Source organism: Cyanistes caeruleus, chromosome 5 (genome assembly GCF_971803275.1).
Source record: "Cyanistes caeruleus chromosome 5, bCyaCae1.hap1.1, whole genome shotgun sequence".
Taxonomy (NCBI): domain Eukaryota; kingdom Metazoa; phylum Chordata; class Aves; order Passeriformes; family Paridae; genus Cyanistes; species Cyanistes caeruleus.
Window position 1 is genome coordinate 67,342,725 of NC_141705.1, and position 127,249 is coordinate 67,469,973.

Here is a 127,249-nt window from a genome sequence, read left to right on the forward strand (position 1 = left end):
TCTCCACAAATTCCCACAAAATACATGTAAAATCCCCCAAGATCCCTAAATCCCCTCAATATCCAAAAAAATTCCACAAAAATCACACAAAACCTCCACAAGTTTCCACAAAATCTAAGGAAACTTCCTCAAAATTCTTCAAGTCTCCTCCAAACCACAAAAAGTCCTTGAAAAGGCCTACAGAATTCCAGAAAAATCCCACCAAATTCCCACAATCTTCTCAAAACATGACAAAATTCTGGAAAAAAATCCCACCAAATCTCCACAAATTCCCACAAAATACATGTAAAATCCCCCAAGATCCCTAAATCCCCTCAATATCCCATAAAATTCCACAAAAATCACACAAAACCTCCACAAGTTTCCACAAAATCTAAGGAAACTTCCTCAAAATTCTTCAAGTCTCCTCCAAACCACACAAAGTCCTTGAAAAGGCCTACAGAATTCCAGAAAAATCCCACCAAATTCCCTAAATCTTCTCAAAACACGACCAAATTCTGGAAAAAAATCCCACCAAATCTCCACAAATTCCCACAAAATACATGTAAAATCCCCCAAGATCCCTAAATCCCCTCAATATCCCAAAAATCCCACAAAAATCACACAAAACCTCCACAAGTTTCCACAAAATCTAAGGAAACTTCCTCAAAATTCTTCAAGTCTCCTCCAAACCACACAAAGTCCTTGAAAAGGCCCACAAAATTCTAGAAAAATACCACCAAATTCCCTAAATCTTTTCAAAATACCACAAAATTCAAGAAAAGCCCCACCAAATTCCAGAAACATCCCACAAAATGACCTAAATCATTCCAAAACTCTACCAAATTCCACAAAAACCCCACAGAATCTCCACAAATTCACACAAAATACATGAAAAATCCCTCAAGATCCCTAAATCTCCAAAATTTCCTACAAAATTCCTCAAAAATCACACAAATCCTCCACAAGTTTCCACAAAATCTAAGAAAAATTCCTCAAAATTCTTCAAGTCTCCTCCAAACCACACAAAGTCCTTGAAAAGGCCCACCAAATTCCAGAAACATCCCACAGAATCTCCACAAATTCCCACAAAATCTAAAACAAATTCCTCATAATTCTTCAAGTCTGTTCTGAATCCCACAGAATTCCAGAAAAATCCCACCAAATTCCAGAGAAGTCCCACAAAATTCCCTAAATCATTTCAAAACCCTACCAATTCACAGGAATGTCCCACAAAATCTCCACCGATTCCCAGAAAATCCCACCAAAATCCCACAAAAATCCCTAAATCTTCTGAAAACTCAACCAAATTCCAGAAACGCCCCATAAAATCACCACAAAATTCAAGAAAAACACCACCAAATTCCCTAAATCTTTTCAAAATACCACAAAATTCTTGAAAAGCCCCACCAAATTCCAGAAATATCCCACAAAATGACCTAAATCATTCCAAAACTCTACCAAATTCCACAAAAACCCCACAGAATCTCCACAAATTCCCAAAAAATACATGAAAAATCCCTGATAATTTGTCAATTCTCTGCAGAATCCCACAAAATTCCAGAAAAGTCCCTCAAAGTTCCACAAACATCCCTCAAAATCTCCCCAAAATCCAACAAAATTCCAGAGAAATCCCACCAAATTCCCTAAATCTTCTCAAAACACGACCAAATTCTAGAAAAAAATCCCACCAAATCTCCACAAATTCCCACAAAATACATGTAAAATCCCCCAAGATCCCTAAATCCCTCAATATCCCACAAAATACCATAAAAATCACACAAAACCTCCACAAGTTTCCACAAAATCTAAGGAAACTTCCTCAAAATTCTTCAAGTCTCCTCCAAACCACACAAAGTCCTTGAAAAGGCCTACAGAATTCCAGAAAAATCCCACCAAATTCCCTAAATCTTCTCAAAACATGACCAAATTCTGGAAAAAAATCCCACCAAATCTCCACAAATTCCCACAAAATACATGTAAAATCCCCCAAGATCCCTAAATCCCCTCAATATCCCAAAAAATTCCACAAAAATCACACAAAACCTCCACAAGTTTCCACAAAATCGAAGGAAACTTCCTCAAAATTCTTCAAGTCTCCTCCAAACCACACAAAGTCCTTGAAAAAGCCCACAAAATTCTAGAAAAATACCACCAAATTCCCTAAATCTTTTCAAAATACCACAAAATTCAAAAAAAGCCCCACCAAATTCCAGAAACATCCCACAAAATGACCTAAATCATTCCAAAACTCTACCAAATTCCACAAAAACCCCACAGAATCTCCACAAATTCCCAAAAAAAACATGAAAAATCCCTGATAATTTGTCAATTCTTGCAGAATCCCACAAAATTCCAGAAAAGTCCCTCAAAGTTCCACAAACATCCCTCAAAATCTCCCCAAAATCCAACAAAATTCCAGAGAAATCCCACCAAATTCCCTAAATCTTCTCAAAACACGACAAAATTCTAGAAAAAAATCCCACCAAATCTCCACAAATTCCCACAAAATACATGTAAAATCCCCCAAGATCCCTAAATCCCCTCAATATCCCACAAAATTCCACAAAAATCACACAAAACCTCCACAAGTTTCCACAAAATCTAAGGAAACTTCCTCAAAATTCTTCAAGTCTCCTCCAAACCACACAAAGTCCTTGAAAAGGCCTACAGAATTCCAGAAAAATCCCACCAAATTCCCACAATCTTCTCAAAACACGACAAAATTCTGGAAAAAAATCCCACCAAATCTCCACAAATTCCCACAAAATACATGTAAAATCCCCCAAGATCCCTAAATCCCCTCAATATCCCACAAAAATTCCACAAAAATCACACAAAACCTCCACAAGTTTCCACAAAATCTAAGGAAACTTCCTCAAAATTCTTCAAGTCTCCTCCAAACCACACAAAGTCCTTGAAAAGGCCCACAAAATTCTAGAAAAATACCACCAAATTCCCTAAATCTTTTCAAAATACCACAAAATTCAAGAAAAGCCCCACCAAATTCCAGAAACATCCCACAAAATGACCTAAATCATTCCAAAACTCTACCAAATTCCACAAAAACCCCACAGAATCTCAACAAATTCCCAAAAAATACATGAAAAATCCCTGATAATTTGTCAATTCTCTGCAGAATCCCACAAAATTCCAGAAAAGTCCCTCAAAGTTCCACAAACATCCCTCAAAATCTCCCCAAAATCCAACAAAATTCCAGAGAAATCCCACCAAATTCCCTAAATCTTCTCAAAACACGACAAAATTCTGGAAAAAAATCCCACCAAATCTCCACAAATTCCCACAAAATACATGAAAAATCCCTCAAGATCCCTAAATCCCCTCATTATCCCAAAAAATTCCACAAAAATCACACAAAACCTCCACAAGTTTCCACAAAATCTACGAAAACTTCCTCAAAATTCTTCAACTCTCCTCCAAACCACACAAAGTCCTTGAAAAGGCCCACCAAATTCCAGAAAAATCCCACCAAATTCCCTAAATCTTCTCAAAACACGACCAAATTCTGGAAAAAAATCCCACCAAATCTCCACAAATTCCCACAAAATACATGTAAAATCCCCCAAGATCCCTAAATCCCCTCAATATCCCAAAAAATTCCACAAAAATCACACAAAACCTCCACAAGTTTCCACAAAATCTACGAAAACTTCCTCAAAATTCTTCAAGTCTCCTCCAAACCACACAAAGTCCTTGAAAAAGCCCACAAAATTCTAGAAAAATACCACCAAATTCCCTAAATCTTTTCAAAATACCACAAAATTCAAAAAAAGCCCCACCAAATTCCAGAAACATCCCACAAAATGACCTAAATCATTCCAAAACTCTACCAAATTCCACAAAAACCCCACAGAATCTCCACAAATTCCCAAAAAATACATGAAAAATCCCTGATAATTTGTCAATTCTCTGCAGAATCCCACAAAATTCCAGAAAAGTCCCTCAAAGTTCCACAAACATCCCTCAAAATCTCCCCAAAATCCAACAAAATTCCAGAGAAATCCCACCAAATTCCCTAAATCTTCTCAAAACACGACCAAATTCTAGAAAAAAATCCCACCAAATCTCCACAAATTCCCACAAAATACATGTAAAATCCCCCAAGATCCCTAAATCCCTCAATATCCCACAAAATACCATAAAAATCACACAAAACCTCCACAAGTTTCCACAAAATCTAAGGAAACTTCCTCAAAATTCTTCAAGTCTCCTCCAAACCACACAAAGTCCTTGAAAAGGCCTACAGAATTCCAGAAAAATCCCACCAAATTCCCACAATCTTCTCAAAACATGACCAAATTCTGGAAAAAAATCCCACCAAATCTCCACAAATTCCCACAAAATACATGTAAAATCCCCCAAGATCCCTAAATCCCCTCAATATCCCAAAAAATTCCACAAAAATCACACAAAACCTCCACAAGTTTCCACAAAATCGAAGGAAACTTCCTCAAAATTCTTCAAGTCTCCTCCAAACCACACAAAGTCCTTGAAAAAGCCCACAAAATTCTAGAAAAATACCACCAAATTCCCTAAATCTTTTCAAAATACCACAAAATTCAAAAAAAGCCCCACCAAATTCCAGAAACATCCCACAAAATGACCTAAATCATTCCAAAACTCTACCAAATTCCACAAAAACCCCACAGAATCTCCACAAATTCCCAAAAAAAACATGAAAAATCCCTGATAATTTGTCAATTCTTGCAGAATCCCACAAAATTCCAGAAAAGTCCCTCAAAGTTCCACAAACATCCCTCAAAATCTCCCCAAAATCCAACAAAATTCCAGAGAAATCCCACCAAATTCCCTAAATCTTCTCAAAACACGACCAAATTCTAGAAAAAAATCCCACCAAATCTCCACAAATTCCCACAAAATACATGTAAAATCCCCCAAGATCCCTAAATCCCCTCAATATCCCACAAAATTCCACAAAAATCACACAAAACCTCCACAAGTTTCCACAAAATCTAAGGAAACTTCCTCAAAATTCTTCAAGTCTCCTCCAAACCACACAAAGTCCTTGAAAAGGCCTACAGAATTCCAGAAAAATCCCACCAAATTCCCACAATCTTCTCAAAACACGACAAAATTCTGGAAAAAAATCCCACCAAATCTCCACAAATTCCCACAAAATACATGTAAAATCCCCCAAGATCCCTAAATCCCCTCAATATCCCACAAAAATTCCACAAAAATCACACAAAACCTCCACAAGTTTCCACAAAATCTAAGGAAACTTCCTCAAAATTCTTCAAGTCTCCTCCAAACCACACAAAGTCCTTGAAAAGGCCCACAAAATTCTAGAAAAATACCACCAAATTCCCTAAATCTTTTCAAAATACCACAAAATTCAAGAAAAGCCCCACCAAATTCCAGAAACATCCCACAAAATGACCTAAATCATTCCAAAACTCTACCAAATTCCACAAAAACCCCACAGAATCTCAACAAATTCCCAAAAAATACATGAAAAATCCCTGATAATTTGTCAATTCTCTGCAGAATCCCACAAAATTCCAGAAAAGTCCCTCAAAGTTCCACAAACATCCCTCAAAATCTCCCCAAAATCCAACAAAATTCCAGAGAAATCCCACCAAATTCCCTAAATCTTCTCAAAACACGACAAAATTCTGGAAAAAAATCCCACCAAATCTCCACAAATTCCCACAAAATACATGAAAAATCCCTCAAGATCCCTAAATCCCCTCATTATCCCAAAAAATTCCACAAAAATCACACAAAACCTCCACAAGTTTCCACAAAATCTACGAAAACTTCCTCAAAATTCTTCAACTCTCCTCCAAACCACACAAAGTCCTTGAAAAGGCCCACCAAATTCCAGAAAAATCCCACCAAATTCCCTAAATCTTCTCAAAACACGACCAAATTCTGGAAAAAAATCCCACCAAATCTCCACAAATTCCCACAAAATACATGTAAAATCCCCCAAGATCCCTAAATCCCCTCAATATCCAAAAAATCCCACAAAAATCACACAAAACCTCCACAAGTTTCCACAAAATCTAAGGAAACTTCCTCAAAATTCTTCAAGTCTCCTCCAAACCACACAAAGTCCTTGAAAAGGCCTACAGAATTCCAGAAAAATCCCACCAAATTCCCTATATCTTCTCAAAACATGACCAAATTCTGGAAAAAAATCCCACCAAATCTCCACAAATTCCCACAAAATACATGTAAAATCCCCCAAGATCCCTAAATCCCCTCAATATCCCAAAAAATTCCACAAAAATCACACAAAACCTCCACAAGTTTCCACAAAATCTACGAAAACTTCCTCAAAATTCTTCAAGTCTCCTCCAAACCACACAAAGTCCTTGAAAAAGCCCACAAAATTCTAGAAAAATACCACCAAATTCCCTAAATCTTTTCAAAATACCACAAAATTCAAAAAAAGCCCCACCAAATTCCAGAAACATCCCACAAAATGACCTAAATCATTCCAAAACTCTACCAAATTCCACAAAAACCCCACAGAATCTCCACAAATTCCCAAAAAATACATGAAAAATTCGTGATAATTTGTCAATTCTCTGCAGAATCCCACAAAATTCCAGAAAAGTCCCTCAAAGTTCCACAAACATCCCTCAAAATCTCCCCAAAATCCAACAAAATTCCAGAGAAATCCCACCAAATTCCCTAAATCTTCTCAAAACACGACAAAATTCTAGAAAAAAATCCCACCAAATCTCCACAAATTCCCACAAAATACATGTAAAATCCCCCAAGATCCCTAAATCCCCTCAATATCCCACAAAATTCCACAAAAATCACACAAAACCTCCACAAGTTTCCACAAAATCTAAGGAAACTTCCTCAAAATTCTTCAAGTCTCCTCCAAACCACACAAAGTCCTTGAAAAGGCCTACAGAATTCCAGAAAAATCCCACCAAATTCCCTAAATCTTCTCAAAACACGACCAAATTCTGGAAAAAAATCCCACCAAATCTCCACAAATTCCCACAAAATACATGTAAAATCCCCCAAGATCCCTAAATCCCCTCAATATCCAACAAAATTCCACAAAAATCACACAAAACCTCCACAAGTTTCCACAAAATCTAAGGAAACTTCCTCAAAATTCTTCAAGTCTCCTCCAAACCACAAAAAGTCCTTGAAAAGGCCTACAGAATTCCAGAAAAATCCCACCAAATTCCCACAATCTTCTCAAAACACGACAAAATTCTGGAAAAAAATCCCACCAAATCTCCACAAATTCCCACAAAATACATGTAAAATCCCCCAAGATCCCTAAATCCCCTCAATATCCCATAAAATTCCACAAAAATCACACAAAACCTCCACAAGTTTCCACAAAATCTAAGGAAACTTCCTCAAAATTCTTCAAGTCTCCTCCAAACCACACAAAGTCCTTGAAAAGGCCTACAGAATTCCAGAAAAATCCCACCAAATTCCCTAAATCTTCTCAAAACACGACCAAATTCTGGAAAAAAATCCCACCAAATCTCCACAAATTCCCACAAAATACATGTAAAATCCCCCAAGATCCCTAAATCCCCTCAATATCCCAAAAATCCCACAAAAATCACACAAAACCTCCACAAGTTTCCACAAAATCTAAGGAAACTTCCTCAAAATTCTTCAAGTCTCCTCCAAACCACACAAAGTCCTTGAAAAGGCCCACAAAATTCTAGAAAAATACCACCAAATTCCCTAAATCTTTTCAAAATACCACAAAATTCAAGAAAAGCCCCACCAAATTCCAGAAACATCCCACAAAATGACCTAAATCATTCCAAAACTCTACCAAATTCCACAAAAACCCCACAGAATCTCCACAAATTCACACAAAATACATGAAAAATCCCTCAAGATCCCTAAATCTCCAAAATTTCCTACAAAATTCCTCAAAAATCACACAAATCCTCCACAAGTTTCCACAAAATCTAAGAAAACTTCCTCAAAATTCTTCAAGTCTCCTCAAAACCACACAAAGTCCTTGAAAAGGCCCACCAAATTCCAGAAACATCCCACAGAATCTCCACAAATTCCCACAAAATCTAAAACAAATTCCTCATAATTCTTCAAGTCTGTTCTGAATCCCACAGAATTCCAGAAAAATCCCACCAAATTCCAGAGAAGTCCCACAAAATTCCCTAAATCATTTCAAAACCCTACCAATTCACAGGAATGTCCCACAAAATCTCCACCGATTCCCAGAAAATCCCACCAAAATCCCACAAAAATCCCTAAATCTTCTGAAAACTCAACCAAATTCCAGAAACGCCCCATAAAATCACCACAAAATTCAAGAAAAACACCACCAAATTCCCTAAATCTTTTCAAAATACCACAAAATTCTTGAAAAGCCCCACCAAATTCCAGAAATATCCCACAAAATGACCTAAATCATTCCAAAACTCTACCAAATTCCACAAAAACCCCACAGAATCTCCACAAATTCCCAAAAAATACATGAAAAATCCCTGATAATTTGTCAATTCTCTGCAGAATCCCACAAAATTCCAGAAAAGTCCCTCAAAGTTCCACAAACATCCCTCAAAATCTCCCCAAAATCCAACAAAATTCCAGAGAAATCCCACCAAATTCCCTAAATCTTCTCAAAACACGACCAAATTCTAGAAAAAAATCCCACCAAATCTCCACAAATTCCCACAAAATACATGTAAAATCCCCCAAGATCCCTAAATCCCTCAATATCCCACAAAATACCATAAAAATCACACAAAACCTCCACAAGTTTCCACAAAATCTAAGGAAACTTCCTCAAAATTCTTCAAGTCTCCTCCAAACCACACAAAGTCCTTGAAAAGGCCTACAGAATTCCAGAAAAATCCCACCAAATTCCCTAAATCTTCTCAAAACATGACCAAATTCTGGAAAAAAATCCCACCAAATCTCCACAAATTCCCACAAAATACATGTAAAATCCCCCAAGATCCCTAAATCCCCTCAATATCCCAAAAAATTCCACAAAAATCACACAAAACCTCCACAAGTTTCCACAAAATCGAAGGAAACTTCCTCAAAATTCTTCAAGTCTCCTCCAAACCACACAAAGTCCTTGAAAAAGCCCACAAAATTCTAGAAAAATACCACCAAATTCCCTAAATCTTTTCAAAATACCACAAAATTCAAAAAAAGCCCCACCAAATTCCAGAAATATCCCACAAAATGACCTAAATCATTCCAAAACTCTACCAAATTCCACAAAAACCCCACAGAATCTCCACAAATTCCCAAAAAAAACATGAAAAATCCCTGATAATTTGTCAACTCTTGCAGAATCCCACAAAATTCCAGAAAAGTCCCTCAAAGTTCCACAAACATCCCTCAAAATCTCCCCAAATTCCAACAAAATTCCAGAGAAATCCCACCAAATTCCCACAATCTTCTCAAAACACGACCAAATTCTAGAAAAAAATCCCACCAAATCTCCACAAATTCCCACAAAATACATGTAAAATCCCCCAAGATCCCTAAATCCCCTCAATATCCCACAAAATTCCACAAAAATCACACAAAACCTCCACAAGTTTCCACAAAATCTAAGGAAACTTCCTCAAAATTCTTCAAGTCTCCTCCAAACCACACAAAGTCCTTGAAAAGGCCTACAGAATTCCAGAAAAATCCCACCAAATTCCCACAATCTTCTCAAAACACCACCAAATTCTGGAAAAAAATCCCACCAAATCTCCACAAATTCCCACAAAATACATGTAAAATCCCCCAAGATCCCTAAATCCCCTCAATATCCCACAAAAATTCCACAAAAATCACACAAAACCTCCACAAGTTTCCACAAAATCTAAGGAAACTTCCTCAAAATTCTTCAAGTCTCCTCCAAACCACACAAAGTCCTTGAAAAGGCCCACAAAATTCTAGAAAAATACCACCAAATTCCCTAAATCTTTTCAAAATACCACAAAATTCAAGAAAAGCCCCACCAAATTCCAGAAACATCCCACAAAATGACCTAAATCATTCCAAAACTCTACCAAATTCCACAAAAACCCCACAGAATCTCCACAAATTCACACAAAATACATGAAAAATCCCTCAAGATCCCTAAATCTCCAAAATTTCCTACAAAATTCCTCAAAAATCACACAAATCCTCCACAAGTTTCCACAAAATCTAAGAAAACTTCCTCAAAATTCTTCAAGTCTCCTCCAAACCACACAAAGTCCTTGAAAAGGCCCACCAAATTCCAGAAACATCCCACAGAATCTCCACAAATTCCCACAAAATCTAAAACAAATTCCTCATAATTCTTCAAGTCTGTTCTGAATCCCACAGAATTCCAGAAAAATCCCACCAAATTCCAGAGAAGTCCCACAAAATTCCCTAAATCATTTCAAAACCCTACCAATTCACAGGAATGTCCCACAAAATCTCCACCGATTCCCAGAAAATCCCACCAAAATCCCACAAAAATCCCTAAATCTTCTGAAAACTCAACCAAATTCCAGAAACGCCCCATAAAATCACCACAAAATTCAAGAAAAACACCACCAAATTCCCTAAATCTTTTCAAAATACCACAAAATTCTTGAAAAGCCCCACCAAATTCCAGAAATATCCCACAAAATGACCTAAATCATTCCAAAACTCTACCAAATTCCACAAAAACCCCACAGAATCTCCACAAATTCCCAAAAAATACATGAAAAATCCCTGATAATTTGTCAATTCTCTGCAGAATCCCACAAAATTCCAGAAAAGTCCCTCAAAGTTCCACAAACATCCCTCAAAATCTCCCCAAAATCCAACAAAATTCCAGAGAAATCCCACCAAATTCCCTAAATCTTCTCAAAACACGACCAAATTCTAGAAAAAAATCCCACCAAATCTCCACAAATTCCCACAAAATACATGTAAAATCCCCCAAGATCCCTAAATCCCTCAATATCCCACAAAATACCATAAAAATCACACAAAACCTCCACAAGTTTCCACAAAATCTAAGGAAACTTCCTCAAAATTCTTCAAGTCTCCTCCAAACCACACAAAGTCCTTGAAAAAGCCCACAAAATTCTAGAAAAATACCACCAAATTCCCTAAATCTTTTCAAAATACCACAAAATTCAAAAAAAGCCCCACCAAATTCCAGAAACATCCCACAAAATGACCTAAATCATTCCAAAACTCTACCAAATTCCACAAAAACCCCACAGAATCTCCACAAATTCCCAAAAAAACCATGAAAAATCCCTGATAATTTGTCAATTCTTGCAGAATCCCACAAAATTCCAGAAAAGTCCCTCAAAGTTCCACAAACATCCCTCAAAATCTCCCCAAAATCCAACAAAATTCCAGAGAAATCCCACCAAATTCCCACAATCTTCTCAAAACACGACAAAATTCTGGAAAAAAATCCCACCAAATCTCCACAAATTCCCACAAAATACATGTAAAATCCCCCAAGATCCCTAAATCCCCTCAATATCCCACAAAAATTCCACAAAAATCACACAAAACCTCCACAAGTTTCCACAAAATCTAAGGAAACTTCCTCAAAATTCTTCAAGTCTCCTCCAAACCACACAAAGTCCTTGAAAAGGCCCACAAAATTCTAGAAAAATACCACCAAATTCCCTAAATCTTTTCAAAATACCACAAAATTCAAGAAAAGCCCCACCAAATTCCAGAAACATCCCACAAAATGACCTAAATCATTCCAAAACTCTACCAAATTCCACAAAAACCCCACAGAATCTCAACAAATTCCCAAAAAATACATGAAAAATCCCTGATAATTTGTCAATTCTCTGCAGAATCCCACAAAATTCCAGAAAAGTCCCTCAAAGTTCCACAAACATCCCTCAAAATCTCCCCAAAATCCAACAAAATTCCAGAGAAATCCCACCAAATTCCCTAAATCTTCTCAAAACACGACAAAATTCTAGAAAAGAATCCCACCAAATCTCCACAAATTCCCACAAAATACATGTAAAATCCCCCAAGATCCCTAAATCCCCTCAATATCCCACAAAATTCCACAAAAATCACACAAAACCTCCACAAGTTTCCACAAAATCTAAGGAAACTTCCTCAAAATTCTTCAAGTCTCCTCCAAACCACACAAAGTCCTTGAAAAGGTCTACAGAATTCCAGAAAAATCCCACCAAATTCCCTAAATCTTCTCAAAACACCACCAAATTCTGGAAAAAAATCCCACCAAATCTCCACAAATTCCCACAAAATACATGTAAAATCCCCCAAGATCCCTAAATCCCCTCAATATCCCAAAAAATTCCACAAAAATCACACAAAACCTCCACAAGTTTCCACAAAATCTAAGGAAACTTCCTCAAAATTCTTCAAGTCTCCTCCAAACCACACAAAGTCCTTGAAAAGGCCTACAGAATTCCAGAAAAATCCCACCAAATTCCCACAATCTTCTCAAAACATGACAAAATTCTGGAAAAAAATCCCACCAAATCTCCACAAATTCCCACAAAATACATGTAAAATCCCCCAAGATCCCTAAATCCCCTCAATATCCCACAAAATTCCACAAAAATCACACAAAACCTCCACAAGTTTCCACAAAATCTAAGGAAACTTCCTCAAAATTCTTCAAGTCTCCTCCAAACCACACAAAGTCCTTGAAAAGGCCTACAGAATTCCAGAAAAATCCCACCAAATTCCCTAAATCTTCTCAAAACACGACCAAATTCTGGAAAAAAATCCCACCAAATCTCCACAAATTCCCACAAAATACATGTAAAATCCCCCAAGATCCCTAAATCCCCTCAATATCCAAAAAATCCCACAAAAATCACACAAAACCTCCACAAGTTTCCACAAAATCTAAGGAAACTTCCTCAAAATTCTTCAAGTCTCCTCCAAACCACACAAAGTCCTTGAAAAGGCCCACAAAATTCTAGAAAAATACCACCAAATTCCCTAAATCTTTTCAAAATACCACAAAATTCAAGAAAAGCCCCACCAAATTCCAGAAACATCCCACAAAATGACCTAAATCATTCCAAAACTCTACCAAATTCCACAAAAACCCCACAGAATCTCCACAAATTCACACAAAATACATGAAAAATCCCTCAAGATCCCTAAATCTCCAAAATTTCCTACAAAATTCCTCAAAAATCACACAAATCCTCCACAAGTTTCCACAAAATCTAAGAAAACTTCCTCAAAATTCTTCAAGTCTCCTCCAAACCACACAAAGTCCTTGAAAAGGCCCACCAAATTCCAGAAACATCCCACAGAATCTCCACAAATTCCCACAAAATCTAAAACAAATTCCTCATAATTCTTCAAGTCTGTTCTGAATCCCACAGAATTCCAGAAAAATCCCACCAAATTCCAGAGAAGTCCCACAAAATTCCCTAAATCATTTCAAAACCCTACCAATTCACAGGAATGTCCCACAAAATCTCCACCGATTCCCAGAAAATCCCACCAAAATCCCACAAAAATCCCTAAATCTTCTGAAAACTCAACCAAATTCCAGAAACGCCCCATAAAATCACCACAAAATTCAAGAAAAACACCACCAAATTCCCTAAATCTTTTCAAAATACCACAAAATTCTTGAAAAGCCCCACCAAATTCCAGAAATATCCCACAAAATGACCTAAATCATTCCAAAACTCTACCAAATTCCACAAAAACCCCACAGAATCTCCACAAATTCCCAAAAAATACATGAAAAATCCCTGATAATTTGTCAATTCTCTGCAGAATCCCACAAAATTCCAGAAAAGTCCCTCAAAGTTCCACAAACATCCCTCAAAATCTCCCCAAAATCCAACAAAATTCCAGAGAAATCCCACCAAATTCCCTAAATCTTCTCAAAACACGACCAAATTCTAGAAAAAAATCCCACCAAATCTCCACAAATTCCCACAAAATACATGTAAAATCCCCCAAGATCCCTAAATCCCTCAATATCCCACAAAATACCATAAAAATCACACAAAACCTCCACAAGTTTCCACAAAATCTAAGGAAACTTCCTCAAAATTCTTCAAGTCTCCTCCAAACCACACAAAGTCCTTGAAAAAGCCCACAAAATTCTAGAAAAATACCACCAAATTCCCTAAATCTTTTCAAAATACCACAAAATTCAAAAAAAGCCCCACCAAATTCCAGAAACATCCCACAAAATGACCTAAATCATTCCAAAACTCTACCAAATTCCACAAAAACCCCACAGAATCTCCACAAATTCCCAAAAAAACCATGAAAAATCCCTGATAATTTGTCAATTCTTGCAGAATCCCACAAAATTCCAGAAAAGTCCCTCAAAGTTCCACAAACATCCCTCAAAATCTCCCCAAAATCCAACAAAATTCCAGAGAAATCCCACCAAATTCCCACAATCTTCTCAAAACACGACAAAATTCTGGAAAAAAATCCCACCAAATCTCCACAAATTCCCACAAAATACATGTAAAATCCCCCAAGATCCCTAAATCCCCTCAATATCCCACAAAAATTCCACAAAAATCACACAAAACCTCCACAAGTTTCCACAAAATCTAAGGAAACTTCCTCAAAATTCTTCAAGTCTCCTCCAAACCACACAAAGTCCTTGAAAAGGCCCACAAAATTCTAGAAAAATACCACCAAATTCCCTAAATCTTTTCAAAATACCACAAAATTCAAGAAAAGCCCCACCAAATTCCAGAAACATCCCACAAAATGACCTAAATCATTCCAAAACTCTACCAAATTCCACAAAAACCCCACAGAATCTCAACAAATTCCCAAAAAATACATGAAAAATCCCTGATAATTTGTCAATTCTCTGCAGAATCCCACAAAATTCCAGAAAAGTCCCTCAAAGTTCCACAAACATCCCTCAAAATCTCCCCAAAATCCAACAAAATTCCAGAGAAATCCCACCAAATTCCCTAAATCTTCTCAAAACACGACAAAATTCTAGAAAAGAATCCCACCAAATCTCCACAAATTCCCACAAAATACATGTAAAATCACCCAAGATCCCTAAATCCCCTCAATATCCCACAAAATTCCACAAAAATCACACAAAACCTCCACAAGTTTCCACAAAATCTAAGGAAACTTCCTCAAAATTCTTCAAGTCTCCTCCAAACCACACAAAGTCCTTGAAAAGGTCTACAGAATTCCAGAAAAATCCCACCAAATTCCCTAAATCTTCTCAAAACACCACCAAATTCTGGAAAAAAATCCCACCAAATCTCCACAAATTCCCACAAAATACATGTAAAATCCCCCAAGATCCCTAAATCCCCTCAATATCCCAAAAAATTCCACAAAAATCACACAAAACCTCCACAAGTTTCCACAAAATCTAAGGAAACTTCCTCAAAATTCTTCAAGTCTCCTCCAAACCACACAAAGTCCTTGAAAAGGCCTACAGAATTCCAGAAAAATCCCACCAAATTCCCACAATCTTCTCAAAACATGACAAAATTCTGGAAAAAAATCCCACCAAATCTCCACAAATTCCCACAAAATACATGTAAAATCCCCCAAGATCCCTAAATCCCCTCAATATCCCACAAAATTCCACAAAAATCACACAAAACCTCCACAAGTTTCCACAAAATCTAAGGAAACTTCCTCAAAATTCTTCAAGTCTCCTCCAAACCACACAAAGTCCTTGAAAAGGCCTACAGAATTCCAGAAAAATCCCACCAAATTCCCTAAATCTTCTCAAAACACGACCAAATTCTGGAAAAAAATCCCACCAAATCTCCACAAATTCCCACAAAATACATGTAAAATCCCCCAAGATCCCTAAATCCCCTCAATATCCAAAAAATCCCACAAAAATCACACAAAACCTCCACAAGTTTCCACAAAATCTAAGGAAACTTCCTCAAAATTCTTCAAGTCTCCTCCAAACCACACAAAGTCCTTGAAAAGGCCCACAAAATTCTAGAAAAATACCACCAAATTCCCTAAATCTTTTCAAAATACCACAAAATTCAAGAAAAGCCCCACCAAATTCCAGAAACATCCCACAAAATGACCTAAATCATTCCAAAACTCTACCAAATTCCACAAAAACCCCACAGAATCTCCACAAATTCACACAAAATACATGAAAAATCCCTCAAGATCCCTAAATCTCCAAAATTTCCTACAAAATTCCTCAAAAATCACACAAATCCTCCACAAGTTTCCACAAAATCTAAGAAAACTTCCTCAAAATTCTTCAAGTCTCCTCCAAACCACACAAAGTCCTTGAAAAGGCCCACCAAATTCCAGAAACATCCCACAGAATCTCCACAAATTCCCACAAAATCTAAAACAAATTCCTCATAATTCTTCAAGTCTGTTCTGAATCCCACAGAATTCCAGAAAAATCCCACCAAATTCCAGAGAAGTCCCACAAAATTCCCTAAATCATTTCAAAACCCTACCAATTCACAGGAATGTCCCACAAAATCTCCACCGATTCCCAGAAAATCCCACCAAAATCCCACAAAAATCCCTAAATCTTCTGAAAACTCAACCAAATTCCAGAAACGCCCCATAAAATCACCACAAAATTCAAGAAAAACACCACCAAATTCCCTAAATCTTTTCAAAATACCACAAAATTCTTGAAAAGCCCCACCAAATTCCAGAAATATCCCACAAAATGACCTAAATCATTCCAAAACTCTACCAAATTCCACAAAAACCCCACAGAATCTCCACAAATTCCCAAAAAATACATGAAAAATCCCTGATAATTTGTCAATTCTCTGCAGAATCCCACAAAATTCCAGAAAAGTCCCTCAAAGTTCCACAAACATCCCTCAAAATCTCCCCAAAATCCAACAAAATTCCAGAGAAATCCCACCAAATTCCCTAAATCTTCTCAAAACACGACCAAATTCTAGAAAAAAATCCCACCAAATCTCCACAAATTCCCACAAAATACATGTAAAATCCCCCAAGATCCCTAAATCCCCTCAATATCCCAAAAAATTCCACAAAAATCACACAAAACCTCCACAAGTTTCCACAAAATCTAAGGAAACTTCCTCAAAATTCTTCAAGTCTCCTCCAAACCACACAAAGTCCTTGAAAAGGCCTACAGAATTCCAGAAAAATCCCACCAAATTCCCTAAATCTTCTCAAAACACGACAAAATTCTGGAAAAAAATCCCACCAAATCTCCACAAATTCCCACAAAATACATGTAAAATCCCCCAAGATCCCTAAATCCCCTCAATATCCCACAAAATTCCACAAAAATCACACAAAACCTCCACAAGTTTCCACAAAATCTAAGGAAACTTCCTCAAAATTCTTCAAGTCTCCTCCAAACCACACAAAGTCCTTGAAAAGGCCCACAAAATTCTAGAAAAATACCACCAAATTCCCTAAATCTTTTCAAAATACCACAAAATTCAAGAAAAGCCCCACCAAATTCCAGAAACATCCCACAAAATGACCTAAATCATTCCAAAACTCCACCAAATTCCACAAAAATCCCACAGAATCTCCACAAATTCACACAGAATACATGAAAAATCCCTGATAATTCGTCAGTTCTCTACAGAATCTCACCAAATTCCAGAAAAGTCCCCCAAAGTTCCACAAGCATCCCACAAAATCTCCCTAATATCCAACAAAATTCCAGGAAAAATCTCACAAAATTCCCTAAATCTTCTGAAAACTTGACCAAATTCCAGAAACGCCCCATAAAATCAGCACAGTTTCCCGCAAAATTCAAGAAAAAACACCACAAAATTCCCTAAATCGCCTCAAAACTCTACCAAATTTTATAAAAATCCCACAGAATCTCCACAAATTCCCACAGAATACATGAAAAATCCCTGATAATTCGTCAGTTCTCTACAGAATCTCACCAAATTCCAGAAAAGTCCCTCAAAGTTCCACAAACATCCCACAAAATCTCCCCAGTATCCAACAAAATTCCAGGAAAAATCCCACAAAATTCCCTAAATCTTCTCAAAACTCAACCAAATTCCAGAAACGCCCCATAAAATCACCACAGTTTCCCACAAAATTCAAGAAAAACACCACCAAATTCCCTAAATCTTTTCAAAATACCACAAAATCCTTGAAAAGCCCCACCAAATTCCAGAAACATCCCACAAAATGACCTAAATCATTCCAAAACTCTACCAAATTCCACAAAAATCCCACAGAATCGCCAAAAATTCACACAAAATACATGAAAAATTCGTGATAATTTGTCAATTCTCTGCAGAATCCCACAAAATTCCAGAAAAGTCCCTCAAAGTTCCACAAACATCCCTCAAAATCTCCCCAAAATCCAACAAAATTCCAGAGAAATCCCACCAAATTCCCTAAATCTTCTCAAAACACGACAAAATTCTAGAAAAAAATCCCACCAAATCTCCACAAATTCCCACAAAATACATGTAAAATCCCCCAAGATCCCTAAATCCCCTCAATATCCCACAAAATTCCACAAAAATCACACAAAACCTCCACAAGTTTCCACAAAATCTAAGGAAACTTCCTCAAAATTCTTCAAGTCTCCTCCAAACCACACAAAGTCCTTGAAAAGGCCTACAGAATTCCAGAAAAATCCCACCAAATTCCCACAATCTTCTCAAAACACGACAAAATTCTGGAAAAAAATCCCACCAAATCTCCACAAATTCCCACAAAATACATGTAAAATCCCCCAAGATCCCTAAATCCCCTCAATATCCCACAAAAATTCCACAAAAATCACACAAAACCTCCACAAGTTTCCACAAAATTTAAGGAAACTTCCTCAAAATTCTTCAAGTCTCCTCCAAACCACACAAAGTCCTTGAAAAGGCCTACAGAATTCCAGAAAAATCCCACCAAATTCCCACAATCTTCTCAAAACATGACAAAATTCTGGAAAAAAATCCCACCAAATCTCCACAAATTCCCACAAAATACATGTAAAATCCCCCAAGATCCCTAAATCCCCTCAATATCCCAAAAAATTCCACAAAAATCACACAAAACCTCCACAAGTTTCCACAAAATCTAAGGAAACTTCCTCAAAATTCTTCAAGTCTCCTCCAAACCACACAAAGTCCTTGAAAAGGCCTACAGAATTCCAGAAAAATCCCACCAAATTCCCACAATCTTCTCAAAACATGACAAAATTCTGGAAAAAAATCCCACCAAATCTCCACAAATTCCCACAAAATACATGTAAAATCCCCCAAGATCCCTAAATCCCCTCAATATCCCACAAAATTCCACAAAAATCACACAAAACCTCCACAAGTTTCCACAAAATCTAAGGAAACTTCCTCAAAATTCTTCAAGTCTCCTCCAAACCACACAAAGTCCTTGAAAAGGCCTACAGAATTCCAGAAAAATCCCACCAAATTCCCTAAATCTTCTCAAAACACGACCAAATTCTGGAAAAAAATCCCACCAAATCTCCACAAATTCCCACAAAATACATGTAAAATCCCCCAAGATCCCTAAATCCCCTCAATATCCAAAAAATCCCACAAAAATCACACAAAACCTCCACAAGTTTCCACAAAATCTAAGGAAACTTCCTCAAAATTCTTCAAGTCTCCTCCAAACCACACAAAGTCCTTGAAAAGGCCCACAAAATTCTAGAAAAATACCACCAAATTCCCTAAATCTTTTCAAAATACCACAAAATTCAAGAAAAGCCCCACCAAATTCCAGAAACATCCCACAAAATGACCTAAATCATTCCAAAACTCTACCAAATTCCACAAAAACCCCACAGAATCTCCACAAATTCACACAAAATACATGAAAAATCCCTCAAGATCCCTAAATCTCCAAAATTTCCTACAAAATTCCTCAAAAATCACACAAATCCTCCACAAGTTTCCACAAAATCTAAGAAAACTTCCTCAAAATTCTTCAAGTCTCCTCCAAACCACACAAAGTCCTTGAAAAGGCCCACCAAATTCCAGAAACATCCCACAGAATCTCCACAAATTCCCACAAAATCTAAAACAAATTCCTCATAATTCTTCAAGTCTGTTCTGAATCCCACAGAATTCCAGAAAAATCCCACCAAATTCCAGAGAAGTCCCACAAAATTCCCTAAATCATTTCAAAACCCTACCAATTCACAGGAATGTCCCACAAAATCTCCACCGATTCCCAGAAAATCCCACCAAAATCCCACAAAAATCCCTAAATCTTCTGAAAACTCAACCAAATTCCAGAAACGCCCCATAAAATCACCACAAAATTCAAGAAAAACACCACCAAATTCCCTAAATCTTTTCAAAATACCACAAAATTCTTGAAAAGCCCCACCAAATTCCAGAAATATCCCACAAAATGACCTAAATCATTCCAAAACTCTACCAAATTCCACAAAAACCCCACAGAATCTCCACAAATTCCCAAAAAATACATGAAAAATCCCTGATAATTTGTCAATTCTCTGCAGAATCCCACAAAATTCCAGAAAAGTCCCTCAAAGTTCCACAAACATCCCTCAAAATCTCCCCAAAATCCAACAAAATTCCAGAGAAATCCCACCAAATTCCCTAAATCTTCTCAAAACACGACAAAATTCTAGAAAAACATCCCACCAAATCTCCACAAATTCCCACAAAATACATGTAAAATCCCCCAAGATCCCTAAATCCCCTCAATATCCCAAAAAATTCCACAAAAATCACACAAAACCTCCACAAGTTTCCACAAAATCTAAGGAAACTTCCTCAAAATTCTTCAAGTCTCCTCCAAACCACACAAAGTCCTTGAAAAGGCCTACAGAATTCCAGAAAAATCCCACCAAATTCCCTAAATCTTCTCAAAACACGACAAAATTCTGGAAAAAAATCCCACCAAATCTCCACAAATTCCCAAAAAATACATGTAAAATCCCCCAAGATCCCTAAATCCCCTCAATATCCCACAAAATTCCACAAAAATCACACAAAACCTCCACAAGTTTCCACAAAATCTAAGGAAACTTCCTCAAAATTCTTCAAGTCTCCTCCAAACCACACAAAGTCCTTGAAAAGGCCTACAGAATTCCAGAAAAATCCCACCAAATTCCCACAATCTTCTCAAAACATGACAAAATTCTGGAAAAAAATCCCACCAAATCTCCACAAATTCCCACAAAATACATGTAAAATCCCCCAAGATCCCTAAATCCCCTCAATATCCCAAAAAATTCCACAAAAATCACACAAAACCTCCACAAGTTTCCACAAAATCTAAGGAAACTTCCTCAAAATTCTTCAAGTCTCCTCCAAACCACACAAAGTCCTTGAAAAGGCCTACAGAATTCCAGAAAAATCCCACCAAATTCCCACAATCTTCTCAAAACATGACAAAATTCTGGAAAAAAATCCCACCAAATCTCCACAAATTCCCACAAAATACATGTAAAATCCCCCAAGATCCCTAAATCCCCTCAATATCCCACAAAATTCCACAAAAATCACACAAAACCTCCACAAGTTTCCACAAAATCTAAGGAAACTTCCTCAAAATTCTTCAAGTCTCCTCCAAACCACACAAAGTCCTTGAAAAGGCCTACAGAATTCCAGAAAAATCCCACCAAATTCCCTAAATCTTCTCAAAACACGACCAAATTCTGGAAAAAAATCCCACCAAATCTCCACAAATTCCCACAAAATACATGTAAAATCCCCCAAGATCCCTAAATCCCCTCAATATCCAAAAAATCCCACAAAAATCACACAAAACCTCCACAAGTTTCCACAAAATCTAAGGAAACTTCCTCAAAATTCTTCAAGTCTCCTCCAAACCACACAAAGTCCTTGAAAAGGCCCACAAAATTCTAGAAAAATACCACCAAATTCCCTAAATCTTTTCAAAATACCACAAAATTCAAGAAAAGCCCCACCAAATTCCAGAAACATCCCACAAAATGACCTAAATCATTCCAAAACTCTACCAAATTCCACAAAAACCCCACAGAATCTCCACAAATTCACACAAAATACATGAAAAATCCCTCAAGATCCCTAAATCTCCAAAATTTCCTACAAAATTCCTCAAAAATCACACAAATCCTCCACAAGTTTCCACAAAATCTAAGAAAACTTCCTCAAAATTCTTCAAGTCTCCTCCAAACCACACAAAGTCCTTGAAAAGGCCCACCAAATTCCAGAAACATCCCACAGAATCTCCACAAATTCCCACAAAATCTAAAACAAATTCCTCATAATTCTTCAAGTCTGTTCTGAATCCCACAGAATTCCAGAAAAATCCCACCAAATTCCAGAGAAGTCCCACAAAATTCCCTAAATCATTTCAAAACCCTACCAATTCACAGGAATGTCCCACAAAATCTCCACCGATTCCCAGAAAATCCCACCAAAATCCCACAAAAATCCCTAAATCTTCTGAAAACTCAACCAAATTCCAGAAACGCCCCATAAAATCACCACAAAATTCAAGAAAAACACCACCAAATTCCCTAAATCTTTTCAAAATACCACAAAATTCTTGAAAAGCCCCACCAAATTCCAGAAATATCCCACAAAATGACCTAAATCATTCCAAAACTCTACCAAATTCCACAAAAACCCCACAGAATCTCCACAAATTCCCAAAAAATACATGAAAAATCCCTGATAATTTGTCAATTCTCTGCAGAATCCCACAAAATTCCAGAAAAGTCCCTCAAAGTTCCACAAACATCCCTCAAAATCTCCCCAAAATCCAACAAAATTCCAGAGAAATCCCACCAAATTCCCTAAATCTTCTCAAAACACGACAAAATTCTAGAAAAAAATCCCACCAAATCTCCACAAATTCCCACAAAATACATGTAAAATCCCCCAAGATCCCTAAATCCCCTCAATATCCCAAAAAATTCCACAAAAATCACACAAAACCTCCACAAGTTTCCACAAAATCTAAGGAAACTTCCTCAAAATTCTTCAAGTCTCCTCCAAACCACACAAAGTCCTTGAAAAGGCCTACAGAATTCCAGAAAAATCCCACCAAATTCCCTAAATCTTCTCAAAACACGACAAAATTCTGGAAAAAAATCCCACCAAATCTCCACAAATTCCCAAAAAATACATGTAAAATCCCCCAAGATCCCTAAATCCCCTCAATATCCCACAAAATTCCACAAAAATCACACAAAACCTCCACAAGTTTCCACAAAATCTAAGGAAACTTCCTCAAAATTCTTCAAGTCTCCTCCAAACCACACAAAGTCCTTGAAAAGGCCCACAAAATTCTAGAAAAATACCACCAAATTCCCTAAATCTTTTCAAAATACCACAAAATTCAAGAAAAGCCCCACCAAATTCCAGAAACATCCCACAAAATGACCTAAATCATTCCAAAACTCTACCAAATTCCACAAAAATCCCACAGAATCTCCACAAATTCACACAGAATACATGAAAAATCCCTGATAATTCGTCAGTTCTCTACAGAATCTCACCAAATTCCAGAAAAGTCCCCCAAAGTTCCACAAGCATCCCACAAAATCTCCCTAATATCCAACAAAATTCCAGGAAAAATCTCACAAAATTCCCTAAATCTTCTGAAAACTTGACCAAATTCCAGAAACGCCCCATAAAATCAGCACAGTTTCCCGCAAAATTCAAGAAAAAACACCACAAAATTCCCTAAATCGCCTCAAAACTCTACAAAATTTTATAAAAATCCCACAGAATCTCCACAAATTCCCACAGAATACATGAAAAATCCCTGATAATTCGTCAGTTCTCTACAGAATCTCACCAAATTCCAGAAAAGTCCCTCAAAGTTCCACAAACATCCCACAAAATCTCCCCAGTATCCAACAAAATTCCAGGAAAAATCCCACAAAATTCCCTAAATCTTCTCAAAACTCAACCAAATTCCAGAAACGCCCCATAAAATCACCACAGTTTCCCACAAAATTCAAGAAAAACACCACCAAATTCCCTAAATCTTTTCAAAATACCACAAAATTCAAGAAAAGCCCCACCAAATTCCAGAAACATCCCACAAAATGACCTAAATCATTCCAAAACTCTACCAAATTCCACAAAAACCCCACAGAATCTCCACAAATTCACACAAAATACATGAAAAATTCGTGATAATTTGTCAATTCTCTGCAGAATCCCACAAAATTCCAGAAAAGTCCCTCAAAGTTCCACAAACATCCCTCAAAATCTCCCCAAAATCCAACAAAATTCCAGAGAAATCCCACCAAATTCCCTAAATCTTCTCAAAACACGACAAAATTCTAGAAAAAAATCCCACCAAATCTCCACAAATTCCCACAAAATACATGTAAAATCCCCCAAGATCCCTAAATCCCCTCAATATCCCACAAAATTCCACAAAAATCACACAAAACCTCCACAAGTTTCCACAAAATCTAAGGAAACTTCCTCAAAATTCTTCAAGTCTCCTCCAAACCACACAAAGTCCTTGAAAAGGCCTACAGAATTCCAGAAAAATCCCACCAAATTCCCACAATCTTCTCAAAACACGACAAAATTCTGGAAAAAAATCCCACCAAATCTCCACAAATTCCCACAAAATACATGTAAAATCCCCCAAGATCCCTAAATCCCCTCAATATCCCACAAAAATTCCACAAAAATCACACAAAACCTCCACAAGTTTCCACAAAATCTAAGGAAACTTCCTCAAAATTCTTCAAGTCTCCTCCAAACCACACAAAGTCCTTGAAAAGGCCCACAAAATTCTAGAAAAATACCACCAAATTCCCTAAATCTTTTCAAAATACCACAAAATTCAAGAAAAGCCCCACCAAATTCCAGAAACATCCCACAAAATGACCTAAATCATTCCAAAACTCTACCTAATTCCACAAAAACCCCACAGAATCTCAACAAATTCCCAAAAAATACATGAAAAATCCCTGATAATTTGTCAATTCTCTGCAGAATCCCACAAAATTCCAGAAAAGTCCCTCAAAGTTCCACAATCATCCCTCAAAATCTCCCCAAAATCCAACAAAATTCCAGAGAAATCCCACCAAATTCCCTAAATCTTCTCAAAACACGACAAAATTCTAGAAAAAAATCCCACCAAATCTCCACAAATTCCCACAAAATACATGTAAAATCCCCCAAGATCCCTAAATCCCCTCAATATCCCAAAAAATTCCACAAAAATCACACAAAACCTCCACAAGTTTCCACAAAATCTAAGGAAACTTCCTCAAAATTCTTCAAGTCTCCTCCAAACCACACAAAGTCCTTGAAAAGGCCTACAGAATTCCAGAAAAATCCCACCAAATTCCCACAATCTTCTCAAAACATGACAAAATTCTGGAAAAAAATCCCACCAAATCTCCACAAATTCCCACAAAATACATGTAAAATCCCCCAAGATCCCTAAATCCCCTCAATATCCAAAAAATCCCACAAAAATCACACAAAACCTCCACAAGTTTCCACAAAATCTAAGGAAACTTCCTCAAAATTCTTCAAGTCTCCTCCAAACCACACAAAGTCCTTGAAAAGGCCCACAAAATTCTAGAAAAATACCACCAAATTCCCTAAATCTTTTCAAAATACCACAAAATTCAAGAAAAGCCCCACCAAATTCCAGAAACATCCCACAAAATGACCTAAATCATTCCAAAACTCTACCAAATTCCACAAAAACCCCACAGAATCTCCACAAATTCACACAAAATACATGAAAAATCCCTCAAGATCCCTAAATCTCCAAAATTTCCTACAAAATTCCTCAAAAATCACACAAATCCTCCACAAGTTTCCACAAAATCTAAGAAAACTTCCTCAAAATTCTTCAAGTCTCCTCCAAACCACACAAAGTCCTTGAAAAGGCCCACCAAATTCCAGAAACATCCCACAGAATCTCCACAAATTCCCACAAAATCTAAAACAAATTCCTCATAATTCTTCAAGTCTGTTCTGAATCCCACAGAATTCCAGAAAAATCCCACCAAATTCCAGAGAAGTCCCACAAAATTCCCTAAATCATTTCAAAACCCTACCAATTCACAGGAATGTCCCACAAAATCTCCACCGATTCCCAGAAAATCCCACCAAAATCCCACAAAAATCCCTAAATCTTCTGAAAACTCAACCAAATTCCAGAAACGCCCCATAAAATCACCACAAAATTCAAGAAAAACACCACCAAATTCCCTAAATCTTTTCAAAATACCACAAAATTCAAGAAAAGCCCCACCAAATTCCAGAAATATCCCACAAAATGACCTAAATCATTCCAAAACTCTACCAAATTCCACAAAAACCCCACAGAATCTCCACAAATTCCCAAAAAATACATGAAAAATCCCTGATAATTTGTCAATTCTCTGCAGAATCCCACAAAATTCCAGAAAAGTCCCTCAAAGTTCCACAAACATCCCTCAAAATCTCCCCAAAATCCAACAAAATTCCAGAGAAATCCCACCAAATTCCCTAAATCTTCTCAAAACACGACCAAATTCTAGAAAAATATCCCACCAAATCTCCACAAATTCCCACAAAATACATGTAAAATCCCCCAAGATCCCTAAATCCCCTCAATATCCCAAAAAATTCCACAAAAATCACACAAAACCTCCACAAGTTTCCACAAAATCTAAGGAAACTTCCTCAAAATTCTTCAAGTCTCCTCCAAACCACACAAAGTCCTTGAAAAGGCCTACAGAATTCCAGAAAAATCCCACCAAATTCCCTAAATCTTCTCAAAACACGACAAAATTCTGGAAAAAAATCCCACCAAATCTCCACAAATTCCCACAAAATACATGTAAAATCCCCCAAGATCCCTAAATCCCCTCAATATCCCACAAAATTCCACAAAAATCACACAAAACCTCCACAAGTTTCCACAAAATCTAAGGAAACTTCCTCAAAATTCTTCAAGTCTCCTCCAAACCACACAAAGTCCTTGAAAAGGCCTACAGAATTCCAGAAAAATCCCACCAAATTCCCTAAATCTTCTCAAAACACGACCAAATTCTGGAAAAAAATCCCACCAAATCTCCACAAATTCCCACAAAATACATGTAAAATCCCCCAAGATCCCTAAATCCCCTCAATATCCCAAAAAATTCCACAAAAATCACACAAAACCTCCACAAGTTTCCACAAAATCTAAGGAAACTTCCTCAAAATTCTTCAAGTCTCCTCCAAACCACACAAAGTCCTTGAAAAGGCCTACAGAATTCCAGAAAAATCCCACCAAATTCCCACAATCTTCTCAAAACATGACAAAATTCTGGAAAAAAATCCCACCAAATCTCCACAAATTCCCACAAAATACATGTAAAATCCCCCAAGATCCCTAAATCCCCTCAATATCCAAAAAATCCCACAAAAATCACACAAAACCTCCACAAGTTTCCACAAAATCTAAGGAAACTTCCTCAAAATTCTTCAAGTCTCCTCCAAACCACACAAAGTCCTTGAAAAGGCCCACAAAATTCTAGAAAAATACCACCAAATTCCCTAAATCTTTTCAAAATACCACAAAATTCAAGAAAAGCCCCACCAAATTCCAGAAACATCCCACAAAATGACCTAAATCATTCCAAAACTCTACCAAATTCCACAAAAACCCCACAGAATCTCCACAAATTCACACAAAATACATGAAAAATCCCTCAAGATCCCTAAATCTCCAAAATTTCCTACAAAATTCCTCAAAAATCACACAAATCCTCCACAAGTTTCCACAAAATCTAAGAAAACTTCCTCAAAATTCTTCAAGTCTCCTCCAAACCACACAAAGTCCTTGAAAAGGCCCACCAAATTCCAGAAACATCCCACAGAATCTCCACAAATTCCCACAAAATCTAAAACAAATTCCTCATAATTCTTCAAGTCTGTTCTGAATCCCACAGAATTCCAGAAAAATCCCACCAAATTCCAGAGAAGTCCCACAAAATTCCCTAAATCATTTCAAAACCCTACCAATTCACAGGAATGTCCCACAAAATCTCCACCGATTCCCAGAAAATCCCACCAAAATCCCACAAAAATCCCTAAATCTTCTGAAAACTCAACCAAATTCCAGAAACGCCCCATAAAATCACCACAAAATTCAAGAAAAACACCACCAAATTCCCTAAATCTTTTCAAAATACCACAAAATTCAAGAAAAGCCCCACCAAATTCCAGAAATATCCCACAAAATGACCTAAATCATTCCAAAACTCTACCAAATTCCACAAAAACCCCACAGAATCTCCACAAATTCCCAAAAAATACATGAAAAATCCCTGATAATTTGTCAATTCTCTGCAGAATCCCACAAAATTCCAGAAAAGTCCCTCAAAGTTCCACAAACATCCCTCAAAATCTCCCCAAAATCCAACAAAATTCCAGAGAAATCCCACCAAATTCCCTAAATCTTCTCAAAACACGACCAAATTCTAGAAAAATATCCCACCAAATCTCCACAAATTCCCACAAAATACATGTAAAATCCCCCAAGATCCCTAAATCCCCTCAATATCCCAAAAAATTCCACAAAAATCACACAAAACCTCCACAAGTTTCCACAAAATCTAAGGAAACTTCCTCAAAATTCTTCAAGTCTCCTCCAAACCACACAAAGTCCTTGAAAAGGCCTACAGAATTCCAGAAAAATCCCACCAAATTCCCTAAATCTTCTCAAAACACGACAAAATTCTGGAAAAAAATCCCACCAAATCTCCACAAATTCCCACAAAATACATGTAAAATCCCCCAAGATCCCTAAATCCCCTCAATATCCCACAAAATTCCACAAAAATCACACAAAACCTCCACAAGTTTCCACAAAATCTAAGGAAACTTCCTCAAAATTCTTCAAGTCTCCTCCAAACCACACAAAGTCCTTGAAAAGGCCCACAAAATTCTAGAAAAATACCACCAAATTCCCTAAATCTTTTCAAAATACCACAAAATTCAAGAAAAGCCCCACCAAATTCCAGAAACATCCCACAAAATGACCTAAATCATTCCAAAACTCTACCAAATTCCACAAAAATCCCACAGAATCTCCACAAATTCACACAGAATACATGAAAAATCCCTGATAATTCGTCAGTTCTCTACAGAATCTCACCAAATTCCAGAAAAGTCCCTCAAAGTTCCACAAGCATCCCACAAAATCTCCCTAATATCCAACAAAATTCCAGGAAAAATCTCACAAAATTCCCTAAATCTTCTGAAAACTTGACCAAATTCCAGAAACGCCCCATAAAATCAGCACAGTTTCCCGCAAAATTCAAGAAAAAACACCACAAAATTCCCAAAATCGCCTCAAAACTCTACAAAATTTTATAAAAATCCCACAGAATCTCCACAAATTCCCACAGAATACATGAAAAATCCCTGATAATTCGTCAGTTCTCTACAGAATCTCACCAAATTCCAGAAAAGTCCCTCAAAGTTCCACAAACATCCCACAAAATCTCCCCAGTATCCAACAAAATTCCAGGAAAAATCCCACAAAATTCCCTAAATCTTCTCAAAACTCAACCAAATTCCAGAAACGCCCCATAAAATCACCACAGTTTCCCACAAAATTCAAGAAAAACACCACCAAATTCCCTAAATCTTTTCAAAATACCACAAAATCCTTGAAAAGCCCCACCAAATTCCAGAAACATCCCACAAAATGACCTAAATCATTCCAAAACTCTACCAAATTCCACAAAAACCCCACAGAATCTCCACAAATTCCCACAAAATACATGAAAAATCCCTGATAATTTGTCAATTCTCTGCAGAATCCCACAAAATTCCAGAAAAGTCCCTCAAAGTTCCACAAACATCCCACAAAATGTCCTCAATATCCAACAAAATTCCAGAGAAATGCCACCAAATTCCCTAAATCTTCTCAAAACACAACCAAATTCTAGAAAAATATCCCACCAAATCTCCACAAATTCCCACAAAATACATGAAAAATCCCTCAAGATCCCTAAATCCCCTCAATATCCCACAAAATTCCACAAAAATCACACAAAACCTCCACAAGTTTCCACAAAATCTACGAAAACTTCCTCAAAATTCTTCAAGTCTCCTCCAAACCACACAAAGTCCTTGAAAAGGCCCACAGAATTCCAGAAAAATCCCACCAAATTCCCTAAATCTTCTCAAAACACGACCAAATTTGGAAAAAAATCCCACCAAATCTCCACAAATTCCCACAAAATACATGTAAAATCCCCCAAGATCCCTAAATCCCCTCAATATCCCACAAAATTCCACAAAAATCACACAAAACCTCCACAAGTTTCCACAAAATCTAAGGAAACTTCCTCAAAATTCTTCAAGTCTCCTCCAAACCACACAAAGTCCTTGAAAAAGCCCACAAAATTCTAGAAAAACACCACCAAATTCCCTAAATCTTTTCAAAATACCACAAAATCCTTGAAAAGCCCCACCAAATTCCAGAAATATCCCACAAAATGACCTAAATCATTCCAAAACTCTACCAAATTCCACAAAAACCCCACAGAATCTCCACAAATTCACACAAAATACATGAAAAATCCCTGATAATTTGTCAATTCTCTGCAGAATCCCACAAAATTCCAGAAAAGTCCCTCAAAGTTCCACAAACATCCCACAAAATGTCCTCAATATCCAACAAAATTCCAGAGAAATGCGACCAAATTCCCTAAATCTTCTCAAAACACAACCAAATTCTAGAAAAATATCCCACCAAATCTCCACAAATTCCCACAAAATACATGAAAAATCCCTCAAGATCCCTAAATCCCCTCAATATCCCACAAAATTCCACAAAAATCACACAAAACCTCCACAAGTTTCCACAAAATCTACGAAAACTTCCTCAAAATTCTTCAAGTCTCCTCCAAACCACACAAAGTCCTTGAAAAGGCCCACAGAATTCCAGAAAAATCCCACCAAATTCCCTAAATCTTCTCAAAACACGACCAAATTCTGGAAAAAAATCCCACCAAATCTCCACAAATTCCCACAAAATACATGTAAAATCCCCCAAGATCCCTAAATCCCCTCAATATCCCAAAAAATTCCACGAAAATCACACAAAACCTCCACAAGTTTCCACAAAATCTAAGGAAACTTCCTCAAAATTCTTCAACTCTCCTCCAAACCACACAAAGTCCTTGAAAAGGCCCACAGAATTCCAGAAAAATCCCACCAAATTCCCTAAATCTTCTCAAAACACGACCAAATTCTGGAAAAAAATCCCACCAAATCTCCACAAATTCCCACAAAATACATGTAAAATCCCCCAAGATCCCTAAATCCCCTCAATATCCCACAAAATTCCACAAAAATCACACAAAACCTCCACAAGTTTCCACAAAATCTACGAAAACTTCCTCAAAATTCTTCAAGTCTCCTCCAAACCACACAAAGTCCTTGAAAAGGCCCACAAAATTCTAGAAAAATACCACCAAATTCCCTAAATCTTTTCAAAATACCACAAAATTCAAGAAAAGCCCCACCAAATTCCAGAAACATCCCACAAAATGACCTAAATCATTCCAAAACTCTACCAAATTCCACAAAAACCCCACAGAATCTCCACAAATTCCCAAAAAATACATGAAAAATCCCTGATAATTTGTCAATTCTCTGCAGAATCCCACAAAATTCCAGAAAAGTCCCTCAAAGTTCCACAAACATCCCTCAAAATCTCCCCAAAATCCAACAAAATTCCAGAGAAATCCCACCAAATTCCCTAAATCTTCTCAAAACACGACAAAATTCTAGAAAAAAATCCCACCAAATCTCCACAAATTCCCACAAAATACATGTAAAATCCCCCAAGATCCCTAAATCCCCTCAATATCCCACAAAATTCCACAAAAATCACACAAAACCTCCACAAGTTTCCACAAAATCTAAGGAAACTTCCTCAAAATTCTTCAAGTCTCCTCCAAACCACACAAAGTCCTTGAAAAGGCCTACAGAATTCCAGAAAAATCCCACCAAATTCCCTAAATCTTCTCAAAACACCACCAAATTCTGGAAAAAAATCCCACCAAATCTCCACAAATTCCCACAAAATACATGTAAAATCCCCCAAGATCCCTAAATCCCCTCAATATCCCACAAAATTCCACAAAAATCACACAAAACCTCCACAAGTTTCCACAAAATCTAAGGAAACTTCCTCAAAATTCTTCAAGTCTCCTCCAAACCACACAAAGTCCTTGAAAAGGCCTACAGAATTCCAGAAAAATCCCACCAAATTCCCACAATCTTCTCAAAACATGACAAAATTCTGGAAAAAAATCCCACCAAATCTCCACAAATTCCCACAAAATACATGTAAAATCCCCCAAGATCCCTAAATCCCCTCAATATCCCATAAAATTCCACAAAAATCACACAAAACCTCCACAAGTTTCCACAAAATCTAAGGAAACTTCCTCAAAATTCTTCAAGTCTCCTCCAAACCACACAAAGTCCTTGAAAAGGCCTACAGAATTCCAGAAAAATCCCACCAAATTCCCTAAATCTTCTAAAACACCACCAAATTCTGGAAAAAAATCCCACCAAATCTCCACAAATTCCCACAAAATACATGTAAAATCCCCCAAGATCCCTAAATCCCCTCAATATCCAAAAAATCCCACAAAAATCACACAAAACCTCCACAAGTTTCCACAAAATCTAAGGAAACTTCCTCAAAATTCTTCAAGTCTCCTCCAAACCACACAAAGTCCTTGAAAAGGCCCACAAAATTCTAGAAAAATACCACCAAATTCCCTAAATCTTTTCAAAATACCACAAAATTCAAGAAAAGCCCCACCAAATTCCAGAAACATCCCACAAAATGACCTAAATCATTCCAAAACTCTACCAAATTCCACAAAAACCCCACAGAATCTCCACAAATTCACACAAAATACATGAAAAATCCCTCAAGATCCCTAAATCTCCAAAATTTCCTACAAAATTCCTCAAAAATCACACAAATCCTCCACAAGTTTCCACAAAATCTAAGAAAACTTCCTCAAAATTCTTCAAGTCTCCTCCAAACCACACAAAGTCCTTGAAAAGGCCCACAAAATTCTAGAAAAATACCACCAAATTCCCTAAATCTTTTCAAAATACCACAAAATTCAAGAAAAGCCCCACCAAATTCCAGAAACATCCCACAAAATGACCTAAATCATTCCAAAACTCTACCAAATTCCACAAAAATCCCACAGAATCTCCACAAATTCACACAGAATACATGAAAAATCCCTGATAATTCATCAGTTCTCTACAGAATCTCACCAAATTCCAGAAAAGTCCCCCAAAGTTCCACAAGCATCCCACAAAATCTCCCTAATATCCAACAAAATTCCGGGAAAAATCTCACAAAATTCCCTAAATCTTCTGAAAACTTGACCAAATTCCAGAAACGCCCCATAAAATCAGCACAGTTTCCCGCAAAATTCAAGAAAAAACACCACAAAATTCCCTAAATCGCCTCAAAACTCTACCAAATTTTATAAAAATCCCACAGAATCTCCACAAATTCCCACAGAATACATGAAAAATCCCTGATAATTCGTCAGTTCTCTACAGAATCTCACCAAATTCCAGAAAAGTCCCTCAAAGTTCCACAAACATCCCACAAAATCTCCCCAGTATCCAACAAAATTCCAGGAAAAATCCCACAAAATTCCCTAAATCTTCTCAAAACTCAACCAAATTCCAGAAACGCCCCATAAAATCACCACAGTTTCCCACAAAATTCAAGAAAAACACCACCAAATTCCCTAAATCTTTTCAAAATACCACAAAATCCTTGAAAAGCCCCACCAAATTCCAGAAACATCCCACAAAATGACCTAAATCATTCCAAAACTCTACCAAATTCCACAAAAATCCCACAGAATCGCCAAAAATTCACACAAAATACATGAAAAATTCGTGATAATTTGTCAATTCTCTGCAGAATCCCACAAAATTCCAGAAAAGTCCCTCAAAGTTCCACAAACATCCCACAAAATGTCCTCAATATCCAACAAAATTCCAGAGAAATGCCACCAAATTCCCTAAATCTTCTCAAAACACAACCAAATTCTAGAAAAATATCCCACCAAATCTCCACAAATTCCCACAAAATACATGAAAAATCCCTCAAGATCCCTAAATCCCCTCAATATCCCACAAAATTCCACAAAAATCACACAAAACCTCCACAAGTTTCCACAAAATCTAAGGAAACTTCCTCAAAATTCTTCAAGTCTCCTCCAAACCACACAAAGTCCTTGAAAAGGCCCACAGAATTCCAGAAAAATCCCACCAAATTCCCTAAATCTTCTCAAAACACGACCAAATTCTGGAAAAAAATCCCACCAAATCTCCACAAATTCCCACAAAATACATGTAAAATCCCCCAAGATCCCTAAATCCCCTCAATATCCCACAAAATTCCACAAAAATCACACAAAACCTCCACAAGTTTCCACAAAATCTACGAAAACTTCCTCAAAATTCTTCAAGTCTCCTCCAAACCACACAAAGTCCTTGAAAAAGCCCACAAAATTCTAGAAAAATACCACCAAATTCCCTAAATCTTTTCAAAATACCACAAAATTCAAGAAAAGCCCCACCAAATTCCAGAAACATCCCACAAAATGACCTAAATCATTCCAAAACTCTACCAAATTCCACAAAAATCCCACAGAATCTCCACAAACTCACACAGAATACATGAAAAATCCCTGATAATTCGTCAGTTCTCTACAGAATCTCACCAAATTCCAGAAAAGTCCCCCAAAGTTCCACAAGCATCCCACAAAATCTCCCTAATATCCAACAAAATTCCAGAAAAATCTCACAAAATTCCCTAAATCTTCTGAAAACTTGACCAAATTCCAGAAACGCCCCATAAAATCAGCACAGTTTCCCGCAAAATTCAAGAAAAAACACCACAAAATTCACTAAATCGCCTCAAAACTCTACCGAATTTTATAAAAATCCCACAGAATCTCCACAAATTACCAAAAAATACATGAAAAATCCCTGATAATTCGTCAGTTCTCTACAGAATCTCACCAAATTCCAGAAAAGTCCCTCAAAGTTCCACAAACATCCCTCAAAATCTCCCCAAAATCCAACAAAATTCCAGAGAAATCCCACCAAATTCCCTAAATCTTCTCAAAACACGACAAAATTCTAGAAAAAAATCCCACCAAATCTCCACAAATTCCCACAAAATACATGTAAAATCCCCCAAGATCCCTAAATCCCCTCAATATCCCACAAAATTCCACAAAAATCACACAAAATCTCCACAAGTTTCCACAAAATCTAAGGAAACTTCCTCAAAATTCTTCAAGTCTCCTCCAAACCACACAAAGTCCTTGAAAAGGCCCACAAAATTCTAGAAAAATACCACCAAATTCCCTAAATCTTTTCAAAATACCACAAAATTCAAGAAAAGCCCCACCAAATTCCAGAAACATCCCACTAAATGACGTAAATCATTCCAAAACTCTACCAAATTCCACAAAAATCCCACAGAATCTCCACAAATTCACACAAAATACATGAAAAATCCCTCAAGATCCCTAAATCTCCAAAATTTCCTACAAAATTCCTCAAAAATCACACAAATCCTCCACAAGTTTCCACAAAATCTAAGGAAACTTCCTCAAAATTCTTCAAGTCTCCTCCAAACCACACAAAGTCCTTGAAAAGGCCCACCAAATTCCAGAAACATCCCACAGAATCTCCACAAATTCCCACAAAATCTAAAACAAATTCCTCATAATTCTTTAAGTCTGTTCTGAATCCCACAGAATTCCAGAAAAATCCCACCAAATTCCAGAGAAGTCCCACAAAATTCCCTAAATCATTTCAAAACCCTACCAATTCACAGGAATGTCCCACAAAATCTCCACCGATTCCCAGAAAATCCCACCAAAATCCCACAAAAATCCCTAAATCTTCTGAAAACTCAACCAAATTCCAGAAACGCCCCATAAAATCACCACAAAATTCAAGAAAAACACCACCAAATTCCCTAAATCTTTTCAAAATACCACAAAATTCTTGAAAAGCCCCACCAAATTCCAGAAATATCCCACAAAATGACCTAAATCATTCCAAAACTCTACCAAATTCCACAAAAACCCCACAGAATCTCCACAAATTCCCAAAAAATACATGAAAAATCCCTGATAATTTGTCAATTCTCTGCAGAATCCCACAAAATTCCAGAAAAGTCCCTCAAAGTTCCACAAACATCCCTCAAAATCTCCCCAAAATCCAACAAAATTCCAGAGAAATCCCACCAAATTCCCTAAATCTTCTCAAAACAGGACCAAATTCTAGAAAAAAATCCCACCAAATCTCCACAAATTCCCACAAAATACATGTAAAATCCCCCAAGATCCCTAAATCCCTCAATATCCCACAAAATACCATAAAAATCACACAAATCCTCCACAAATTCCCACAAAATCAAAAAAAATTCCTCAAAATTCTTCAAGTCTCCTCCAAACCACACAAAGTCCTTGAAAAGGCCCCACCAAATTCCAGAAATATCCCACAAAATGACCTAAATAATTCCAAAACTCTACCAAATTCCACAAAAACCCCACAGAATCTCCACAAATTCCCAAAAAAAACATGAAAAATCCCTGATAATTTGTCAATTCTTGCAGAATCCCACAAAATTCCAGAAAAGTCCCTCAAAGTTCCACAAACATCCCTCAAAATCTCCCCAAAATCCAACAAAATTCCAGAGAAATCCCACCCAATTCCCTAAATCTTCTCAAAACACGACAAAATTCTAGAAAAAAATCCCACCAAATCTCCACAAATTCCCACAAAATACATGTAAAATCCCCCAAGATCCCTAAATCCCCTCAATATCCCACAAAATTCCACAAAAATCACACAAAACCTCCACAAGTTTCCACAAAATCTAAGGAAACTTCCTCAAAATTCTTCAAGTCTCCTCCAAACCACACAAAGTCCTTGAAAAGGCCTACAGAATTCCAGAAAAATCCCACCAAATTCCCACAATCTTCTCAAAACACCACCAAATTCTGGAAAAAAATCCCACCAAATCTCCACAAATTCCCACAAAATACATGTAAAATCCCCCAAGATCCCTAAATCGCCTCAATATCCCACAAAATTCCACAAAAATCACACAAAACCTCCACAAGTTTCCACAAAATCTAAGGAAACTTCCTCAAAATTCTTCAAGTCTCCTCCAAACCACACAAAGTCCTTGAAAAGGCCCACAAAATTCCAGAAAAATCCCACCAAATTCCCACAATCTTCTCAAAACACGACAAAATTCTGGAAAAAAATCCCACCAAATCTCCACAAATTCCCACAAAATACATGAAAAATCCCTCAAGATCCCTAAATCCCCTCATTATCCCAAAAAATTCCACAAAAATCACACAAAACCTCCACAAGTTTCCACAAAATCTACGAAAACTTCCTCAAAATTCTTCAACTCTCCTCCAAACCACACAAAGTCCTTGAAAAGGCCCACCAAATTCCAGAAAAATCCCACCAAATTCCCTAAATCTTCTCAAAACACGACCAAATTCTGGAAAAAAATCCCACCAAATCTCCACAAATTCCCACAAAATACATGTAAAATCCCCCAAGATCCCTAAATCCCCTCAATATCCAAAAAATCCCACAAAAATCACACAAAACCTCCACAAGTTTCCACAAAATCTAAGGAAACTTCCTCAAAATTCTTCAAGTCTCCTCCAAACCACACAAAGTCCTTGAAAAGGCCTACAGAATTCCAGAAAAATCCCACCAAATTCCCACAATCTTCTCAAAACATGACAAAATTCTGGAAAAAAATCCCACCAAATCTCCACAAATTCCCACAAAATACATGTAAAATCCCCCAAGATCCCTAAATCCCCTCAATATCCCACAAAATTCCACAAAAATCACACAAAACCTCCACAAGTTTCCACAAAATCTAAGGAAACTTCCTCAAAATTCTTCAAGTCTCCTCCAAACCACACAAAGTCCTTGAAAAGGCCTACAGAATTCCAGAAAAATCCCACCAAATTCCCTAAATCTTCTCAAAACACGACCAAATTCTGGAAAAAAATCCCACCAAATCTCCACAAATTCCCACAAAATACATGTAAAATCCCCCAAGATCCCTAAATCCCCTCAATATCCAAAAAATCCCACAAAAATCACACAAAACCTCCACAAGTTTCCACAAAATCTAAGGAAACTTCCTCAAAATTCTTCAAGTCTCCTCCAAACCACACAAAGTCCTTGAAAAGGCCCACAAAATTCTAGAAAAATACCACCAAATTCCCTAAATCTTTTCAAAATACCACAAAATTCAAGAAAAGCCCCACCAAATTCCAGAAACATCCCACAAAATGACCTAAATCATTCCAAAACTCTACCAAATTCCACAAAAACCCCACAGAATCTCCACAAATTCACACAAAATACATGAAAAATCCCTCAAGATCCCTAAATCTCCAAAATTTCCTACAAAATTCCTCAAAAATCACACAAATCCTCCACAAGTTTCCACAAAATCTAAGAAAACTTCCTCAAAATTCTTCAAGTCTCCTCCAAACCACACAAAGTCCTTGAAAAGGCCCACCAAATTCCAGAAACATCCCACAGAATCTCCACAAATTCCCACAAAATCTAAAACAAATTCCTCATAATTCTTCAAGTCTGTTCTGAATCCCACAGAATTCCAGAAAAATCCCACCAAATTCCAGAGAAGTCCCACAAAATTCCCTAAATCATTTCAAAACCCTACCAATTCACAGGAATGTCCCACAAAATCTCCACCGATTCCCAGAAAATCCCACCAAAATCCCACAAAAATCCCTAAATCTTCTGAAAACTCAACCAAATTCCAGAAACGCCCCATAAAATCACCACAAAATTCAAGAAAAACACCACCAAATTCCCTAAATCTTTTCAAAATACCACAAAATTCTTGAAAAGCCCCACCAAATTCCAGAAATATCCCACAAAATGACCTAAATCATTCCAAAACTCTACCAAATTCCACAAAAACCCCACAGAATCTCCACAAATTCCCAAAAAATACATGAAAAATCCCTGATAATTTGTCAATTCTCTGCAGAATCCCACAAAATTCCAGAAAAGTCCCTCAAAGTTCCACAAACATCCCTCAAAATCTCCCCAAAATCCAACAAAATTCCAGAGAAATCCCACCAAATTCCCTAAATCTTCTCAAAACACGACAAAATTCTAGAAAAAAATCCCACCAAATCTCCACAAATTCCCACAAAATACATGTAAAATCCCCCAAGATCCCTAAATCCCCTCAATATCCCAAAAAATTCCACAAAAATCACACAAAACCTCCACAAGTTTCCACAAAATCTAAGGAAACTTCCTCAAAATTCTTCAAGTCTCCTCCAAACCACACAAAGTCCTTGAAAAGGCCTACAGAATTCCAGAAAAATCCCACCAAATTCCCTAAATCTTCTCAAAACACGACAAAATTCTGGAAAAAAATCCCACCAAATCTCCACAAATTCCCAAAAAATACATGTAAAATCCCCCAAGATCCCTAAATCCCCTCAATATCCCACAAAATTCCACAAAAATCACACAAAACCTCCACAAGTTTCCACAAAATCTAAGGAAACTTCCTCAAAATTCTTCAAGTCTCCTCCAAACCACACAAAGTCCTTGAAAAGGCCCACAAAATTCTAGAAAAATACCACCAAATTCCCTAAATCTTTTCAAAATACCACAAAATTCAAGAAAAGCCCCACCAAATTCCAGAAACATCCCACAAAATGACCTAAATCATTCCAAAACTCTACCAAATTCCACAAAAATCCCACAGAATCTCCACAAATTCACACAGAATACATGAAAAATCCCTGATAATTCGTCAGTTCTCTACAGAATCTCACCAAATTCCAGAAAAGTCCCCCAAAGTTCCACAAGCATCCCACAAAATCTCCCTAATATCCAACAAAATTCCAGGAAAAATCTCACAAAATTCCCTAAATCTTCTGAAAACTTGACCAAATTCCAGAAACGCCCCATAAAATCAGCACAGTTTCCCGCAAAATTCAAGAAAAAACACCACAAAATTCCCTAAATCGCCTCAAAACTCTACAAAATTTTATAAAAATCCCACAGAATCTCCACAAATTCCCACAGAATACATGAAAAATCCCTGATAATTCGTCAGTTCTCTACAGAATCTCACCAAATTCCAGAAAAGTCCCTCAAAGTTCCACAAACATCCCACAAAATCTCCCCAGTATCCAACAAAATTCCAGGAAAAATCCCACAAAATTCCCTAAATCTTCTCAAAACTCAACCAAATTCCAGAAACGCCCCATAAAATCACCACAGTTTCCCACAAAATTCAAGAAAAACACCACCAAATTCCCTAAATCTTTTCAAAATACCACAAAATTCAAGAAAAGCCCCACCAAATTCCAGAAACATCCCACAAAATGACCTAAATCATTCCAAAACTCTACCAAATTCCACAAAAACCCCACAGAATCTCCACAAATTCACACAAAATACATGAAAAATTCGTGATAATTTGTCAATTCTCTGCAGAATCCCACAAAATTCCAGAAAAGTCCCTCAAAGTTCCACAAACATCCCTCAAAATCTCCCCAAAATCCAACAAAATTCCAGAGAAATCCCACCAAATTCCCTAAATCTTCTCAAAACACGACAAAATTCTAGAAAAAAATCCCACCAAATCTCCACAAATTCCCACAAAATACATGTAAAATCCCCCAAGATCCCTAAATCCCCTCAATATCCCACAAAATTCCACAAAAATCACACAAAACCTCCACAAGTTTCCACAAAATCTAAGGAAACTTCCTCAAAATTCTTCAAGTCTCCTCCAAACCACACAAAGTCCTTGAAAAGGCCTACAGAATTCCAGAAAAATCCCACCAAATTCCCACAATCTTCTCAAAACACGACAAAATTCTGGAAAAAAATCCCACCAAATCTCCACAAATTCCCACAAAATACATGTAAAATCCCCCAAGATCCCTAAATCCCCTCAATATCCCACAAAAATTCCACAAAAATCACACAAAACCTCCACAAGTTTCCACAAAATCTAAGGAAACTTCCTCAAAATTCTTCAAGTCTCCTCCAAACCACACAAAGTCCTTGAAAAGGCCCACAAAATTCTAGAAAAATACCACCAAATTCCCTAAATCTTTTCAAAATACCACAAAATTCAAGAAAAGCCCCACCAAATTCCAGAAACATCCCACAAAATGACCTAAATCATTCCAAAACTCTACCTAATTCCACAAAAACCCCACAGAATCTCAACAAATTCCCAAAAAATACATGAAAAATCCCTGATAATTTGTCAATTCTCTGCAGAATCCCACAAAATTCCAGAAAAGTCCCTCAAAGTTCCACAATCATCCCTCAAAATCTCCCCAAAATCCAACAAAATTCCAGAGAAATCCCACCAAATTCCCTAAATCTTCTCAAAACACGACAAAATTCTAGAAAAAAATCCCACCAAATCTCCACAAATTCCCACAAAATACATGTAAAATCCCCCAAGATCCCTAAATCCCCTCAATATCCCACAAAATTCCACAAAAATCACACAAAACCTCCACAAGTTTCCACAAAATCTAAGGAAACTTCCTCAAAATTCTTCAAGTCTCCTCCAAACCACACAAAGTCCTTGAAAAGGCCTACAGAATTCCAGAAAAATCCCACCAAATTCCCTAAATCTTCTCAAAACACCACCAAATTCTGGAAAAAAATCCCACCAAATCTCCACAAATTCCCACAAAATACATGTAAAATCCCCCAAGATCCCTAAATCCCCTCAATATCCCAAAAAATTCCACAAAAATCACACAAAACCTCCACAAGTTTCCACAAAATCTAAGGAAACTTCCTCAAAATTCTTCAAGTCTCCTCCAAACCACACAAAGTCCTTGAAAAGGCCTACAGAATTCCAGAAAAATCCCACCAAATTCCCACAATCTTCTCAAAACATGACAAAATTCTGGAAAAAAATCCCACCAAATCTCCACAAATTCCCACAAAATACATGTAAAATCCCCCAAGATCCCTAAATCCCCTCAATATCCAAAAAATCCCACAAAAATCACACAAAACCTCCACAAGTTTCCACAAAATCTAAGGAAACTTCCTCAAAATTCTTCAAGTCTCCTCCAAACCACACAAAGTCCTTGAAAAGGCCCACAAAATTCTAGAAAAATACCACCAAATTCCCTAAATCTTTTCAAAATACCACAAAATTCAAGAAAAGCCCCACCAAATTCCAGAAACATCCCACAAAATGACCTAAATCATTCCAAAACTCTACCAAATTCCACAAAAACCCCACAGAATCTCCACAAATTCACACAAAATACATGAAAAATCCCTCAAGATCCCTAAATCTCCAAAATTTCCTACAAAATTCCTCAAAAATCACACAAATCCTCCACAAGTTTCCACAAAATCTAAGAAAACTTCCTCAAAATTCTTCAAGTCTCCTCCAAACCACACAAAGTCCTTGAAAAGGCCCACCAAATTCCAGAAACATCCCACAGAATCTCCACAAATTCCCACAAAATCTAAAACAAATTCCTCATAATTCTTCAAGTCTGTTCTGAATCCCACAGAATTCCAGAAAAATCCCACCAAATTCCAGAGAAGTCCCACAAAATTCCCTAAATCATTTCAAAACCCTACCAATTCACAGGAATGTCCCACAAAATCTCCACCGATTCCCAGAAAATCCCACCAAAATCCCACAAAAATCCCTAAATCTTCTGAAAACTCAACCAAATTCCAGAAACGCCCCATAAAATCACCACAAAATTCAAGAAAAACACCACCAAATTCCCTAAATCTTTTCAAAATACCACAAAATTCAAGAAAAGCCCCACCAAATTCCAGAAATATCCCACAAAATGACCTAAATCATTCCAAAACTCTACCAAATTCCACAAAAACCCCACAGAATCTCCACAAATTCCCAAAAAATACATGAAAAATCCCTGATAATTTGTCAATTCTCTGCAGAATCCCACAAAATTCCAGAAAAGTCCCTCAAAGTTCCACAAACATCCCTCAAAATCTCCCCAAAATCCAACAAAATTCCAGAGAAATCCCACCAAATTCCCTAAATCTTCTCAAAACACGACCAAATTCTAGAAAAATATCCCACCAAATCTCCACAAATTCCCACAAAATACATGTAAAATCCCCCAAGATCCCTAAATCCCCTCAATATCCCAAAAAATTCCACAAAAATCACACAAAACCTCCACAAGTTTCCACAAAATCTAAGGAAACTTCCTCAAAATTCTTCAAGTCTCCTCCAAACCACACAAAGTCCTTGAAAAGGCCTACAGAATTCCAGAAAAATCCCACCAAATTCCCTAAATCTTCTCAAAACACGACAAAATTCTGGAAAAAAATCACACCAAATCTCCACAAATTCCCACAAAATACATGTAAAATCCCCCAAGATCCCTAAATCCCCTCAATATCCCACAAAATTCCACAAAAATCACACAAAACCTCCACAAGTTTCCACAAAATCTAAGGAAACTTCCTCAAAATTCTTCAAGTCTCCTCCAAACCACACAAAGTCCTTGAAAAGGCCCACAAAATTCTAGAAAAATACCACCAAATTCCCTAAATCTTTTCAAAATACCACAAAATTCAAGAAAAGCCCCACCAAATTCCAGAAACATCCCACAAAATGACCTAAATCATTCCAAAACTCTACCAAATTCCACAAAAATCCCACAGAATCTCCACAAATTCACACAGAATACATGAAAAATCCCTGATAATTCGTCAGTTCTCTACAGAATCTCACCAAATTCCAGAAAAGTCCCTCAAAGTTCCACAAGCATCCCACAAAATCTCCCTAATATCCAACAAAATTCCAGGAAAAATCTCACAAAATTCCCTAAATCTTCTGAAAACTTGACCAAATTCCAGAAACGCCCCATAAAATCAGCACAGTTTCCCGCAAAATTCAAGAAAAAACACCACAAAATTCCCAAAATCGCCTCAAAACTCTACAAAATTTTATAAAAATCCCACAGAATCTCCACAAATTCCCACAGAATACATGAAAAATCCCTGATAATTCGTCAGTTCTCTACAGAATCTCACCAAATTCCAGAAAAGTCCCTCAAAGTTCCACAAACATCCCACAAAATCTCCCCAGTATCCAACAAAATTCCAGGAAAAATCCCACAAAATTCCCTAAATCTTCTCAAAACTCAACCAAATTCCAGAAACGCCCCATAAAATCACCACAGTTTCCCACAAAATTCAAGAAAAACACCACCAAATTCCCTAAATCTTTTCAAAATACCACAAAATCCTTGAAAAGCCCCACCAAATTCCAGAAACATCCCACAAAATGACCTAAATCATTCCAAAACTCTACCAAATTCCACAAAAACCCCACAGAATCTCCACAAATTCCCACAAAATACATGAAAAATCCCTGATAATTTGTCAATTCTCTGCAGAATCCCACAAAATTCCAGAAAAGTCCCTCAAAGTTCCACAAACATCCCACAAAATGTCCTCAATATCCAACAAAATTCCAGAGAAATGCCACCAAATTCCCTAAATCTTCTCAAAACACAACCAAATTCTAGAAAAATATCCCACCAAATCTCCACAAATTCCCACAAAATACATGAAAAATCCCTCAAGATCCCTAAATCCCCTCAATATCCCACAAAATTCCACAAAAATCACACAAAACCTCCACAAGTTTCCACAAAATCTACGAAAACTTCCTCAAAATTCTTCAAGTCTCCTCCAAACCACACAAAGTCCTTGAAAAGGCCCACAGAATTCCAGAAAAATCCCACCAAATTCCCTAAATCTTCTCAAAACACGACCAAATTTGGAAAAAAATCCCACCAAATCTCCACAAATTCCCACAAAATACATGTAAAATCCCCCAAGATCCCTAAATCCCCTCAATATCCCACAAAATTCCACAAAAATCACACAAAACCTCCACAAGTTTCCACAAAATCTAAGGAAACTTCCTCAAAATTCTTCAAGTCTCCTCCAAACCACACAAAGTCCTTGAAAAAGCCCACAAAATTCTAGAAAAACACCACCAAATTCCCTAAATCTTTTCAAAATACCACAAAATCCTTGAAAAGCCCCACCAAATTCCAGAAATATCCCACAAAATGACCTAAATCATTCCAAAACTCTACCAAATTCCACAAAAACCCCACAGAATCTCCACAAATTCACACAAAATACATGAAAAATCCCTGATAATTTGTCAATTCTCTGCAGAATCCCACAAAATTCCAGAAAAGTCCCTCAAAGTTCCACAAACATCCCACAAAATGTCCTCAATATCCAACAAAATTCCAGAGAAATGCGACCAAATTCCCTAAATCTTCTCAAAACACAACCAAATTCTAGAAAAATATCCCACCAAATCTCCACAAATTCCCACAAAATACATGAAAAATCCCTCAAGATCCCTAAATCCCCTCAATATCCCACAAAATTCCACAAAAATCACACAAAACCTCCACAAGTTTCCACAAAATCTACGAAAACTTCCTCAAAATTCTTCAAGTCTCCTCCAAACCACACAAAGTCCTTGAAAAGGCCCACAGAATTCCAGAAAAATCCCACCAAATTCCCTAAATCTTCTCAAAACACGACCAAATTCTGGAAAAAAATCCCACCAAATCTCCACAAATTCCCACAAAATACATGTAAAATCCCCCAAGATCCCTAAATCCCCTCAATATCCCAAAAAATTCCACGAAAATCACACAAAACCTCCACAAGTTTCCACAAAATCTAAGGAAACTTCCTCAAAATTCTTCAACTCTCCTCCAAACCACACAAAGTCCTTGAAAAGGCCCACAGAATTCCAGAAAAATCCCACCAAATTCCCTAAATCTTCTCAAAACACGACCAAATTCTGGAAAAAAATCCCACCAAATCTCCACAAATTCCCACAAAATACATGTAAAATCCCCCAAGATGCCTAAATCCCCTCAATATCCCACAAAATTCCACAAAAATCACACAAAACCTCCACAAGTTTCCACAAAATCTACGAAAACTTCCTCAAAATTCTTCAAGTCTCCTCCAAACCACACAAAGTCCTTGAAAAGGCCCACAAAATTCTAGAAAAATACCACCAAATTCCCTAAATCTTTTCAAAATACCACAAAATTCAAGAAAAGCCCCACCAAATTCCAGAAACATCCCACAAAATGACCTAAATCATTCCAAAACTCTACCAAATTCCACAAAAACCCCACAGAATCTCCACAAATTCCCAAAAAATACATGAAAAATCCCTGATAATTTGTCAATTCTCTGCAGAATCCCACAAAATTCCAGAAAAGTCCCTCAAAGTTCCACAAACATCCCTCAAAATCTCCCCAAAATCCAACAAAATTCCAGAGAAATCCCACCAAATTCCCTAAATCTTCTCAAAACACGACAAAATTCTAGAAAAAAATCCCACCAAATCTCCACAAATTCCCACAAAATACATGTAAAATCCCCCAAGATCCCTAAATCCCCTCAATATCCCACAAAATTCCACAAAAATCACACAAAACCTCCACAAGTTTCCACAAAATCTAAGGAAACTTCCTCAAAATTCTTCAAGTCTCCTCCAAACCACACAAAGTCCTTGAAAAGGCCTACAGAATTCCAGAAAAATCCCACCAAATTCCCTAAATCTTCTCAAAACACCACCAAATTCTGGAAAAAAATCCCACCAAATCTCCACAAATTCCCACAAAATACATGTAAAATCCCCCAAGATCCCTAAATCCCCTCAATATCCCACAAAATTCCACAAAAATCACACAAAACCTCCACAAGTTTCCACAAAATCTAAGGAAACTTCCTCAAAATTCTTCAAGTCTCCTCCAAACCACACAAAGTCCTTGAAAAGGCCTACAGAATTCCAGAAAAATCCCACCAAATTCCCACAATCTTCTCAAAACATGACAAAATTCTGGAAAAAAATCCCACCAAATCTCCACAAATTCCCACAAAATACATGTAAAATCCCCCAAGATCCCTAAATCCCCTCAATATCCCATAAAATTCCACAAAAATCACACAAAACCTCCACAAGTTTCCACAAAATCTAAGGAAACTTCCTCAAAATTCTTCAAGTCTCCTCCAAACCACACAAAGTCCTTGAAAAGGCCTACAGAATTCCAGAAAAATCCCACCAAATTCCCTAAATCTTCTAAAACACCACCAAATTCTGGAAAAAAATCCCACCAAATCTCCACAAATTCCCACAAAATACATGTAAAATCCCCCAAGATCCCTAAATCCCCTCAATATCCAAAAAATCCCACAAAAATCACACAAAACCTCCACAAGTTTCCACAAAATCTAAGGAAACTTCCTCAAAATTCTTCAAGTCTCCTCCAAACCACACAAAGTCCTTGAAAAGGCCCACAAAATTCTAGAAAAATACCACCAAATTCCCTAAATCTTTTCAAAATACCACAAAATTCAAGAAAAGCCCCACCAAATTCCAGAAACATCCCACAAAATGACCTAAATCATTCCAAAACTCTACCAAATTCCACAAAAACCCCACAGAATCTCCACAAATTCACACAAAATACATGAAAAATCCCTCAAGATCCCTAAATCTCCAAAATTTCCTACAAAATTCCTCAAAAATCACACAAATCCTCCACAAGTTTCCACAAAATCTAAGAAAACTTCCTCAAAATTCTTCAAGTCTCCTCAAAACCACACAAAGTCCTTGAAAAGGCCCACCAAATTCCAGAAACATCCCACAGAATCTCCACAAATTCCCACAAAATCTAAAACAAATTCCTCATAATTCTTCAAGTCTGTTCTGAATCCCACAGAATTCCAGAAAAATCCCACCAAATTCCAGAGAAGTCCCACAAAATTCCCTAAATCATTTCAAAACCCTACCAATTCACAGGAATGTCCCACAAAATCTCCACCGATTCCCAGAAAATCCCACCAAAATCCCACAAAAATCCCTAAATCTTCTGAAAACTCAACCAAATTCCAGAAACGCCCCATAAAATCACCACAAAATTCAAGAAAAACACCACCAAATTCCCTAAATCTTTTCAAAATACCACAAAATTCTTGAAAAGCCCCACCAAATTCCAGAAATATCCCACAAAATGACCTAAATCATTCCAAAACTCTACCAAATTCCACAAAAACCCCACAGAATCTCCACAAATTCCCAAAAAATACATGAAAAATCCCTGATAATTTGTCAATTCTCTGCAGAATCCCACAAAATTCCAGAAAAGTCCCTCAAAGTTCCACAAACATCCCTCAAAATCTCCCCAAAATCCAACAAAATTCCAGAGAAATCCCACCAAATTCCCTAAATCTTCTCAAAACACGACCAAATTCTAGAAAAAAATCCCACCAAATCTCCACAAATTCCCACAAAATACATGTAAAATCCCCCAAGATCCCTAAATCCCCTCAATATCCCACAAAATTCCACAAAAATCACACAAAACCTCCACAAGTTTCCACAAAATCTACGAAAACTTCCTCAAAATTCTTCAAGTCTCCTCCAAACCACACAAAGTCCTTGAAAAGGCCTACAGAATTCCAGAAAAATCCCACCAAATTCCCACAATCTTCTCAAAACACGACAAAATTCTGGAAAAAAATCCCACCAAATCTCCACAAATTCCCACAAAATACATGTAAAATCCCCCAAGATCCCTAAATCCCCTCAATATCCCACAAAAATTCCACAAAAATCACACAAAACCTCCACAAGTTTCCACAAAATCTAAGGAAACTTCCTCAAAATTCTTCAAGTCTCCTCCAAACCACACAAAGTCCTTGAAAAGGCCCACAAAATTCTAGAAAAATACCACCAAATTCCCTAAATCTTTTCAAAATACCACAAAATTCAAGAAAAGCCCCACCAAATTCCAGAAACATCCCACAAAATGACCTAAATCATTCCAAAACTCTACCAAATTCCACAAAAATCCCACAGAATCTCCACAAATTCACACAGAATACATGAAAAATCCCTGATAATTCATCAGTTCTCTACAGAATCTCACCAAATTCCAGAAAAGTCCCCCAAAGTTCCACAAGCATCCCACAAAATCTCCCTAATATCCAACAAAATTCCGGGAAAAATCTCACAAAATTCCCTAAATCTTCTGAAAACTTGACCAAATTCCAGAAACGCCCCATAAAATCAGCACAGTTTCCCGCAAAATTCAAGAAAAAACACCACAAAATTCCCTAAATCGCCTCAAAACTCTACCAAATTTTATAAAAATCCCACAGAATCTCCACAAATTCCCACAGAATACATGAAAAATCCCTGATAATTCGTCAGTTCTCTACAGAATCTCACCAAATTCCAGAAAAGTCCCTCAAAGTTCCACAAACATCCCACAAAATCTCCCCAGTATCCAACAAAATTCCAGGAAAAATCCCACAAAATTCCCTAAATCTTCTCAAAACTCAACCAAATTCCAGAAACGCCCCATAAAATCACCACAGTTTCCCACAAAATTCAAGAAAAACACCACCAAATTCCCTAAATCTTTTCAAAATACCACAAAATCCTTGAAAAGCCCCACCAAATTCCAGAAACATCCCACAAAATGACCTAAATCATTCCAAAACTCTACCAAATTCCACAAAAATCCCACAGAATCGCCAAAAATTCACACAAAATACATGAAAAATTCGTGATAATTTGTCAATTCTCTGCAGAATCCCACAAAATTCCAGAAAAGTCCCTCAAAGTTCCACAAACATCCCACAAAATGTCCTCAATATCCAACAAAATTCCAGAGAAATGCCACCAAATTCCCTAAATCTTCTCAAAACACAACCAAATTCTAGAAAAATATCCCACCAAATCTCCACAAATTCCCACAAAATACATGAAAAATCCCTCAAGATCCCTAAATCCCCTCAATATCCCACAAAATTCCACAAAAATCACACAAAACCTCCACAAGTTTCCACAAAATCTAAGGAAACTTCCTCAAAATTCTTCAAGTCTCCTCCAAACCACACAAAGTCCTTGAAAAGGCCCACAGAATTCCAGAAAAATCCCACCAAATTCCCTAAATCTTCTCAAAACACGACCAAATTCTGGAAAAAAATCCCACCAAATCTCCACAAATTCCCACAAAATACATGTAAAATCCCCCAAGATCCCTAAATCCCCTCAATATCCCACAAAATTCCACAAAAATCACACAAAACCTCCACAAGTTTCCACAAAATCTACGAAAACTTCCTCAAAATTCTTCAAGTCTCCTCCAAACCACACAAAGTCCTTGAAAAAGCCCACAAAATTCTAGAAAAATACCACCAAATTCCCTAAATCTTTTCAAAATACCACAAAATTCAAGAAAAGCCCCACCAAATTCCAGAAACATCCCACAAAATGACCTAAATCATTCCAAAACTCTACCAAATTCCACAAAAATCCCACAGAATCTCCACAAACTCACACAGAATACATGAAAAATCCCTGATAATTCGTCAGTTCTCTACAGAATCTCACCAAATTCCAGAAAAGTCCCCCAAAGTTCCACAAGCATCCCACAAAATCTCCCTAATATCCAACAAAATTCCAGAAAAATCTCACAAAATTCCCTAAATCTTCTGAAAACTTGACCAAATTCCAGAAACGCCCCATAAAATCAGCACAGTTTCCCGCAAAATTCAAGAAAAAACACCACAAAATTCACTAAATCGCCTCAAAACTCTACCGAATTTTATAAAAATCCCACAGAATCTCCACAAATTACCAAAAAATACATGAAAAATCCCTGATAATTCGTCAGTTCTCTACAGAATCTCACCAAATTCCAGAAAAGTCCCTCAAAGTTCCACAAACATCCCTCAAAATCTCCCCAAAATCCAACAAAATTCCAGAGAAATCCCACCAAATTCCCTAAATCTTCTCAAAACACGACAAAATTCTAGAAAAAAATCCCACCAAATCTCCACAAATTCCCACAAAATACATGTAAAATCCCCCAAGATCCCTAAATCCCCTCAATATCCCACAAAATTCCACAAAAATCACACAAAATCTCCACAAGTTTCCACAAAATCTAAGGAAACTTCCTCAAAATTCTTCAAGTCTCCTCCAAACCACACAAAGTCCTTGAAAAGGCCCACAAAATTCTAGAAAAATACCACCAAATTCCCTAAATCTTTTCAAAATACCACAAAATTCAAGAAAAGCCCCACCAAATTCCAGAAACATCCCACTAAATGACGTAAATCATTCCAAAACTCTACCAAATTCCACAAAAATCCCACAGAATCTCCACAAATTCACACAAAATACATGAAAAATCCCTCAAGATCCCTAAATCTCCAAAATTTCCTACAAAATTCCTCAAAAATCACACAAATCCTCCACAAGTTTCCACAAAATCTAAGGAAACTTCCTCAAAATTCTTCAAGTCTCCTCCAAACCACACAAAGTCCTTGAAAAGGCCCACCAAATTCCAGAAACATCCCACAGAATCTCCACAAATTCCCACAAAATCTAAAACAAATTCCTCATAATTCTTTAAGTCTGTTCTGAATCCCACAGAATTCCAGAAAAATCCCACCAAATTCCAGAGAAGTCCCACAAAATTCCCTAAATCATTTCAAAACCCTACCAATTCACAGGAATGTCCCACAAAATCTCCACCGATTCCCAGAAAATCCCACCAAAATCCCACAAAAATCCCTAAATCTTCTGAAAACTCAACCAAATTCCAGAAACGCCCCATAAAATCACCACAAAATTCAAGAAAAACACCACCAAATTCCCTAAATCTTTTCAAAATACCACAAAATTCTTGAAAAGCCCCACCAAATTCCAGAAATATCCCACAAAATGACCTAAATCATTCCAAAACTCTACCAAATTCCACAAAAACCCCACAGAATCTCCACAAATTCCCAAAAAATACATGAAAAATCCCTGATAATTTGTCAATTCTCTGCAGAATCCCACAAAATTCCAGAAAAGTCCCTCAAAGTTCCACAAACATCCCTCAAAATCTCCCCAAAATCCAACAAAATTCCAGAGAAATCCCACCAAATTCCCTAAATCTTCTCAAAACAGGACCAAATTCTAGAAAAAAATCCCACCAAATCTCCACAAATTCCCACAAAATACATGTAAAATCCCCCAAGATCCCTAAATCCCTCAATATCCCACAAAATACCATAAAAATCACACAAATCCTCCACAAATTCCCACAAAATCAAAAAAAATTCCTCAAAATTCTTCAAGTCTCCTCCAAACCACACAAAGTCCTTGAAAAGGCCCCACCAAATTCCAGAAATATCCCACAAAATGACCTAAATAATTCCAAAACTCTACCAAATTCCACAAAAACCCCACAGAATCTCCACAAATTCCCAAAAAAAACATGAAAAATCCCTGATAATTTGTCAATTCTTGCAGAATCCCACAAAATTCCAGAAAAGTCCCTCAAAGTTCCACAAACATCCCTCAAAATCTCCCCAAAATCCAACAAAATTCCAGAGAAATCCCACCCAATTCCCTAAATCTTCTCAAAACACGACAAAATTCTAGAAAAAAATCCCACCAAATCTCCACAAATTCCCACAAAATACATGTAAAATCCCCCAAGATCCCTAAATCCCCTCAATATCCCACAAAATTCCACAAAAATCACACAAAACCTCCACAAGTTTCCACAAAATCTAAGGAAACTTCCTCAAAATTCTTCAAGTCTCCTCCAAACCACACAAAGTCCTTGAAAAGGCCTACAGAATTCCAGAAAAATCCCACCAAATTCCCTAAATCTTCTCAAAACACCACCAAATTCTGGAAAAAAATCCCACCAAATCTCCACAAATTCCCACAAAATACATGTAAAATCCCCCAAGATCCCTAAATCGCCTCAATATCCCACAAAATTCCACAAAAATCACACAAAACCTCCACAAGTTTCCACAAAATCTAAGGAAACTTCCTCAAAATTCTTCAAGTCTCCTCCAAACCACACAAAGTCCTTGAAAAGGCCCACAAAATTCCAGAAAAATCCCACCAAATTCCCACAATCTTCTCAAAACACGACAAAATTCTGGAAAAAAATCCCACCAAATCTCCACAAATTCCCACAAAATACATGAAAAATCCCTCAAGATCCCTAAATCCCCTCATTATCCCAAAAAATTCCACAAAAATCACACAAAACCTCCACAAGTTTCCACAAAATCTACGAAAACTTCCTCAAAATTCTTCAACTCTCCTCCAAACCACACAAAGTCCTTGAAAAGGCCCACCAAATTCCAGAAAAATCCCACCAAATTCCCTAAATCTTCTCAAAACACGACCAAATTCTGGAAAAAAATCCCACCAAATCTCCACAAATTCCCACAAAATACATGTAAAATCCCCCAAGATCCCTAAATCCCCTCAATATCCAAAAAATCCCACAAAAATCACACAAAACCTCCACAAGTTTCCACAAAATCTAAGGAAACTTCCTCAAAATTCTTCAAGTCTCCTCCAAACCACACAAAGTCCTTGAAAAGGCCTACAGAATTCCAGAAAAATCCCACCAAATTCCCTAAATCTTCTCAAAACATGACCAAATTCTGGAAAAAAATCCCACCAAATCTCCACAAATTCCCACAAAATACATGTAAAATCCCCCAAGATCCCTAAATCCCCTCAATATCCCAAAAAATTCCACAAAAATCACACAAAACCTCCACAAGTTTCCACAAAATCTACGAAAACTTCCTCAAAATTCTTCAAGTCTCCTCCAAACCACACAAAGTCCTTGAAAAAGCCCACAAAATTCTAGAAAAATACCACCAAATTCCCTAAATTTTTCAAAATACCACAAAATTCAAGAAAAGCCCCACCAAATTCCAGAAACATCCCACAAAATGACCTAAATCATTCCAAAACTCTACCAAATTCCACAAAAACCCCACAGAATCTCCACAAATTCCCAAAAAAAACATGAAAAATCCCTGATAATTTGTCAATTCTTGCAGAATCCCACAAAATTCCAGAAAAGTCCCTCAAAGTTCCACAAACATCCCTCAAAATCTCCCCAAAATCCAACAAAATTCCAGAGAAATCCCACCAAATTCCCTAAATCTTCTCAAAACACGACCAAATTCTGGAAAAAAATCCCACCAAATCTCCACAAATTCCCACAAAATACATGTAAAATCCCCCAAGATCCCTAAATCCCCTCAATATCCCACAAAATTCCACAAAAATCACACAAAACCTCCACAAGTTTCCACAAAATCTAAGGAAACTTCCTCAAAATTCTTCAAGTCTCCTCCAAACCACACAAAGTCCTTGAAAAGGCCTACAGAATTCCAGAAAAATCCCACCAAATTCCCTAAATCTTCTCAAAACACGACCAAATTCTGGAAAAAAATCCCACCAAATCTCCACAAATTCCCACAAAATACATGTAAAATCCCCTAAGATCCCTAAATCCCCTCAATATCCCACAAAAATTCCACAAAAATCACACAAAACCTCCACAAGTTTCCACAAAATCTAAGGAAACTTCCTCAAAATTCTTCAAGTCTCCTCCAAACCACACAAAGTCCTTGAAAAGGCCCACAAAATTCTAGAAAAATACCACCAAATTCCCTAAATCTTTTCAAAATACCACAAAATTCAAGAAAAGCCCCACCAAATTCCAGAAACATCCCACAAAATGACCTAAATCATTCCAAAACTCTACCAAATTCCACAAAAATCCCACAGAATCTCCACAAATTCACACAGAATACATGAAAAATCCCTGATAATTCATCAGTTCTCTACAGAATCTCACCAAATTCCAGAAAAGTCCCCCAAAGTTCCACAAGCATCCCACAAAATCTCCCTAATATCCAACAAAATTCAAGGAAAAATCTCACAAAATTCCCTAAATCTTCTGAAAACTTGACCAAATTCCAGAAACGCCCCATAAAATCAGCACAGTTTCCCGCAAAATTCAAGAAAAAACACCACAAAATTCCCTAAATCGCCTCAAAACTCTACCAAATTTTATAAAAATCCCACAGAATCTCCACAAATTCCCAAAAAATACATGAAAAATCCCTGATAATTCGTCAGTTCTCTACAGAATCTCACCAAATTCCAGAAAAGTCCCTCAAAGTTCCACAAACATCCCACAAAATCTCCCCAGTATCCAACAAAATTCCAGGAAAAATCCCACAAAATTCCCTAAATCTTCTCAAAACTCAACCAAATTCCAGAAACGCCCCATAAAATCACCACAGTTTCCCACAAAATTCAAGAAAAACACCACCAAATTCCCTAAATCTTTTCAAAATACCACAAAATCCTTGAAAAGCCCCACCAAATTCCAGAAATATCCCACAAAATGACCTAAATCATTCCAAAACTCTACCAAATTCCACAAAACCCCCACAGAATCTCCACAAATTCCCAAAAAATACATGAAAAATCCCTGATAATTTGTCAATTCTCTGTAGAATCCCACAAAATTCCAGAAAAGTCCCTCCAAGTTCCACAAACATCCCTCAAAATCTCCCCAAAATCCAACAAAATTCCAGAGAAATCCCACCAAATTCCCACAGTCTTCTCAAAACACGGCCAAAATCCACAAAAATCCCACCAAATCTCCACAAATTCCCACAGAATACATGAAAAATCCCTGATAATTCGTCAGTTCTCTACAGAATCTCACCAAATTCCAGAAAAGTCCCTCAAAGTTCCACAAGCATCCCACAAAATCTCCCTAATATCCAACAAAATTCCAGGGAAAGTCTCACAATATTCCCTAAATCTTCTGAAAACTCGACCAAATTCCAGAAAAATCCCACCAAATCTCCACAGATTCCCACAGAATACATGAAACAGGTCAGTGCATACCAGTTCTGTAATGACCTTTATCTTATACTGTTATTCCTCTGTAGGATACCTTTGATATCCTAGTGTGGCTTTGTTCCTTTATGGCTCTGGATGTATTAGTTTCAGAGAGTGTGCTGATAGAAACTAATGTGGAAACATCTGTTAAACCAACATACATTCATTTACATCTATCATTAGAGCTGCTCCACATATCTCTAATGACATTACTGTTTTATGTCTTAAGTGCTTACTCAGCTATGAAAATATAAACTGTGGGGTTTTGAGTACTCTTATTGAGATAGCATCAAAGCAAAAAATGAGTTGGTGCTTAATCCACAGCCTGATCTTTGTCACCACTTCCCGTGTGACACCGAGACAAGGGCTCGTGATGTGTGAGAGCGATGGATGATGTCTTTGTGTATCCATAAAGCTTTTTGGGCTCTGTCCCACAGTTCTCCTAACAGAATCCTTCCCAGGTTTTGCTTTGGCCTGAAGTAGCAGACACCTCCTGGGAAGTCCAAAGGGGTAGGAGTGGAGCTTAGAGAGAGAAGAGGTTTTTCCTAGGCCTTGCTTCAATGTCATAGAAGAGACTGAAGCAGTAAGCAGATTTCAGCTCTGCTCAGCCCTCTTGTCATTTGTTGTTGGCACCTGTAACACTGTGTAAGAGCTGCATCCCCTTTGGTCTGTTTCCATCATGACTCTTTTTGTGACTTCCCTGCTGATAAGAAGTCAGTCGAGTTTTGTAAATCCTTGCACAAACAAGACCAAAAGCAGGTCCAAGTCCCATTCATCCAACTGCCTCAGCCAGAAAAGCTGGCTGCTGCCCCTCCTGCATTGCAGATTGTCACAAACACTAATCCAGGAACTTGGGTTGTGCCCCCATTTTCCCTTTTTTGCGTGAACATAGAGAATCCTTTGCTGTGTGACTCAGAAGGGTTGTGTTCCATCAGAGACCATCACAGGGTTTCTCTGGTCCCCAGTGCTGCAGACAGAAGTGTTGTCACCCCGTTGTGCATCTGCTGCCAGCCTGAGTTCAGGCTGGCCGAGGGAGTGATCAGAAGGGGAACACGCTTTGTGCAGCACTCCTTTACAGCAAGGGGCTCCTTACAGGGCTGGGCAGTGCTCTGCTGTTCCCTGCATCAGCTCTAGCAGAAACATTCCCCAGCTCCTGATGGGCTCCAGCCAAGCCAGCACCAAAATGCTGACTGATGGTTTCCATGGGCTGGGACTGTTGTCTCTGGGTAACACCAGCGTTCTGCTGTCACCTCAGCTGCGTGTCTGAGCTGTAGCAGGGCTGCTGAGATGGGCAGGGGAAAGGGGGCTTCTCCTAAAGAGCAGTGCAGGTCAGCTGCTGGCAAAGCAATTATCGTAAAGAGGATCATTCATAAAGTGCAGTGATAGCTTACAAATCTCAAACCCAAGAGCTTCTTCTTTGATTATGGAAAACAAAGGGGCTTGAACTCTCGGTTTGATGTATTAAGTGATATTTTTTTAAAAGACATTTTGGGTTAGTCAAACTGGAATGATTCATAAAGCAGCTTAATTAGACCAGAGCTCCAGTGGGAGTCCCCTTTAACATGTCTACAGAGACTCTTTTAATACTCTAATCCATTTCTGAATAAAAGGTGAAACCAGGAATGGTAGTTTCAAAGGAGGAACTACAAAGAACATTTCTCTTTCTCTTTTTGCTCTTCTGTCCTTGCCATCTAGATATCAAGCTTCCATTGCATTCTAAGGATGACTTTTTTTCTAGGTTAGCTTGCACAAGCAGAGCTTTTTATATACCATCATTTAAAACTTAAGGAACCCTCCAAGTGAAAAATCGGTTACTAATGCGCCACCAAACCGGTGTTCTGGAATTACTGTAATGAATTCATCCTGTTGTACAGTGTTTTGTTTCACCTCCTAGCAAGTTTTTAAAAGAAATTTTAGGTCGCCCTGTTATAATTTGTTTTCCGCTTTATCCAGTGCTTTAGGAGGAGGTTTCATGCTGATGCTCCAGTAGGGTGGGAAATCCTGAAATGGGAAGTGGAAGTATGCCCTAAGGTCTATTTTTAGACTGATGTGACTAGGCTGTGCTTCAAAACAAAATTAAAAATAACCCACACAGACCTGGGTTCAGCAAAAGGGAGGCTAAAGACTTGAAAATGCTGTAGTCTGACAAGGAAATCAAGATCATGATGTTATATTTACTTTGCACTGGGCTTCTTTAGAGATGTGCAATCTCTCTACAACATCTGCTGGAACAGAATTAATAAGCTAAAGCAATGCTTTTAATGTCTAACTACTGTTGATTCCCTTTTCTTGAGGTAGGAATTGCTTACAGACCTTCAGCACTAACATTAAAATATCAGGATGGTAGCTGAAGGAATGGTTGGGTTTTTGTTTGGAATATGCAGTGCAGTTCCAGGTGAACAATGCCCAGTGATGATTGCTCTCCAATCATCTTTTGAGTGAGGGGTTTTTTTTTACAATATATTTTTCTCATGGAAAGAAAACAAAGGTGACTTAATTAAAATGAGGAAAGAAAAGCATGGATGGAATAGTTCACTCCAAGTGAATAAGAACTTGGTACTTAACCATTGTACCTCTTTATCTTGCTCATTCCTACTTTCCTGCTTTCCTAATGTTCAGCAGGTTACATTTCAAAATACCTGCCGTGATATTTTGGAGTGGCATCTTTGCTCTCAGAAGACTTTGGGGCACTTGAGAAATAATATTCCAAACGCTGTTTGCCTACCCATCCCAGTGATGTGGCACTTTGGGTCTAAGTTTTGTTCATTTGCTGGTTTTAAGTGTGCCTGAAATGCTGACACACTTAGAGCAGCAGGGCTTCTGTGAACTGGAATGGTCACCTAAATGCAAATACCAGTAGTAGACATACCTGTTAAACAATTTGAAGTGCAGGCTTGAAAGAAATAAATGATGAGAGGATAGTAGGTTGATTTCTCCTGGTGGCATAAAGCTTTTATGTTAAAGAGGAGTGTTTTAGGAAAGTAGATACTATGCCAAAAAAATTTAATAGGACCAAAGAGCAGCAGCGTCCGTATTTCTGTTGTAGATCTGTTACCTCTTGGGGCTCCCATAGAGGGCAATATTGTATAAAAGATGGTTTTAAGCCATGCATTAGGGGTCTGCCCATTCATCTGTGTTGATATACCTTTAGGAAAATTGCTGTTACAGTAAACTGAACTTCCAAGTGTAAGAAACTGGAAGAGACTTCAAGGGACACGACGCTGTTTAATGGGGCAGAAACTGAGAGACAAGTGAGCTACAGTGTGGGGTGATTTGCATTTTTCCAAGATGATTTGTGAAAGGTGAAAAGTTGCAGATGAATGCTTTGATTTGCCTTTATCTCACTCTGCCTGAGCACTTGTGTCAGTCATTTCATGCAATAACCCCTACTAAACAGTCAGAGGCTGCAGCATAATTTTGTTGACCTTAAATTAAGGCAAAAAGCTGCAGTTCTGGAATTTGAAGTTTGTAGTGTCTAATTGGCTAAAGGGCAAAAGAAAGAAGTAAAGATGAATGACAACTTTTTTGATATCACATGAAAAATCAAGGCTCATGCATCAGGGGACTTGAAAACAATTAGATTCATATCATTTCAGCCTATGTCTCAATCCTAAAAGGGCATTAAAATTACACTCTCTAAGTCTCGTTCAGTGGAGCTTAGATGAGCCTCAGATTTTAGGTGTTCCCAGGATGGGAGTTACAGGAATTGATTTCTTTGCAATGTGAAGTGCCTAAAATAGGAACCAGCGGCAGTTTGGGGGCCTCTTGCTGCTTTCTTCCCTTTTTATTCCTTTCTATCCAACATGGCAGAAATGCCATCTAAGTGAGTAGCAGGAAGGCAACCTACATTGTTAGCAAGTGAGGGGAAAAAATAAAGTTAATCTTTCAGGCTTTGGAGGAGCTGATAGCAGGAGAAAAACTGTGCCTGCAATACAAAGCCAAAAGTTATCAACTATCCTGAGAGATGTTTTCACAAATCAACAAAGAACATAAACTAGGGGGGGAAAAAAAAGGAAGCATTGCTCTGGTCTTTGTCCCTAAGATGAGAAACTGAAAAGCTGCGAGTATAAAGCAGGTATGAGCTGGTTGTCAGTGGAATGTCAGCTTCCAGCAGAACAGGAATAACTCAGGAGTGTCGAGAAGAGTCTCTGCTGCCTTGCACAGTGTTTTAATCAAAGCCCAGAGGGAGCAGTTCCCAGCCAGCCACAAAGCACCACGTCAGGCCGTGCAGAAAGAGGATTGCAGCACAACTGGGGCTTCACCAGATCTGTCTGAGATCTAGAACTGGTACTAGGTGAGGCTTAGTTCCTTCTTTTGTCCTTTCACCCCAAATACAGCTTGCATTTTGCTTCAGCATGCTTCTGTAAATCCTCAGAGGATCCATCTTGGAAGCACTTCCAGGATGAAAATGCTCTGACCTTTAGATGTTGACAGATGAGGTGCAGATTCTCCTGTTCTATATTTATTGACAATAATGGCAGTTCTTCCATTTTTTATTTTTTTTTTGTGAACAGTGTAACTTTTACATATTTGTATGACTTCATTGTACAGCTGCCCTCCTCTAACATATTATATATGTGCCAATTCTTTTACTCCAGGGATGTAAATGCAGTACCACATGTTGATAAACACACTGTACCATTTAAACCACTGTCTGCACCGTCACTCTTCAAAAATGAGACCTGCACAACACTGCAATTCAATGCAATGAGAAAGGCCATGAATTTACCCACAGAGGCAGCATGGCTGATAAAGCAGCTCCTGTCTCCTGTGCTCAGAGGTGATTCCTGTTCCAGATCAGCTCTGTGCTGGACCTGCCTTTTGCAGAGGTTGTGAGGCTGCTGCCACACGATGTGTGGTGGCTTTGTAAGGGGGAGTATCCTCTAATAAGGATTGCACAGCACCACCAGTCATCCCAATTAGCACTTGGATGAAATGGAGAACTGAACTCCAGAGGCAGGAACCAATTCTTCTCTATTCCATTGTTTGAAATGTTTTCCTTAGAGTGTGTTCAGGGGAGGATGGGAGATGAACCTTTTTACCTTTCTGGTGTTGTCTCTTTCCATGGTGTATCATATCCACCCTTCCCACAGCTGAGCTAGTAGGGCTGTGCTTTCTGAGAGGAATTCAACAGAAAAACGTTCCATCTTTTGTCCCCTGGAAGAAGCACCAGTTTTTGGAGCAATCTGTCTTCAAATGTTTCTGTGAAATTTTCCTTTTAGTTCTTGATCCTGCTCAGACACATCAGACCGATACAAAACCCCCTGAGTAACGTCACCAGCCTCAGCAGAATGTCTAAACTCTCTAAACTCCAACTTTGCGTTATCACACCATAACTACATTAAAATTATGAACATGATGATGGCAGGTTCTAGGTCACTGGCTTTCAATCTTCCTGCTTAGGGCTGACCATAGCATTTGTCTGTATTTTCTTGTCTCAGGGACTCCGTGTTTCCTTAAGGGACCAAGCTCTTGCTCTCCACAGCTCCTTGGAGCTGAAGGTGCTCGCCCACACTGAGTGAGACACTGTTACGTTTCTATTTGCAGATATGCTGCTGTGATGGAAATTTCTGTTCCAACACACTTCCACACCGAGAGAAATAGAGGAAAAAGAAAAGAAAAAGGAGTCAAAAGCCAGAAGGCCTCATTTAAATGCCAGTGTGGCAACCAAAGAGGTAAGGGAATGAAACACCGACAGAGGGAGGAGGGGAAGGTCACTGTCCCCAGGGACAGCAACGCCAGATGGCCGCAAGCACAAATCAGGAATTCCACAGACAGGAGTTTTACTCTCATCCTTTGATTTTTTTTTTTCAGCATAATTTGCATTGCAGTTTATTTTCATGGCCATTGGGAGGTTGGTAAAGGGCCAGATTGCCCTAAAGGGAGGACATGTTCATGTGTACGTGCAGTGGGCTGTTCTGAGGTGTTGTCAGCACTAAACCTGCTCAGAGCAGCTCTCTTTGCTGGGGTGACAGCAGCAATAAAAGATCCACCTGAGGATCTCTTCCAGCTGAGATGCAAATACCCTCTCCTTCCCTCGTGCAGTCCTAAAGCTTGCACATCCATTTCCTGCATGGGGGTTGGACACTGCTTACACTTGGATTTAATTGCATTTCCGTGCTGGGTGGAAACTTCCAGTGGCCAAGTGAGAATATTCTGGCTTTAAATAAGAAGAGACATTTCTTAGTAACAAGCATTGACTATTGCACATCTGTCCTGGCAAAAATAAAAGAACTGACCTTAATGGTGATTGCCAGGGAATATTCCCAGGTTTACATTTGAGACACTTGCCTTTCCAGCCCCTTTTGCCTCCCTACAGAAAAGCTAATGGTGCACAAAGAAGAGTCAGGTCAATTGCTGTTCCTGTTAGTTCTGTGTAACTGAAGCACCAGTATCCCACATTCTGGTTAACTTCACAACCTTTGGAGTTTTTCTTCCACTGCATTGCATTTGTTTTCTGGACATACTCAATTTTGCTGGCACAGGACACAAAAATTATAAAAGGAAGTTTATGATAGAAGAGCAGGAAACAAATGACACTTGTGCATTTGTCATTGATCCTTGAAAAACGAGGTGAGCCCCAGACATGCTTTTGGGTGTTCCCAAAGAATCCTAAAGAAACAAATTCTCTGTTTTGCCTCCTATTCATGGCAAGGGCAAAGATGAAGTATCAGATTCAGTTGCTTAAAAGACTGATAAACCTGTAGGAGAAAGATGTTTTCTGCTGCACTGTTTGTCATAAACAAAATGAAGATTTAAAAAAAGCCCCACAACCTTAATAGCCTTTTGCAGAAATGAGGCAGACCCAGCAATCTTGAAGCAGTCATTGCTTCAGTCTTTCTATAACTCTGAAGACAACTAAATGAACACAGAAATCAGAGCTCTCACACACCCTACAGCCAACAGCTCCCAAAATTATTAAAACCCTTACTGATTCAGTTTATTGCAGATGCTGTCCTGAAGCAGAAAAGGTGATTCTGCACTTCCTTAGTCCTTTTCCCTTGGACTGAGGTTTGGTTTGGCCTTGTGTGGTCCTGCTGAAGAGCAACAGAGAGCAGTGACAAGGCTTCCTTCACCCTGGGATTATAAAATCTTGTTGTTTGGGCACAGACAAATCCCTCCCTGGCTACAGCCTCCTGTCAGCTACAGGGGCCAGGACCAGGTGTCCCCTGAGTCTCACTGAGTACTTGGTTTATGCAAAACATTGGGGCTCATTCCATTTGCTGAGAAGAAGAGCCAAAGATGACACACCTTGGGCACCGTCCCCTCCTCACCCCAAAGTGCCCCCCAGGACGGCCTGTGGCTCATCAAGTAACATTTCTGCAATCAGGCATCGCCAAAAGTGTTTCTAACAACACATTCCATCACTTCTTGCCACTTTTTATTCAGTGCAAGCATGGAAATGTCTGAGATAGACAATGGAAAGCAATACATAAAATCCAAGACAAGCGATCATAAATGGCCCTGCTGGGAAAGCAGATCCCACGGAATTGAATGGAGGTGGAAGGTCACTCCTAACACATTAAATACAACAGCCAAAGCAGATCCTGATGTCACCTTGATACTGAGATGGAAAAGTCACCTGCTTAAAATCATTGAAAAGGAAAAGAAGGAGCAGGAGGACAGGTGGGTAGGTGTGTTGGTAACTCTGTTAAACACAGTTTAAAAAACCCCAAAACGCAGTAGTTATTAACCAGATATTTGAGGAGGCACAGCCACAGCTCTCTGCAGAACATTTACAAAGTGCTTGACAAATGGAAAGCTGGATCTTTTTCAGCAAGTGCCGTGGGTGCTGTGCACCCAGACCTGGAGCACCAGGGCCATCCATCTGCCTCAGGAGTCCTGCTTTCATCCTTGGAGTGTGCATCCTTCCATCCTCCAGTGTGCACCGGCACTTCAGATTGAGGTAAGGACAGCACTGAATAGGGGAAAAAGAGCAGGAGCTATTCCCTCCATTGAATATTGGCACCACCACGTGACACATTCACTTGAAGACGAGCACAAAGGGATTACAACACAATTGTCCCTGTACAGAACAGAAACCAAGCTTCTCCTGCTGCTCTGGCCGGTCCCTAAACACAAGAAGGAGCTGTAGGTTTTCTCCATCACTGCTGGTGCAGCTGAAGCCTTAAGTTCCTTAAGCCTTTCCTGTTTCCCTGAGTTGTCTCTCATTTCCATCACCTCAAAATGGGCATCTGTGGCACTATGAGAAAGGGCAGCATTTTCCTTGGGAAACAGCCGGAAAAGAACCAGAGCAGGTGTCCCAGACTGGGGGCTGCCCCTTCCAGGGGATTGTGTGTCAGCTCTGTTAGAATTGCTAATTATTTAGGCACCTAATTGGCTCTGAGGAGTGGATTGGGGAGAGATGGAAATGCAAGCCCTGGGCTGAAGGCCGTGCCCGAGGTGTGCCCAGCTCCCTGCACACCTTTTCCCCCCAGGTGCAGACCGGCTCCAGACGCTGCACATGGAAGGCAAGGAGAGCTGGGAGCCGAGAGAGGAGCGGTTTCTCCCGGAACACCGGGAGCCCTTCCATGGCAGCAGCTCATTCCCAGCCCCTGCCCCACTCTCTGCTCCCAAAGGTCACCGGGAACTCGCCCAAGGCCCGGGGGGCTCGGCAGGGCTTTCCCACCTGGGCCGAGTGCCACAGGAGGGGCCCCTGCAGGATTTCTGTCTCGGTCGGGTTCCAGCAGCTCAGACTGGCTCCTGCATCCAGCAGGGATTGGGTGGGGATTTGGTTGGGGCTTTTTGTTTGCTGGTTTGGCTTTTAGTTATTTAGAGAGTGCTTTGAGGGTCAGTTTTGCTGCTTCATCAGCTTTACCCCCTGCCCAGCTGCCTGTTGTGTGCATGGAAGGGTTCAATCTGCATTTCGCTTCTTCTGCACCCCTACTTTATTATTTTAGGCTCTTTATTTTCATTTTTCTCTTTTCCTTTTGACTGTTTTTTCCCCCTTTCATTCCCCCTTTTTTAATATTTATTTTCTGCTGTGGGTTTTTTTCCCCCCCCCTCTTCTCTCACGTGACCTCGGTGCTTTCCTGTCTTTTTGTAAATTTTTCTTTTTTCTTTTTTTTTTTTTTTCTTTTTTTTTTTTTAATCTTCTCCTGATCAGAAGCCCCTGGGGCAGCTGCACAGCCGGGGCCACTCCTGGCTGTCAGAGAAGCCGGGAGCTGACTGCTCTACGGGATTTGTTTGCTCCCAGGTCTGCGGCTCGGGGCTCTCTCTCATCGTGTTTTATCAAATAAAGTTCGTGTGGCATTCCTGGCTTTGACGATGGTGTTTTATTGGGATGTGCCAAGCCCGGATTCCCCGGGAAGCAGCAGGACGGGTTTCCCTGTGCCTAAGGACAGCCCCGGAGCCGCGCAGTGCAGAGAGAAGCCGATCCTAAGCCACTGCTGATGATCATAACCGAGTTGAAAGTAGGAGAAATGAGAAGTCCCAGCTGAAACCGATACAGAAGCAAGTTTTGATTGATTTTCAGAGCCTCCTGCTTCATACGCTTTGCCTCAGGAGCCAGGGAAATGGCTCCGATTCCCCTCCCGATGCTGCTGCTGGTGCGGAGCTGCCGGCCGGGCTTCAGGGCTGCTGCGGCTCCCAGAGACAGCCGGCGCTGCCTTCGGGGGCTCGGAGCTGAGCCCCGCTCCTGCAGCTGTGGCTCACACAGACCCTTGGCTGTGTTTGGGGAGCTCAGAACCAGACTCACCCCATCACTTTGGGGCTTCACAGAAGGCGGCGAGTGCCGCGTTTGAGGGGCTCAAAATTCAGGCTCAGAGCTTAAAAGCAGAGACCGAATCCTGCGTTTTGGACTCTGACAGCAGCGGGCTCACGTCCGGCCTGGATTTGGGCTTCAGGCACAGAGACTGAGCCCTGGTTTCGGGGTTTCGGTCCGAGCGAGCGAGTCCAGGCTCCAGAGCCCGAGTACCGCCGATTGACTCTCAAAGCCAGGCTGCGCTGGCCAAGTGCAGACAGCGATGAACCGAGCTGAGATTTCGGGACGTGAAAGCCCGGTCTCTCAGAGCGAGCATCCGGGCTCACAGAGAGCAAGTTGTGCATTTTAGGGGCTCGAGGCAGAGACCGAGTCCCGCCTTCTGGGGATTTGGCTTCACAGAGCCTCGCGTTCGGGGGGCTTGAAGTAAATCCCAGCCGCGGTGTTTCGGTGTTCAGAGCGGGCTCGTTCGGGCAGCGTCAGTCGCAGCCTCTCAGCTCTAAGGGCCGCCTTTGGCCCCGCGGAGAGCTCAGAGCCGGCGACTCGGAGCTGCCTCTGGGGCCGGCGGCGGAGCCGCGTTTGGGGCTCGGAGCGGAGCCCGAACCCCGCGTTGGGGGCCACGGGCAGAGCCCGGCCCGGCGCGTCGGGCTCCGCTCGGGGCCCCGGGGGCCGCCCCGGCACCGGCAGAGCCCTGGCTCCCCGCGGCCGGAGCGGGACCGTGCCCGGGGCCCCGAGCGGCCGGAGCGGGACCCGGGCGCGAACCTCCGGCTCCCGGCCCGGCCCCGCCGCAGCGCCCCGGGCTCGGAGCGGCCCCGCCGAGAGCGCCCGGGCCGGGCCGGGGCCCGCACAGCGCCGAGCGGGGATCCCGAGCGAGACCCCCGGGACAGCGGCACCCGCGGGGCGGGACAGGAACGGGACGGGATGGGCCAGGAGCGGGCCAAGAGCCGGGGCGGGGCCGGCGCAGGTGTTCGGGGTTGGGCCGGGCGGGGCCGGGCAGGTGCGCGGAGGGGAGGGACCGGGGCGGGAGGGGCTTAGGGGGCGGACACCCCCAGCCCCTCCCACCCGGGACAACCCCCTCCGGAGAGGCCCCGCCCCCCGCCGGGGCCCCTCCTCCGGAGGGGGCCCACCCTAAATGCCCCCCCTCCCCACCCGGGACCCCCTCCTAACGAGGGGGCCCTTCCCAAACCCCCCCAGCCCCCCAACCCTCGCTACCCCACCCCAGACCCCTCCTGAGGAGGGGCCCCCCTGACCCCCCAGCCCCGGCCCGGTGTGATGAAGGGAAAGCCGGAACCCCGGCAGTGTAGGGCGGTGTTGGCAGCTGCTGGGGGGACCCGCACAGCGGCTCCGGCCCCTTTTGGGGACTCAAAGCAGGGGCGCCGGCTCCGGCCCTCGGGGCTTTATTATCCGGCGCCCCGAACCTCGCGGCTTCTCTGCCAAGGGCAAACAGAGACCAAGGGGAGAAGGGGACACGGGGACACGGAGGGAAAGGGCCGAGAGACAGCGCACAGGGAGGCAGAAGGGAGCAGGAGCGGAGGGCAGCAGGGGCACAGAGTGCAGGGAGAGCGGGAAAGAGGAACAGAAGCGGGCTCGGCCTTGGGAGGGAAGCACGAGAGGGAGGTGCAGGTGGCAAAGGCCGAGCGGGAATGGGGGGCGCTCAGGCTGGGTGCCCGGGGCAAGGAGAGGGGAGGAAGGAGGGCTGGGGGTGCTCAGGAGGGGAGAAGGAGCGGGCTGAGAAGGAGGAGGAAGGAGGAGGGATACACTGGAGGGTCGGGTGTGCAAGGAGGAGGGACAGGGGAAGAGCCAGGTGCAGGGGAGGAAGAGAAGAGCAACGGGGGAGAGGAAAGGGGGGTTTGCGGGGAGGAGACGGAGATAAGCGGGAGAAAGGAAGGGAGGAAAGAAGGGTTAGAGAGAAGCAGGAGTGGGAAGCCGAGGCTCCCGCGCCTCACCTGGGCCCCGCCGGGGAGCCCGGCCCGTGCCGGCACCTTCGAGCGCTGGGGAGCAAATGGCGTCGGGAGCGACTTCCGGGTCTTAAATCCCCCTCGGCCCCGCCCCGCGCAGCCGCCCTGGGGCCCCGCGCACCTGCCCGGCCCCGCCCGGCCCAACCCCGAGCACCTGCGCCGGCCCCGCCCCCGCCCCGAGGCCCCGCCCCGAGCACCTGAGCCCGGCCCCGCCCCCGCCCCGAGGCCCCGCCCCGAGCACCTGAGCCCGGCCCCGCCCCCGCCCCGAGGCCCCGCCCCGAGCACCTGAGCCCGGTCCCGCCCCCGCCCTGAGGCCCCGCCCCCGGCCCTTCCCGCGCGGGGCCGCTCCCGGCTGCGGAAACAGGGAAATAAACAGGGAAATAGGGAAATAAACGGGAAACAGGGAAAGCTGTAGGCGGATAGAACACAAACACCCTGCGGCGCTCGGGCCCCGCCGAGAGGCCCCGCGGGTGTCCCGCTGCGGGAGGACTCGGGAGCAGCCGGAGCTCGGCCGCTGCTCTCAGCCCCGAAGGCGCCCCCTGAGCCCGGGGCCGGGCCCGGACAGCGCCGGGCCGGGACTCCGTGTTCCGAGCGCTCGCTCGCAGCATTTGGGCTCCGTCCCTGAGCCCCAAAATGCGGGATTTGGGCTCCGTGCTCACGGCCCGGGCGAGTCTCGCTTTGCACTCCCAGAACACGGGGCTCAAGTCGCTGTTCCACAGCCCTCGGCCCGGCCAGACCCAGCACTTGGTCCCTGAGCCCTCCACACCTTCAGCCCCACCAAAAAACCCCACAGGATTCAAGACTCCGATTCTGAGACCAGACAAATGCTCCATTTATTAATCTCAGCTCACAGGGCTGTGGATTTCACTGTGGACATCCCCACAGGGGCTGACAGGGAACGGAGCTCTCACACCTCTGATCCTGCCCTGAGAACTGCTTCAGACTGGCAAAAACCACACGTGGGATAAAAAGGCTGGAAGGCTCCCCTGGAGCGAAGGCACGTGTAGCCAATCCGCATTTCCTTATTATCCCAGCCATGTGCTATCCCGTTATCCCAGCCCCGCTCTGTGCTGCCGCCTCCAGCTCACTGCCTGACCCCGCCCGTGGCTCCGGCCGCTCCCGAGGCACCGGGAACACGCCCGGAGCTGCTCGGCCCTGCGGAACTGAAGGGCTGGAGATGCCCAGGCCCGAGCAGGGGATGATCCAGGGGCTCCTCCCGTGTCCGGAGCTCGGGCTGAGGCGGCTCCCCGGGGATGCCCGCGCTCCATGCGCTGCCCTGCCCTCTCTTTCGGAGGAGCAGCTCCGGTCCCGGCGCTCGGGGCGGGGCAGCAGCGCAGGGACGGCCCCCACGGGCGCTCGGGACCCGCGGGCTCGGCTCCGGCCCCGCCGGGAGGAGGAAGGAGCGGGATGGGAGTGCCCGGCTGTGCCTGGCGCTGGCAGCCGACAGGGCCGGTCCCCGCGGGAGAGAACTCGCTCTGTGTTCCCTGAGCAGCAGAGAGGGATGGCCAGAAGCTTCTGGTGTTCATTTCCCAGACCGTCCCATCCACCGATCCCAATGTGCGCGAGGCAAAACAGCCGCGATGGCTGCAGGCTTCAAAACAAAGATAAACAACGTGGTTTTCCTTTCCCTCTTTCAGGCAATTAAATGTAGGTAGGATTAATAATACCCGATGGCGTTTTCGTCTTAAAACTCTGGCCAAGACCGTGCTACTGACTGGGTCTCCAAAGCAGGAAGGTGAAAGTGATAAATTAAATCCGATGCCCGACCTTTGCATATTTAGCTTTCCATTACAGAAATCCCTGGATGGATCCACCTGCTCCTCTGCTCGTATTATATTTTGTCTCACTCTAATCCCATTAGGATACCCTAAATCCAACCTGTTCTGCTCCTCACACCAAAGCCTGAGGTCACCTCTGCTCATGACATTTGCATGGCACACGTTGTTGTCACACAGATAATGGCAAAAACAATTTCATCTTGTTCTTTCCCCCGGTACAACTGGGGCAGCTGGAGCTGTGAAATGAGGTGACAGGACTCACGAGTAGCTCTCAACATGATCTAAACACGGAGCTGCTTTTATTCCAGCCTTCCCCTGTAGAAAACACACGTTGTAAAATGCCACCAAAGCAGGAATTACTGCTGGAGCTCTCTTTGCCCTTGGCACACAAGGGAAGAGCCCTTCCTGGAGTTCGAGTGTCTTATTCCCACTTTTCAGTGCTCTTGGATCAGCCTCTGTGCTAATTGAGATCTTCCTGATAGGTCCTGATCTTTCAGAAGTGGAATCAAAGCAAAGTGAGGTAGAACAGAGGTGAGCCAAAGCCCAGCCGTGTGTATGATCTTTCCAGCTGTGCACCTCCCTGGGAATTGCCTGTTCCCTGCACCACCTGACAGGAGGGCACATAGGATCCCGAGGATATTTAAAGGCTGCTGGGACAATCCAGACAAATCTTCGCCGTGTGCAAGGTAAGAACTGGAAGAGCTGCTTAGAAAGCTGCTGAGCTGAGCAGAGGTGGAAGGAGAGGAGGAAAAGGCTGGTTCCCATCCTCATTTCCGGGCAGGGATGAGGCCAAGCCTGCAGGCACGGAGCCTGCTGGAATCCCTGGCAGCAGGCACAGCCGCTCCCGGGAAGCCGCGCTCCCGTTGCACAAAGCCATCCCCGCCTGCGCAACCTGCGGTGAAAGCCACGGGATCAGAGCCGGGAGACTCAGCTCGAGCCCGGCTGCGGCTCAGCCGGGCCAGGTTCCGATTATCCGGCAGCACCGGGAGGCGCTTCCGGGCCCGAGCCCTTCCCTCGGTCCGCAATGAAAGGCGGCTGAGCGCCCGGCCCGAGCCGGCTGAGCTCAGAGGAAGGCTCTGATTGTGCCCGATTGGGATCAGGAGCCCACTCCCGCCTGGCTGAGGAGCTCCAGCTGGCTCCTGCGGCACTGAGGAACAGCTCCCCCGGCAGTCCGGGCGTGGCTCCCAAAGCTCTGCCCGAGCTGCAGCACTTCCCTTTATTCTCCAGCCGCTGCTGATGCCTGGGATGTGTCGGGAGCAACGCGGATTGTCCAGGGAGGGATGCTCCGGGCTGGCTGCCGGGCGGGTCAGGCAGATGACCTCCATCGCTAAGGAATTTCCCACATCCCAACCAGTCCAGCTGGCAGGAATGATGAACTGGAGGATTTGACAATAGAAATATTGTTCGGGCATTGTCTCACCAGGTGTGGGCACTGCAACAATCTGATCTCACGGGAACAAACAGTTCTGATTGAAGGGAAGGGCCTTGGTGTGACAGGAAGAGCTGCCTGAATCCCAGTATCCCTGGCCACCCTCACCTCAGCCCCTCCAGAGGGAGGGTTGTGGACACTTCCTCACCCCCATCAGCTCACCCAAGGCGAGGTGCTGCTCCTGGCAGCTCAAACACTGCTCTGCTTTGGTCCAAGACCTTTCAGATATTCCAGGATGAGGACTGAGAAGCCCAGGGATAAACAAAGGCCTCTTGGAAGGCAAAGCATTCATTTTGTGATTAAAAGGCAAATTAAAGAGTCTTTTTATCTTCACGGCTTCTGTTGTCTCTTGCTTGTGTGGACTTTTGCTTTCTGCCCTTGGCAAGGCTTGGCACACTCACCTTTCGGCATTGCCATCCTCTGCCTTGCCCGGGCTGCCTCTGGTTCAGCTCCCCCAGCAGCTGCTGCCTTCAGCCTGCTCTGTTCTGCCCCAGCTCGTGTCCCTTTCCCTTGGCTCCTCCCTGCTGTGCCCGGCCAGTTCCCACCTGTGAGCAGCAGGGATTCCTCGCCCTGCCCAGGGCAGCCACCAGCCCCGCACATTCCCCAGGGTCAGCCGGGCTGCTGCAAACCTTTGGTGTCCCAGAGCTCACGGATCGCTGCCAGGACAGCAGCTGGGGAGCTGGAAGCCTCTCCTGAGGATGGGGACTGATGCGCCTGGTGCCTGGAAATTCACCCAGGAATACTGGATCCAGTGCTTATGAGCAGTGCAGCCAAGGCACCCCATTTCCTGCTCGCTGAGACACCACCAGCACTGCAGCCTGGCAGTGACTTCTCGTGCTCTCCTGAGAATGCAAATGCAAAGATCGTGGCTCTTGCTTTGGAGGCTGTGATCAAGATTAATTTTCAGTAATTCGAAACAATTATTTCTCCTCATTGCTTATTTCTGTCTGCAGCTGGGACTCCAATAAGAGGAGAAAGGAGACAGTTCACTGGAGCCCCTCTCTTGCCAAACACTGAGGCTCATTCAGGTCCTGAGAGGAAACTCAGGCAGGGAGAGCTGCCCCTGCCCTGCTGGGATTGCACCCTTCATTCATGAGGGAGAGACGTCCTTGTGAAAACCGCTCCAGTTGTCTCCATGCCTTGTAGTTCCCACTACAAAATTGTTTTGACCAGAACTGAGACTGCTGAGCATCACTGAGCAGCAAAGGAGACATCCAGCAATCCCCATAACCTGGCAGAAATCATTGCTGGCCATGGCCTGAGCCCTGGGGTGAGAGTCCCAATGGGAACAGCAGCTACAGCCACCCTGATATCCCCAGGAATGTGAGAAACCGCTTCTTCCCATGGCTGGGAGAATGTCTTTGTGCATCTCCAGGATCCACCCTCAGCACTCACTTGGCCTCTACACATATTCATTCCTTACACCTTCCTCACAAGGCATCCCCACCAGTTCCATCTCCTGCCTGCTGGGCAATGCTCCCCCTCCTCATTGCAAAGGGCAGAGCGAGGAACTCTGCCAGTGCCCTTCACTGAGCTCCTCTCACATCATCTCTCCCTCCTTTCATTTCCTTGCCAGCAAGGAGAAAGATTAAAAGGGGAAGAAAAGTGCGTTATGATCTCTGCAAGGCCAGAAAGTGGCCTGAAGAGACATATGAAATTTTTTCCAGGATGATGTGTCACACCACCCTGAGCTGGGCTCAGCTTTGAACAGCCTGAAGGGCAGCACTGCCAAGACCCAAGGCAATCATTTCTTTGTAGGCAGCCCAAGCCCATTTAATGTTTCACTGTTTGACCCAGGGATCTTGAGGGATTTTCTCCAACCCAAATGATTCTGTGACTGCATATTCCCAAAGTCAGAGGAATCCAGACAAACAGACATATTGTAGAGAAAGTACCTTTTCGGAGTGTTTAGGTAAATTACAATTATTTCCCCCCCAACAGATGGACTATTTTCTGCTCAGTATAAAAAATGTGTTTTCCAGCACAAAAGCTGTAATTCACCTGCCATCCTCTAGCACCCTAAACCAGAGCAGTAAGAGGCAGCCACGAGGAGCATGGAAAAACAGACAGGCACAGACTGCCCCTGCCCAGCCCAGGGACGAGTCCAGAACTGGCTCCTGAGAGAGAGCAGGAGAGTTCAGGGATAAAATCACCTGACTGTGAGGACTGGCCTGGTCTCTCCCAGGCTACACTTCCCTTCTTACTGGGAATTTACTGGGCCATGGCAGAGGATTCTGTTTAGTGACTATTGCCCCTGCCCATGAATGTCTGATGGATTGTTTGGCATTCCTGAGCTGCCTGCACCAGCAGCAGTCTGAGGTGCCACGTTCAGTGGCTTCAGGACCTCTCATTTCTCAAACTGGCCCGTGGTAACTTCAGCTGCCGACCCCAAGCTCTTCAGCTGGGGGGAAACAGGGAACCGCTGCTCCTGGAGATGTTCCTCATCGAGAGTTGTGGGCCACTTATCCTTCCTGCTCCTTATCCCAATCAACCCTGTTCTCCCTCTTGGTATCCATACCAATCTTACTATGCCAAACACTCCAGCTAAAGCTGCAGTGCCACTGTGGACATACATGGAATAAACAGAGCTTGCTCTGGGTTTTTTCCAAATACTTTAAAATTCCTTTGTCTGTTTTTCAGCTCCAGAAACAGAGATGAGAAAAACACAAAGTACCTCTCTTGGAGCTCTCTGGACAGTGAGGTCCTGTGAAACCAGTTCTGTCTGGAGGGCACCTTTGCAGATTCTGCAGTCAGGTTCATCGATGGAGTAGCGCTAAGTGACAGGAAAACCTGGCACCCCCTGGTCCCCCTGCACTCCTCAGCTATGACAGCGACCACGCTGACTCTGTTTGAGAGGAAGCTTAAGCTGAGCTTTTGACAGACTCAGGAATGCTTATGGTGAATCTCCCCAGTCTCTTCTCAAGAGCATCTCTTGGGCTCAGTTGATAAAGAGCACATTAACCTGTCCCGCCTGTCACTCTCCTCAGCACCGACACTCGCGGTTGGCAGATGGCGCTGCCAAAGGAGCAGCTTGGACCTTTAAGGCAGGAATATGGAAGGTGGTGTCAAAATGAATCAGAGGCTCAAGGTAGATGTGATCCAGCATTTCCAAGACTGGAGAGAGGGAGTTCACTCCTAATGCCCCCCAGGAGACCCCGTTCTCTAGAAACAGCAGGGGCAAACACCAAGGAATCCCCGCTTTACTCAAATCCACTGTGGTGGGTTTAGTGTGCCTGCAAGGAGAGGAGAACAATAAAACAACGAGTGGTGCAGACAGAGCCCACTCCACTGGCAAAGGGACCTGAGCTTCTGCAGCTCTGTGACCTCAGCCTTGGAAGATTCCAGCCTTGGCACTGAGGATTGCTGTGCCTTACTGAGTTTGTAAGGTGAGTTACAAGAGCTGACACGGAAAAGCTCTGCTTGCTGCGGACAGCACCGAGCTCAACACACCTCAGGTTCTGTGGATAGAATCTGTTTCTCCTGGAGCTGAAACATTGAATCTCTCATTTTATACATGAAACAGCACTTGCTATTACCTCATTATGTGGTGCTTGGTAAAGGCATGGGTTTGAAAATTCTCTTACAGAGTATTTCTAGAAAAGGATCTATGAGTGACTGAAATTCTAGTGGTTTTTATTTCATATCATAACCCATCATGATGAAATGGAATGATGAAAGGCCTGGCTTTGTCTATCTGACTAATTGCACCCATCTTCCAAGTCTGCTGAACGATCATTTATTGTTTCCTACTTTGGATGATCAAGCATTTTATCGATAAAGCTCATACAGCAATGGTTCAGAATCATAGAGAAATTCAGTGTCACATCTGGAAATTGAATAGGTGTCCCACAAACAGCAATCACAGCCATCATCCAGCCAAACCATGCCCCCAGGACAATCCTCTACCCAGGAATAAAATAGGAGCCCCAGTCCTGGAGAGGGTCAGCCCTCAGCCCAGGACTAGCTGTGAATTCCTGTAATGGAACACAAAACCACAGGGACTGATTTTCACCTCCACCCAAATTCACAGCTCTTGCGAAAGCCTGAGCTACTGACAAATAATTTCAACTTCTGGCACTGATTATGCTTCTTAGCATAATATGCTTCATAGAACACTGGATCACAAAAGTGCACAACCACCCCCATTTCTCTGTCTGCTGCCCCTGCTCTGACACTGGGCCAGAAGACCCAGGATGGAGTTTTCTGAGCAGGAAAGGCCCATCAACCAGAGGATGTCCCTGCATCCCGAGAGAGTCAGAGTGCTGAGATGGAGATCATCACTGCACCATCGTGGCACTTCTTTAGAGACAGGTCACCTTTGCCTGCTCCAACTGCGTGGGTCACAGCACCACTCCTACTTGCTCCAAACCTGGCAGCAGAGCTCACAACAGCTGGAAGAGAAACCTGCCCCTTCCCTGCCTACCTGGATTCCTCCCATCAAGTGCTGCAACAGCAGGGTCCTAGGCCCACGCTTTCTGAACCTTTGCTAAGCGCAGCTTTTTCAAAAATAAATTAGAACACAGCATTATTCTCCTTCCAAATCTGTAGCTACAAAATGTTTCTGCTGTAGGAAGCAGCGGCACCAAACACAAACACTGACCCAGCAGCCACTGGAGGTAAGTGACGGCAGCAGGAAGGAAAAGGAGCACCAAGAGTTTGTAAGGACAATCATGGCAAAGTTTCACCTTTAACACGTCTGCCCTCGCCTGTGCCACGTTACCGGATACATCCCTGCTCCCGGAGGCGCAGGGAAGGATCAGCGGGAGCGGCCGGAGCTCCCGGCAGTGCCAGGATTGCCCTGGGCAGAGGGCAGAGAGCCGTGCCCGGGCTGTCCCCACGCTGTTCACCCGCTGCTCCCGGGCCTGCCCGCAGCGAAGCCGACCGTGCTGAGCCACAAATGAAACAAAACCCGAGCGCTCGGATTGCTCCCTGTCCTGCCAGAGCCCCTTCTGCTCTTTGCCATAAGGCAAGGCCCCAAGCCACCCCTTTCTGTTCACCTCTCCATCACTCGGTCAAAAAAAGAACATTTATGTTTGCAGCTTTCAAATAAGTTTCCTTCTTCAAGTGATTTCTTCAGATCTGGCACAAACCCCCTCAATAGAATAAATAATTCTAATTGGCTTCCTAACAGAGGATTTTGCTGGACCTTTCCTAATAAATCCAAACAGTTTCAGCACAAGATGTGCATGGTCATTTTTCTTTTCTATCCCTTGCTTCATGACTCAACTCTTCACTTTATTGTACTCAATTTTATAGTTCAGATTTTAAGCTGAAGAAAAATCCTTCTCTCTGAAGAAGATTTTCTCATCAATTGAGCCATATATATTTTTAATAGGGATATCAAACCCAGCCTGATGGAACAAACACCTTGAGACACCTTCTGGACATGACTGTCTCTTTAAAAATATTAAAGCTCTAAGGGTTGAATTCTTTGCAGGTTTAACTGAACTGAAAGAATAAGAGACTTTGCAATGGGATGAAATGATGACTCAGGTCTCTAGGACATAATCAGGTTTATAGGATCTCTCCAGCAGCCCCCATCCATAGGGCTTTGCACTCCTGTTCTCCCATTTAACAGAGGAAATAGGTACACTTAAAAAGGGTTACCAAAACCCTTTTACCTTTAACCTATTAACAAAAGCTAAACGAGATACTTGGGAAAATCCTAATGCAAAGAAACATTCTGAGTGCGGCATTTTCTTATTGAATAAGCTCTTATTTTCTTAGCCAGATTCCTGTGGTGGAATCTGGCCTTGAACAGAGATTTTTAACACCAATATTGTGGAATGGGACGAGAGGACCTTTGTTTCCAGCTGCCTGTGCTGGTTTCTGTTCACCCTAGACTGACACCAAATAAACACGGTGCTGGGTTTCCATATAAATTATTGTAGTAGAAAGGTACCTGTTATTCCTTCAGAAAGAGCTCCCTACAACAACACAAAATTTCTTCCCAAGCCAAGGGAAGTTTATTTCCCTCTGTAATTTTACTGTGTGTGTGTGTGTGTGCGCTAGGTGGAAATAGAGAACTGTGAAAAGGCTCATTTTAGCAGGGATAACAGCTCACAGAAGTTATTCTGAGGCCTGGGCCGGAATGAATCACATTCCCACGTGTGTGTGCTGCCTGGCAGCAATCAATGCTTCCTCTTAGCAAGGGCACTCCGGGGGATGGAGAAATCAGAGCTGTGAAAAACCCAGCAAATCCTGCCTGACAGCTTCTCCAGGCAAACCGCCCTGCCGGGGCACCGGGAGCACGCTGGGATGTCGGGCCCATTCCACAAGGGCTCCTTTGGGATCCCTGCGCATCCCAAAACCCCATAACCCACTGCCCACCCCGGCCCCCAGTGCACTGACCTGGCTGGGAAGCTGTGAAGCAGGGGAGATGCTGATGGCAGAGGGCTGGGAAGCAGGGGAGATGCTGGGATGGCAGAGCTGGGAAGCAGTGAAAATATTGCAGTTCTGTAATTCAGGAAGAAGCACATGTTCCAAAGGAAATCCATTCAAAGCAGATTATACAGCATAGATTTGTTATCCATTTGAAGTTATTAACTGGAAGACAAAGAAAGATTTCTTTGGTAGCCTCACAGGTTTATCTTCATCATTTATAATAGGACAGTTACTCTGCTTTAAACTGAAGTGTTTTTTTTCCCCCAACAGTCTCATCTACCTCCTCACCAAGCTGATACAGAATAGAGGAGCACAGATCGTGTGAGGAACAGATTTGGAATTACATAAATGGACTTACCATGTGGCTACAACTGATATTTCCAGCTCTGTGGCCTAAGAGCATCCATCCAATGTCCTGCCAGTCCAGCACTTCCTGATGGTATTTGCAGCCACTGCTTCCACAGAAGTCAGAACAACGCACTTCTCCTTTGAGGTCATCTGGCTGCTGCAAGTGCAACAATGGAGCCACCAAGTTCCAGTTGCAAGGTCAGCATTACAAATTTAAAACCTTCCTGTTACAAAAGGTAAAGGCTCTCCAATCCTGCTGGAAACAAGAGCTTTGAAGAAACCTAACTCTTCCAACTTCAGCTTGCTTCCAACTTGACAGTATCAGCTTTTTTAGATAAGAAAGGATTGTCTGTAGATTACTGTGGATTAAAATTAGAACTGCAGACCTGACTATTAGTCTCAAGTTTGACGGTGTGAGGAAGGTGATGGTCCTGCTTATCCATCCCTGGAATCACCATCATGCACTGTCTCCACTATCTCCAAGAGGTATTTTTTTTTCAACGTGGATAAACAATTTTAGGAAGTTTGGAACAGGGAGAATGGCTGCCTTCCATACAAATCAAACAGGTTCCATTTCCAAGTGATTACAATTGTATCAAAGTCTTCAGACCCAAATAGGTGTAGCCGCTGTGAAATACAGAAGCCCTTATGAAAGGCTCACTCAGAAGGTGTGAATAGAATAAATAAGAAATTCATCATAAAAAAATGAGGAAGGAAAAAGCCTTCATTCCCAGCACTGCAGAATTCCAGCCAAGTAAAATCTCACGCACTTTACAATGAAAGGAAAATATCTGAGTGGTGGTGGCAGGGACAAGGCGAGGATATACGGTGCCAGGGAGGATTCTGCACTTAGAGATGCTGAGTATCCAGCCAAGAGACAGAAATTCAATTGCCAAGGCGTTTGAATGAAGTCAATTAAGTCACATCATCTTTTCTATTTCAGTGATTCCATCTGACAAGAAAGCAAAGGGAGGCAGCAGAAAGCAGGTGAGCTGCTGCACTCAGGGGTAGGGATCAAATGAACTATGCTGGTTCCATATGCACTATGGGAAAAGCAGGCAGAAGAGAGGAAGAGCTCTAAAATTAAGATGGAATTTTAACCTCTTCCTTCTCTGTTGACACTGACTGTAGGCTTGTCTAACAGCTTTTCAGACAATTGTGTTTGATTTTGTTCCACAAACCTTACCTAGATCCACATTCATTAGCTGACTCTCTGCTGCCTTCCAAATTGAGGGAAGTAACACCTTTTAGCACTGCTTAGAAACAGAGGAGATCAAACTAAACTCTGCAGCTCCAATGAGCTAAGGAATTATGTCCTATCCACCTGCATGAAGCCGCAAAGACCAAAATCTCTTGAGAGCATGCCATTTCCTTTCAGCCTTCTGCACTGAGCCTTCAGCTCATCACGGATCAAAAGATGCTTCACTAATTTACAAGAAAAATGACTGCATTCTGTTTAGTTGTAATCCTGGTAGTCATAACAAATCTTGTGTGCATCAGCTGGCCTCCAGAAAAATCATATGCAACAGCAACACCATCCTCAGAGGCTCTCCCAGTACCTCACCTAATAATTGGTCCGTCACTGGAGAAGACTTGTCCCCACCCTTCACACCTACAGCAACAAACCTACAAATCTTCCAAACATTTCTTCAATTCCACACCCCTCCGGAACATTCCCGCTTAAAACCGCACAGCTGCCCACGGGACAAAGGTCCAGTGTTACAAGCTTCTGCTCTCCCTCCACACAAGCCCCTTGCACATCTTGCACTGCTGCTCTGAAACTGCAAAATTTGTCAGCAGCGCCATTAGACTCAGAATTGGGGAAACAATTCCTTCTGCTGGGTTAAGTTGGAAACAGTTCAAGCTACAGCAGTTCTTTATTATTCACCCTCATGGAATGCCCCTGCCCTTCAGAGCTCAAGCACTCCTGTGCAGAGCATCTCATGGAGCCAAAGAGAAAGGACTGCTGTCCCAAAAGAAGAGTCTGGGAGGAACTCCCAGTGTCCTTCATGCCTTGAGAATGTTAAGGAGCACTCACTGTTGGCCTAAAGGGTACAAATTCAGTTCAGACGACAAATTTTCCAGGCTGATCCCCCTCCTCTTTATCTTCTAACACAACTACAAACAAACCAAATGACAGATTTCACAAGGAATAAGGGATGTTTAAAAGCAAATCTCTAAACTAAGCCTGGCATGCTCACCCAGGAGATCAACACAGCAAGGCAGGCACTCTGCACTACCTAGTTCATGGCAAGAGATTTCTAAACTCTACCAAATGAAGTTAAGAAATGAAACAGAGAGCAATAGAACCATATTTTAATTCATTTCAAGGTATAGAATAACACAGAATCTTTTCCATGAAACTAGGGCATTTTTCTCCCTTATCTAGTGCCCAAGTAAGATTAGAAATTGGGAAAAAAACCCCACTGAAACTGCAAATGCATTTTGCCCCCAGCTAGAAACAAAAGGTAATTATTTGAAAACTAGAAAAATCTCCAAGAGGAAACGTAAAACATAATGGAATATGTATTATTTTTATCACCCAGAATTCCCCATGGTAAAGGCACAGAGAAAACCATCATTCAGAAGTGGGAAAACAGAGGGACTGTACAAGTGAAATGGAGTTCTGACAAATGATGCTGTGTAGAATATGGGTTTCCAAACCAACAGAAAAAAGGCACCCCGACAGCAGCAGCCTCAAATATTGTATATTGCAGCTGAAGCACGGGGGTTTCTGTAGATTCACCTTGTAAATTGGCACACTTACTTGCCAAGGCTGCTGAACTTCTTTCACCTTAAACCACAAAACCTCCCAGTCCTTCCACAGCAATCACTCCATCAAATCAAGACAGACCAAAACATGTTCTTTGCGCTGTTCACAATAAGATGAAGTTATGTGCCCAAGAGATACCATTTGAAGTCAGAAGGAACAAGCCAGCAGGTGTAGAAAACTGGTATTTGAAGAAGTGATAAAAAGACAGCAAACTGAAGCCCATGCTTAATACAAAACCCCACGATTAATAGAACACAAATGCAGATGGATATGATAAGCTTGCATTGTCAAAGCAAAAATAATTTCTAACAAAAATCACCACATTTCCAAGAATTCAATACCACTTGTGGTGGCCACTCCTGATCTCTACATAATATGTCAGCAGTTCAATTGGCAAGAATCTCTTTTTCTAGATCCAAGCAGGGAAGAAGTCAAGGTCCCAGTGCTATGCAATTCTGTAGCTTCATTAGAAACCTTTCATCTTTCAATAGTTGAAATCCAAGCGAGAAAAGAACCTGTTTGGACACCAACTATCCTTAGTAGCAACGTTTTGCAGCACGCAATTTGAAAAGGTTAACCTGCCAGGCAATAATACAGACAAGAAAAATGAAAAGGAGGGCAAGGAGAATCATCTGCTGCTGAAACTGCTCTTCTACAACAACCAAGTGATATGAAGATTCAGCCCGTGAAGAACACATTCCTCAACCAGGAGAGAAAAACACAATTCTTAAAAATCTCTTCTGTCGTTCTGATTGGGAACAGTGGGAAAGAACGACACGGACTCTCAAGGGAGTCACAACAGGAGAATCTTCTCTACTTTATTACTCTAGGCTTGTCTTATGGACAGATACGTGGAAGGTACAGAAAGGAAATTCTTATTGCTTAGTAAAGTGCTACATCACCATCATTGGTCAGTGGGGCTCACCACCCCCCTGTCTTTCTCCTGCAGGGAAAACAAGAGGACAGACAAACAGCACCTGGCAGTTGTTTTCTGTCTGTGAGGATTGTTTTGAAATCCTCCTATGAAATCCCAGGCTAGCTTCTCGGGCAGGACTGATTGGCCATGGGGCCTGCAGTTTCTGCAGCTCTCTGCAGCCTGCTGCTCCAATACTCTTCACTACATTAGAGATAGAAAATTGACTACAAATCACGTGTTCACTACTTGTTGCTTGTTCACTACTTGTTGCTTGTTCACTACTCAGACATCAGAATTACTACCACAATACCAGAAGAACAATCCAAGAAACATATTCCAGGGATGCATTTTAATTCATTTGCTGCTGCCAGCAGTGCTGTGCTTTGCTTCTATCCATCCATCCTGCTGCAAAAAGGTTCAATTGTGTTTTCATCAGCACGTCAAATCAGCTCTTGGACTCACAGCTCACCACAGACCTCGAAACAGGAGGCAAAGATCTACACCACTTGACCCTTCAGAACTTCTCACCCATCTATGACCTTTCTGGGGCCAGCTTCACAAAATGGGGGGGAAGCCATTCCAAAGAACATGACCAAGGAAATCACACAGCACTCGGGACTTGTTCCAGGCATCAAATTTTTAATGGATGATGTGAAGTAACACCGAAGCAATTCCTGTCCCCAAGAAAAAAGATTTCAAATGGTTTTGTCTCAAGTACAATCACTGGAGGTTGAAAATTTCTGGGGCTGAAAGTTACATGAGGTCCTCAACACTGAGCAATCAATATCCCCACAGTCTAAACTGTGAAATTACTACCTGGGCAAGGAGAACATTTTCAGGATTTGCAACTCATCTCAAAGCCTCAGTAGAACTCAACCAGCAAAATTTCCCTGAGATGGCACTGTGTTCTGGAAGCCCTCAAATACTCACTAAAACAGACTTGACTTTCACTAGGACAGCTGCTCATGAAAATCTGGGGTAAAACCTAGGGGAAGTGGCCATGTGCACGCATATTCCTTCTTCCCACAGCAGGCACAATCAAATCCTCCTTTGAATGGCCTCAAAGTTGAGCAGCACTCATTGGCACAGCCTCTTCTCCCACCGACAGGCCAGCGAGCAACACGGCAGCGCCAGCCAGGTGGGCAAGGACAAGAGAGAGCAGATGCCAACAAGGCTTGGAAGCTGGGCCAAGGGAGGTTTACGCTGGCCATTGGGAAGAACTTGTGCCCAGCGTGGGCCATTAGATACTGCAATGGCCTGACAGGGGGCTGCTGGAGTCATCATTGTGGCACGGGTGCAAGGCAAGCCAGGCCGCAGCGCTCGGGCCCCGCTCAGCTGGCCCTGCTTGCCGCCATGGCTCCCAGCTTGGACTCAACATTCTCTCAGGGCTCTCTGCAGCCAGGGCGTTCTGTGCTTCTGTGACATCACAGCCTCTGGGGACGGCACGCTGGCTGGCAACTGTCCCCAGCTGTTGCTGCGCCCCAGAGCCCAGGCACAGCTGCTCGCAGAGAGATGCCCAGAGCCTCGGTGCTGCTGGCAGAGCACTATGGCTGCTCACGGCTCCTCCACGCTGCTGCAGCTTTACGTGCTGCTGCTCTTGGCTCATCCCCTCGACCCTGTGAGCAAACCCGAGAGGAGCACAGATACCTCTCCTCTGGTTCCGGAGGATTTCGACCTGGAGGAGACGGACTCTGCGCTCATCTGGTGGGCGTCCAGGACACTCCTCCTCATTGATGTGCTCCTCATAGGAACGGCCATGGGATGGGCCCTTGGAAGAAGAATTCAGAGACGCTGGCGAGAGGTGAGGCAGGGGCTGGGGGGTCAGGGGCAGGCGGGATGGGGCAGACCTTGAGGGCCTCTTGGGCACCCTTTGGCCAATGCCCTGCGGCAGAAGGGGCCTGAGCTCCTGGCTGGGGAATGCGGCCCAGGGGCTGAGCCCCATGGACAGCACCAAGCAGAGGTGGCAGAGCTCTGCCTGCTGCAGCCTCTTCCCTGGGCCAGCCCAGCCCAACTCAGCCCGAGCCTCTGTCTCCCAGGCCAAAGGCAGCCCCACAGGTGCCGGCCCCGCTCTGCCCCTCTGCCTCTTCCATGGGGATCCCTGTGCTTTGCCTTGCAGCGGAATCTCCAGAGCCCTTCGGGCCGTGCGGGGCCCCGCCGCCATCGAAGACTCGGCTGTCCCACGGAGTTGATGCAGCTGCTGATGGACAACCGTGACCTGATGCGGCTGCTCCTTCGCGACAGCCCTCAACCAACCACCAAGACAGCGGCAAAAGAGGGCAGTGACAGGAGACTCCGCACCTCCCCGCAGCTCTGACCTCCAGCGTCACGCTCCGTCTACAGAACCTTATGGGGAATGGGTGACCAGTGCCCAGCACAGGCACTGCGACATTCCCCACCTTACAAGTTAGCCACACCCCTGTTGTTGTTCGATTCCCCACCACGTTTCCCCCAAGAAGTTGACCTTTCCCTTAGTGTTCAGTTCTAAACAGTTCAAGTATTGAAGTTTTTTAGCCTTAAGATTCTTACCCCATAGTCTTCTAGTAACGTTGGATTGTAGATTTTAGAAGCAGTCAAGTCAATAAAGTTCACGTTTTCTACACGTTGCTGTGTCATTTTCTTGAGGTTGCACCTGAGACCTGGGGACTCCTTGAGAGATGGCTTTGCATGGCAGCTCCAGACTGCCTGCAATGGAGAGCCCCAGTGCCCCAGCAGGCTTTGCAAGAGCACGGAGGGCAGCGGGAAAGAAGGTGGCCAATACTCACCTGCCTCCACCTTCCAAGGAAGCTTGCAGTCAAACCCTGTCTGCACTTCAGGGGGGACCCTAAAGGCCCCGACAGGCATCACCATGGCCCCAGGACGGGGGGCTTGCAGCACTCTGGGGCACCAGGAAAGGAGCAGGATCATCCCTGGAAAGCTGTCTGGAGACAAATCCAGAGACGTCTCCCCTGGCATCCAGGCAAGGCCTGAATTCCGGCAGGCAATTAGATCCACAGGCTGCCTAAGCTATGGCACCAATCAGTCCTGCTTCATAGATTTCTGGGGGGGGGGTTATATATACATATATATATATCTACATCTGTATTTAGTTCTTTGTATTTATTCTGTTGACCCTCAAATAGGATTAGATTTCATTTTCCTACAAAACAAAACATCCGTTTTTTGATTTTTAGGAATCAACCATCTGTGCTCCCACTTTAAATCACTTCTCTCAAACTCATTCTGCATCTTGCTCCTTTCCAGCACCATCAAATACCTCTGTTAAAATACAGAGCATCAGTGGAAGGACGACAATCTTCTTACTTGCTGAAGAAAGTTAACCTGGATGACATACCTGCTTTTAAAAATCCAATAGGAACAAAACCTAAGCATCAGCTTTAGAATTTCAAAAGCTGCTTCCTCAACTCTTCCACACCACTTTACTCTTTGGGGACATTCAGCAGCAATACCAAACAAGCACAGAAAAGAAATGGAAGAAGAAATGCAGATAGTCAGCAGCAGACCACCTACCAAAATACATTTTAAATGCAGCTCCAAGTTCTCCAAGAGCAAGTTTGAAGTGTAAATGGAGACACTCACACAAAATTACTACCAGGTGGTACTTTTGGCATTTCCTCGGGCTTTCCTCTTCATTTTTTCATCTCTCACCTAAGGCAAGAGAAAAAAACCCAAACAAACACAACCTTTCAGGCAGAGAAAAGATGTGGTTGCTCTTGAAGAAAGCATTTCATTCTGCCTGGAGAAGAACCTGTTGGGAAAAATATTAGCTTTTAGCAAAATGGCACTGTGCTGTTGCACTTGTTCTAGCACTGGGAGAAAGAAAAGGCCCGTCTGTAAGGCTCCTGCAGCTCACCCTGGCTGAGGGTCATTGACCACTGAGCACTGCAGGCATCACTGGCAACAACGATGGTGGAAAATGGGGAGGGAGCTGGATAAATAAATGTTTGCCATTGCCTTAACAAAAAAAAAAAAAAACAAACATCAAAAACAACCCACCCTCAAAAGAAAGCTATGAAAATAGTTTGCCTCTGAATTTAAAGAACTTCAATTAACTCTATGATGTCTGCTTTTGGTTCAGCATTCATCAATCTGAATTTCAATATGCACAGGGTAATGAAAGGTAACTGAAGCTTAAAAATCATGTCTATTGACTTGTGCATAGCCTATACTGAAGCACATTAAAAAGCAGCGTTTTGCTTGAAAACTGCACGGTATTAACTTCATTCAGTCTTACACTCACTAGGTAATTAAATACATGAAGAAATAGATTTTTTTTTTTTTTATTAAGAATGAATTATTAATTAGGAAGGCATGGCTTTAGCAGAGTCTGCTGATACCAGCATTACTCAGCTAAGTTCAAAGTATGAACACAAGAACTTGATGACAGAAGCAATGTTCATCAGAGCCTCAACAAGAAAGTTGCAGTTCCAAGTTTTTCAGATGTCCTACACTTGCTAAGGCACCTCCAGAAAGAGGAGTCAACTGAAAATAGCACAGGAAATTTGAAACCCATTTCTCTTTTTGTCTTTTTTTCCTGAACTTTCTTGTGGGCAACAGAAAGCTCCTAATATGTGGAACGAAATGTAGTTTTTATGCCAGAGTCATGAGTCATCCCCTCAGTTCCAACCTGATCCAATGCTCACTTGAATCTTGGAAAGGCTCAAATCAGCAAGATGAAATTTCAATTGTATTCATGAAAGGAGCTCTTTTTTCTCCATTCCCCTCCCTCCCCCAAATACATCAACAGCAAGTGAGAAAGGCTCGATTTGAAAGATAATTATTACACAATTAAACTTGGACATAGCTAGTTTGCTACAAGTTCCAGCAGACAGACAAACGAGAGCAGAATCAGAGGTTATCAAACTCAATATCAATTCCAGCTCATGCTTTCCCCAAAAGCCTCATTTAATTTATCCAGGATTAAAAAATAAAAGAGAAATGAAAAAAACCACATAAAAGCATTTCACATAGTATATAGTGAAATGCTATCATTTCCACCTGAAATATTCATCATCATTATTATGTTTTTCCATAGGAAATTACAAAGTCTCCTGCACCCATCTTCCCAATATCTCATTCTAAGTGCTTGCTACTTTAATCCCTTAGGAAGCAAAAGGAGCCTCAGGTGTCTCTGGATCAACAGAAACTAAACAACACAGCTTGACAAAGTATATCAAATTGTCAATCAACTCAATAAAGAACTCCCACTCCAGAGATAGCTATCACCAGCTGAAGAATTTGGCTAGGGCAGGTTTAGTGAAGAAAAACTAGATCTTTATTACCAAATCAGTTAGGAGTTGTTCTACCGTACTGCCCGTAGGATGGGAGTATAAACACCATATTCTTCACAGCCTCATCCACAAAGAATTCCACCTTCAAATTAAGGCTGCTTTGGAGTTGGACCAAACCAATGAAAACTCACTCATCAAACACAGTGATGGCAGCATGCTCAGTCTTTGCAATACAAAACTGGCAACTAACAGCACATTCCTGATCACATCTCCAAGGCTGAGTGTACAGAACTGCAGTGGTGGCCAGGCCCTCGCTGACTGCCAAACCTCCAGCCATCATCCCTTCCTCTCCCAGCGACAGGGCAGAAAATAACAACAGCAGAAACTAGAAAGCTTAAGCTAAAACCACAAAGGTCATTGATGAAACAGACTGGAGTGCTTTAGAAACTAGCACGCAGATTTAGCTGAAAACAAATCTTATTGATCACCAATTACAATGAATACTTAATTCTATCATTCTGCATTATTATTAGACAGTCAGAGACAGCCAAGCTGACCTCAAGCATGCTGAAGCATCGGGGCCAGGCAATGCACATCTTCCCAGGAGCTGATTTACCCATCGTTCTCAAGTGAATTCACCTGCACACAGCCCCACCGTACAACTGCTAGGCTGCAAAATAAAAAAATAGCTCTGCTTAAGAGTCAAACCTCAGGACATAGACCATATGAAAGGAAGAACGAAACCTGCAGCATTTGGTTGACCTTCAATGCCCTGAGAAGATGACAAATTCCCCAAGATGAACAAGTGCCCAAAATACAAAGCAAAGGACTGACTTTTAGGGATCAAATGTTAAATAGGCCTGTGAAATTGGAGTTGTTAGGTTGCACATGAAAGAAGGGAAAAAAAACCACACCCCAACCCTCAAATGCAATCTTATATCCCTCTTGGAAAATTTGCTTTAATAAAAGAGAGGAATGGATACAACCTTCCCCTCACCTGGAGATTTTAATCAATTCAAGCCATTTCAAATCTGGCAAGAAAGCCCTACCACAGTCCCCATCAAACAACATTGCCTTTCATTTTTGCTTCTCATGACTACTTCAGAGCAGTCTAAATAACAGCAAAGAAGGAAATTCAAGCTGCAATTCAAACACTAAGCTCTGGAATCCCGCATTGCCTTCAAACACCTGCATGAAACACTAACTTCATGCTCCATGCTCTCCAATACATAGAAGCCATTTATTTGCATAGCTTTTGGCTGCTAAAGCTGGAACCTGCATTTCTAGGAGCAGATGGGCCTGATTCTCACCTTCCCCTGACACACATGAGCAGTGTGGGCCCTGCCTTTCTGGGCACCTCACACTTACTTGATTCAAACTCTTGACTTTGCTCTCTGGAACACTGCCCTTCCTGAATCCAGCCCAAGCTACGAAGCAGCCACACACCTGCTGAAGTTGCCATTCTTGACATCTGCCTCTCCCCATCAGGATGCCTTGCAAAAACAATTAGGATCCAATGCTGCCCGTGTCTGCTGCAAGGAGGAGCTCTCTGGCTTTTTTACTCCTATCTTTAGAACATTCTCTTTCTAAGGTCATGACAGCTGGGGACAAATACAGAGCAACACCTTGAAGCATTAACAAACAGAAGCAACAGAAAACAGAAGCTGCTGCATTTCCTGTGGCCATTTGAGGGTGAAACTGCAAGTGTGAAAATATTGCAGTTCTGTCATTCAGGAAGAAGCACACGTTCCAAAGGAAATCCATTCAAAGCAGATTATACAGCATAGATTTGTTATCCATTTGAAGTTATTAACTGGAAGCCAAAGAAAGATTTCTTTGGTAGCCTCACAGGTTTATCTTCACCATTTATAATGGAACAGGTACTCTGCTTTAAATATAAGTGGTTTCTTTCCCCCAACAGTCTCATCTACCTCCTCACCAAGCTGATACGGAATAGAGGAGCACAGATCGTGTGAGGAACAGATTTGGAATTACATAAATGGACTTACCATGTGGCTACAACTGATATTTCCAGCTCTGTGGCCTAAGAGCATCTATCCAATGTCCTGCCAGTCCAGCACTTCCTGATGGTATTTGCAGCCACTGCTTCCACAGAAGTCAGAACAACGCACTTCTCCTTTGAGGTCATCTGGCTGCTGCAAGTGCAACAATGGAGCCACCAAGTTCCAGTTGCAAGGTCAGCATTACAAATTTAAAACCTTCCTGTTACAAAAGGTAAAGGCTCTCCAATCCTGCTGGAAACAAGAGCTTTGAAGAAACCTAACTCTTCCAACTTCAGCTTGCTTCCAACTTGAACGGTATCAGCTTTTCTAGATAATAAAGGATTGTCTGTAGATTACTGTGGATTAAAATTAGTACTGCTGACCTTAGTCTCAAGTTTGACGGTGTGAGGAAGGTGATGGTCCTGCTTATCCATCCCTGGAATCACCATCATGCACTGTCTCCACTATCTCCAAGAGGTATTGTTTTTTTCAACGTGGATAAAGTATTTTAGGAAGTTTGGAACAGGGAGAATGGCTGCCTTCCATACAAATCAAACAGGTTCCATTTCCAAGTGATTACAATTGTATCAAAGTCTTCAGGCCCAAATAGGTGTAGCCTCTGTGAAATACAGAAGCCCTTATGAAAGGCTCACTCAGAAGGTGTGAATAGAATAAAAAAGAAATTCATTATAAAAAAATGAAGAAGGAAAAAACCTTCATTCCCTAACACTGCAGAATTCCAGCCAAGTAAAATCTCACTCACTTTACAATGAAAGGAAAATATTTGAGTGGTGGTGGCAGGGACAAGGCAAGGATATACGGTGCCAGAGAGGATTCTGCACTTAGAGATGCTGAGTATCCAGCCAAGAGACAGAAATTCATAGCAGAGCAAGCTTCTACAAACTGAAAATACGCTTGGCTCAGGTAGGTTTCAGGCCACAACTTTGATTCTCCAGAGGCCAAAATAAAGAACTGTTCAGTCCTTTGTCCTCCCCAACTCATTCCTGGGTTCGCTCCTCCACAGTTGGTAAAAGTGAAAAAGAGTCTCATACAGAACAAGGATGTAGGAGCTTTTCCCCCCGTGGCAATAAATGTGAAAAAGGTGAAAGAAAAATACCTGCCCTGCATCTTGTGTTTATCTGCCATTTTAAACCACATTCTGAGTTCATCTGTTCTCAGAGGTACTTACTTTCTAAAGTTTACTTTCATTTTTGGGTCCAAAAAGTATTACTACAAGTAAACTTCCTCCTGAATAGTCTGCCAGAGAAGAACAAACAACAGTGTTCTCTATCTGCCACCAAATCTTACATCCTGTCCTATAATCTTATTTCCATAAGCTCAAAGTCATTGGGGAAGGCTGAGAAGAGTCTACATTTGTGCATCCTAGCAGGATTCTGGGCTGGAAAATATCTCTGCCTAGTGTTCTTGGCTTAGTGGATCCCAATGACTTTACACCACTGAGGGTCTGCACTCATTTGTACTAAATGAATGTAAGGACACTTCCATTAGAAATACAAATTTACAAATGCATTGCCCCACAGGCTTCTATGAGTAGCTTTACTTTAGGGCCATTATCAGATGATATGGCTGAAGATAATTTATGGTATCTGTGTCATGGACACAACCCTACAGCCTTGGAATATAGTTTCTAGCAATAAAATATTTGGCATGCCATGTGCAATGGTGGCCAAAAAGAAAATTAATGTCATCAAAGATAAGGGACCCTACCAGCATTTTAGGAGAAGCCTTATTAAGGTGAAATTCTCTATTTCAGCTCATTGTGAAGTTGTTTGATGTCTCAGTGTCACATCTAATACTCCTGACCAATGACACGAGACACTGTACACAGGTTTCAGTGAGTGCAAAGATGTGTTCCTATGCATCACTTTTCTACTGGAGTTACCATGATGAGAAACTCTGCTGTTAACCTGTCTTTGGATTTATGCATCTTTTCTCGGCTCTTGATCAAATCTAGGATAATTTTTATAAGATCAAATAGAGAGAGAGGCTGGAAGAATAGCTCATCTGAATGCAAATGAGCTCCTTCTCCCCCCTACACATCTCTCAAGGCTTATCTTTTTATTACTCTCACAGAAAGCAGGACAGTCTGCTTAGAGCCAGGGGCTAAATCAGAAATGACTTGACAAGCCACTGATAACATGGCATTTTCAGAATATATTCTCTACTCTAAGCTCCAGTGACTAAGGGTGAATCATAAAATTGTACAAGTCGATCAGCTTAGGATCTGTTTTTTACATGAAGACTTATGAAAATTTAAGTGTACTTTATCACCTGAAATCAACTTTTATCTTGAACATCAACAACACACTACAGTCATAGGCCAGAAATACGACTGCCAGGGAATAGAAATGAAAAAGAACTTTTACTTACTAGATTTGGGGTTTTTTGCCTTGCTTTAATAATTTGAGCTCTGCCATGGTGCCAGTGATGCAGTACTAGTAGCTGTGTTTCCCAAGAGTCCTGTCATGTTTATTTAGGTTCCCAGAGGAAATAGAAGTGAAGAGCTAAATCAGTACCACCCATCATAAAGCTGGGCATGCACAGCTGTATGCAAACACACTCAAGCCTTCCAAAGCACCAGCTTTCTACCCCACCTCCAAACCCTAAAGGAGCACCCAGACCAGGCACCACAAGCAGCTGATGGTTGCAGCTCTTGTCTCTTTGAAGCCTACACCAAGTAGTTAATAATTCCACCTCAAATCCATTCTGCATCTTCTGTTCACCTCTGCAGTTTTGCTGCTACAAAACAGCACCCAGCAACAATTTCACTACAAATGTACTGATGTTACAATTCACTTCAAAACAATACATGGGCCTGCTTCTTTTCAAAGCCTGTTCAATTTTTAATGTAAAACAGAAAAATAACCACTCTTCACATGGATCATCACTGTTAAGCCTTGTCTACATTCTCAGCTTTTCTTATTTAACCTACAGGATAATGAAACGTATTGAAATGGGATTTCAAGGTAGACAAGGGATGGGGAGGTATGTGTTGTTTGAGAATCCTCAATATCAGCAGACAATTTGCTGAAGCCGAATCATTTTTCTCCCAAGCAAAATAACCACTTAGTGTTTTTATCCTCCCTGGTGTTTCCAGCAAGAGCACTATTAGCTCTGTAAATACAGAGTTACTGGCTATTTGAATGTATACATTTAACAAACTATTTCATTATTAGGACACTCTGCTGAAGCAGTATTGTATTTTTAAAAATTCTTAAACAAAATACTTACTTTATGAAGGAAAAGTGTTTCAAATCACAATTTTGCCCTCCTTTATCCTTATTAAACAGCATTGATTTCCTAGTCTATGGGTAAACGGTTAAACTGAATGTGGCACAAATTTGCTGTTGCTGCTGAATACATCTTCTGCTATACTGCCAATTATCAGAGGAAAATTTAAAATCAAAAGATGTTGTTAAGAAAAATAACCAACATTATTTCTTCTTGACCCTTGAGTGCTAAGGTTACTTTTCAATCTCCTCTATTATTCCTCACTCTCAGAACAGAGCAAGCCTGGTCTTGTTATATCTAACCCAACTCCAAGTGCCATTTCTTTCCAACTCATTCTCACAACTTACACCTCTTTCAGTTGTGACTTTTTTATCATTTGTAGCTTTTGTTTGTTTGTTTCCCTTCAGCCACAGGTAACAAATTCTAGGTCATGTGAAATATAAACCAGATAGATATAGTACATCAGCTATGGGGGTTTGGGGTTTCTTTTCCTTTTCTGGATAGTTACCACAGGTAACAACAATTTCCCTACTTCTCCCACACAAAAAACAGCACAAGCTTCCCAAAATGCAGTTTTTGAAAAGGCATGTAGGACCATAATTACATGCAGACCAGTGGAACTGCTTCACCAAAGGGGAAAATTAAAGGAGACCAACTAACCAATAGGTTAGCAAAAGGGGAGCATTAATGGATCAATTGATCAATTTAAGTGCCAAGTGTCCAGAGAAGCTTTCAAAGGTGATAACTGATTTTAGTACCACTGTAGGGACAGATTTAATTGTGCACTATAGCAGTGCTGTTTCAGCCATTATATGACTGAATTATTACTATTTCTGTAACAACTTGGATGTAAAACTTGACTCTGGGCTGAATTGCGTCACTTAAGGGAATTCAGGAGGAAATCATTTTACACGTTCAATGAAATTAAATGTATTTTGCATTCCTGATGTCACCATTTGCCAACCTTGAACAAATTCTGTGCCAAGCTTGTTAGACAAAACCCATGCACTGGCATAACCTATGCTGGTATCTTCCAGACAAGGAGAGAACCAGAAGTAAGCCTCAGTGTGCCCTAAGAGGTTTAAATCCATGTGTTCATTAAGAGAGCAGAGAACAAACGAACCAAGGAAATAAATAAGAAGAGAGAGAGGTAGGCTGACATAAACACTTCTGCATAACTCAGGGTATGCCTCCCCAAATCCATATGCAGATACAGTAATTCTAACCTCTCCCTGCCCCTCCCAAGTAAATTAGCAGGTCTAAACTTCAGAGCAAATAAAACAGAAATCTCCAAAGGCTTCATGGCTTCATCTGTTATAGAGTAATTATACCCTGATACACCAAGTTCCTCAATCAATATTTACTCCTCCTCTTTCTGATTTCAAATTAGAAAGCAAGCACCATATCCATAACGCAATGTTTCTGAAACCAAAGAGCTAAGACTCTCCTCCCCAATTAAAATGCAGCAAGCAGATTGGTTTTAACACTCAGTGGTATTCTTTTTATGGACTCTTATTCCTTCATAGACCACACAGCATAGAGCAATTAGACATTTTTCTTGTTTTATGAGTTTCAGACTCTATGCCTGTGCAAGTGTCTTAAAATATTCTAAACCACTACAATGCAACAAAACACATTTAAATCCCTACATTAAGAGTAATTGAATAATTCTGATATTTAATTGCTCTTCTTCTGTCATAGGATTACAGTCCTTTGAGCAAATCACACAATTACTGAGTGCAGACCAAAGAATGACTGTTCCCCAAAGTCATTTTAGACAAGAACATCTTTAGCACCTCTAAAGGATCAAACGTGATGATCAAGTAGGACACTGACAAATTTGAGGACCTGAAATTCTCACACAAACGAATCAGAACGGAAACAACAGAAAGTTACTTCCACACTTTTTATGGTAGGGAAGCAATAGTTTGGATTTATTTTCTAAGACTGATCTCACGTGCTTATAGGATCCTGTGAATGACAAGAGAGCTGTCTCTTGGGTGAGTGAAACCAGAGAGAAAACTCTGCTTCAGTGGCCTCACACCAAGACTCACATGGTTCTTCTATTCTGTGCAGAACTTCATGACCCATAACAAGAGTGACTTGAGACCTCACTACCAATTTTGAGTGGAATTTCTGGAATAGCAAAGCCTTCAGAAATGATGCAGCAATTTTAACCAAAACTAGAAGATTTAAATTCATTCGTTCCTCCATTGAAAGGAAACAGTACTTTGGATATTTGGGGGCAGATTAAAAAGATGAGTTCTGCATCCTCTGACCCCATATTTTGCCTATTAATCAATTTTAATAAGCAGGAGAATGTTACTGACATTACACATTAGAACAGGGAGTCAAGTAGAAGTGGATGTAAATTACTGACCTAGGGAATAAATCTGCAGTGCTCTGCCACTCCTGTGAGCCAGCTCTTCTGATTTACCTGAGAGCTTTACATTCCAGAAAATTAATACAAGTGGTTTTTTCTCAAATTTTCAAGCCCACTGGCTTATTGTTGATCACGACACAGCATTATTTGTTAATAATCACACTCTGGGCTCACCACAGAATTACAATCACCTAGCAAGAATCCCATGTGCAGTTGGAGACAATACACAGATGCATTTCTGTTCATTATTCAGAAGTAAATAAAAAAGTAGAAGGACTAGAGTTTCATGAACGCTTGTGTTTCACTTACTAAAACATAGGCAGGGTGCCACTGGGAATATCAAAAGCAGGCATGTTTCTGGAATTACAGCCCTACCTCTCTGAGAACTCTGAAGTGCATGGGTTTATTTTTCTATGCAAGCATTAACCATTCACAAAAACCCATTTTGACAGAACATTCATAGCAAGAGATTCCATATCATAGTAATGTAATGTTCATATGAAGAAATGCTTGAAGCATTTAGGCACTTCATGAAATAACTGAATGAAGCACACAGCGTCACTCAAGTAATTTTTCCAAGTGACTCAAAGGTTGTAGCTCTTTCATAAAATGACTGGTGTCAGAATATGACCAACATAAATATCATTTCTCCTGCTTGTTTCAAAAATCTGCAGTAGCACACCAGAGAATCAGACCCGCACTGCGCCACATCATGACCTTGGGAACAGAAACCAAATCCTGGCCCAGGAACTATTGGTGTTTTGTTAACCAGAGATAGTGTTCACAATAATTTAAAGCACAAATGGCTGCTAGGAAGAAGAATAGAAGGCAAGGATGATAAAAACGGGGCTGTTTCCCATGAGAAGTCCTAGAGCTGTCTATTACTCCAACAGCAACCTCAAGCTGATCAAGTTCCACAAGCACTGTTTTGTCTGGAGGATGGAATGAATTCATGTCCAACAATGCAAAACTTCCCGAGGAGTTCTTAATAAAACAACGAGGGTTTGGGGCAAAAATAAATAACAGAATAGACTACTTTTTAAGCTAAATATTGAAACAAGGACTTCTTTTCAGAGTGCTTTTCAAATATTGAAGATTTGTTTTGAAAACAGAAAAACACCCCACTGATTTGTATGTGGTATTTACAATAAACTGATAAAGTGGCAGCAACATTATGTACACATTTGCAGCTGTTGCCATTAAAAAAGGGAAATGATGAAATTATTTTCAGCCCTTCTCTGAAGTTATTTTTGTAATGTGAGTTAGATCCTTAGTGCATGCAATAGAGGTGGGAGGGAGAGGGGGAAGTTGCAATGTCCGTGGATGATTAGGATTCTTTTTAAAAATGTCGCCATCTGCGTTAATAAAATGTACATACTTTTGTTTTGCTTAGAAACCCTGAAAATGGCATTCATGTGGGCATATTTCATGGCTGGGGCTCTCTAAGATATAAAATAGTCTGCAAAATACTCATCCTCAGCACCATTCATCAGAGGATCCAAACATGCTTTAGCTCTTCAAACTAATTGGTGTTGGGCATCTTGCTTAAAACTTCCACAGCAACACTTTCTGTGTGAGGTCTGCCTGGGAAAAAGTTTGCAGAATCATATCCCTTGCTTTTCACAATTCAATAAAAGTCCTGCAGAGAATCAGGTGTGAATGATCTTATATTAATTATCATGTTCAGCTTTACCTTTGAGACCTGTCACACTGGAATTTAAAATTCATCTCTAAGTATGTGATAGGGAAAAAAAAAGTTATGCATTACCTTATGGATGTTTCCCACTGAAACACGTCCTTGTTCCTTAACTATTTAAATTGACTTCACTTGGGTTCTGTTTTTATTCTTGGGTTTACTATGTTTTAATGGTTACAGGGCTATTAAACTGTGAAATAGCTGTGATCTCCATTTTCCTTTTTTGATCTCATCCATGGAGATAACAAAAGCCGGGTCAGCTCTACTAAAAGAACGTTGACCCTGCAGAGATGCTGAATCCAGGCTCTCCGGCTCCATCTTCTGGTACAAAGGTACCTAAGAAAGCAGTGCTCCCCTAGGTAATTTTACCAGCCATAATGTCTTTAATATAGTACAGGATTCCAGCAAAAATGAGATTATTCATAATGTATGGCAAGATCTGAGTTGGTACTTCCTGCATTGAAAGACAATAATTTGCTCTCCTCATTTCTCACAGATTTTCCCCATTTCTTCTAATCCCCAAGATATGATGGAATTAGTCTCAAAGATGCTTCAATCTACAGGGACTAGATAAAAATAATTTTGGAATTATATTCAAGATTGAAACAGACTCAAAATAAATCTTAAAATCTTTTGGGATTCACTTACTACAGATGTCATGTAACATGCACAGAGTTTGAACAAATCATTCCAATCCGCACCGGAATAACAGAACCAACCCAAAACCAAATCCTTGACCACTTAGAATTTAAAATTTCACAGAATTTCTATGGGTTTAGATACATAACTCACGTTACAATGAACACTAAGAACAAAACTCTAGAAACCTTTTTCTTGTATATATAAATGCTGAATAATCTAAACTATTCCAGTGCTAAAACAACTCTGTTTTAAGCAAAATTTAAACTAAAATACAGGAAAAAGCAAATCACGTTGTTAAATCTGGTCCAAACCCACCTTGTTCAAGCAGTGTGTTACTTATGGTCTCTTCAAGATTAGGGAGTGCTTTAAGCTGCTGCTGTTCACACTAATACTTGCTTGAAGAACTTGAGCTCAAAAAAGCCAAAGGAGATTGCCCTCAATGCACAAACAGCTCCACTGTGCGTGGCTTTCTGACACAAAAGCCAAGGAAATATTAATCCCCAGGTTTTTCAGGATCAGTAAAATTTGGGTCCTTAAAAATTGCAGTCTTGGAGGTTAACTTAGGAATTTAGATTTCTGTTAGTCATTTTAAATATTTATGATGTTTAGAAGCACTTGTAACTGCACCAGTATCACAGTATTCCACTACTGCTGCAGCTTCATTTTTTTCTGATATTTATAATTATTCATGATAGGCACCAGAATCACAATATTCCAGTATTGCTGCTACTGCCAAGTTAATTTTAGCAAAGTCAAAGCACTGAACGGTGTTGAACTACACTATTTGGTTCAGAGTTTTCCAAGATGTACAGGAAGAGACTGTATCTGAAGGATACTTCACCCCATAGTTTCAACTCTTATGTGCCTGCCCAAATGATTGTCATGTGAGCTACAGGAATGGCTGCGAGACTGAAAGAGGAAATGCAAGTGGCTCTCTTACCTGCCTCAGAAAAATTCTTTGCGCTTTGAGGTTTTTGAGTGAAGAACGGCATTGAAGATCACAAAGAGCAGTGATTACTTAATTAGTCCAGGCAGATGTCTACATATTCATTTTTCTGGAATGGAGAATACAGAGTTCTGTAATTCTAAAACTGGATTTCAAGGGGGCAAGGGAGAGCAGAGTTGGCAATATTTTCCATTTGAATAAAGCTTCCATTATTATTTCAAATTACAAAAAAATGATCATTCTTTAGTTATGGCTTCTTACTGTGTGACAATGGAAAAAGCTAGCACAGTAAACCATTTGCAATCAAAAAAATGTAACAGGGAAAACTTATGGAGAGTAACAATAAAAGCACATTAAACAATGGGTGAATGCTTCAATGGAACTTAGAGGAAGAAAGCTTTTAAAAATTTTCTTCTAACACTTACTGTACAGTCACACCAAATGTGAAGACTAAGTTCTAGGAAGTTTTGTTGCTCCCTGCCTTCTCCTAGTTTACTGCACAGTGCATTATTTACATAAAACAGAATTTCTTCTGTGGGAAAGGCTTGCATGGTACTTCAAAGCCTGAATAAATCAGGGACTTCAGCTTGAACTAACAAAAAAATCATCCAAAAAATTTTTTTCAATATCTGCATTGTATTACCTTATCAAGCTCCCTGTCTAGCTGAGTTATTCAGGTATCCACACCAGAAATGACAGACAATGTCTCTCTATGATGATGTGATGTTACTTCAAATGAAAAAAAACAATAAATAAAAATCACAGATTAATTTCCCATACAAATGATGACTCACTACTCCCAAATCCTTCCTATAGCAGGATGCTCACTTCAGTCTGGAAGTCTTCATGTTGCAGCCTGCAGGAATCAGCTTATTTCCTGTCAAGGGCTAGAAAGCCTTACAGGAACTGGTTTTGGTTGAAGAACTTCTCCAAGGTGCTTACCTGTGGGACTTATAAAGCTAAGGGATGTTAGCTCCCTCTTCTTTGAGGTTCAGTGTCCAACCACTCCTACTGCTGTAAGAACAGAAGAAACATCTGCCTATAGCAAGGACTGCACTGGTGGGCAAAGTCCAAATTCCATCCTTCAGGGAAAAAGAAACAAAGACTGAGGAATTCATGTCTGTTCAAAATTTCATCCTTGACTACTGAAAGCATTGGAAGCACATGTGTATGTTTAAAACTGGAATTGTCCTCATTTAAGAATAAAAATAATTTGATCCCATCACCATTTTTCTTAGTCCAATCCTGAACTGCAGATCCAAACAGCTGAGAAAGCATGGAACAATCTGCTGGACAGCATTAAAATGAGCAACTCCTGTATCTTCCCAAGATAAGAACACAAATCACAAAGAAAGGCACTCTGAGAAAAAATTTCTTAGAGGAAGACCTCAATTATTTTCCAGCAAGGCAGGTAATATGCATTTGGCTATTTGTTAAAAAAAAACCAAAAAACAAACAACAACCTGTTTTTATACAAGATTTTACTCATATATTAACTACCGCATATTTTGCAAAACAAAAAGAGACCACAGCAAAGTAAAATCCCAATTTTTTCCTATATTTAATCTGTGATAGTATGTCTGAAATGGGAATCCAGAGCCTCACCAGATTAATATCACCACTTGGACCAGAGAATTTGCCATATCCACTTCTGGTTTCGTTCAGTTGGAGCTTCTGTTTGTACAGTGATGGCTCTTGAACATTCTGGGATTTAAAGTAGTCCCTGAAGAGATGGCTGACAAAAATATGATGTTACTTTTAAGATGCTTTCTAATTATTTCTACCCTCATCCAGAACCTACAAACATCTGATCTCCTTCACTATGCTTCCAAGCTCATTAAAACTGGAACGCTAAATAAGAATATTCAAAACATTTTGTTTTGCATTGCTAAAGGCACCACTGCAGGTACTTGACTCATCCTTCAGACTGTAAATAAATAAATGAAGCCTAGGACAGGTCAAATAAAGACACTATGTTTTCTATGTTTTGTTGGGGTTGGTTTTAGAAGACTTAGGAGATTTGAAACAGATCTTTTATTAAGGAATTGTTCCTAAGGGACTTGACTTACAGAAATTAATTTATACTTGGCAGTGCATTTGATTGATTGCAGTTCCTTTTTTTCAAATACAAACCAGCATTTTCACTACCAGGTGTGGCGGTTGGAAATGTTGGGACTGTAGAACACTGCAAGGCTAATTTCTCCTCCAGTCTCCATTATTTTTATGCAGCTCAGCATTTTCTCATCCTTACTGAGATCTGCTGCAAATTTAAAATACCCTAACAGGGCTGACAGAGTATTGCAACAGTGTTTATCTAGTGTATCATTACAGTTCTTGTTACCCTAATTCCACAGTTCTGAGCAACAACCCTCATTTTATGGGCAGGTCATTGAGCTCTATGATACATGAATTGATTTGCAGGGGAAATACATTAAAACCTGGTTGGAAAAGAAAATCATTCAGGATCTTCACTCTGATTGCCTTTTACAGCTACCACTCTAGGACCACTAAAAGAGTCTTTAGCTCATGTCAATGAAGCTACAATTCAGTGTTTGTCCAAAAAATGTTCACATTCTAAAATGAAGGTGAGGTTACTGTGGTTTCCTGAGTTATAAAGGCAGAATTAAAGATTACTGCAGATTCTTAGATCAGGACCACTTCCCAGCTCAAGAACTATTTAGTGGGAAGAGCCAAGGCAAAAGGCAGCATTCAAGCAAGTGTTGCTGATCAAGTGAGTTATGGGTTCTACATGAAAATGTTAGCAAGGGTGATCCAGTCAGATCTCATGTCTGCCTGTGGTTCAGCACTGCAGCTGCTAACAGCCAGAGCACCAGATCAAATCACTCCTGAGGAGCAGGTTTGTTCAAGCAGGCACTGTGTTTCAGGACCAGTGAAAGACAGGACAGAGACAAAATTGATAGTACTCCCTCAGTGCAAACAGAACTTGCCCTGCGACAAATTTGCTCCTCTCTGGCCCTACTTTTAACATCCCTGCTCTCAAATCCCTATTTTTAGCAGCTTCTCATAAAAGGCATTCTTACTCAGAGAAGTGAATGTTAGAAGTGTTCATTGGAATGAAGCAAACAATTAAGCAACATCTTCCCTAAAGTGATTTTGTAAAAGTTATGGTTTAGTTTTCTTCCTAATTGCTTGGAAAAATCGGATTGGCACAGGAAATGGGAAGGGTTGGCTAAAAGGAGTCAGCTGATGGGAAGCAGCCAGTAACTCCTGCTGCTGCTGACCTGCTGCAACTCCCAGGTAAGAGGACAAGTGCCTCATTTGTAATCAAGTCTATATAAAACACAAAAGAGGCAGAAGGACAAACCTGGTTCATAAAGGCAGCAGTCTGTGAGCAAAAGCAGCAGAGTCAGCAGCCAGTGTTTCACTCCTGATGAGAGCCCACTTGCAAAAGTTCCACTTGAGTACCTGCTGCAGAGCAGAGGCTGTTCTTCACTGATGTGTCAAACCATGACAGCCATACTTCTGTTGCTATTCAAAGAACAGGGATAAACTCCGGGGTTTGTTAGGTTTTAAACAGTTTCCAATTTCAGGCCTAATAGAAGGCAAAATGGAAAATATCTCATGTAATAGGACTTAAAAATAGAAATATGGAAGAACACAATGTTATACTCATGTTACCTATTACTTTTTTCAGCTGAGCAAATTCTTCACAAACATTATAAATACATATCTTTTTCCCCCAATGAAAATAATAATAATAATAAAAAAATCTGTCTCGTAAGCTGCAAGAAAAGAAATGAAACCAAAGCAAACCTGATTCTTGTAAACAGAAAATGTTGCTTAAAAATTCAGTTTGGGGAGCATAAATATTTAATTGCCTTGAGCATGTCTTAGGAGTTCAGATTTACTCAAAATTGTGTCAAGAGCAAACAAAACTGCAAAACAATCTCTTTTAGTAGGAAATACCTTGTGAGAATCAAGTGTTTTCTTATCATCTTTCACTGTTTCACTTGATGTCTGAATCTTGTAACTCCAGCTCCTAGAACAGCATCAGTGGGGGAGAGAGACAATGAACACTCCTTCTGTTATTTGACTGACTGCAAGGTTTTGACATGTAGAGTATTAATAAAAATAATTTATTCTCACAGGGTTTTGTCAGAATAACAAGCTGGTAGCTTTAAATATGGTTAAGAAAATTTTATATATGTTAGGAAAAAAGAAACAAAAAGTTTGAAGTAGTAGGACAAAACCTTCATAAAAAAGGTATATAGCAGATATACATATTTATATTCATATATATATGTATCTCCAATTTCCCAAAGCATTGCTCTAAGAATTAGACAAATCTGGCTACAAAATTCAGATTTTTAAGGTTATTTATTGACTGTAAAGTGAATCCTGACTGATAATAAATATCACTGGGGAACATTAATTATTAAATATACATTGTCCAATCTTTAACAAATCAACTTTAGTAAGAACAGTTTTAAAACTAAAATTAAAAACAATTTCTAGGACACTTATTTAAGTAATTGCACTAATAAATAGTAAGACCTTATATACAGTTAAATGACTAGCAGCCAACTCACATAATCATAGTAAGAATAATATATATGTACTGCAATTTCAAGTGTTATGACTTCAAGAATTTGTAGTAATAACCAAGCATTACTTGCTAAATAACACAAAATTTGTCTGATTAAGTCTGTTTAAAAGAATATGCAATGGGAATAACTAAGAGCTGAAATTAATGCTAAGTGCTAGCTTGTAAACACAGAAATTTACTTCTGACAAGTAGGAAAACATGCAATATATTCCTATAGTTAACACATGTTCGTAGTACAGACATTCCTGTTAATAAATTTCAGGTTAAAATTAATAAATGTGACATGTTCTTCTATATGGAATTTCTTCCAGTGACTATTGTTCCATCTGACAACACAAACTAAAAAATGTCCTGCCTCTCAGAAATATTATTCTGTTTCTGCTTTTTACTTTATTTTTTTCTTTTTTATTTTTCACTTTTAGAAAAACACAGATTTTTTTTTTAGTTTTAGAAAAATATAGGACAAAAACAAGGCTTAAGTTTTAGATGGGGAAGAGAGAATAAGGAGATGCTTTATAAGCTGAAATATTTTTCTCTTAAAGCTATGGAGATGGACAACCATGTTCTGAAAAATACTCCTTTAATTCATGGCAGAGTATATTGGGAAGCATGGAGTGTTCAAAGTGTGGATTTTGAGTAAAAAGTAGAGTAATTGTGATACAGTGAGGCGCTGGAACAGAGTGGAGCGAAGATTTGAGGCCTTGAGGGCAATGAGAAAACTGTTTTCCTGCGAAGCTCACAAAGACAGGTGAAGAGGACTCATGGCCCATACACACCTCAGAGTGATGTGAAATGGGAGGAGTGAACTGATGGCAGATTTCCGGGCAGCTGGCATCAAACAAATAGAAAACTATAACAGAAATATTTTTCTTGGGAGAAACTCCATAGATTAGCAGAAGATGACTTCTGTTTCTATACAAACACTGATAAAGAGACTCTAGCAAGAATTGGGACTGTTTTAAACACCAAAGTTCCAAAGTCTTTTGTCTCTATCTTGTCATGTGAACAAGGGAATGGTGGGGAGCGCGGGATAAAAGGGTTTTCTGGAAGTTTATTCTGGTGTTCTTATTCTTGTGGTTTTGTTAATAAACTTTCTTTATTCCTTTTAACTTTTAAGCCTGTTTTGCTCTTGCTCTAATCCATATCTCACAGCAAGAAATAAGTAAGTTTTCTAGTAATTTTTCAGTTACTGCTTTAAAACCACGACAACTGTGTTTTCACCATCACGTCAGATCAGCTCTTTGACTCACAGCTCACCACAGACCTCGAAACAGGAGGCAAAGATCTGCACCACTTGGCCTTTCAGAACTTCTCACCCATCTATGACCTTTCTGGGGCCAGCTTCAGAAAATGGGGGGGAAGCCATTCCAAAGAACACGACCAATGAAATCACACAGCACTCGGGACTTGTTCCAGGCATCAAATTTTTAATGGATGATGTGAAGTAACACCGAAGCAATTCCTGTCCACAGAAGAAAAGATTTCAAATGGTTTTGTCTCAAGGACAATCACTGGAGGTTGAAAATTTCTGGTGCTGAAAGTTACATGAAGTCCTCAACACTGAGCAATCAATATCCCCACAAGTCTAAACTGTGAAATTACTACCTGGGCAAGGAGAACATTTTCAGGATTTGCAACTCATCTCAAAGCCTCAGTAGAACTCAACCAGCAGAATTCCCCTGAGATGGCACTGTGTTCTGGAAGCCCTCAAATACTCACTAAAACAGACTTGACTTTCACTAGGACAGCTGCTCATGAAAATCTGGGGTAAAACCTAGGGGAAGTGGCCATGTGCACGCATATTCCTTCTTCCCACAGCAGGCACAATCAAATCCTCCTTTGAATGGCCTCCAAGTTGAGCAGCACTCATTGGCACAGCCTCTTCTCCCACAGACAGGCCAGCGAGCAACACGGCAGCGCCAGCCAGGTGGGCAAGGACAAGAGAGAGCAGATGCCAACAAGGCTTGGAAGCTGGGCCAAGGGAGGTTTATGCTGGCCATTGGGAAGAACTTGTGCCCAGCGTGGGCCATTAGATACTGCAATGGCCTGACAGGGGCTGCTGGAGTCATCATTGTGGCACGGGTGCAAGGCAAGCCAGGCCGCAGCGCTCGGGCCCCGCTCTGCTGGCCATGCTTGCCGCCATGGCTCCCAGCTTGGACTCAACATTCTCTCAGGGCTCTCTGCAGCCAGGGCGTTCTGTGCTTCTGTGACATCACAGCCTCTGGGGACGGCACGCTGGCTGGCAACTGTCCCCAGCTGTTGCTGCGCCCCAGAGCCCAGGCACAGCTGCTCGCAGAGAGATGCCCAGAGCCTCGGTGCTGCTGGCAGAGCACTATGGCTGCTCACGGCTCCTCCGCGCTGCTGCAGCTTTACGTGCTGCTGCTCTTGGCTCATCCCCTCGACCCTGTGAGCAAACCTGAGCGCAGCACGGGTGCCTCTCCTCTGCTTCTGGAGGATTGCCATCTGGACGAGTCGGACCCTGAGCGCATCCGGTGGGCGGCCAGGACATTCCTGCTCATCGACCTGCTCATCATAGGAATGGCCATGGGATGGTCTCTAGGAAAAAGAATTCAGAGATGCTGGCGAGAGGTGAGGCAGGGGCTGGGGGGTCAGGCAGGCGGGATGGGGAAGACCTTGAGGGCCTCTTGGGCACCCTTTGGCCAATGCCCTGCGGCAGAAGGGGCCTGAGCTCCTGGCTGGGGAATGCGGCCCAGGGGCTGAGCCCCATGGACAGCACCAAGCAGAGGCAGCAGAGCTCTGCCTGCTGCAGCCTCTTCCCCGGGCCAGCCCAGCCCAACTCAGCCCGAGTCTCTGTCTCCCAGGCCAAAGGCAGCCCCACAGGTGCCGGCCCCGCTCTGCCCCTCTGCCTCTTCCATGGGGATCCCTGTGCTTTGCCTTGCAGCGGAATCTCCAGAGCCCTTCGGGCCGTGCGGGGCCCCGCTGCCATCGAAGACAGGGCTGTCCCACGGAGTTGATGCAGCTGCTGATGGACAACCGTGACCTGATGCGGCTGCTCCTTCGCGACAGCTCTCAACCAACCACCAAGACGGCGGCAAAAGAGGGCAGTGACAGGAGACTCCGCACCTCCCCGCAGCTCTGACCTCCAGCGTCGCGCTCCATCTAAAGAACCTTATGGGGAACGGGTGACCAGTGCCCAGCCCAGGCACTGCGACGTTCCCCACCTTACAAGTTAGCCACACCCCTGTTGTTGTTCGATTCCCCACCACGTTTCCCCCAAGAAGTTGACCTTTCCCTTAGTGTTCAGTTCTAAACAGTTGAAGCATTGAAGTTTTTTAGACTTAAGATTCTTACCCCATAGTCTTCTAGTAACGTTGGATTGTAGATTTTAGAAGTAGTCAATAAAGTTCACGTTTTCTACATGTTGCTGTGTCATTTTCTTGAGGTTGCACCTGAGACCTGGGGACTCCTTGAGAGATGGCTTTGCATGGCAGCTCCAGACTGCCTGCAATGGAGAGCCCCAGTGCCCCAGCAGGCTTTGCAAGAGCACGGAGGGCAGCGGGAAAGAAGAAGGTGGCCAATATTCACCTGCCTCCACCTTCCAAGGAAGCTTGCAGTCAAACCCTGTCTGCCCTTTAGGTGGGACCCTAAAGGCCCCGGCAGGCATCACCATGGCCTCAGGATGGCGGCTTGCAGCACTCTGGGGCACCAGGAAAGGAGCAGGATCATCCCTGGAAAGCTGTCTGGAAAGAAATCCAGAGACGTCTCCCCTGGCATCCAGGCAGGGGCTGAATTCAGGCCCTTGAATCATTTTTCCCTGAAAATTAGCATGCACTAACCCACTAATGGGAAGTGCACAATCAAACAGTGCACTGGACTCAGGAAACTCTCCTTCTGTAACTACATGCCGGTTCCAAACTATCACAGAGCTGGGTCTGAAAGAATAATATTAAAATATGTGCTATGGTATTGACCAAATTCGTTATTTTTTCCTGTTGAAAGCAAAGGCTGTATTTCAATTTAAACGGGAGAAGAAAAATGATAGATGAAAAATTGATTTTTACTGTCTTAGATTTGTTTGCCTGGGGGAATATTGGCTTCAAATTTGAAAGCCTGCATCTTCACATACAAGTCATAACCTTCTATTTCATGCCCCAACCTTGGCAGTAAGCCTCACTCATTATTTACCTCTTTTGGCTGCTTCAATATAAAACACTACACAAGATTCCCACCTGGCTTACTGAAAAACACAAGACTTTATAGGCTGGGAATCTCCAGTTTTAGGAATTTAGCAAGAAACTCTTGCTATAACTTGTCTCACTGCATTTCCATATCTATAGACTTTAATTAAAGAACCTCAAAAGCTTTTGTGTCGGGAGGCACCTTAAAGACCATCTCGTTCCAACACTCCTGTCACAGTCCTAGTTTCTTAATGCCAAATATTCTTTCAGTGATAACTGAAGTGCTTTGTTGGTGCTGTGAATAGAAATACACAAATAAGTAGTTGCTTAAGTGCCACCATACACAATAAGTTGTGGCACAGTCTCATGCAGAGACACAGAAGAAATTTTGCCAACAATTACACCTTCCAGTTTATGATTTAAACCACCACAAAGCAGATATTAATATCTGCTGTGGGTGCTCTTCCAACGGAATTGCAAAGGGGATATCAATCAAGATATAACTTTTCACAGGATTAAGACTTTGCATAAATATTAATCCTTTTACTCTGTCTAGAGCTGTCAAGAACTTCATAATATAGGCCACTTCCTAGTTTACATTTTAAGAGCATGAACTGCTTATAGTGTGTTTTTATAATGAAATGTGCACTGCTAATGCGATTTTTTTTTCTTTTGCACAACACTTTAAAAATATTAGCTTCAATTTCTGAGCTAATTATTAAAATCTCCTTTCTGTCAGAGAAAATGCTTAAAAGCACCTTCTGTTTTCATAGAAATAACTGTATTTTAAATAGGAACTATCCTTCTATTTTTTTGTCGAAAACTGAATGGTTGTGCTGCACAATAATTTATATTATGTGGTATGCATGAATTATTTTATTACCATTTCATTAGATCTCTATGCAGTTTTCTGAAGCAAATGCCATTCATAAGCAATGAATGTTTGAATCAAGTAATTGCTCAGAAAACCTCCAGTATTATCCTGAACTAGGGATGAGGAGTCGTCTTTTTAGTACCGGCACGTCAGCAAAACAGCTCATCGCCCATTTACTGCCTCATTCCGTTGTGTTTCACAACCATGCTCAAGCTGTATAAAATGAAGAAAAGCAATCTCACTATGGGGGCCTTGACTACAAAAAGAAACCCACATCTTCTCTTCAGTGTCTGCAGCTCCTCATGTGCAATTTCCTGTACAGCACACGCTGTGCGGTACGCAATTTGAGAAAGGTGGACCGGTCCAAAAATAAACACAGCTATGGAATACATTTGATTGCTCTTCAGAAAAACAAACGACAATTAGCTGATTACAAAAATCATTCATCTTAAAAAAAAACTCTCTCACTGTGCTTAAGCCCCATAAATATCTAAAATTTGCTTGGATGCAAACTTCACCATCCGTACCGCTTGTGTTGCACGATAACCAGTTCCTGCTTCAGAGTAACTGAAGAAATGGCAATCATGATTTTAGATAAATATACTGATTGTCATGGGGCTGTAAATCTGTGGGGAGACAAAGTTCTCTTGCTGCAGAGAACAGGAAATACCACCTGTGTTTCCAATTACACTTGTCTGCTTGGGCAAGGTGGGATTTTTCTCACCCTTCAAAGCTACTCCTTTAGGAGAAACAATGAAAGAAGTTAGGACTGGGACACAAATCCTACCAAGCAGGTTTACACCAAATTTAAGGACTAACACCTAAAAAAAATATATATATATCTATTCCTTCATCTCATCATCAAATAGTTGTGGCAAGTTGATCTTGTCCAGATGTGAGGACCCCACACCCAGCCAGCCACTCTCTCTCCACAACACAACAGGCTGATAAGATGAAAAAGCCCTTGAGTCAAGATAAAGACAGGGTGATTATTTTCCACTTATTATCACAGGCAAAACAGATCTAAGGATAAATTAGTTTAATGTAACACCAGTTAAAAATAAACAGGGATGATGAGGAAAAAAACTAAAAGAAAAAAGTGAAAATAACTTCCCCAGCCACCATCCCTTCTTTCCAGAGCAAACACCAATCCTTCATTCCCTATTTCTTTACCTCCTCCTCCCACAGCCGAGTGGCACAGAGGGCATGAGGAATGGGGGGATGTGTTTAACCAAAAAAGTGTCTTTCCTCTTGTTCCTTCCTCGTATTTCCCCTGTACTTCAGCAGGGATCTTCCTCATGGGCCACAGCCCTTCGGGATAAACCAGGAATGGGTCCCTCCAAAGGCTAACCTGATGTTTAATGTCTGACAGACAGGATTTCACCTGTCTTGAAGCTATGAGCTTGTCTCAAGCCATTTCATTCACTTGATCTCCTCCTAGAAGCAGCACACAAGCTTATTAAGTTCAAGTTTAGTTCCTCAAATCTGCAAGACCTGGACAACATTGGATTGGAAGCAGAAATAATGGACTAATTCTTTTGGCACATACTTCCTGAAAGACACTTCTGCAAAGTAGCTCACCATCTTGAAAACCACCCAAAAACTCAGTAATCCAAACTGCCTTAAAATAAAGCTATGAAGCAGGCAAATTCTGGCAATTACTCTAAGCAGTCCATGTCAAGACAGGGCTTGTGATAACAACTTGAGGTGAATTAGAGAAAGAAAAAACGTGATGTGACAAAAAACACATTCCTGTCCATCTTCATATTTCTCCAAGCAAGCTCTTACCTGTCCATGTAATTAAATTACCAGTGATGTTACAAGCTCAGGAGCCAAGGACTTCATTGGCAGGCGTCAGTCACTTTCCAAGAGCCCTGTTCAAAGCTGAAAAAGACACCAATTGAACAATGACATGTCCTTGGTAGTGCTGGCAATGACAGAAGCTCTTTTCCAGTCTTTTAGAGACAAAGAAACCCTACATTTTCTCCACTTAGAAATAATCAACAACTTGAGTGTAGGTTGACTTTATCTCAATAGGTCACCTGATGCAATTCTATGGGTCTTGCTAAGGGGAGCCACCAAGTTTGCTGCTAACACTCTGCACCTCACGGCTACAATACAGGCTTCATACCAAAATAAATTATTTTTCTCAAGATGAAGTGCATTGCTCCTAGAACCATTTGAAATGTGCATTTTACCAGCTTTTACCTGTTCAGTTTTACAGATGCAAGTCATTGAAAACCTTCTGGGATGTTTCTACACTGCATTTCTCACACTTTAACCATAGCAGTAAAAAATTGCCTTGAAAGAAACAAAGGTTGGCCAAAATAGAAATTCTGAATGATGCAGTAACTTGAAGGTATGAAGTTCATTTTAATGCAACTTCGCTTCTTCTCTTAAACACACTGAAAAGATATCATCCAAAGCATTTCCTTATGCAAAGAAAACACACAACAACTTCATTTCTCACACAATATAAGGCATTGATAAAATTTCAGCAAACATTCAGAACCAAAATGCATCTGCAATGTAAAATGGTAGAAGGACACCAATGAGAAGACTCAGATCTCCATTCTATAAAGGAAGGGGGAATTCATCTTTAAATCCTTTAGCTTATCAGATGCAGAGACACTGGCAGTCAACAGTTCAAAAGTCTCCTCTGCTAGAATATTCACTCTTTTTTTGCACTTCAAAATCCTTATTAAGGAGCAAGACCTCATAACTTCAGCTATAGGAAAACAACTCTTCTCTGTAGGTGAGAAGGCACTACATTCTCAGCTTTTCTTATCTCCAAAGAAACTTACACCTCCCCACGTGATTCTCCATGTCTGAGGAGACCGACAGGCACAGAAATCTACAGATGTAAGGATTTCAAGGCTCAGGAGGCCGAGCAAGTAGGATAACTTCTCCTGCTCAAGCATTCACAGTGCCTGGGTAATGTGCTCTGGTCCTGAGGCACCAGCTGGCTCTGAAGGAAAGAGCTCTACCACTCAACACTGGGACTTGCTCAGTAGAAGGAAGAGGTTAAAACTCATGTAAAATGACATTTACCACAGTAATAAAAGGTGGTTTATTAAACAGGGGCTACACCACAATGCATTAACTTACCTACCCAAATAACTGGACAATACAAAATCAATTTCTCCTATTCTTCTTGCCTTCAGGGTTTTTTTAAGCACTTCTATTATAGAAGAATAAAGATATAGTATATACTATATAATATAGACTTCTAAGAAAACATGGAATACATTCCAGGACTTCTAGAGCTGGTCAACTGACAGGCTAAGAGGCCTGCCATGCTAAATAACAGCAAACAAAATTGTTCCCCGTTTTTATCCCTGACAGAAGACACAACTCTCACACCTACAAAGGCAGGATATTAAAAAGACACTGTTAATATACATGGATACTTGAGTGATTAATTATGGCATCTCAAATAATTAAAACTAATGATGCCACGTTACTGAATTTTTAACAGGCTAATCTGCTATAAAACAATTCTACTTGGCAAAAACAAGCTTTTCTTTTCTTATCATTAGCAGGTAAGCATTGAAAAAGATACAGCTCTAAAGTTTACAGCACATAGAGACATGTACACAGCCATGATTACTTCTTACAAACCTCAGCCATGAGTGTAACAAGGAAGTTTAAAACTTGGCATTTTCCACAGCAGCCATCATGCAAAGAAAACAGGAGCTTGTGAAGAGATGCATCACACCATTTCTGCAATCTCCTGTGTTTCCCATGAAGGATTACTGTCATGCCATGGAATGTAAAGCTCAGTGCCAGCTTCCTTCCTTATTCGCTAATTCCTTGTTGCAATTTAAGATGGTACCAAAAAATCAGCTGAACGTGTACCTTATGTTTTGGGGCTTCAGGATCTGTTGGTAACTTATTCCAAATCAAAACTTCCCTCACTCAATCCCCATTTCTCTTCTCTTAGCCCTGGCAGTATCAAGAGCCAGCATCAGAGCCCAGCAAGTCCTTCAATCCTGACAAAAACAAAGGGAAGGGAACAAATCCCTCCCTCATCCTAACTCAAGGCATTCAGCATTTAGTCAGAGCTCACCACCACAGATGTAGCTAAGAAACAATAATCCAGCCCCACTCCTCCTCTCCTCATATCTGTCTGTCTAAAAGGAAAAGACACAAACACTTCTTTCCTTCCAGTCAGCCACAGGTGGTGATTGAATCGATGGCAGCAGACATCAGCCATCAAATAAAAAAGGTTTATGTTGGTACATTACTAAATATTAGCAGGGTGACAAGCTAAAAGCCCTCTCTCTGTGCTTTTCTTACAGGCAGCAGGTCAACAAAATGGGAATGGAAATGTCCCTTTTTTCATTCCTCATAAATGAAACTACCTTGATATTATTTAAGAATGCTGCCCAGCTACTATATCCACTGTTCCTGAAACTAATAACCTACAAAAGTATTTGAAATAGTTCAGGATACATCATATTCAATAATTGCATGAAAAAGCAAACAAAATTATCTCCCAGTTTTTTTCTCAGGTGGCAAAACCAACTATTTAGGCAACTTATCAAAAAAAACACATTTAGTTTCAACCAGAAACTTCGATACTTAAATATTACAACCTTCCTTATATATCCAGTTTCTACACATCTAGGACTGCTCCTTTTGCATTTAAGCAAGAAAAAGCATGAAAAAAACCCTAAAAATTTTCATTTCAAAAACTAAACAAGCTCACCTTAAACTGGGAGAAGCTAGAAAACACAAAGGAAACAAATTGGTGGAGAAAACAATTAAATCAATTTTGCTCCACAACTGTAAACTACAAAGAACAAGTACTCACTGTTTTCTTACAGAAATGGCTTCAAGTCACAGGGACTACAGCAAATATTTACTAACTGCATCATCAGTGTGACTGCAATTGTACACACGGATGTCAACCCCTAAAATCTAAAACTGTACACAAGCTCTGTAATTGAAGCTGCATAAATAACCAAAACCACACTGACTGTAGTCACCAACAGCAGAAATTTTATCTGCCATTTAAACTGAGATTAGAAAGAGGCGAGATGCACACAAGACACCAAACCAAGAGACAGTCCAGCTGAACTAGACTTAAACTGCAAAGAAATTGAAATCTGTCTGGCATTCTTACACTTGATACAGCCTTGGCAAACTCATTTCCACCAGTCCCTGACAAATCAGTGTTGTTCAAACCCAGGCTTTTGCCTTTCAGACCGCCTTCAAGAACTCACCACATCATCCAGACAACGTGAAGCAAATCCACATTAAGAGGAAATCTGTGTTAGGACCTACAGTTTGGCTGAGCATAAAAATGACTTGTTTCAACACTGGAAGGAATATAAGCAAGTAGAATATTTATAAAATGGTATTATCTTGAGAGTGAGCATGATTGCTCTAGTGACCAAACTGATTTCTTGACAGCCTTCAAGTAACTTCAAATTAACACCCCTGATGATTTTTCTTAACCTTTCCCACTCACCTGAAGTACAGCACTTTATTATAGTGAAAGATGTAGACTTCCATGTTGCACAAGAAAAAACACATCCATGAATTTTTATAAAAATGCAAATGGGTACATGCAGGAAACAAATTCTAGAGAGAATTATTTGTCACCGAAAACCAGTATTTTAAAATTGCACACATACTGCAAAGTTCATCAGTCTACTCTCTGAAAAGGAGGATGGTTTATGCAAGCAAAGACAAACACTAAACAGCACCAGGCTCCACTTGCCCAAATATTTCTTATCCTGCAATTTTACAGTCCAGCAAAACAGCACCAGCAATTTAAGCTGCATTTGGCTCTTTCAGTTACCAAACATCTTCTGGATTCAGGAATGCAAGCATTACCAAGTAACAGACAACTACACAAGCTGCTCATGTAACACTAGAGAGAAAACAGCTGTAGTTTCAGTGTCATGAAAGTTAAACTACACCTTTTATATTAGTGAATTGGATTTATGAATAACTAAAGTTTCCAGATAGCTTTTTTCCTATTTTCATATGATCATGATCCAAAATAAGTTTAAAAAAAGAGTACAGTTGTATTCAATCATTCTTATTTTGCTGGTGTTGAAGGGAACACCCAAAAGGATTTCTTACAGACTGGATATACTCCTCATGCCAAGCATGGTGTCTGGTCACACAGAGCTCTTGGCAGGATAATTGTCTAATATGGTAAATTATTCATTTTTTTGTTTGATAGTTACTTCTAGAAATGCTTTTAGTACTTTGTGCATTGGTGAAAGTCCTGGAGAATAAAATTAAGAAGTGCAAATGTACCAACATGGCTTTATCACAGCAAAGGACACCACTAAAAAAGGAAAAAAATTTACTTGGCTTCTTTACAACTCTGTCAACAGAGAAACTAATTAGTACTAATTAGCTTCTATATAATAACAACTGCTTTACAGAATACATTCAAACAGACACTGTGCTGACCTGGATGGTATTTATCAGGGTGTCCCTGTAACAGCAACTAAAAGCTATTAACAAGATGTCAGCTTTTCTCTGTATTATATGGACACACACTAAAAGGAGACCTTGACCTCTGACTTAATGCTATGAACTGGACACAAGGTACAAAACCATGGCTGAGGGAGACTGAGGAAAGAAACATAGAAGTGGACTTGATTTAAAGGAGAAATTCTCATATTAATATTAGGAATCAAATCTTTCCTGAAGCAGGAAATGATGAAGCCTCTTGCCCATCACTTTTCCAAGCACCTGGTAAAAGCCAAGCATTTGTTAAATCAGAACTCTGAACTTGTGTAATGAGCAGCAAACCTCAACCCCATCATGTTGCTCTTTCTCTGTTGATGCAAACCTCTGAAGCTGCAAAGCAGAAAAGTATTCTTGCTGCTGTAATATAAACTACACCTGAGCAGAGATGAACACCTAAGCATCATAAGGAATATGATTCCTGGTTTGCCTGACTCACTGTCCCAAAGAAACTGAGAAGGACAACAAGCTCATTAAGACACTGTGATGCCTGGCAGCTGGACCACACTGGGCAAATATTTCCAAATTTTTCAGCTCCTGACTTGCTGTCACACTGGAGAAGTCGACACATCTCAAGGGGCAGAGGCATCACACCACAATTGCATAAGCTTGCTAACCTTGCTGCTGCTCTACACAGCCACCCAACAGCAACTCAGACAGACTGCACTGCATTGGGTCACTGAGATGGACTATGAAAACACAGCTCACCTCATTTCTTTCCCTTCCTCCCTGATGCCTCTCCCAAAAGTAGGTCACCAGTGCCTAGACAGCAACTTCACACCAGGTCATAGGAGAAAATACAGCCTTGGATAGGAGGCAGGTTTGTGTACAATAGAAGAGAATAATGCTAAGTGAATGATTCCCAAAATGGGATTAGAGGACGGCTTTTAGTGATCAGCATAGAAATGATTTGTTGCACACTACCAAGTCTCTCTCATTCTTAGGCAGCTCTTGTCATTTTACTCATGTTTGTGCTCATGTGAGCACTCAGATTTTGACATGTTATGACTTGAGGCTCAGCTAAAGCAGCTTAGCTCATGACATTGTCAGTATACAAATCCTCCTCTTCCACACACAGAAAATGAGGTGCCAAAGACAAGGATTTGTGATGTGCACTCAAGGACATACCTCAGTCCCACAAGAGGGAAAGCTGAATTGTGAGGAACAACCGGATGCCTGTAGCTCTAGGGAAATCTGCAATCCCAGTGATTCAGAAGATCACTGCCACCTGGACTAAGCCATACTTGTTTTCTTGTACCCAAACACTGACTCGTTTTCTCTTCAGCACACAAGAGATTTATTCACATTTCCCAAAGTTCTTAGAGCACTTTGCTAGAGACCATGAACACCTGGCTTCATCTCCCTCTGTGCCTACCCCAGCTGGGACTTGCAGTCCTGGGAGAGAGAGCCAGCTGCCAGTTCCTGTTCAGCAAGATGGGGACTCCTGTGGTAAAAGATTTCAGCCTTGTACAGTATCTGTTTGCTTCACATCTATTCTCTGTGACCATTAGTGATCTGCGGCTCACAGCCAAAGGAGGCAAAAAAATAGGATCTGAAAGTGAGGAGAAGGAGCAAGCAAAGCATTAGGCAGCTTTATGCACTTAGAGCCACCAGAAGGGGAACTAATTGCCTGCTCTTTTCATCTGTTTCTTAAATATTTACTTTGGTTGAGTGTTGGAGTATCTACAAGAAAGACGATTATGCTCACTGCTGAGGGAGAAGAAAGGCAAGAAGGCCACACTTCCCAAATGCACAAAACACAAATTTAGTATGTGCAACAGGGATGTAAATCTCCCTTGATCTCATTTAATGTTTGAGTCCCATGTTTTGTACTACTTTGCAGTTCCTGTATGTAGAAATTCAAAGATTATTTTCATCTCCTCACTGTAACAGTACCCTCAGATCAATGTCCCTGAAAATTTCACAGAAATGCTGCTTTTAGGACTTTTGTATTCAATTAACATCTGTAGAAAAAAAAAAACCCTAACTTTTTTTATGAAGACTTGTGTAGGAGAAGCCACCTGTCATCTGCCAAGTCAAAAAGAGACTTTGTTAACAAGCTAAAACATCCCGTTGCACTCAAAAAAGAAGTGCAAGTTTGAGACTTTGGTAATGACAGGAGCTGGCAGCTTGTCACCTCAAATCCTTGCCACCAAAAAAACCCCAAACCTAGAGAATTTTAATATTTCTGCTAATTCAGCCTTGGAGTTTGACAACTGATCTATGCCATTATCAACAAGTGACATTCTACTCTGTTGAATCACGAGTGGGAAAAGAAAAACTGCAGTAAGGGCTGAGGGTTTTTTAAACAGAGCCTGTAAGAGCAATGTTCATCAAGCACCGATGAGCAAGCGCTGTCAGACAGCTTCTCTGAACAGGATTTAACAGTTTGACACTCAGAAGCTTCAGTTTGAATGCCATGTGTGGAGGCAACATCTGAATAGCAACAGTTTCAAACCTACACGGAACAGAGGAATAGAAAGCTGCAGCACAGGGCAGAAGAGAGCAAATTGCAAGGAGGAGAGGTCTCTGGATGTACTACCAAAGCACCAATCTTCATCTTTCAAGAGTGTCCCTCAGTAATAAACCTATCAGAGGAAAAGGCATAGATAAGTATTCATTTAGAACCAAAACACTGGGATTTTGCCCCTGTCACATTATAATAGCAACCAAGTTCAAGAGAAATCATACATATTTGTATCATTAAACACTAGCACATCTGTGAGCCTATTGGAAAAATACATAGGTTTAATAAAAAATGGCAGTTCTAACAGAAAAAACAGTACAGAACTGAATAAAAATCTAACAATAAGAAATAAATAAATAATAAAATAAATAAAATAAGGGAAAGAACTAAACAAAGAATATATGAATAATACAGTCCTTGAAGTATATTTAAAATCTGCCTATTATTCCTATGAGAAACAGTACATTTTAGACCCTGAGATCAAAACAGGACTAAGACCATGCCAAACCTTAGTCCAACCTTCCTTTTAACCATGAAAAAGCTCAATTTAGGCATTCTAGAATTATTGGCTTTGTTGAAGAAAAATACCCAACAGCAGTAAGCAATTATGCAGATGCATTTGTACTGTAGAAGTTCAAGGTTTATTATGCTTTCAGATTAATAAAATAATGCCCCTGGATAGAGCCAGCCAATTCCTTTACAAGTTTGCATTTCACATTGAATCTAGTCCCATCATTTAATCGTGACAGTCTTGTGCACTATACCAGGTCTGAAGAAGTGTAATGACCTGAAAGCAGGATTTTCATGCATGAGATAATTACAGTGTTACCAGCTAGCCCCACAGTGCAGACAAGAATAGATGAACCAATTGGGGTTTTTTTTAATGTTTTTATTTTATGCAACTCTTCCATATTCCCAGGTAAATATAAGACATAATAGAGACTACCACATTGGTATGAATTTAGACCTTGGATACTTGCTATCTCTGAGGAGAGCCCATTCTGAATGTGATTCAAGTGTGGCAATGTGGTTTTAGGATCTGTACCCATCCTTTCCATGCAACACAGCGACCTCAGTGGGATAGCAAGGACACTCCCCATCGTAGTTATATGAGATAAAGGTTTAGAGTCTCTGCTTCCTTTTCCTTCCTGGCTCAGCCAAAATCACTCAGCTGAGCTGTGCAAAGATGGGGCTGCAGGGAAAAGGTAGCAAAGCCAGCACAGCTCAGGTAAGGTAATAAAATAACAAGCAACCAAGAATACATATTTGCCATGAAAGACAAGAAAATATTTCACTTTGTGCTTTAGTCATGGGCAAGACAGAATATAGGTCCTGTCAGACATCCATCAGACAGAAGAGAAATACTAGGAACTGATTTCGTTTCTGTCATATAATTTATTTTCTTGGCAAACAGATTATATTTTTTTTTGTATTTACTCAATATAGAACTCTTCCACTAAAGCAATTTCTTTTCCAAGTATCAATCTGAAAAAGCTTATCTACTGGTTTAGAAGTACAAAATTAACACTACCTTAATGTTTAACTTTTCCTGTCTTCTCTCCTTTAACTTAGGAGAATTAAAGCAGATAGAAATTCACCCTTATTGGATGTTGCCAAAACAAGTTCTGCAGCACAGCATCAATTTCGTAGCATGCACAGACATTATCACCCTTCTGTCTAAAACTTCAGCTGGAAAATGGTGCTAAACCAGCAACACAACTCGCATCCTTTTCAGGGAGGAACTGCAATGAATATTAAGCTTTACTGAGCATCAGTGCAGAACAAAATTGTAACCATGAAGGATTTTATACTCCTCATGGTCTACTTCAGACTTAGAAATCACCCATCACAAATCAGGATGATGTAATGTGGTTCTGCTAAAACACATCACATGAAGAAAATGAGCTGATTTCCCTTACTGACTCACCAGTCTCCATTTCTGTCACAGACAAACCAGAGAGGTCTGGGTTTGCTTTAATGTATCTGAATAATTCTAAATTGATTTACCAGTATTCATTAAGGCTATCCTTTTAGAAAGACTAAAAAGTCTTATTAATGCATATTCTCTTTCTGAGAGCCACTGTCAACCACGAGACAAATCCTTCCAAGCACCATAGGTTGACCATATTCCATCACACAGCCAATACCATGAAATCTGGCATGCCACAAAAAGGTTTCATACTCACACCCTGTAGTTAAATACCTCATTTGGGCCCCCAATTCTGGCACCTCCATCAAGGGAAGAACCAACCCAGTAACTGCTGAATGAGCTGTGAACAAGCCTCTAACCTGGTGGCCCTGCTTGGAGCCTGCCATTTCCAGCAAGTCCCAAGCAGCTTACAGAGAAGTAAAACACGGCTGTAGGAACTATTTAAGTGTTTGAAAAACTGTAAGAACATAAAATTTCAAGTATCTTGGTTGTCTATCCCTATCTCTTACACATACGTACAGTATACATGGAAATGCTCCTTGACACAGAAATAACACTGTAACACCAGTAACAGTAGCTGACCACAGCAACATTTTTATGTTACCTTGTATTATCTTTGGAACTGAGCAATGAAAAAACAAAAACAAAGCTCTCCTTCCAAGCACTTACCTGAAAATGGTGAAGCTGGCATCCAGCAGAGAAGATCTACAGTAACACTGTGGATTTACTGCCATTAAATCACATTAAATCACACTCAAAATCACAATACGAGTAAGGCAAGGAAATAGAGGACACCCTTTTAGTAAAGCATGAGGGTCAAACCTCAGCTATTCTGAATTTTATGGGACAAACTCACTACTTTTTGTCCTCTTATTTTTTTACAGCTGCAGGCCAGCAGAGGCTGTAAAAGATGGCTTGAATTGGCATAAAGCAGGATGTTCCCAAAAAGCCAAGCAAGCTGTTTGAAAACAGGCACTCTGAAATGACAAAATATCTACAATTACCTTTCACACAGATTCACATTTCCACTTAAACAAAACAAATATTTCTAACAAAGAATTAACCATTCCTGCTTGTCTCACTTTCATTAGCACTAATTGAGCCCATTTGTTAAAAAAGCTGCAACAGACAAAGGCATATGGAAAAACTGAAGGATACTAATCTATCATAGAAGCCAAATATGCTGGCAATATTCACTGAGCTTTATACTAAAAGCTTGATCTAATCATAATAAAACACAAGTCATGTCAATTATTGGCAGCTTCCCTAAGCCCTTAAAGGAACATAACTCTATAAAATCAATGTAATAAAAGAATTAACATTGAAAGTCTTCTGGTTGATGCCATAGGATCCATCCACACATACACATATGGTGCTAATGTTTGAAACTTTCCATTCTGAAGTCATTAATGCTATTTAATACAAGATTACTATTCATTTTGGGTATGGAAGTTACTTAAACACCATTTGATGCTTCTTCTCAACCTACACTTTCTACTTTCAAGCAACTCTCCTCATCTCTCCTCCTAACATGATTTCTTTTTATTCAGATGAATAGATGTCAGCAAATAAAATGCTTGTATCTACTGTGTGTAATTTGTTTTTGTACAATGGAAATCATTCTACAAATAACAAAATAATACAATAAATTGAGATGGCCTTTCTGACACCTCTTTGGCTGATGCTGCTACTTGAACCCTGGCAGGGTCAAGGACTACCACAGACTTCACCCTGGAAGGCTGCCAGCAACAACAAGTGTTCATTTCCAGGCAAAGATTGCTTTGCTAAGGCAGTTTCAGGGAGAAAGTACCAGCAATTCACATATTTGGGCCCCCTTTCAAAACTAACAAACAGGAAAACTCAAACAAAATACACACACACTTTTCTCTGCCTAATTCTAATCACCAAAAGGAATAGTAACAAAAACAAAATTCCAAAGGTTGAAAAATAACATCGTACTGCTGTGTAAGAGCTCTCCATGCTACAAAAATAATACACATTTAGCAATGCGGCAAGCAAATCTTTTACTTTCTAGTGGCCACTATTTGTTGTTCAAACATCCAATAATAAAAGGTGAGGCAGTTTTCCATTTCATATCTGTAATATTTTAAGTAGATATCTTCAATAAAGCAGCGCCCAGAGCTCAAATAACAACCTGAAACAGCACTGTTTTAACAAAACGCTTTTGTAAAGCCATGGGGCTGCTGCTTTTTTAAACAAATTTCATTTCGCAGCAATAATTTCAATAGCTACTTTAAACCCACCCCACTCCCTCAAGGCAATGGTGGGGTCTGATCAAACTAAAATCATGGACTTGTTTTCTTCTGTGAGAGAAAAAAAGCTTCAGTAATACCTATTTCTTTTATTAGCACCCTGCTGGTTGGTTTATTAAGTATATAAGATAAGGGAAACAATCATCATCCCTCACACATCAGGTCAACAAGGAGTGTTAACCCTCACCTGCCTGAAAGTGCTCAGCAGGGTCTTTGCTCCAGCCTCACAGGCTGACAAATATACATATACACAAATATAAAGTGTGTATAGATACAAGTAGTAATGTAAAAGTTCATAACTAAATAAATAAAACCACCATCAGAAGGAAAGGAATGACCTCGCACCTCACGCAACGCCACAGCCAAAAGCAAGGCAGCCGCAAGGGGAGGCGGCACGGACCGGCCTTAAACAGCCCCTCAGAGCGCTACTCTATTGAAAAAATAAATTTTTACTTTCCTGAGACAGAGAAGGGAGACAGCTCTTCCCAGCCATACGGAGTTCATAGCCAAGAAAACACCACTAACCTGCCGGGAGAACACCAGTCCCTCTCCACAGCCCTGAGGGGCCGGCTCTCAGTCACTCCCTCGCAGCCCAGCAGCCCTGAGGAACGGGACTACAAAGGCTCAAAAAAAAGGGTAAAAAAGACCTTACCCCACAACTTTCACCCTCAGAAACTTTACAAAGGGCAGGAAATCCCGAAGCGGGGGGGCTCCCGTGGCCCCAGAAACCTTAAAAAAGAGCGGGAACACCGCCCCCTCACGGCCTCCCGCCCTCAGAAGTTTTAAAAAGGGCGGGAAGCCGTGAGGGGCCGCGTTCCCGCCCTCGCTCTCGCCTCAGGATCGGCGAACAGGTGGGGATGTCCCGGCGAAGCCTTGCAGGTGTCTTGTCTGCTCGCCCAATTGTGTTTGGCAAGTTCGTTTTTAGCGATCGCTTTCTGTGTGGTTTTTTTTCTGTCGGTTTTTGCTTTTTTTGTTGTTTTTTTTTTGTTATTTGATTGGTTTTTTTCTTTTATTGTTTTTTGGTTTTTTTGCCCGAAAAGCCACCTCAGAGCCTTGCGGGCAGCCTCAAGGGAGAACCGGGTCCGACTCCTGACAGAGCTGTCAGGGTGAACCAGCCCTTCCATGGGGTGCCTCCCTCAGCCCCCAAACCAGAACAAAACACCCTCAGAATGTCCCATTAAACACACAGAACAGGCTTTTCAGTGTTCCTAGAGCATTTAACGAGAATCTTTTCTGATGTTCCTCAAATGCGAGAAGCGTTCCTCCAATGGTAGAAGGCAGATCAGCATGAAAAGTGGTTTAAAAACAGGCTGGAATCACTCGGTTCTCAGTCTAAATAAGTTTGGGGGAAATAGACAGGGACTGGCAACAAAGACTTGCACTGCCTATGCAAAGTCAAAAATTGTGGACGCGTTTCTTTGTTGTAGATAATTGCTGAAATGGAGCAAAGAAATATCACAACAGCATTGGCATGAAACTTGCAAAAGAAAAGGATTGATTCCTACAATGTGTGCAGGTGTGTATTCTGAGGGATTTATTAATAAAGTGAATTATATTTATAAAGCCTGAGTTTTATTGATAAAATCTGAAGAAACAGGGAAAAGCAGTGTTGTGAATTAATGTTGTAAATATTGGCTTTTCACAATTATTCTGATAAATATATTATATGCTTTTACTATATTCTTTTCTCTTAGCAAGTTACAGGCTTAGATAGGAATTCTGAATGGTAAGGATATGTCTCATCTGGAGAAGGCAAGATAGCTCCAACAGGCAAGACAATGGGAGGATCAAGCTGTGGAAAGCAGGCTATTATCAGCAGCAGGAAATGGAGAGCAAACTGTTACCAAAAAGCCGGTACCAGGACGTTGGCAAGGGGGAAAGATATGAAGCCCATCTGCTCTCTGAGGAAGTATAAGGGGCCTGGACCCTTATCAACAAGTGACCATCTGCAGCAAAAAAGAAACCAAACTCCAAAATAATGCTGACCAGCAGAAAATAACATGATCCAAGAAGGTGGAACCAGGGAGGGGACATGCTTGAATATGCATTAACCTCTCACAGCAAAGATGGGATAAAAAGGACACTCCTGAGATACCAGGTGTGTTCCTGGTAACCCACCAGGGCACCCGGCCGTTTTAACCCTTTGCTTTATTTCTTTTGTCTCCTAATTGTCTTTTGTTTATATTAAATTCTTTTTATAATTTATTAAGTGAATCTCGTTTTTAAGAGCAGAAACTGACAATTCACTTTAACATAACATCTCCAACACTGAATGCTATTTTATGCAGTGTTTGCTTTCCAAAGTCATTTAATCAACACATTTTTTAAATATGTCAACTATTATCTATCTCCTGCACATTTAATGACTGCTATATAGCTGGAAGTCTGGAGGATTCTATGGAATTTCTTATACATGGCTTACAACTCTTCTTACTTAAACCACAATTGTTCCTATTTTCAGTCTGAACTTACAGCAGTCTGTGGAAGTCTGATGGCAGTGCTGCCTCCTTGCAGTCTCACAGCATCTCATCTTTAATAACAGACTGAGAATTGTTTTGCTTGTCCCATTTTTCTCTGATAGTGCTACAAGCACATCCTTTTTACTTCCATCTGTCTTCTTTTCATGAATTTCAAAATCTTGTTCTTGCTTTTGATTACTTCTCAAATATCTCTGCTAGTATTTGACCCAGAATATTCTGCATTTGTGAATTTTGATTAATTAACTTTGCTTTTTAGAGGAATAGTTTTATTCATGATTGGAATAGTTTTATTCATGATTATTGCCAGCTAGATGTCATTTCCAGACCTAAGCATTCCCCAGCACCTGTTAGATTTCCCAGAGAGTGAGAAAAGTAATATCTCAATATATAAAAGTCATACTCATTTCTAGTAGCTCAGGTTTTAATGAGAGATGGAGCAGATTATTTTACCCCATTGAGAAAGTTGCTCTAATTCCAAATAAACTTATACTGATATTATTTAATGCTGTCTCTTCACTTTTGCACTGAGCTCCTGCTCCAGATCCAAAAGACCAAACTGCAGCACTAAACTGGCAGGTCGCTGTATCTAATAGCAGATACAAGGAAGCATTTAGTAACTCTAAAGCCTTCATGTCCTTCAGGGTGTCCTTTTACCTTACATGTGTCACAAACACGGGAAACACAGCTGGAAATATCACTGTACGAGCACGGGAAGCTTCTGCCCAGCCATTTAAACAGTTCAGTCTTACTATGTGCTGATGTAACTGTGAAATGTGTTCTCTTTGCACTCCTAATTACCCTAGAACAGAAGGGAAGGCTGCTAGCTTAAAGCAAAAAGCCTGTTTTACAGAGTCTGTGGTAATTCCTCACTCTTAAAAGAGTTTACTGTGGTCTGTGAGTGTGTGTGGGGAAAAAGGTTTGGATTTCGTTGTTGTTTTTGTTAATTTTATAAAAATTTGCTTTCATGTTGCTGCCCTAACATTCTAAATAACTCCAGTATGTTTTCAAAGGTTCTTGCTAGATATGAACAGTTTCCAGAGAAGAAATCATCTGATCTAGAGTATGATTTTTTTTCTAATTGCAGAGGAAAGATCTTAGGAAATTTGTAATACTCTTTCAAGTTCTGAAAAACCTGTAGAAGAACTTTATACTGATAACTGGGTTTAATATTCTGCTTTTCATTCATGAAAACAAAACCTAGTGTCAAAATTAACATATTACAGAGTAGGTGTATCCCTGCTTACCAGTTCTGTCAAAAATGTTATTATGTAATAACAAATATGTAATGTCCATTTTGAAATCCTATCCATGAATTCCATGTTGGAAACCCCCAGCTCAGGAAAGGCTTTTTGGGAAGTCTTAGGGAGATAATTTTGTGTGAAGGTTTAGCCTGTACCCATTTCATCCCTACAGTACTACCTGTGCAGATTAACAGTGGTATTGCAATGTAAGACTGCTGAATACATTTCCCAGACACAGAAACAGTTTTTATGCCAGAGTCATGAGTCATCCCCTCAGTTCCAACCTGATCCAATGCTCACTTGAATCTTGGAAGGGCTCAAATCAGCAAGATGAAATTTCAATTGTATTCATGAAAGGAGCTCTTTTCTCTCCATTCCCCTCCCTCCCCCAAATACATCAACAGCAAGTGAGAAAGGCTCGATTTGAAAGATAATTATTACACAATTAAACTTGGACATAGCTAGTTTGCTACAAGTTCCAGCAGACAGACAAACGAGAGCAGAATCAGAGGTTATCAAACTCAATATCAATTCCAGCTCATGCTTTCCCCAAAAGCCTCATTTAATTTATCCAGGATTAAAAAATAAAAGAGAAATGAAAAAAATCACATAAAAACATTTCACATAGTATATAGTGAAATGCTATCATTTCCACCTGAAATATTCATCATCATTATTATGTCTTTCCATAGGAAATTACAAAGTCTCCTGCACCCATCTTCCCAATATCTCATTCTAAGTGCTTGCTACTTTAATCCCTTAGGAAGCAAAAGGAGCCCCAGGTGTCTCTGGATCAACAGAAACTAAACAACACAGCTTGACAAAGTATATTAAATTGTCAATAATCTCCATAAACGTCTTCCACTCCAGAGATAGCTATCACCAGCTGATGAATTTGGCTAGGGCAGGTTTAGTGAAGAAAAACTAGGTCTTTATTACCAAATCAGTTAGGAGTTGTTCTACCATACTGCCAGAAGGATGGGAGTATAAACACCATATTCTTCACAGCCTCATCCACAAAGAATTCCACCTTCAAATTAAAGCTGCTTTGGAGTTGGACCAAACCAATGAAAACTCACTCATCAAACACAGTGATGGCAGCATGCTCAGTCTTTGCAATACAAAACTGGCAACTAACAGCACATTCCTGATCACATCTCCAAGGCTGAGTGTACAGAACTGCAGTGGTGGCCAGGCCCTCGCTGACTGCCAAACCTCCAGCCATCATCCCTTCCTCTCCCAGCGACAGGGCAGAAAATAACAACAGCAGAAACTAGAAAGCTTAAGCTAAAACCACAAAGGTCATTGATGAAACAGACTGGAGTGCTCTAGAAACTAGCACGCAGACTTAGCTTAAAACAAATCTTACTGATCAGCAATTAAAATGAATACTTAATTCTATTATTCTGCATTATTATTAGACAGTCAGAGACAGCCAAGCTGACCTCAAGCATGCTGAAGCATCGGGGCCAGGCAGTGCAAATCTTCCCAGGTGCTGATTTACCCATCGTTCTCAAGTGAATTCACCTGCACACAGCCCCACCGTACAACTGCTAGGCTGCAAAATAAAAAAATAGCTCTGCTTAAGAGTCAAACCTCAGGACATAGACCATATGAAAGGAAGAATTAAACCTGCAGCATTTGGTTGACCTTCAATGCCCTGAGAAGATGACAAATTCCCCAAGATGAACAAGTGCCCAAAATACAAAGCAAAGGACTGACTTTTAGGGATCAAATGTTAAATAGGCCTGCGAAATTGGAGTTGTTAGGTTGCACATGAAAGAAGGGAAAAAAAACCACACCCCAACCCTCAACTGCAATTTTACATCCCTCTTGGAAAATTTGCTTTAATAAGAGAGAGGAATGGATACAATCTTCCCCTCACCTGGAGATTTTAATCAATTCAAGCCATTTCAAATCTGGCAAGAAAGCTCTACCACAGTCCCCATCAAACAACATTTCCTTTCATTTTTGCTCTTCATGACTACTTCAGAGCAGTCTAAATAACAGCAAAGAAGGAAATTCAAGTTGCAATTCAAACACTAAGCTCTGGAATCCCACATTGCCTTCAAACAACTGCATGAAACACTAACTTCACGCTCTATGCTCTCCAATACATAGAAGCCATTTATTTGCATAGCCTTTGGCTGCTAAAGCTGGAACCTGCATTTCTAGGAGCAGATGGGCCTGATTCTCACCTTCCCCTGATACACATGAGCAGTGTGGGCCCTGACTTTCTGGGCACCTCACACTTACTTGATTCAAACTCTTGACTTTGCTCTCTGGAACACTGCCCTTCCTGAATCCAGCCCAAGCTACGAAGCAGCCACACACCTGCTGAAGTTGCCATTCTTGACATCTGCCTCTCCCCATCAGGATGCCTTGCAAAAACAATTAGGATCCAATGCTGCCCGTGTCTGCTGCAAGGAGGAGCTCTCTGGCTTTTTTAATCCTATCTTTAGAACATTCTCTTTCTAAGGTCATGACAGCTGGGGACAAATACAGAGCAACACCTTGAAGCATTAACAAACAGAAGCAACAGAAAACAGAAGCTGCTGCATTTCCTGTGGCCATTTGAGGGTGAAACTGCAAGTGTGAAAATATTGCAATTCTGTCATTCAGGAAGAAGCACACGTTCCAAAGGAAATCCATTCAAAGCAGATTATACAGCATAGATTTGTTATCCATTGAAGTTATTACTGAAAGCCAAAGAAAGATTTCTTTGGTAGCCTCACAGGTTTATCTTCACCATTTATAATGGAACAGGTACTCTGCTTTAAATTTAAGTGGGTTTTTTTTCCCCCAACAGTCTCATCTACCTCCTCACCAAGCTGATACAGAATAGAGGAGCGCAGATCGTGTGAGGAACAGATTTGGAATTACATAAATGGACTTACCATGTGGCTACAACTGATATTTCCAGCTCTGTGGCCTAAGAGCATCCATCCAATGTCCTGCCAGTTCAGCACTTCCTGATGGTATTTGCAGCCACTGCTTCCACACAAGTTAGAACAACGCACTTCTCCTTTGAGGTCATCTGGCTGCTGCAAGTGCAACAATGGAGCCACCAAGTTCCAGTTGCAAGGTCAGCATTACAAATTTAATACCGTCCTGTTACAAAAGGTAAAGACTCTCCAATCCTGCTGGAAACAAGAGCTTTGAAGAAACCTAACTCTTCCAACTTCAGCTTGCTTCCAACTTGACGGTATCAGCTTTTTTAGATAATAAAGGATTCTCTGTAGATTACTGTGGATTAAAATTAGAACTGCAGACCTGACTATTAGTCTCAAGTTTGACGGTGTGAGGAAGGTGATGGTCCTTCTTATCCATCCCTGTAATCACCATCATGCACTGTCTCCACTATCTCCAAGAGGTATTGTTTTTTTCAATGTGGATAAACAATTTTATGAAGTTTGGAACAGGGAGAATGGCTGCCTTCCATACAAATCAAACAGGTTCCATTTCCAAGTGATTACAATTGTATCAAAGTCTTCAGACCCAAATAGGT

At 41.0% G+C, this 127,249-nt stretch overlaps 1 protein-coding gene and 2 long non-coding RNA genes across 12 annotated transcripts; 1 reads left to right on the forward strand and 2 right to left on the reverse strand.

The window, feature by feature from the left end:
* Positions 1-60,149: 60,149 nt before the first annotated feature.
* On the forward strand, positions 60,150-65,091 carry LOC147653210 (uncharacterized). Of its 2 annotated transcripts, XR_015287107.1 has the most exons (3): positions 60,150-61,514; positions 63,229-63,745; positions 64,278-65,091. It is a non-coding gene; the product is annotated as an uncharacterized LOC147653210 (long non-coding RNA). The 2 variants fall into 2 exon arrangements; XR_015287106.1 differs by having other exon boundaries at positions 63,229-65,091.
* A 4,449-nt stretch (positions 65,092-69,540) lies between these two features.
* LOC147653211 (uncharacterized) lies at positions 69,541-76,469 on the reverse strand. The gene is made up of 2 exons (XR_015287120.1): positions 73,379-76,469; positions 69,541-71,546 (listed from the first exon to the last, which is right to left on the reverse strand). It is a non-coding gene; the product is annotated as an uncharacterized LOC147653211 (long non-coding RNA).
* Positions 76,470-81,744: 5,275 nt separating this feature from the next.
* On the reverse strand, positions 81,745-120,842 carry LOC111943078 (uncharacterized). 9 transcript variants are annotated; one of them, XM_086890158.1, is made up of 15 exons: positions 120,546-120,842; positions 108,644-108,739; positions 105,155-105,543; positions 104,259-104,398; positions 103,159-103,304; positions 101,203-101,275; positions 100,601-100,764; positions 98,881-99,010; positions 98,218-98,289; positions 97,919-98,004; positions 97,270-97,384; positions 96,645-96,795; positions 88,363-88,509; positions 86,911-87,023; positions 81,745-84,770 (listed from the first exon to the last, which is right to left on the reverse strand). In XM_086890158.1, the coding sequence occupies exon 15, from the start codon at positions 83,284-83,286 to the stop codon at positions 82,366-82,368; it is 921 nt and encodes a 306-aa protein (XP_086746284.1). In that variant the 5' UTR covers positions 83,287-84,770; positions 86,911-87,023; positions 88,363-88,509; positions 96,645-96,795; positions 97,270-97,384; positions 97,919-98,004; positions 98,218-98,289; positions 98,881-99,010; positions 100,601-100,764; positions 101,203-101,275; positions 103,159-103,304; positions 104,259-104,398; positions 105,155-105,543; positions 108,644-108,739; positions 120,546-120,842; the 3' UTR covers positions 81,745-82,365. The 9 variants fall into 9 exon arrangements, 5 of the variants coding, with proteins under 5 accessions (XP_086746284.1, XP_086746285.1, XP_086746283.1 ...); XM_086890159.1 differs by lacking the exons at positions 86,911-87,023; positions 88,363-88,509; positions 105,155-105,543 and adding an exon at positions 118,417-118,724 and having other exon boundaries at positions 81,745-82,893; positions 83,652-84,043; positions 84,633-84,770; positions 96,645-96,799; positions 120,546-120,608; XM_086890157.1 differs by lacking the exons at positions 86,911-87,023; positions 88,363-88,509; positions 97,919-98,004; ... (1 more) ...; positions 104,259-104,398; positions 105,155-105,543 and having other exon boundaries at positions 81,745-83,807; positions 83,888-84,043; positions 84,633-84,870; ... (2 more) ...; positions 100,601-100,828; positions 120,673-120,779.
* Between the last annotated feature and the right edge of the window lie 6,407 nt (positions 120,843-127,249).

Bases quoted from the DNA above. Each gene is read 5' to 3' on its own strand.
- LOC111943078 (XM_086890156.1), bottom strand. From the start codon at position 84,077: ATGCCAGGGGAGACGTCTCTGGATTTGTCTCCAGACAGCTTTCCAGGG. The intron at 82,894-83,651 runs GTAAGAATCTTA...TCTTCTTCCAAG, and splicing joins CGTTACTAGAAGACTATGGG to GGCCCATCCCATGGCCGTTC.